This window comes from Falco peregrinus, chromosome 6 (genome assembly GCF_023634155.1).
Source record: "Falco peregrinus isolate bFalPer1 chromosome 6, bFalPer1.pri, whole genome shotgun sequence".
Taxonomy (NCBI): Eukaryota; Metazoa; Chordata; class Aves; order Falconiformes; family Falconidae; genus Falco; species Falco peregrinus.
Genome location: NC_073726.1, coordinates 55,769,227 through 55,913,115, shown reverse-complemented (window position 1 = coordinate 55,913,115; position 143,889 = coordinate 55,769,227). Strand labels below are relative to the sequence as shown.

Below are 143,889 nucleotides of genomic sequence, written 5' to 3'. Positions count from 1 at the left end.
CACTTTGCTCCCAGCATGATTTATGACACAGCCCAGAAGGTAGGTTGGTGAGGCAGTAAGAGGACTTACATCCTGCAGAAGGGATTAAAAAGCAATATTTTGTACTTATCTGGGTACACGAGTACAGAAAAAAAGACAACTCCAGACTTGGAGAATATGCCTCTAAAATTCAGGGTACTTTAAAAACCTGCTCAGTTAAACTTGATCTAAAATTTGCTGGAGCTGTAATTTAGATCAGATTTCAGGCAGGCAGAGCCACTTCTGCTGAATGGTTTTCAGCCTCGTGTGGAACAGGCTTTGTGATGGGCTTGATAGAAATATAGCAGACATCTGATCTCTGTGGTAGTGTAGCTGATTCTGGAATCAGTAACAAATGTTTACTTTTACTGCTCTGGTGTAACAACATCCTTCAATACTGGGGCAGGCATGGTTTGTCTCAAGTACATTGTTCTCCCAAAGGCTGGTTGTTTGCTATCCTGTGTAGTCTTCATCAAAAACTGATAATGGACTGCACATGCTGTTCTCATTAATATGTTTGTATAAAGTATATCTACTTTATAGTGCATCTATATATTTTTTTACACTTCTGTGCAGTTTTCAGTGCTTCAGCTCGTAAGGCAGCAAGATTTGAACCCTCCCATTTATTTGATAGGGTGTTAGGACTTCTGATCTTGGAAAAGAGATGTCTGTGTAGGACATGACTGAGATCTAGAAGGATCACAGAGACAGTTAGGAAATGACTGTATCTTAATGCGAAAAGTAGGAATTCCTAGTAAATTTATGAGTCAAAACCAAAAAGAGGCACTTTTTTTTTTTAATCTTGTGCGTGCTTAAACTGTGGAATTCACTGGATGGTGTGGAGGGCAAAAATATAAATAGTTCTAAAAGCATCTTGATGCATTTATGGTTAAAAAAAAAGGTCGTTAAGATCTACTAAACACATTGGTGCAGATGTGATCTTTGGCTCAGGAAACTCTCAGCTGCAGGTATCTGGCTTCTGGCAGAATACAGCAGGAGAAGGATCCCTGTATATTTGCACTGTCTTTGCCTAAGCCTTTGCTCTTTCCTGCTGCAGTCAGAGCACTAGGCTGGGTGGCCCTTTGAGTCCAGTACCAGACATACGCTCTGGAAGTCTTAGCAATATTTAAGAACATGCAAACAGCTTGTTTGGAGCCAAGTTAAACATTGGTGTTTAACTTCGTCAGCAAAGAGGTTTTTTTCACTGTCTTGTCAGGAGCTGTTCATAGATATGATCAAGGGACAGCAACAGCATCTCTAAAGTTAGGACAGTCAATAATAATTTGGAAGAAATGTTAAAATACCCTAATTAAATATTAATGTTATGAGTCATAGGGAGTTCTTGGAGATTGGGGAGAATTGGAAAAAGGCTTAACTTTCAGTGGTACCCTGTTAGGGAACTATATATTTAAGATAAGTAACATATTCACTATGTGTCTGAGCAATACACAGGATCAGGGTCTTGCCTGAAATTTGGATTCCTGAAACAAAGACTGTGTTCTAACATTTTTTTAAATAGATGAAGCAGAGAGTGAACTTCTGGAAGCTTAACTATAGTAAAAGTCTAGTTTTCTTTAATTGCTCTATGTCTGTCTCTAAGCTTAGCAATTCTAGTTTTAGTATATGAGTTGTAGCAAATACATTATATCTTAATCTCCTTGTCTGCTGTTGGAAGTGCCTTCAGGGAAGGTTGAGAAGCTCTATTCCCAAGGGAATGTTGAACTATAAACCACTTTCATGGAGTCCTGGGGCAAATTCAAGCTCCCTTGTTAAGCTTTCTGGGATTGTGTGAGAGCTGGCAAGACAAGATGTCACTCTGGAAAAGCTGTTTTCCATCAACAAAATTTACCCAGACTATCTTTAGTGTGAAGTGAAATGGTGGAATGAGTTCCTGAACCTTAAGGCTCCTCCATAAGTTTACAAAATCAGGCCAAGTAAATTTTGAAATGCTTGGGAGCTGCAGTGGAGGCAAATCTTAGAGAGAATAAAAGCAGCTGGAAGGGCATAATGTGCTCTTTGGTTGTTTTTGATTACTGTGGTGCTTTTTGCTCTGACCAGCAGAATCTCTTTCTTCCTTAAAGTTAGCAAAGGCATTTGTTTTGGAGCAAAGATGCCAGTGTTGGTGTGGATGGGGATCAGGAGAGTAAAGGTTTGGTATAAAGAGAGGCAGATTTTGTAACCATTTATGACGTTCCTAATGTCTGTTTAACTTGAGAGCTGGAATATGTCACAAAAGTAATGAACACTCCGTGACTCCTGATGACCTGAGCTTTGATTCATGCTCGCGAAGGTGCTGTGGGAACACCAAGAACTACACACACTACACTCCCCAGCTCATTGCCTCCCTCCCTGTACTCCTTTCAGCTTTGATCTTTTTTGCCTTTCTCTACGTTTCCCACCAAAAGGGCTAGTCTACCTGACAAGTGCTTGTGTCTGACATGATACCCAGCTGCCCTCTCCCTTCCCTTCTTCATGAAATATATACTAAACAGACTCTCATTATTGTTCTCTGGTAACTAGGCAACCATGAAATGTCAGCTTGGCCTAAATAAATAAAAAAGGGATTCATATCTTTGTTATATATTTATATCTACATATGTGTAGTTATCAATATATGTGATCATCTGAGCACGTCTAAGCATGTGAAATCTGACTATATGTGACAATACTTTGCACCTCCACCTGTGATCGTGAAGCTTTTTGTTTAAGCATACCCATGTTCTTGTGATGGAAATATTATCACTACCTCCAAGTGACAGGTAAGCAAGCTATGGTATAAAGAAAGAAAGTGACATTTCAAGGTTGCAGAAATACCCAGCTGAAAATGCAGGTACAGCTTCTTGAAAAATGTATGCATGAGTATCCTGCACCAGATCCAAATCCTTCACCCCATCATTTCCAGTATTGCAAACAGCAGACTTGCATCTCCCTGTCTTTTTTCCATGAATCTGCTCCTCTTTTCCTCTCTCACTTTGTTCACTCATTGCATATCTGTTGTTGTTCCCCAAATTTTCCTGTTGTTCCCCAGTGATTGTTCCCCTTTATCAGATGTCCTTTTACTTCATATAGACACACTTTCCTTAGATCTCTCTAGCTTATTGTTCCTCTTCCTTCACTGCCACATCACTTTCTGCTCTCCAGCTCTACTCCAGCCTGCTCTTCATATACATATACCCTTCACCCACATATACAGAACTTGGCAAGATGCAGAAAATGGTCATTCCAAGAGAAACTTGTGGCATGTCCTTGGAGCTGGGAGCAGCTATAGGCTGCAGGGTAAAGCACTTCCCAAACTGGAGGTGGAAAATTCCTTTTGGTGGGAGTGAGAGGCACAAGGAGTAGGAAACCTGGAGAGGAGGAAAGAAAAATCATCAAATTTTGTTGCTCTCCGTAGCTCCTCTCCTTTCTAGAAGAGGAAGATTTCAGGAAGCTTCTCTCGTGAAATGCATCTATGCAAATATTTACTATGAGCTAGACATGAGTCTTTGCTCTGGCAGTGCAGGACTAGTGCTTTGGCACTTCAGACTCTATCAAGGAATTTAATGATGTAAAAAAAGCCTTTTAAAGAGTTGTGGGCTGCTCCGTGCACTCTGTCTACAGGATGAGGCCAGAGCATCTTTGTGAATTGACAGTCTCTTTTCACCATCCTGGACCTTTCCCAATATCAGGTCCACAATAAAGCTCACCTCCCCTGCGAGCACCTGTGAGTTCTCCAGGATCTGTCCATGTCCTGCTAGTAAACACACGTTTCCTAGAGGCTTAACCAAAGTATTGTTTGGATGCTGTTCAAGACATGAGGCAAAACCTGCGTCAGGCAAACATCAGATCACAGTGGATATCTTGAGCTCTTCCTTGGTTACCCAGAGAAGAATTCAAGTTTCTCAGGCTAAGGATCGCTGCACTGAGTTGTTCAGCACAGACAGAAAACAGATCTCTATCAAAGGTAGGGATCAAGGGCTGGATAGTCCAGTTTTGGGTTTTTTTTCCATGTAATGTGCAGCTGACAAAAAATAGCAAGGGAGTATATATACATACAACTGTATGCTCAGGGTCCTGAATTTTAGTTAGGGATGTATTTATGCAGCCAAGAGGTTTGATCTAACATCATAACTACAACAGCTTATCCTGTGTAAGTTGAGTGGGCTTAAAGGAGGAGTGGGAGGAAAAGAACTGCAGCAGAGCTGGAGGCAAGAAGGGCAGGAACAGTTACCTTAAAGCATGACTATTCAAAATTTCCTGACCCATGTGGGCACCACTCCCCTCCCTTAGCTGAAAACACACATTCAAGGCTGTGCATCTGAACAGATCTATCACCCACATTCAGCCATGACAATCTTCAGCTGGTCCATTGTAAGCCAGGACAGAAACCAGGACAGGTTTTCAGCTGACTGCACAGACCAAAGCTGTCACCATCCTTTCAGGGCTGCAGTCAAAGCCCACACAGCAGGTTGGTGGAACTCGGTGGGTGAACCTATGAGAAAACCTCCTCTTTCCAGGGAGGCAAAACCCCACTGCCTCTAACACCCTTCTTCCCCCAGGGCATTGTGGTTCTCATCCATTCACAGTGAGCGCTGAGAGAGCAGCCTGCCCTCCTACCTCTGCTGGAGCAGGGAAACAACAGCAGATTGTGATTTTAGGAGTCTCTATGAGTAGTCCGGGCAGGGCCAGGGCACTGGCTGTCCTGTGATCATCTTGACCAACATGTCGTTAGTGCAGCCTCTAGCACAGATTTAGACTGTAGCAACTTGCAGACAAAGCCTGGCTCCAGCTCAGGGTCAGCTTTGTCCAGGGACTGGTCCCAGGAAGTATGAAGGGGTAGAAGAGGAGGGTAGCTATTAGGGACATGAGCCACACAGTGCCACTTGCCTTGCAAATGTGCCCTGGTCCATTGTAGCTCCTAGGATTGACTGATCCGGCTGATTGCTAGCAGCAGAGGGTCAGGATAGGTGTAGAAATATTTCCTTTCTAGATCACAACAGAAGGCAGATGAACCTCATCCCTGACTAGGCCAGTCAGACTAGGTCACCCAATGATGTTAAATTGCTCAAAAAGAGAAGTAATGGCTTTTAAATGATGTTTCCTACAGTAATTCCTCTTTTGCCTTCTGCAGGGAAAGGTTTGGGGCAGCTGGTGTTGTAGCTCTATCTACCAGGAAGCAACGAGTCAGGCTCCACTGTCAGTCACAGATGGTGTAATTAATTCTTCTAGGTAGTGTAATTAGTCTGTCCTATCAGCTACATATTTTCTCAGTCAAAATTATGCTAAAGCTAATAATACATAAAACACGGAAAACAAAAAAGAAACCAAAAAAAGGGGAAGCAATAATGGGAGGAGAAGGGATTAGAACAAAATTTACCAGTGTATAATTTTTTCTTGTTGTACATTTCCTCTTCCCTTCAGCTTCAAACACAATTCAGAACAACTGGTGAATGTAGCAAGCAGAATGAATACAAATTGGCTTACTTTAAATAGCAGCATGTAGGACTTCGCCAAATTCTGCTTTCAGATGCTGAGGCGAGATAAGGCACGGATCCTGCAACGAACTCTGTGTGGGCATTGTGTCAGGGCTGGGCTTCTGCACCATGCCATGCCCAAAAGTCTGGGGTGCAAGAAAGCAGCGCACCCACTGCCTATATGTGCTGTTCTTTGACTGGGGTCCCAGCAGGGCAGACCTGCTAGCAGGGCTGCATCGAAACTTTGGTATAATTCTCCTGCAACATGATGTGGGGTGCTTTGGATGTCTCTGCCTCCAAGCAAGGAAGACGTACCCAGGAGCAGTGGTCACAGATTTGAGAATTGGTCCCCAAAGCAGGGAAGGTCTGGGTTACCTGGGATGACACTATAAGGCAGGTCTTATAGCCACCCATGCATGGGGGACTGTAACCCAGAAGACCCTTGTGGGCTTGTTTCCTTTGCAGCTCAGATGCTAATGCAGAGCATCTCTCTCATGGAGTTTGGCTTGTGGGAATAAAGGACTACCCCAAAATGTAGCTGCTGTAGGCATTTCCTTGAGGATCACATTTGGGTTGAGCCTAGAGATAAAACAGGAACTGCTGGGTGAAACCTTCCTACACTGTGACATGAATCGCTGCCCCAGAGGTTGGGTAGGCAGGTAAGGAAAGTGATGGCTGGCCTGAGCAAGTTGGAAAAGGGGCCTGTGGGGCTCTGCAACGTGCTCAGCCTGTTGTCATGTCACCCCCTCTCTCCTGAGCTTTTTTAGCCCTGCTGCTTGCCCAAAACATCCAATGGACTTGTAATGGCCATCTGAGGAGAGCCTGGAGGGGGACTGTGTGTGGGGACGGGGATGCTGTAGTGCAGCTGGGGAGGACTTTTGTGAGCAGGACATGTCTGGCTCTCTGTGGTGGGAGGGAGGGCAGTGAGTGAGTTTGCAAAGAAAACTGGTGCTGAGAACATGAAGCTATTTTGGGCAGAAAAGAAGATTCAAAGCAGACTGCACAAGTCAGTCTTGGCAACGACAGATTTCTGAGCATGGTTGATCTCCATAATCACTCCTGTGTGAGCTCTCCAGGGCTGGGCAGGCTCATGAAGGTCTTGTAGTGGCCCTGGCTCCAGCATGGGGACCAGCACATGTTGCCTTGGAACATCCTGTGCTTACAGTGCTCCTGGCCTGGGGTGGCCCCATGAGCCTGACACCCCACGGGGCCTGTGTGCTTCATCCTCACTGCTAAGTGACCCCATGGCAAAAGAAGAGGGGGAGCTGGCTGAGTCCCTGCGAGTGCAGAGAGCCTGTTTCCCTGGAGATAGTGTTATCTCTTTCTAAGAGTGGAGATGGCTAAAAAAAATGTTGAGCGGGGACAAAGTCCTTTTTTTAGAGCTTGAGGAAGCACAGCCTTCCCCAGTGCTGACCCCTGAGTCTCTGAGAGCATCCTCTCCTCTGGGAAGAGGTGGTGGGGCAGCCTGGCCTTTCCCCCTGATCCTAAGCCTGCCATCAGCAATGGCTGCAGCACGGAAGAGGGTACAGGGCTCTGGCCCCTGACAGTGGTTATTCCCTGGGCAGCATTTGCTGTCACACTTTTCAGTCCTCCCAGCTGCTTCAGTTCAGCCAGCTGAAAATCAGGTATGGTGGGGCTCATTTGCTGTACCTCAGTGGCATGGTGAGGACTGCTGCGTGGCTACCCTTTGATGGAGTATTGCATGCCTGGTCAGAGGCAGTTTCAGGGTAGCTCATGCACCGCAGATGGCAAAGCCTTTTGGTCACAGCCAAGCTGGTGCAGAGCTTCTGACATACAGGTCAAAGCACAGGACCCTGCTGACCTGTGGTGTGGCTCAAGAGAGAGCTGGATGTGTCCCTCACCCCGTGAGAGGTTGTCATATTTTCCCAGGAAGGCTAAAGAGCAGAAGGGCCTCTGCTACCTGCAGACTTTGTCCTTTAGAAACTCAAGCAGCTTCAGGCACCACACCCACCCCTTAATCTCCCTGACAATTCAGTTTCTGTCTTTCTCATCTCATTCTGCTTCAATGTCTCTCCTAACATCCCCCATCCGTCCGTCTGTCTTGTTGCTAGGTGAAAAACTCAGAGCAGCAGCCATGGAAGCTGACTCACGGTCCATACATGGGAAATGGAGACACTGAGCATTGCCTAGTGCCTGAAGTGAGCTGCTGCCAAGTCCCAGTGCCCTGGTGGGCTGTAGTTGCCCTGAACAGCCTCACCTGGGACACCCACCCTGCTCCTTGGCCTGGGAGCACTATATAGCCTCAGCCTTGCTCTGTGTCTGAGTTGTGCAGTGAGCAAGTCTGCTCTCAGCTTTTGTGGATCTGGTTGGGTTTCCTGGACTAACCTCAGGCTTGATTTGTGGTTGTTGGGTGATTGCTGTACTGGTCTTGCTCAGGTGCTGTGGGGCTGTGCCTGTGTTAGTGACAGTATGGTCCTGCAGTCCCCACTTTTCTTGCTTTTCCTTGTGGAGCAGCTTGTTCCTTCTGTTCTGTGAGAGCCTGAAGGAAAATAGAGGCCCTGGAAGATGCCTGAGTCTTGTCTCAGTAACCTCCCCAAAACGCTGCACTTACCTTTTCTTCATCACAAGTATTTTTCAAGGCATTATTGGAAGAAGCGCTGGTATTTCTTTGGCTTTCCTTAAGCCAGTGCAAGAATGTTCAGGTACCGAAATGGCTGCTTGGCTTCTTCCTGGAGACCGAAACCTCAGTATAACTGAGCTTCCCACTAACTTTCTGCTAATCTTGACGGTTTTGCTAATTCTGAATCGCTGTCCTTCTATCCTAGTGACCTGAAAACTTTCTGCAGTGACATGGAAGATATTCTACCTTGGACCATGTTTTTCCCACAGCAGGATGGCGAAAGGTGTCTCATCCTGGGACAACAAGTACAGGGGGACACTGTGATACTGAATGTTTGCAGAAGAAATATGCAAGGTAGAGTGTGTGGGGATCATAGCCAGTAAAAATGGAATTTAAAATTCTTTTCAGATTTTCCTTGTTTTACTTTAGAGTGGAAAGCGTGCAGTGACTTACAGTATCCATGGTGATCTTCATTCACATTGTTAAAAAAGACCTGATCACCAGTTAGGCTGGCATGGCTTATTTTTTTCTTCAGTCCATAATGTCAGGCATTTAGGGTGCTGGATCTGCCCAGGTTTTACATATGTCTAGAAGGCTGGTGTGATGACTAATCACAAGCTCAGGAGCTGTCAGCCTCTCTTACAGAGGTTATTGGAGAGGCATGTAGCTTTCCACTCCTGCTTCTGATCTCATTCAAGTACCAAGGGTACTTCAAATTCATCTTCTTAAATCTTCCTAGAGTACAAGACAAAAGGCTTGATTTGGAGGCAGGTTGATTTGGCAAAATAATTGCTCTTCTCAGGATCACGAAAGAAGAAACTAATTTATTTATGTAACTTTGGGGTTTTGTCATGACTGCTTATTGCACAGGATAGAAGCTTGTTCATTTCTTGCTGTTGAAGCAGCTGGGGCACAACTTGGAGGAAGTTGCACCAGGATCAAAGAATACAGTGCTTTAGGGTCTTGCCCCACTCTGGGAAGAGCAATGCTAAAGTGGTTAGAGTATATTGGCTCACACTGCATAATGGCTGGGATAAAGTGCTGAGAGTAAGACCAAAGAGCAGATTCATGGAGGGAGCGAAGGACATTTCGCTATCACCATAGCATAGAGATCTTCGCTTAGGTGTATTGCACTGCATGCTCTCTTCTTTCCCTTGTGTAGTTCTTGTACTGGGCTCCATGGGGATCCCCATCTATAGACTACGGCTTCTAAAATGGACCAGACCTTGAGTATTAGTCAGTTGTGTAGATAAGGACAGGATCTGCTCCCTGCTATGAGAAGGGACTTTACTGGACCTCATGGAAGAACCAAATTATTGCAATGTATTCACATTTTACATCAATGAAATGAAGTCTCAGTTCCTTCTCTTACTTATGTGTGTAGTGTGCTATTTGAAATAGTAGATATTTTTTAATGTTTTGATAGCTTTTTATTAAAAGAAAATGGAAACCACATTTCTTAAATGAATTTTATCTCTATGGCAGTTCCAGTGATTCAGATCTGTGTCAGTGCCAGTTTATTGCAGTCTATTTTCTCCTCAGTGAGCATCTGCTTAACAGTTCAGTGCAGATATAGACAGATAGGAACATTCTAGCGCGCACCTAACTCTGCCCTGGGGCATGGCTGAAGTTACTTAGGATACTAATTAATCTTTTTTTTAAAAAGCAAAAAATTTTGATCAAGCAAGGTGTTTTGTCCACTGAACAGGCTCAAATGATCTCGAAATTACAGAAAATGAGGACTGTGTTCTCCTTCTCCCTGTAATTTTTCTTAACTTGTTTTTTCCTAGCAGCAGTGTTTAGAACAAGTTGTTCTATAAATTTTATATTAATCTTTGTATGCTTTATGCTGGTCTACGTATCATAGGTCTTGTGTTGTAATGTAACCTAAACACTATGACCTATTATGACAAGTTGCAGAGCAGTAAGCCATGAAGCTCTCCAAACTCATGTTTTTTCCCTTCCCCTTTCTCACCATTGACTACAGGATTTTTTTTTTTTTTTTTTTTAAGATTTATTCACTCTCAGATCAAGAAATGGACCTCAGTATCAGGTGGAAAACAAGTGCAAGATTGAAAGCAAAGTGCTTGTGTCTGTGGTTATGGAATGTTTAAGAAATACTACTTTGGTTAAGCAGAGCATGGAAACAGTTATAATTATCCATGCTATCTAGACTGGAAAGAGCGCTGTGAGGGAGGAGGAGGAGGATGGCTTCCTGCTCCAGTAAAGGCAGGGCGGTTTCCCACAGCGGAAGAGCTGTCCTTGCTGCTGAGTGGTGCCCAGTCAGCCATGGAGCAAATCCACGGAGCAAAATGAGGCCAAGGTTCTTTAAACAATAAAGCACAAAATAAGATTCCTGTGTTCTTACCTTTAGGCTCCTTAAAGAAAGAAGCTTCTTTTTGAAATGTTCCTCTGTCAACAGGCTTTGTTTGAGCAGTGCTTCTGGAAGGGAAGGATCTGGTTGTAAGGGTCCTGCTGCAGGGCTGAGACACCACTGAAGGGACCTCTTAGGACACTGGGTTCAGTCTCCTGCTCTGACAGGCCCTACCTTATACATGTACACATGTAAGTACTTCCTGATGGTCATGCTGTTTCTGGCATGCATATGTATAACTATGCTTACCTATAGGGGTGCTTGCAGGGCTGGAACCCAGGTACTTAGGGGAAGAGGGATGTGTCAGAGCAAATGGACCCATTTGCTGTCAAACAAGAATTGTTTTGCCAAAAAGGTGTTCAGGTTTTCAACTGGAAAAGGCATATCATGCATTATAGTCCATCTCCAACATGTGCTTTAGGTAGATTTCAAAGTAATTTTCAGGATTCCTACTGCTGTGTCATGATCTCAGCTCAATGAAGGGAGCTGGTTGTTCTCTCCCAGGAGACACCATTGCAGGGACACAGCATCGCACTTGCCAAAAGAAGGTCTGGCTACTGGAGCTGCATGATGAGGCAAGGGAATATCAGATGGGTGACTTTGGGTCTGTTTTTGTCAGCCCTAAGGGCAGCCAGGCCAAGGTTTTCTGCTGAACTGAAGCCTTCTCTTTGTAGTTACTGCACCTGATCCTTGTTACATCAGTGGGAAGCAGGAGGGAGTTTATTCAGGTTTCAGAGCTCCTCATTCTCCCCCATTAGTCAGCTGTGTCTCTTCCTGTCAGGCAAGTGAGGTACCTGTGCCACTGCACTGATGCTGGTGCAGTCCCGACCTTGAGGGGTCCTTCCAGGTCACCCTCCTCTGGCTTCTGATAGGGCATTGCCTTAGCATTGCCCACACTGCTGGCTGCTGCTTTAGGCACACAAGAGTCTTGGAAAGGCTGCTGTCTGCTTCTCTGCCAAAGGTGTAGTAAAACTGTCTGCAAGAGGGGTGAGGCTAGTAATCCCTCTGGAAAGGGAAAGTGATGGTGAGGATGGAGTAGGGTCCCCACAGCAGGGGAGGAGCCCTCAGGGCTCGTGTTTTGGGCACAGGGATCCCGGGGCTGGGAGTCAGTGGCTGTTCTTCTAGGTGTGCTAAAAGAAGCTTTGAGGAGAGAAAGTAATTTCACCTGCAAAGCCTTTAGATAGTCTCACCCCACAATGACTTGCAGTGGGAGACTGGTGTAGGGAGAGGCTCCCATGGGACATGTGTGGAAACCCAGCCTTTGAGTATCTCTGGCTGAGACTCCTGCTCCATTACAGCAAGAAAAGTCTTTTAGCTCCTCCTGTCCCTGTGACCTTGGTTTGGCATGGAGTGAATACAAAGCAAGGAGCAGCTTAGTGCTTAGAAGTGTAGCTAGCTAACTACAGCTGTCTTAGGTTGCCCTCCTGCAAGATCTACAGATTGCAAGGCAGGAACGGGGGTGGGGAGAAAGGATTTAGTCAGCTGATGAGCCTGGCTTCTCTGTCTCTCTTAAGAAAGCGGATTTATTGGTATTAAACATGTCTCTCTTAATGTGGGTGATTTAAAATGGAAATTGCCTTTGAAAGGGGATTTCCTATTAACTAGCTGGGAAAGAAAAATAGGATAATACCATCATCCCTATATAGGCCCCATAGATGAGGTGCTGGAACACAATGATCTGGTTAACTTCTGCTTCTTCAGAAATCATAGCTTCTCTGTAAAAGTGAGCCTTGCTCAAATTCCTCTGTGAGGAATGGTTGTATAGATCCTTCCATAAAATTACTTTTAGGGAAAAAGCAGCAATCTTACTGGGTCCTTTGGGGTTCAGGTGAGAACCCACTAAATATGAATTCTGAGGGTAGGATCAGGAGTGTGCTGAGCTCTTCCACGTGTTATATTTGAGGTCAGATGGAGACACAGACACTAGAAGACTGGACTGAGGATTCACATTTGTTACCATGCAATCAAAACTTGGATTAGTTAATGATTTTAATAAGAAAAAGAAAGCCTTGTCTATACCCAAATTTGCACTAGTTTAATCCAGGTTGGTTCAGTTATCAATTTAATTAAGTCTATGCAGAGCCTTTATGTGGAAGAATTGATTTACTTAATCTGAACCCTTTCAGTCTGCTTTGGTTAAAATTATTCTTACAAGGGGATGTCTGTACAGCCAATGGAAATGGAGGTGGATATATGTAAGCTAGCTCTGGCTGGACAGACCATATCCAGAACTCATATCAGCACCTGGGCTGATTAATGGCAAGGCAATGCCACATTAGCATCATGACATTATATGTCACAATTAAGATTCTTTAATGCCAGTGTACTATATCACGGAGTAGTGCAGACAAGCCCTGTAAAGCCTAGCACTCAGTCTGGGGATGAAGGCCTTTCCCTAAGTCCCTCAGTCAGGACACAATGCAATATGCATTGGAAAGAAGCAACGTCTTGATTAGGTTGAAACACCTTTGCTTTCATTGCTCCTGTCTATGGGTAAGAAACTGGTCTTTTTGCAACCTCATTGCCCTCCCTGGTTGTGCAGGTGCCACTTAATACTTGAGACAGGCAGATCTTTGTCTTCCTAGTGGAGTTTGGGACTTGGGCTATTTGTGATGTGATAGGAAGTAAATGACAAATAATTCCAAGAAAAGACCATTCTGCCCTGGCCCTCCTGAAAAGCTCCTTTTAAAACTGTGCCTGGTGCTCAGAGTTTGCAGCCTTGAACTGGATAGAACCTTCCTTTAAGTCTCCTGTCCTTAGACAGTCAACTTGGAGCAAACCATGGTGGTGCTTCCAGCTCCTAATGGTGATACACCTGGTAAAAACAGTGTGTCTTAAAAGTCCTTTATCTATCTGGGCTGCCCTTGTACACCACATATACCAGAGAAATGGTGCTAGCATGTGAGCCCCTGATCTCTGTCTTCTCCTGGAGTGATTTCTGAGATTGCCCAAGGCAGCCTGGGCAGCATCTTTCTCAGGCTGTGCTGAGTACAGGCAGCACTTGACTCACCCTGAGATCTCCACATCCTCTGAACTCGACTGATTGCAGGCAGCAGGGACAAGCATACAATTTCTCTTGAGTGCCATGCATGCCTTCCAAGAGTTTACTGCCTCTACTTGCTCACAGTATCTGCTTGAAAACTCCAGGACAGTGAAGCACAGACAGGACCTTCTGTCTCCAGCTTTTTTGTATAGGAAGCTAAGTGATGGTTAGACAAGGGATTTGGTGTTTGGGAGTCACTGGTGCTGGTCCCAGGAGGTGCTGTGACTGCCTCCTTAAGAAAAGCACAAGAGACAGATGGAAGAAAAAGCAGGGAGGCGCTGCAGCAAATAGTTACTTGTGGATCTTGCTGTTGTGTGTTTGTCTCCTGCCATCATGGTTTACATCCCCTGGGGAGCTTGTTCCAAAAGTGCCAAAGAGAAACTGGGGTCTGACTACCTTGTGGTTGAGGGGTCTGGTTGAACCATTCTCCTCTACAGGATGATCATGCCATTGCATCTGCTGAGGATCTGCAAGGACCAGGTGTTTTTGAAGGCAGAAACACCTGTTTTGCTGCTCTTTGAAAGATTAGGGTGAGGCTGGAGGAAACACTCCATGCATTGCAACAGCCCTGTTGAGGGGAAGGAAACATGAAACAGGTAGTGGATGCTTGGATCATGTGTCTTGGTCTGATGTGGGGGAGCTGACCTTTGATACGTAGTATGGTTATGGGAAGGGAAGAGAGACAGGGCTAGGCTTGGACTAGTGCTAAGCCGCTTCCTTGGGTCCCAGCCCTGGCTCTGGACGTACAGGAGGACGGTCTATGGCAGCTGTCAGGATGTGGAGAGGCCAGGGAGTGAATGGGGGATAGGTGGACGTAAGGGTGGAGGCGTAAGTATAAGGCCTGGGTGGCATATATGGATGCTATCCCAAGTAGCCCTCATGAGTCTTCTGCATGTGTGCAGGGCAGGCTGGTCACCATGCCCTCTAGAGATGGGGTAGCTCTGTGTGGATGATGCGGAGCGGTGTCCTGACCGCCTGCAGTGTGTGACAACCAAGGCTAGGGGAAAGAGAGAAGAAGTAAGACAGAAGACTGGTGATCCATGCAAGACACGGAAGTGCTTGGTGCCTGTATGAAGGCCATTCCTTTTGGACTTCCTTGGCTTCTGTGCTTGTGTGTGCTGTGAGCGTGTGTTGATCAGTTGTGGGCATATTGGCTGCTTGACAATGGCATGAGTGTCCGGGCTGGTGCTCTTGGTTGAGGAAGGAAGAGGATGGGCTCGAGTAGATCCTAGTTATGGCTAGTTGGGTGGAAGAGCTGCTGAGAGACAAAATGGCAGCAAGCCCACTAGCTTTTGAGTTTATCTGTGATGGTTGCTGCAATCTGCCATGGTCAGTTGCTTGGAGGATTTGTTGGTTGTGGTTGGTTGCTTGGAGGATTTGTGCTGCTTGGCAACCCAGTTCAGTGGGTGATATCTGAGGAGGGGGCACTTTGGAGGACATGCCTACTGGGAAGGGAAGAGGGATCTATGTATGGGAGGAGGCTAAGTACAATAACCACAGTGGCCCACACTTGCGGTGTTTTGTTCAGGGCTTTGTGGTGGAGCAAGTACTGGGTCTGGTTATGGCTGTCAGTGTAGTCCTTCATGGTTTTGGAGGGGCTAGGGAGCTGGTGAGCATCTTGATGCTGTACAGGGATGTCAGCAGAGCAGTTGACAAGGAAGATGGCTGGGTACCCTGTCTTGATATGACTGAGGTTTTGAAAAGGTATACGGGGCATGAGGGTGTGGGAACCCTGGAGCATGTCTCCCCATGACCTTGTGAAGGCACACTGGTAAACATGAGGGCTGTAGTCTTTCTAGCCAACATGGACTTTCTCAGAAATTAGGGCTCAAAAATCCTGCAGAGCATACTTCTATACTCCTGCAGAAGTTGACTGAGGACAGGAAAGCAATAGGACATGTTGCCCAGATAGCCTGTGCAGTTGCCGTCCTCAAATATTTTCAAGACCCAGCTGGTTAAAGCCCTGAGCAATCTGATCTGATCTCACAGCTGACCCTGTTTTGAGCAGGAGGTTGGACTAGAGCCTCCTAAAGTCCCTCAGGAATTATCCTATAATCCCACGATTTCCTGATGGTGAGGAGTGGTGCTGTTCCTCTGCCACTGCACTGTAAGACACCCACAGAGCCAAGCACTTCAGGTCAATACAGCACCTCTGCAGTTTCCAACCTTTGCGGCCATCAGAAGTTTGAAAAGAAAAATGTTCAGTGACACTCAGATACGTAGTTAATAGTGAAGCCAATTGTTCTCTTTGCCTCCTTGAAGGAGATTACACTCCTTTCATTGCAGCACACTGAGCCACCAAGCAGTTCTGACCTCTGTTGGACTTCAAAAGAAATAACAGATTTTTAAGGAGCCAGTGCTTTGTGATGAAAACTCTGAAATCGGTCTTTTGAGCGGTAGCTCCAGGGGACATTTATATCCGTACATACACTAGATGCTTGCAATCTTAGAGCTTGAGGCCTACCATTATTACCTGAGATTGTGCGATGAGTTATTTCAGTTCTATTCAGCTGAGCTACAGCTGCTGGTAGCTGCACAGTAATGCAGATCCTGGTGACAGTTTGGGGGGGATGAGGCTGTCACCAGACTGGTGTCACTGTTCTGTAGCCCTGGATGTTAGCCAGTATCAGTGGTCTTGCCATGCTGTTTCCACTAAGCAAAGAGACTGTACAACTCAGTGTATCCTGTATAAAAGCTCATTTATTTACAGCTGGTGTACCTAAGGACTTGTTTCCCAAAGTCCTGTAGAAGCAGATGGTAATAGCCAGTTTCCTTGCTTACAATTTCCATGGCTGCCTTAACAGTTAGCCCTGAAGCCAGGTGATACCTAACTGCTCCATGTCGGCATTGTGTTCTAGTGCCCCAGTTCCTCTCAGAAAGCTGTCCTTTCAGAGTGCCGGGTTGCAAAGTGGTGGTATCTTGTGTAGCAGAGACCTACTCAACACCAGCCTGCCTCCAGCTCCTGGTGACCAGAATGGTCCACTTGGGTCTAGTGCCTTATACCAAATATGGCCATTTCAGATGGGAATTCTTGCAGTGGCTTGCGCAGTCCTCCTCATTCTTTCTTTGGAGACTTATGTGTTTGGAACAATGGCAGTTGAAGCCAAACTTTCTCTTTGGCAGTTACAGTCCCTTAGTCTTTCCTTAGTATGCTTGGAAAGGAAAAACACTCAGTTTGTATTTTTGGCAATAAAGGTTGAAGGAGACACTAGAAATCACCTGAGGAACAGAGAAGAGCTTAAACATATCCCCTAACTTTGCATTGCCTGGATGCGTGCACCTAGGCATCTGATGACCATCATGACCCCCATCATCTTCTATTGCATGTTTTTTGTCAGGGAACTTACGTATGTGGGTTGCTGGCTTTTCTTCTTGTGAGGACCTGAATCAGGAGCAAGGCCTTTTCCAGATCATATCTGTCTTCAACTCTGGGACTCGGTATATCTGGAAACAGATAAAGAGCAGTTCTGACCCCATCGTTTTTGGGGAGCTATTTAGATTTTTGCCTGACTGCAACTGACTGGCTGATCCCTGCCCCTCTGCTGTAGAGCATCAGTTCTGGGAGACAGGGACCAATATTCCATAGGACCATGCTGTTCTCTGCCTCTGGGAAGGTCAGCAGCAGTGCATACAGGGGACTTTTCTACATATGAAGATCTTCTGACATGCTGTGCTGGGAGCTTGCACACATCTCAGACCATCAGCATACAGCCTTTAAGGCCAAGGGTGCAGAGGGACAGCTATCAGCTTCTGTCAGTGGGTAGCAGACTAGTTTGAGGCAAAGTTCATCACTGAGGTTGTCATAGGAGTGGTAGGCAATGTCATGTTGTACACTTTTTATCCCTTCATGGTGTGCCCTGTGGCACTGCACACCTTTGTAGTGTCCCAGAGGGAGCACCAATAGTTTTGCTCAAAATGAGTTCTCCAGCTGCTGGACCTGTGGCTCTACAAACTATCAGCCTGAGATGATGGCTCACCAAATGAATGAAAAGGGGTCCTATGCCATTATAAAGTAGGAACTGATGGATGGTTGAGTAGGATGTTTGACCCACTCTGTAGGCATCAACACAGGCAATGTTGAATGTATGTTGGATGTCTACGTCTTCAGAAGTTGTTTTTTTTACTATGGCCAGGTCGGGGGGGTAGGGGGTGGGTTCTGCTTGTGGGCAGAAACTTTTCTAGTACGCTATCACCAGCCTGTATTACCAGTGATGCAGCTTACCTTAATTCTTATATTTGTTTCCAAACATGCCTGGCCATGACAGACAGTGCACTAGGCCTTCAGCTCCTGCTGAATTGCTGTAATGTGTATGTTCAGCTGGTGACTGAAACAGCATCCCAAGGTTTGCTGCCATTTCTGTAGCCTGTTGTGGATAACACAAGACAGCAAGGCCAACAAGGAGCCATTCCATCAGCACTGAATTTGCTGGAATCAAATCTGTCTTTGCTGAGCCCTACAGAGCCACCAGCATTGGGTGACTCCTGGTAGGTAAAGGCCCCTCTTGATAATACGTATGTCCATGGCAGAAAGGAATGTGATAACATAATTCATAGTTGTAACTAACAGTTAATGGCTTTGCAAAATACTGCTTCCTTCCACCATTCTCATTACTCCCTCCAAGCATCTCTCTCCCTCTCTCACCATCCCAGGGTGTGCCACAAGGAACAATATCACTGAGACACAGACCTCCTCTGATGGTTCTGAAGACAAAAGTATGTGGGAAAAGTGGCATTAGTGATATACCCTTTTCCCCATGCTTTTCCTTCATGAGGTCATGGACTGTCCCTTGTGCCATCTGTGCCTCTGAGACAGTGTCCTCTGCAGACAACAAAGCTGTTAGCTGGCAAAGGCAAGAAGATGGGGGTCTATGAAAGTTGAGTCATGAGAGATACAGATCAGTTCACAAGAAAAAATGTACAACTCCTTCAGGTAGCATGAAAACACATGGCTACCCTTGACCTAGAATAAGGACATGATCAGCAAGGACACAACAGCCTGCAGCTCACCCTTTGTCAGCACAAGAAAGCCTGGTAGCATGGCAAGCCCATAGTGCTGACTGCTGACCGACATAGGGGCTGGAGCAGAGATGCCCAGCTGCTCTTTGCTAGGGGAACAAGCCACAGCTCCGCAGGAGCTTTATGTACTTGTGTTTAAAGGGCACAACAAAGGACAAATGGCCTTGTAAAACCAAACAACACAACAGCATAAATACAGGGGAATGGCATGAAAAGAGCACAGAATATAATCACAGATTTCCCCCTTCTCAGGCAAACCTATTTACTAGTGCCAGAGGAAGCCAAAATTTTCACTGTGAGCTGCTTTGAGCTGTCCTTCCAAATAAATGTTGCCTTGCTTTAATGCCCAGCCTCTGTCCTTGGACTGGGAAGGTTGCCAGAGTGTGGCCAAAGCTCTAGGTGGACATTTTCTAGAGATGATGAGGAGAGATGGGCAGAACAGCATGTGCTTTTCTGAATTCAGTACTTGGTAAGGGATGAGGAAAAGGCATACCCTGTGCATGAGAAGGGTTCATATTTTCCATATTCCTACTGCCAGGCCACAGAAACACAATCAGCACTTGTGTCCCTGCAGTAACACATAGGGGAAAGGGCAACCTTGCAGGCTTGCTAGAGGATGGAGGCTGGTCAGCTGCAGCTAGACCTTGTTCTGTTGAGTCTGTAATCACTGTGGAGGTGAAAGAGAACTCATATTTGAGTAAGGCCTGGTCTTGGGATCAGGTTTACAGCTGATGTGTGGCAAAAATATAGTCACAGGATGAGACACTATTGGGTAGTGTGTGCCTGAGGCTTGAGTTTGGGTTAGACCTAACATGAGAGCAAAAATGGGCTGCTGGGCTTCAGAGCAGTTGAGGTAAATGTCCTCTATTTCAATTTGATGGTAGATTAAAAGAGGCAGCTGAGATGTACCAGGGGTATTTTTCTTATTGCCTCTTCCTAGATGTCTAAGTAAGGGGATATCCAAGTAAAGGAGAGAAGAAGGTGGCAGTTTTCTTTAGAATATAGAACAGTCTGACAGAAATCTTAATGCTTCTTCCAGCTACAGGGCTGAACTATTGAGTCAGCTGGCTCACTTGGAAACAGCTCAGGCAAAGGGAATCTATCTCGATGTGCATAAAGTAATTTGCCAAGGGTAGGTATCTTTTTTTCAGGAAGGTGTAGTGGTGATGGGGCAGCATGATAACCTCAGCTGCTGGGGGTAGGTATTCTCCACCCCCCACCCCGCCCAGTTGTGGATATTCAGGTTTAGCACATGCTTTCCCATCTTTTCAAATAATGAGAGTACTAAATAAAAGGACATAGGAGCAGGTGACCCTGATCCTGCTGGCTCTCAACTGACCATGGGCACGGTGGTTTTCAGAGCTACTTTTAAGCTCATTATTGTCTCTCTTCTGTTTGCCCCTGGGCAAGGAGCTATCTCAGGGACCGCAGCTGCATGCTAACTGAGATAATTTTTCACTTTAAAATGTGTCTACAGAAAACATTTGTCTTAAATTAGATGGTCAATACAAATGTACAATAAATGCTGGAGTGAGCACCTAACACAAAACTTGTAGAAACATCCCCAGCTCACAGGCTTTTGGCTCACTGGTGAAATCATTCTTCTGTTTCAAAGAATGCTTTCAGACCCACATCTCTGTGTTAGAAAAGTGATCCACTTTTCTAATGTCATGCAGCTCCTTGTTCAGAATCCTTGTCAGTACGAGTAATATTTTCTTTCACTACCATCTTTCCCCCCCCCCCCCCCCACCCGCTTGGCGAGTTATTTGCAATACCATCTGCTTCACCTGAAGGAGAAATGAGAGGAACAGAGAGAGACTCAGTGCTGTTATCGACCCTGAACTTTTCTGAAAAAAGCTGGGTCTGTTAGGAGGTCGTGAGCGACATGGATTTTCAGAACTGCTGTGCCGGCAGGGAGCCCAGCTGGTGACACTAACCAGTGCTTCTGCTTTGCCACGTTGCCCTTAAAGTGAATCCACTTGCTGGATATGCCCCACTCCATATGTATGTGTGTGTGTGTTAAATGGTATCAAAAATTCTGAAAGAGCTTTCAGGTGAAGTAGGACATGGGAGGTGGGTGGGATTTCATCTTTGCTTTGCGTACATCATTTCCCTGTGTTAAGGACTGAAAGGAATCCATGAAGAAAAGGTATCCACCATGTGCTTGGGAAGAAAAAAGTAGTTATGCTCTGGTGGCAGTATTTTTAGGTCATAAGGTGTTTAAACAAAAAAAATGCATTATCTGGGAGAAAACCAAATTTTTGTGTACACTGCTGCTGCCAGATTTTGCCTCAGTGGTGACATGTATATTTTTAAGAGGGAAGGATTTTTTTCTTACCCGCAGTAACTTAATGTTCTGAGCGAGTTTATAATAGCAGTGATTAACTGGTAGCATTTTGTTTGAGTGAAATATCAGCTCTGATGTCTGTATTCCTCTTTGCTCCAGATCCTTTTATCATTCTTGGAGCTATTTAACTTTACTTATTCCTTCCACAGGAGGTGGTTCGCGTTGTGGCAATGTCCCATTGAACAAGCATTAAGGATTTGAGGCTTAATTTGGTGAAGGTGAGATATTAAGGGTAGCCTGAAGAAATCTGTGGAATAGCAAGTGAAAAGCTGAATATGTCCCACTGCTTCATCTAGATGCCATTTGAATGGAGTAGGGTTTGCCTGCTACTGAACTAGAATACAGGCCTTCTGTGTAAGGAAAAGAAATGTGCTTATTTGTGGTAGCACTGATACTGTAGTACTTCGACCTGACTATAACATACAGAGCAAAAATCCAGCATGCTATTAACTATTCTATTATCTACAACAAAGCAAGATAAAAGGTGAAAAGCAGGGAGTGTAAGTTACTGTATCTTATTGCCCTATATTTTTGTAGTGGACAGTTTCCCTGTTAATATTTGGAACTGAGAAGCTAAGTTTCTTGGAATGCAACTAGCTGAGCTTACACCTTTCTGTGGATATTGTGTTTAAGATGAGACTGGCTAGGTAGAGCTATGGTATCCGATCCCTGAGGGTGTATGTAGCAGCTCTCAGTAGCATGAGCAGTAAACTAGATAATTGGTGTGTTGGTTCTCATCCAATAATAATTTATTTCCTGGGAGCAACTTCAAAGCTTAATCCTAGAATTAAATCCCCTATTCCTCCTTGGGATTTTAATTTAGTTTTGAATGGTCTGATGGATCCTCTGCTAGAACATTGAAGACAGCTTTCAGACATAAGGGTGATTTTCCTGGCTGCTGTATGCCCTGCATGGAGAATAGGTGAATGCAGACACTTTCTTGAAGACTCTTTTTTAGCTTTTCATCACGATAAGCTGGCAAAAGCTACACCTTATCTCTTACTGAAAACGGGTTTCCAGTTTCCTTTAAACCATGAAGGCAATCTGCCTAATCCATTTTGCAGCTCCTTCAGCAAAGAGAAGAGTGTCATCACTGTAAATCTGGAGAGAACCAATAAAGTTTTCATCAAGCAGAAAGTTGATTTTAGAAAAAAACCCAGATAATCTGTTTGTCTCATTAGGGTTGGAACAAGAAGGAGTTAACCGCCTGGAGGGCTATGGTTTCCCATTCATTCAAGTGTGTCAAGAAACCATGCCTTGTTAAGACCAGCGAGGTGGGACAAAATCTGCAGCCACTGGAATACTCTTGCACCCCAGAGGTGGAGGAGAAAGGCTTCTTTCTCAGCGTGGTGCAAGGCAGTGCCTGGACCTTTCCTTCATGCTTCTGAATGGCATGTGAGAAGGGATGGCATATACAGCTAACATTTGTACCATGCTTTGCTGATATACAATACAGTATCTGATAATAATTGCTATTTATTATCAAATGCAGTGGCTTTTGACTGCGGAGTTCTTCAGTCTGGGTGTGCTTTAGGTAGAGGAGCCATATATCATCTTAAAAAAGTGACAGTGTCAGTTTGAAATCTTGTCTGTGCTTTTGCAGTTTAAAAATAACACATTTCCATTTGAAAGGAAGAACTCCAGAGTTTCTTAGTTTAATGTGTATGTATTTCATATATAAATGACCATCTAGGAAAACCAATTTCAGTGAACCTGACATTCCATACTCAAAAGAATAAAGCAAGTCTATAAAGACATGGAGAAAGCTATTTCTACTTTAATCTACTTCACACTTTTTTTTATTCTGCATGACAAACCCCCAGTTTGTTAGTTGTTTAAGATTTCTGGGGACAGACTGACCACAGCAGAGACAGTAGGGGATGCTGCAATTGTTGCAGTGTACAATGATGAGGGCTCAGCTAAGTGTCCTGGCATGACAGCTGAGAGAACGTGTATTTCACTTCAAAGCAAATGCAACAGTGCTCACGATTCTTTTCTGCAGGGCTGCTGGCAGGATGAGTGTCCTCCAAGACAGCAAAGTGAGTGGTGTCCTTGTGTCCAGGTGTCTTTGCAAGAGACTGACTAGAACCCCCCCTCCAGTGGCTTCTGGCTCAGTTGTGCTTTAGTATCTTTGTCCTGAGCCACATGCAAAAGAAAGGATAAAAGGTTTCATGCCAAAGTTCAGCTGAGCCCTTCAGCCAGGTGGTTGTGACACCATCAGGTTTGTGTGCTTATTTCTCTGCTTTCTTCTTAATTATCTGATAAGATTTCTTCATGCTGTTCTTTATACAAGACGTGGCGTCCTTGCTTGTGGACCTGTGTGGCCAATGTTATAGTGATCTTCTAAAAATGTCATAGACCTAGTACTTGAACACCAGGACTTCCAACAGTGTCTCTGATAGTTGAAAAGACCTATGACATGGGCATAGAGGTATTTGGCCACATTATAATCAGGTTGGTTGAGTGGAACAGGGCACAGAGCACTGTACAAAAGCAACTAGAGACTTGGTTACTATGCTCTGCAGCCCATATGCAAACACCCAAAGGAATGCTGTTATGAAAAACATTTTTATGGTGTGAATTATCCAGAGCAATTAATCCATTTAATTGATTATAAGGAATTGCTCTTCATAGACATGGCTTTTCTTACACTGATGCAACTGCATCTGTGCTTGTGCAGATGACCTATGAATTGCTAGTCTTTTCCCTTTAAGCTGCAGACCCTGGGACATACTGCACTGGAAGTGGGCTCTGATTCTATGAAGTCAGTAGGGCATTTACTAAGGGTTAAAGATACTGTAGGGTCTTCAGTCCCTGTCAGTGCTGGCAGATGGTGTTCTGTGGTGGCAGAATGGCTCTACTGCTCTGCATCCTCTTCAACACTGTTGCTGCCACATCCAGCTCTGGTTGCTTTTGATATAAGAACTTTCATCCACATTCTTTTATCTTAGGCAGGACAAGAATAATATGGCCCTTAATTTATAGTAAGCATGAACACATTTAAAATAAATCCCTCAATTTGTCTTACAAATAACATTTAAGTGTTTTTGAATTGAAGAGATGTTTGAAAAACCAATTTCCCGTCAGAGATGCTATTTGTTTCATTTTATGCAGTTCATTCATCTTAGTTGATTGCAGGAGAAATAAAAGCCAACCCCAGCTAGTGAGAGTAAACCCTGTCATAGTACTATGCTGCTGCAGATTTTGCAACAATTTTTATTTGGAGCTTACCTCCACACCCATTTTTACAATACATATTACATCTTAATGTAAAAGTAATTTGGGGGTTAGATGCTATTCAGAATCTCAAGAAGATAATTCTGAAGAAACTGGCATTTTTGTGTGGCCAATTTCAAACTTGTGATTGAGCCTGATTTCTTTGGTCAGAGAGAATGGACTACCTTTCTCTGCCAAAGGTATCAAACGGGACACTCAGGCCCTTTATCACTAAAGGAGCCCTGGCCCTTATGACTTAAATTTAAGAGAGAATTATAAATATACATTTGTTTATGTAAAATGTATACATATACATCTCTTAAGTAGAAAAGCAACTAGCCTTATCCTTAAAAGCGAGCCAATAACACAGGTTGCCAAGTACTGTGGAATTGTGGAGTTGTATAGTTTTAGAAAGAAAACCTGTGGCTGATGAATTCCTTTGTCTTAAGGTCACAGCAAATGATAACCTTAAATATTGCTGACTTGCTTTAAATAATTGCAGCTGTTCTTTTCTGATTGATAGGCCCCTTTTCAGAAATTGTTCCTAAGATACTTCTTAATTCCCCATTTTTTGTTTCTAAGTAATATGCTGCATGAAAACCATTTCGTCTTTTTTTTCAAGCTCCTTCACTTGTTTCATCCAGAAGAATGCAGGAGGACCTGCATAGTCGTAGTTTATCCCTTCTTGCCATACAGAAAGGAAAAACATCCCTTGGCCAAATCCTATCTGCTATTCTTGTATCTCTATTATCAGTGAAAGGAATGGGAAAGTCAAATGACTAATCTCTTCAGCTATTAGCAACTTCTGTATGTAAGTATCACTCTACATTTCTTTCCTCCAACTGTTCTGAGATAATTTCAGATTACTTCAGGCTTTGGCTAATATGTCTTCCATTTTTACTGAAATTAGAATGAAAAAGATCACAGTCACTTTTTTTAAGCATGCCTAAAAATGTTAGGAAAATCTTTCTAGCAGAACAGACCTTACCAGCACCCTCAGGAAGATCCTGGCTTTCGAAATTAAAATCTTGGTGTCTGCTTTTGGCAAGGAGCTCAAGCACAGATTGGTACTGCTTATGGTCACTGCAGCTACATGAGAAATACCATTGTACACCCACCGTACATGGACACAGAAATTCATTCAGGCTTCACATGACATACTGATACATGCATGTGATGCTACAGTCACGTTGCCATCCATAACCTCCCCTACCAACCCGCAAACCCTGTTTGTACCATGCGGATGGATTCTGAGATACAAACTGGCAGACCCTTGGGGTTGCGAGAGAGTCTGGAGCTACTGTGGTGTTTTCAGGAGGCTTTCTTCCCTCAGGAACCTTGGCCATATCCAAGTTTTGCACTGGAGATACATACTTGCATCAAAGGGCCAGCACTGAGGGCTTTGGCTGCTCGCTGGAACACAACTCTTCGGCATGTGGGATCCAGCCCTCCCTGCCTGTCTTTTGAGGGGTATCTTCCTTTCCGCTCCTGGACACAGAGCATTCCTGGGTAGGTACAAGCTACTGTGTTTTCCTTGGAGGGAGATTTCAGTGAGAGGGATGCAAAGGCTGGATGATTCAGCCCTCATCAGCACGGAAATAGAGCACATGACATTGGGCATGGGGTCTGATTTCCTGCAGCACAAGAGTAGATGGCAGGGCAGCATGGGGAGGGCTTTCCTCATTGCTTTGGTCTCATGGGGGTCACCAGGGCCTGACTGAGTCCTTCCAAACCTTCTACCAAGACCCAGCCAGTGGCAGCATGGGTGTTTGTGACCCTTGAGTGACTACATATCCTGAAGGGTGCACTTGGCATGTTCACTTGGAGGGGCTCTGCCTTGTTATCCTCTCTGGCTTGCCTTGGTTTGGGGCAGACTTACCTTAGGGCTGCTTTGCAGGGCTGCGGGGCGGGGAGGTGGGGGGAAGGGGGGCAGGTTGGGCACGCTCTGCTCTGCTCAGGCCACCCAGAGCTAAACCCAGACATGGGAGAGGACAGGGATGGATCTGTGACCACAGGATGGATGGATCTATGACCACTGCCAGGGGCAACACTGAGAGCAATCTGGATAGCAAGGGTGCAGATGCCTGTGGGCAGGGAGGAGTGTGCAAACGCTTTCTGTTCAGGCTGATTTCACATTGCTTAGCTTCCGGGGGCTCTGAGAATAGCAATTAAAGCACCGGACTTAATTGTGGAGTATCCAATTTAGATATTAGCAGTATCTCTGCTCTCGCTCCTTTCTTTTCTGCAGATCCAATTCTGCTGCCTGCCTGCTGGCTGGGCCCCTGTTCCTTTCTTCTTATTATTACTATTTTATGGTTATTGTTAATTTTTTTTTCCAAGCGTTACTTCTCTCCATCGCTTCCAACCACGCGGGTCGCGGTCCTGGGGGACCGGACCGCCGGAGCCCCGGGCGCTGCCCGCGGAGCTGCGCGGTGCTGGCCCCGGCGGCGGCTGCGGCTCGGAGCCGGCCAGGCAGCGGGCACCGGTGCTGCCCGCGGCTCTGCGCCCGGGCACGGGCTCCCCCTTCGCCCCCGCCGGGCGTCGGAGGCTGAGTGAGACCTGCCCCTCCGGCATCGGGGAGGGGTTGATCTCCCGTTCCCTGCGCGGTCTCTCCTCCTCCTCCTCCGCCTCTCCCCGCGTTTTCCCCGCTGCTCGCTCGCACACCCCCTCCCCACCACCACCGAGCCCTGCTTTCCCCCCCTCCCACCATTTTCCGCGTCTATATTTCATTATTATTAATCATTAAGCTGCTTTATTAATTAACCTTCCCGTGCTTTCTCCACCTCCGGGAAGCATTCCCGGAGCTTTTATAATGCAGAGGATTTTTTTTTAATGTGTTTTTAGGGTGATGCTCTGAACGCTTCCCCCTCCCCGTATCTCCTACCCTGGCAGTATCAGAGAAGAGACTGAAGAAGTTGAGCATGTCTGAGGTGGATCAGCCTTGCAGGGAGAGAGGGGGGCAGTAGCTGCTCAGAGCAGCCCGAGTGCTTGAAGCAGGATTTGTTGGTATGTATGTGGGTCTATATTTTATGACAGCTGTAAGTGTGAATTGTTCTCCGTGCGAGATGGGAGGGGAAAAGAAAAAATACCTGCGACTTCATTAAATAAAAGCCTGCATAGCTGTAAACCCTGTCCGCGTGTGCTGGAGGCGGGGGCGGGGGGGGGGGGCGACCCCCAGCTGTGAATCCACCCCTAGGAAAAAAAAAGACCCCAACCCAAACCCCAGAGAGCCAAGGGTTGCGTTCCCGGGGGCGATGGGGGGCGGGGAGGGGAGCGCAAAGCGGCCACGTCGCAGGTGAGAGAGCCCCCCCCGTGTCAGTGCGTGTGCGTGTGTGTGCGCCCGGCTGCGCGGAGCGCGCCCCACGCTGCCCATTGAGCCGCACGGGGCGGGCAGCGGTGCCGGCAGCACTGCAGAGGGGTGGGCACGGCCCTCGCCAGCCCTCCGGGGGCTGGGCCCGGGGGTGGGCGAAATGCTGTGCGTGCGTGGGGAGGGGGCCGCGGCGGGGGGGGGGGGCTCGCTTTCTCTCCGCGATTCACATCGCGCCCGCTTTCCCGTCTCGTATGCATGCCTATCCCGGGAATGGTGTAGTCAGCCCGTATCTGAATTATTTATAGACTCGTGCCAGCTGTTTGTTTTTTTTTAATTTTTTTAATTATTATTCCGCTTGTGTGCACTGTTAGGAAATGCGTTTTGCCTCCCTTTTTTCTCAATATATTAATGTCTTTGTTGGGGAGCGGTTTTTATCCCCTTCAGACCCCTCTAATACAAAATTGATGCTTATTTTTCCCTTCAGGAAGGGGACGCTTTGAGGATAATCATGCTTCACAGAAGAACGGCACCGACCTCCAGTTGCTTTAAACACAACCTCCTCCACTAGGGCTCCAGGGAAAAAAAAAAAGAAAAAAATAATTATAAGAATAATCATTAAAAAGGCAAAAGGAATGCTTACTCTGGAACCTGCATTTGATGATCCTCACCTCTCGCGCTGAATATCCTCTGAAGTGATTCTCTCCAGCTTTTGAATTTGCACCACTTCAAGACGCAAGATTGCCACAAAGAATCCTCTAATTTTTTTTTAAAGCCAAATAGGATTTTCTTTCAACTCATTCCCCTGCATTTGCCCCCCGACCCTTATTCTTCTTATGTGGATATGCAAGCAAGAAGAGGAGACTGGACATTCCCAACATGCTCTCTCCCTTGATCTGTCCGTCTAGAGGTTCTGCTTCTACTAACCAAGGTAGGGAAATTCCTGTTTCTGTGATTTTGCTGGCAGCTCATTTTGGTACATGGGTTTGCCCAGGGAAGACCACACACAGTAGAACAAAAGATTTGGGGATGCTGCTCTCAGCAGCAGACACAGAACGAAAAAAAAAAAAAAAAAAAAAAAAAAAGAAACATTTTTTACCAGACATGTCGATTCCCTTTTGGTTTATCAAATAGGACATGAAGAGAATGTGAGAGGGATGGTTTGAGTTACCTACTGTGTTGAGAACCAGGGGAAAGTCTCTTGTGATTCTTTTTTGGGGTGGGCAGGCGAGGTGGGGTTGGGGGAAACACGGGAGGAGGCACACGGCTTTTGAAAGGAATGAAAATGAAAATTCTTATCCATCCATCCATCCATCCATCCATCCATCCACCCACAAATTGCCTCTTTATTTTCACTGGTCCAGCGGCTCCTTGTCATGCTTTCATGTGAAAATAGAGCACATTAGGAATAGCAGTACGTAGAAACCTGCTTGTTGCCGAGAAGAGTGGTGCATTACTTAAAACCCACGCCGGCCTCTCGATCGTGAGCGGCCTAACGCGGGGGCCGGGGCTCCGGGGGGGCCGGGGCCGCCCCTGGCACCGCGGCAGGAGCCCGCCCAGCGCCGGGGCCAGTGCGCCTGCTTGCGTGGAGGTAAAGGGCTATTTTAAGTCCAAGCACGTCAAGAGACTTAACCTGAACCTACGAGGCGCTGTATTCAGGCAACTTCACGGGTTTTAATTTATCCCCGTCCCCCTGGCGCTGTCAGCAGGCATCGTGGCCCCTTTCCGCCGCCCACCCCCCCCACCCCCGCGCCTTGCACCCCGCGTCCCCACGCAGGCAGCCCCTTCCCCAGCCCACTTGGGAGGGATGCAAAATGGCTATCGTGCCGCTCGGCTGTAGAAGCGCGAGAGATACCGGTGCATCCCGACCGTAACGTGACATGTGAGTCTTTCCGTAAGATGGTGGCAAGACAAAGGGAGCGGAGCGCCGCGGGGTGCGGGAGCCCTCGGTCGCCGCGCCCCGCCGGCAGCGCCCGGCACAAGGTGTTGAACGTCTCGGGGTTATTTTAAGCCTCAGCCCGTGCCTGCCACGCCGCTTCGCCCGGCGCGCGTGGGGCTGTGCCCCCCCGCCGAGAGAGGGGGCAGAGGGGCAGGGGCGAGCTGCCGCACACCCCACCCCCCGGGGCGGACCCTCCCCACCCTTATCCTCACCGTCATCCCCGCGCCTGAGCCCCCCCGACCCACCTCCCCCTTCCTCTCGTCCCTACAGCCGACGGGAGGCCTGGCAGTGGGCGGGGGAGGGCAGTACAGAGCCAGGGGCTCACCCCTTAGCAGGAGGAGGGGGGCGGGGGGCGCCGCCGCCCCCAGCCTGCTGCCGGGCGAGCCGAGGATCGCGGCGGCGGCGGGGGCCCCGGCCCTTGAGGCCCCCGGAGCATCCTGCGGCAGGGGCGCGCCTCTCCCACCCTCTCCATCACCTTCATCCTTCCAGTGGCTCTTTCCCACATTTCTGAGGGGGCTTTGTCGGTCTATTGTTAAAAACCCCGTCGAGGGGTTGAGAGCCACCTTTCCTGCCATATTCTGGCTGTGCTTCTATAAATATCTCAGGCTTCCCAGGGTTTATCCGCGCCTGGATCCTCCCTGTCAGAGTGCTCCTTCCCTCCCGCTGCCTCCGCAAGTGGGAGTAGAAAGTTTACCTGTGCGGGGAGGAGGGCGTGTGGGAGCCTTTCTCTTGTTTTCGGGAGGAATTTCTCCAGGCCCCGCAGCTCCCTGCTGCTCCCAGATCCAGCCGGGACCCCAGCACCACTTGGAGTGGGGAATTGTAGCCCCCTCGCTCTGTTCACCCGTGGGAGCTCCTAAAAAGCACAAGCCCCCGGGGGTGGAGGTGGTGGGTGTGCCAGCAGGGTCCGGGGTGGGATGCAGGTCAAGGGGAAAGGAGGGCTGATGCTGGGCAAGCCTGGCTCAGTCCCTGCCCCTCTGCCCCCGCCCCGGGTTTTGCAGGCAGATCGGAGGGAAAGGGGGGAAGCTGCCTCTGGTGTCTGGCTAGGGTGGCAGTCCCCGACAGCTGGGTTGGACTTGTGCTTCCCTGGGGAGCGGTGCCCAGCACTGCCTGCCCTTGTGTCTGCCACAGCTGCCAGCCTGGCCTGCAGCACAGCAGGCCCAAGCAGGTGCCGCATCCCTACCATGGCCCTTCCCAGCTGTGACCTGCACCAGGTTTGGGCAGAGGCAGAGCACGGTGGATGGGAGTTGGGGAGGGGTCTTGCGGTTTTGATGCTCAGCCATGAGGGCAGTGAGCATGGCCCCGCATCCTCATCACTCAAGCGTTTAACTCCCAGTCTCTCTTGCTGCTACCTTTACCTGGGACTTTTCCCCAACTTTGCTGCCAGCTCCAGCATGGGCAAAAGGAAATGCCCTCTGATATTGCCCCCTCATCATCATGCACAGCTATCTCAGGTCTTGCAAGCAGTGCAAGGGGGCAGCTGGTCCACCCTGGGCTGGCCCTTGGGCAGGCAGGGCGGGCTGGATATGCAACAACACCAGCTCACGGGGCCCCAGTGCTTCCCCACTGCCCAAGTCCTTGGAGAGCAAAGCAGGGGCACAGCATCCTGGTGCGGGGTCACTTGGTGTGCCCCAGCTGCGGCTCTGGAGGGAGTGGCAGAGTGCTTTCTAAGATGGGAGGTGTGGGTATGGGTGGTTTTCAAGTGCTCACCCACGCCACCCCAGAGCAGCAGCTCTTACTGCCTCCCCATACCCTGCTTTCCTCTGTTCCCCCACCACACCAGCCTGTCTCCCAGTCCTGGGTGGGAGTCTCAGAGGGTTGGGACAGGATGGAGCAGGCTGAGGGCAGAGTGCGGTAACAGCCTGGGGGTGGTGAGACCCACTTCAGCTTCCTCCTGGCTCTGCCTTTGGTACACAGGGGCAGATCTCAGCAGGGAAAAGGAAAGAAGCATGGTCAAAGCTTCTCCTGTTCCTGTGGACCCTGGGCTCTGATCCAGTGACACACACCTGCTGTACCAGCCCAGCTCAGCCTGTGCCAGTCCTGGTGACTCTTGTGATCCCTTTGTCAGTGAGACCATAGCCAGGCAAAGGAAAGTGTCTGTAACAGCCCCCTGCCATCCTGGTCTGGGCAGGGTTGTCAGGATACCTGCATTGATGACCGAGTTTTACATTGTACCTGTGCATGCAAGAGCATGAAGAAATCGTGGAGAGATGGAAAATACAGAGGATGGGCAAAAATCCCAACTCTCCATGCCCGTATAATGATTTAGGCTTTGACTTGTTTTGTCCTCGCTTTGGATTACCAAGTGCCCCTGTATAAAACCTCTATCAACCTATGAACCACCACCTCATCCCCAAACCCTTGCCTACAGGGGGAAAAGCTGGTGGCATTGATTCTGTGTTTCATGTATTATGGAAGCTCAGCTGGGGCTGTTTCTTGTGCTTGTTTTAGAAGAGGGCAGGTGGACCTCATCTCTGGTGCCAGAGCCATTCTGCGCTAGTGCATGGAGCTGTGCTTGGATTCCCACGCTGGACTCGCATTGCCTGGGCTGGCACCAGGAATTGGTGTCTCTGCAGTACCATGTGGGAGGTCTAGATTTGATTCCCAGTGCTGTTTTCTCATTCCCCCAAGCTGGCAGAGGATGGGAGTGCTGTACAGACAGCACTGCTTGTCTCTGCAATGGGCTCCATTCCCCGCTCCCATCTTTTGCTCCTTAGGATGCACAAAACCTGCCTGTGTGGTAGTCCAGACAGAGGGCTGGCCCCTAGAAGTTTAATCTTCTCAGCCTTTAGGAAGGCCACAGCTCAGCTCTGCCTGTACTCATCAGCATGGCTTGGTGGGCAGCGAGGAAAGAGAATTATCTTGCAGCTGGAGAACATGCAGAGGGTTTGTTAATATTTTTTTTCTTTTCTTTGTTAAGCTGCAATTTATCACAAAGAAATGGATTAGTTTGTAGGAGAGATGGACTAGATGATCTTTTTGAGAGAGGTGGCTCCGTGTATTGTGATTGCCTAATCTACAACAGGATGCTTGCTGGTAGCATCCGCTTTGCCTGACACTGGGGCTGTAGGACTGCCTGACTCTCTTGTGATTCTGTGATTAGCCTTCTTTGAGATATATTTATACTTGATGGAAAAGCAGGGAGTGGTTGGGAGAAACATGGCTGATAAATTATCTGCTATTACCCTGATCCGTCCTCCACCCACCCATCCACAAGAATTCTTTAAACCACAGTGAATCAACTTACTCATTTTGTTGCTTCACCGCAGTCAGATGGACTAGCTACTGCCCTGGGTGCCTCCCTGCATAAGACGAAATGGCAGTTTGAAGATTGCAGCACTAAAATATGTGGAAGGGGAAGCAGAGAAGAATAAGATATTTAAAGCTAAGCATGGCCCTTCCACTACCACTGCCTTGTCTCTTCTTCTGAGCGTTGTGTTTCTGCTTCAGCTAAGTGCATCATAACAAACTAAAAAGACCGTTTCTCCAACCACAAAGGGGGTTCCACCATCCCTCTGACTTATCCACCTTGCTTGTCAGTTCATCTGAAGACAGGAGAGGAGGTTCCTGGCAGGTATGGACTGGTGCTTTCTCTGGCAAAATTAATGGCATGGTGTTAACTGCCTGGGAACCAGGAGACTGACTCAGTTGGGTTAAGTGTCAAAGCTACCCTCCACGTTGGAAAAAAAAAATCCAAATGATCCCACCCTTTATAGTTCAAGAGCTCATGGCTTCCTTAAGCCACAAACCACCAGCTCTCAGCTAGGATTGTGCATCGGCATGTGAACTGGTGTGTGTAAAAGTCGACCAAGTGCACAGTGGTGATCTGTGCGAATTAGGCAGCATACCTCCATGTGCCTGAGGTCAACTGCAGAGAAAAAAATATCTCTATGCGCTTAGAAAAAAATGAGTGGCACTAGGCAGTGTGCAAACCATGCTACGATCAAATCAATTCAAACCATGGCTAATTTGGACCTCTTGAGGCAAGGCTGCTTTTTGTTTAGTGTTTTCTTAGAAGCAGAAGAGAATGCTGGCTCTGGGCAGGAGGAGGGACTGGCTTATCTTTCTTGAATTTTTACACACACAGTGAATATGCTTAATGGGAAGGGAACAAACATTGTTTTTTCTGTACTCAGGGCCATTAAAAAAGGGGAGAGGGAAAGGGTACAGGTTCTGAGACTGTCAGCTGATACTTGCTAATACAGAGGGTATTTGCAGACTGTGAAGTGTGCTGGGTGGCTCTCTTCCCTTTCTAACGCAATCAAAGACCATGTTTCAGGGCCACCTATGGATTGATCAAGCATCTGGGGAAAAACAGAAATTACAAACGAGAGCCTGGCTACTGGCTCAAAGTGAAAGGGATACAAAGCTGAGACCTCTGCAGCACTGACTCCCTATACCTCTAACCCCATCCACAAGGAAGGTTCAAAACTAAAGAGAGTCACTGAAAGTGGCTTCAGGTAAAATGCTAGGTAGGCATCTCTGAGTACTGAAGATGTTTCTGTATTCCCAGAGAACACAGTGTGTCAATAATATTGGTGTGCATGGTTGTGCTGAAACATTTCTAGGGAACAAATACTTCTAGGGGAAAACCAGGAATTTGGTCTTCATGGTCTGTTTGGTGGCTTGTCTCTGCTAATTGCTCATCCACCAAAACAGGTGTGGGGCCAGCAGTTTATCTGACTTGGCTAATCCTTGAGACTTTATTCTGTCACTCCCCTTCTCACCTCTGGCATGGGAGGCATGTAGGAGCTCATGTCCAGTTAACTCTTCATGTGCCAGACTCGTAAATTACTTCTCAAGAAAGCAGTCAGCCTGCACTACTTGCCTGTGTGTAGCTATCTAGTTGTGAAATGGGAACAGTTTTTGCTTACTACATTCCTGGTCTGGATTTGAACCACTGATCAAAAAAATTAATCACTCCAGCTATCACCATCACCATCACTCTAGCTATCACTGGACCTGCTGTCCAGCCCATGTGTGAGCTCCGTCTGCAATCCTCTTTTGTTCAAAACAGTGAAATGAAATATCTAACACCTATTTACAGTGATTAAGCCCTGCTTAGATAACTGCATTCTGTTTGGGGGCTGCACTTCTAAAAGAGGGAAGGACTGAGGACAGTGTGGGGGAGTGAACAAAGACAATGATCACAGATCAGAGAAAACAAGACCTGCAAAGAAAGGTTGGGAGAGCCAGGCAAGCTCAGTCTGGAGAAAAGACAACTGTGGGTGGATACCTAACTGTCTGCAAATACATAAAAGACTGTTACAGAAAGAGGACAGGGGCCAATTATCCTCATTAGTCACCAAGGACAGATCAGGAAATAAATTAGTTTAAGATGAAGCAGAAAGAATACAGATTGAACGTCAAATTAAATGTTTACTGCAATAATGGTTTAGTGACAGTAGAAGATACTGATAAACGTGGCAGAACGGCTGTGACTGAAGATATTTAAAGCTAGATGTAGGTGCTGAACTTTCAGTATTGTGTATCTAATAAAATCTGTCTCCAGTAATCATGATATTTGCATGCCTAACCAAACAACTTTGGAAGAAAGATAACGAGATTGATCTGCTGTGTGTGCAGGAGGGAGGCACTGACTGTCCCACTGGAGGAAACCCTCCCTGCCACCCAACGTGCTCCAAATCTCATGTGGTACCTGTAAGAGTCAACATGATGGTGTTGACTGGTGGCACAGCTTAGGTGTATGGGGAACTCCCCAAAGATGTCTGGTTTTCAAAACCTCTGGTATGTTGTGACAGCACATCCTGTCCTGGGGGACGGCTAGAGCATCACTATAGAAATTTGTGCAGAAGAGACTTACAAACCTGTCCCATGCAAATGATGATTTAACATTTGCAGGCCCCATTCTGGAATCCTGGGATGTTGGGCTGTTCTATGCCCCTGTCATTAAGAAGCGTCACCCATCTGTAGCCACTGCTTTCAAGGTTTTGCACTATCACAGCATCTGAATAGCTAGTGTGCCAAAACCTGATACTGCAAGGGGATCAGATGTGTATTGTCACATACTGAATGATGTGAAAATAGCACCTTGCTATTTCATGATGTCATTCTTTTGTCTTGCAAGACGAGCTACAGTTTAAAGGTGCCTTCTGTTTGCTCACCTTTGCTGCTTCCAGAAGATAAAATGGGGTTTGAGGAACCATGAGCATTGTGGTTTCTGAGAATCATCGCTTCACTAGCCAGCCTTCACAGCTGCATCTCTCTGTGCTCTTGAGTTGGAGGAGCTTCTTCTGCACTGTTAGGGTTTGGGTGAGCTGCTCTCTTAATGGGTTCAGAGACTCTGACCCTACCAGTCAGGTATTGACTCTGAGTCTGTAGAGATACCCCTGCTGGTGTCTGAGGGGGCTGAAAGTGCCATTTTGAGACTGTGAGTTCGGCCAGCATAGGGAATGTGCTGTGTGGCCTAAAACCTATGCCAGTTTATATCCTCCTGTGCAGCAGCAGAAGTGGGGACTGTGGTACAACCTTGCTGGTGGATTACACTATTTTTTAGCAGAGCAACAAGCATGTAATCCTGACCACTGGTGGTTTTTGTAAGAGTCAGGAAATTTCTATACAGATGTCCAGACAAACTCAAATTCAAATGGAGGAAATGACGTGATAATCTCTCTTTCATATTACACTTGGATTTAACATTTTTATTTAACTTCTTTTCCTAATCTCTTAGGGTTGCCACATACTGTTGAGGAGCTAATATACAAAACTCTCATGTGGATGTGGTTTCTAGCATGTATGATCTCTGAAGAATTTGGGGGATTTTGCAAAAGGAAACAAATGTAAAACTTATTAAGTTCACCATTTCAAAACAGACAGGGAGGTGAGATGGTTACTAGGAGCCAGCTGAGACAGATAATATTTGGTGTCATGAACCCACTGATAATTTACTAGCACAAATGCCATGTCCTACATCACAGCTGATTGCCTAATGAACAGAAAATTGTTTTCAGGTGATAGGCATAATAGCCTAATGATAGCTGAAGATAGCAGTGGGGGTGCATTGCCTCTGGCTGTGTGCTATGAATGGGACACAGGGGGATACGGGTAGGTGAGAGGTTGTAGTCTGTCATAATGAGGGACTGTGGTTTTCCTCTGTCACAAGGGACTTTTGCTATTCCAGCATCCCCAGCTGGGAATGAGGTCCTGGAGATACACAGCGGGTGTTTGCAATGTGAAAGATGAAGGTCCTAAATGAATACTGTCTTGAAATGAATTGCAGAAGATCTGCTAGAAGCCTAAAACTGGCTCTGCTTCCAAGGGCAATTCTAAATCTGCACAGCATCTGGGGGCAGGTGGTTTTGAAGCCTGTGCAGTGAGAAGAACGGCTCCACTGCCGTACGGAAAGGTGTAGGGATGTTGCCAGCTGCTCCAGGAAGAGGATGGCAAAAGGCTCGCTGCTGTGCATCTCTTTGTGCCAGGTAAAATGGGATGTTAATTAATTGCACATGACTGGATTGCTGGGGTATTTCTGTCACGGGACTCTGCTGAGAAATGCATTTGAAGTGCATTGTGGTAGAGGAAGCACACAACGCACTAGCTTGCAGCTACTTGCACGTAGGCATAGGCTTGTGTGGCAAGCGTGCGGGAGAGCTCTGCATATCCCTGCATCCCTCTCTATCCACTTCTATAGTTCTCTGTTATTGCTGGCTGCTGTAGTCAGTGGCCTAAGTATCTCAGGGGAGATTCCCTCATGTCAGACGTGTTTCAGCGGAGGCAAGCTGAAACATCAGCAGCTGACAATCCCCAAGGGAGAATCTAATGAAAACGACAGAATGACATAATCTGTTCTCATAGTCTTTCCTCTACAGCTCTCCGCGTTTTTGATGCAACTTGAAATCACCCTCTAATTTATTACTGAAAAGGTGAATATTATATATAATTAAAATTGTAAAGATAGTGCCCTGAAATGTTGAAAGTCAAAATACAAAAGCAGCTTGGATGTGGTCTGAGGTACCACATATTTGAGTATTCTGGGAGGAAGCTTTTAAGACTCCATCTGGTAGTAACAAAGTAAATGCCACAAAAGCATAAATGGAATCTCAGAAAAGACATTGCAATTGTTTCATTACGTGATGGGGGGGCCTGTGCTCTAAACAGGAGGGGATAAAAACTAAGTAGATTAGAAAAACAGGATAACTGTGGGATGGCTGCCTTGAAAGATACAGTGACTCTTACAGAAAGCTCACTTTGAATTCCTGGTTTGAAAGTTCACAAACTTTCAAGCCAGGGATTCAGAGAGAGCTGTAAAGATGCTGCTTTATCCACTTTTAATTTGTACCATTTCAATGGGGAGCAAAGGGGCTAAAAGGCGCTCTGAACTTCAGGGCTCTGAGAACTTTGCAGGAGCTGAATGCCTGTGCCTTGTCACTCTCTGAAGCAGAAGCTGGATACCCACAGCGGGTATCTTACATGAGCAACCCTTTCTGTGCAATGCTGGGGTTTTTCTTTTACTGGAGGGAGTAATAACTTTCAGAAACCAGGAGATACACAGTAGGAGGTGAGTGTTGGTTAATGACATACCTCACCCTAATAGTCTTAAACTTTTTTTTTTGGGGTTTTTTTTTTTGTTAGGACAGTGAGATGAAATAATGTTCCCTGTTCACAGTTTGTTGGAGAGATCCCCAACTTCAGCTTTTGACATTAGAGATGGTGATCAAGGTTTTTGACAGGGGAGGTTTGTAACGGAGGGTTTACGCCCCCCACCCCCCCCCCATGTCATAGATTTTGCTAGTTCTGCACTGAAATTAATTAGAACATTTGATGTGTTTTCATGAAAAAGCAGAGAAAAGCCCAGAATAGCTAGCAGCCTGGTAAGCAGAAAAGTAACTGGGTTTTGGGTAATGCATTTCTATTCTGTATACTTTGGAGTGAGGACTTGTCCCCAGAGTTGTCCTAGCCAACAAGAGGGCCCAGACTACTGGGTCTCTGCAGTAATGCTTTCTCAGTTGGAGCTTTTCCAGTTGGAGCTGTTCTAATTTATATAAATGCCTATTCATTGTGCTGGAGAGAGAATACTCTTAACGACTGGGCTGTGGAGGTAGTTTGTTTCTTTGGCCCGATAGATAAGTAATTACTTATCCAAAGGGAAATGACTTCAGCAGGAAAGAAACAGAGAAGTAGGCTCCATAGCCCAGAGACTGTGGAGTCCTCTGAGATACAGGAGACTGGACCCAATTCTCCCTCCAAATCAGGCAGTGTAGATTTGTTCTTGTTCTGCTTTGGATGCATTTGTGTTTCCCAGTGACAACAAAATGTTTCATTTAGCATCCAGCTCCAGTGCTGACTCCAGGTGGAAGAAAAAGTGACAGGAGGAGGTGAATTCCCAGGGAACAAAGACCTGATCCTCACGCAAATGCTCTTGAACAAAGGATGAGGGATGAGAACCTCAGAGGCTCTGAGACAGGAAACCAGAGTTACTGCTTCAATGAAAATTTTTATAATTTTTTATAATGTGCAGGTAGCTCTTTAAAGTTGTCTCAAGATCTTTAAAATACTTGGGATTTTCATTCCTGCAGTTTGTATCCCTTTGTATATCCCCCCTCATTATTTATTTTACATTTGCTTTTAGAAGCTTGGTGAGACGTTTGATGTTTAAATGGAGAGGGGAGTTTTTCCAGAATATAACACTAGCTGTGGGAGACTTCTTTCCAGAGGATCTCCAGGGAGTCAGTAGAGAAAGCGGGGGCCCTTTGAAGGGCAGTGTAGAGCAGGAGCCCAGTGGATATGCTCCAGCTTGCCCTTTGGAGAAGCTAATCACTATTGACTACAAAAGCAGCCTACATAGGTGAGTTTCCTAAGAACTTTTAAAGTTCTTTTTTTGTTCTGTGTGTATGCATGTTAAGGGTGTACAGGGTTGGGGACTGGAAAAAGACAGGAGTTGTATTAAATTATCCCTCTTCATCACCCAGTTTGGAAAACAGTCACGGTCCAGGAGGAATCTGACGTTTTCTAATCCCTGATCCTCTGTCTTGTATTTTTCCATTGCAAGAAAACTGGCTACCTGATAGCCCACCTCTTTTTGAACGTGAAGGCCTGGAGATCCCTCAGTCTGGGTCCGATGTAAGCAGTTCCCAAACATGATTTGAATTTGCAAGAAACAGCAGTGTCTGTATAGCTCAGCCCAGCCATGATCTCTGGACTTCTCAGGTCTTTTTTTCAGGCTAGAGTGGCAAGCTGGCACATGAGGTCCCTTGACTTGACCACGTATCGTAGGACTGGTCCTTGGCACCTCACAGAGTAGTGCCTCTCAGGATGCAGCAGGAAGGCTAAGGAGAGATGTCTAGGGCTTTCTTGTTCTATAACCACTGTGTGCCAGGAGGAAGCTGGTGTAAGAATGACATTTAATTATATGTCTTTGTACATCTTTGCCTGCATGCATTTAGAAGTGTTGCCTGTCTCCACCAAGGTAGATTTTTCATAAGAAAATATTGCTAGCATGATGAAGCATAAAAATCAAATAAACCAGAAAATTAGAGAGAAGGCTTGCCCTGGCAGTCTAACTGTGTTGTTTTAAGTGCTTAGGGTAATACAGAAATTCATGTGTTTTTGACATGACAGTCTCCTGTGATACTGTGGTTTGGCAACTGTGGCAGCACAAATTGTGATGTGTACCTACACACGGGTTCAGCTGCAGCCCAGAGCCTGGATCCAGTGTCCCTTTGAAGTCAGGTAGAATCTTGGCATTGATTGGGGTGAGGATTGGATCGAGGGGGTCTGCTCTGTGGTACAAGATGCAAGGGCTTGCAATATTTCTTTGAATCAACTTCATTTCAAAGCATTATTGTTTATAAATTTGTTCACTTTTGTCATCTGAGAAACATCTTAAAGAGCTATTGGGGTACTGCCTAGGCTGCTGTTTGATGACTGCAATGAATGCTGCATAAATCCTTGATGTTACTTGCATCCAATGGGTGTTATTTTTTGTCTTTGTATCTGAATATTTCCTTGGTTTTGAAGTATTAAATTACATGATTTCAAGGATACCAACAGATTCATCAAAATTTCTTTTGCTGTATAAATTTTCAGGTGTTTTCTTGATCACCTAAGATACTGCTTTTCCTGCAGTATAAAACAGAAATAAGTATAGAATCTGGTTGACATTCAGTTTTGGGATCAGATTAAGTTGTGTCGAGTTTCCTCCCCCAAATCCTCATGGATCATGGACTGTGCCTGGAGGAGAAAAATCAATGACTGTCTGGTAAGAACTGCTTAAAATGGCTGTATTTGGCATAGCTGAAATTTCCATTTGAACAGAATCAGAGTCTTTTAAAGCAAATTAATGGTGTTTTCTCATAATCTGAATGACTTTGAAAGATGGTTTAAAAGTTGCAGGAGAAAACTTGATGGAAAAATTATAGAACTTGGTTTTACTGTCAGAGATCCAGAGGGAGAGGAAAAAACAATGTGTTGAAGACCTAAATTCCCTTTCAAACCCCTAACTTCCCGTATTATAGGATGTCGAAATATTTAGTGAACTTAAAGGAGATGGCAGAAAGACTGTGTTTGGTCCAGTGCTCCTCCTGGATATGTCAAATCTGCATGTTCTTTAGGTGAAGCCTGGGTGTTTAGGGAATTTCATATGCAAAAGGCTCAGCTTGAACCTTGGCTTTACTGAAACGCCACACTTACTACACCAGCTAAAGAAATATAGAACTTGGATGAAAGCATCCAGAGATAGTCTGTTCAATGGAAGATCAGCATAGTAATGTAAAGAGAAGGCAAGTTTCACTTGGAAGCAGTGGGTTAAGCTGTGCCTCTTAATATAACTGGAAATGGAACATTACACATTCATACCAGTAAATAGAAGAACATACTGGGGAACAGCCATACAACCTTGAGCAGCATTTGCAGTGCACTGAATGGATGGAGTTCCTTGGTGCAAAGCTGGAGGGCTTGGAGAAGATGTAATTAAGAATTGTCTCATTGCTTGCTAGAGCAAGATGGTAAGAGCCACGCTAAGGTTTTTCTTGGCTATAGTCAGCTCTCAGTTGGCTGAAGCCAAGCTGACCTTCTCCATCCTGCCTGAGCTGGTTTAGTATATGCTGATCAGCATTTGGCAGAAAGTGGCCATCCTTGGTCTGTGCCAGGAGATACAGTCAGGTGGCTTGGCTGGAGTTCCATTCCTGTAGATGTATGCATAGGTCTGGTCTTTCTTTTCAGGCTAAAAGCATCCCAAGATCTTGTAGACCAGTCCCCTGCAAGGGGGACTCATGGGCTTCAAGTAAGTGCAAAGTGTAGAGGTGGGAGAGGTGTATGTGTACATCTGTGCCATCCCATGTTTTCTGAACCCAAAGGATGGGTACTCTGTAGTTCTGTACTTCTATTCAGTCTTTTTTTTTTTTTTTTTTTTCTTTCCCCTCTGCTCAAACTGATGCTGTTACTTGTAGCAAGGATCTTTGTGGTGGCGCTAATGACTGTCATAAATCCAGCCAATTCACACACACTGTGGCTTTTCAAGTGACTTGAGTTGTGCTAAGCCTCTTCCCTCACTTCTTTCTGGAAAGTTAAGCAGAAGACCTTCTCTTGCTGCTAGTGAGGAGGAAGTGGGCTGACATGGGTCATGAAAATAGGTGGTGGCAGGAGGGCAGATTTATATACCTTATTGGACTTTCACTGGCAGTAAATTGCATTCTGGTCCTGGGAAAGCCTGGACCATGAAAGACTGAGAGAGCTGACTCGTAAATTTATCCACACTAGCAGTACATGTGCATGGGAGAGGGTATGGGGGAAAAACTGGTGCTTTATTTTCCTCTGTTTTCTGGGGAGAGGGAAACTGATGCTACAGCCTGCTCAGTGTGGTTAGATGTGCCCCCTGCCCCACCCTTTCCTCTGGGGACCAGAGCAGAGTGGGACCAGGCATAGCGAGAGGCACAGTGGCAAGGACTACTGACCTGTTTGATTTAGATGCTGCTAAGCTGTAGCTGCCTTGTGGCTAGTGGAAGGAGGACTGGGCTGAGCAGCATCTCCCCCACAGAGCTGAAGAACAGCAGAGGCAATGCATCAACGCTGCCCGGTGCTAGGTCTTCATCCACCACTGACCCTATGGCATGTCACGTTCCCCTTGCTCCTCCATCCTCTTCTGTTCTTCAGGCTGGACAAGCCCAACTGGACTTTGATGCCATGACCCCCAGCTCAGGGTCAGGGCAGCTCTGCAGGTGATGGGTGTGGTTGGGGGGGGAGGGGCAAAGCCATCCTGTTTTAGTGCCTTTAGACTAGTTTGGGAGCTGTTGGAGGTGCTGGTGTCTGTAGGGGAGCTGCTGGGGGGCAGGGGAAGAGTTTTGGAGGAGATTTCAGAGGGACAAGATTTGGAGGAGGGGGAAGGTTTCTTCTACATCCTAAAAAAATCTTTGCACCCAGGTCCTGCTTCTGTAACTACCCAGTGCTCAGGAAGTGTCTGGGGTGCACCTCTGTGATGTCTCACAGACAGGTTTTGAAGAAGCCTCCCCTGCCTTTGAGATGGAGGAGGAGGAGCGGAGCCTTTGACACCGTGGTTTGAAAGAAGCTAGTGTCCAGGCTATTGGGAAAGCCATGCCCACTTTGAGGGTGTGTATGGAGAAAGGCCGAGTACAGAAATGTACCCCAGTAGTGGTACATTCGGGTGAAGCTTAATTGGCACCTGCCCAGTGCTCCCAGTTGTTCTCACAGGGCCTTGCACAGGTCTCCAGGGGCCACTGCTTCTTCTGGGAGCAGCAGGGCCTGATGCAAAGCTGTCGCACAGTGGCACAACATTGGTATGCCACCAAAGCTGAACTGCAGTATTTGAAAACCCTTTGTCAGTTTTCAGTAAGGGACCGATGCTGAGGACAGGCATGTGAAAAATCCGTATTGTTTTGTGAATTTACGTGTGTGCCGTGAATTTACGTGTGCGCCTTGACTTTACTCTGATGACAAACCTTGTGCCTTTTGGTTTGTGAGAGTATTTCCATTGGAAATCAAAGAGATTTGAGATATATAGCTAGCTAAGCAGTCATACCTCAGAATAGGATTTGGGGATTAGCAGAGTGGATAATAAATTGAATAGTAGGAGTTAAAATCAGACTGCACTTGGAAAGAAAGCAGAGATGAGAGGTACACCCCTGGAAAGCAGTAATACCAGAAATGACACTGGGGTTACACCGGTTAGCAAATGAGATATGGGCTTGCAATACTACGTGGCAGCAAAGAGGTTGATGTGATTTCTGGATTGCACAAACAGAACTATTGTGTCTTGGAGCAAGGAAATGGTTTTTTACGTGTATCTAGTCACGTTTTCTTCATGTGCCTGGTGTAAGTGTACCTAGGCTATTGAGTTCATTTCTGGAGAACTCTGTGCCCCAAAAATGGCAGCAAATTAGAACAAATTCAGTGGAGCAATAAAAATGATTAAGATGCTGGAGGGATTGATCTAAGAGGGAAGATTAAAGTAACTAATTACATTTAGCTTGGCCAAATGACAATTAAAAGAGAGATGTGATGACTGCCTTAAAGTGTGTGCTTAAGAATGTAAACACCAAGGACAGAGAAAGAAAACGAGGGACTGTTTAGTGCTGTAGGAGCAGCTGTTGGTTACACGCCCAGTCTGCACTGCTAGGGGAGTTGTGTAGGAGTCTAACCAGAACCAAAGGAGAAGTAGTTATAACCAAACAATGGCAACAAGCTGAAGAAAAGGAAGCACTGAGAAGACAGCATGGTTCTTGCTGTGAAGTGTGGCAGAGGCTAATGTACCTCTTCCACGGAAGCAGTAGTGGTCTCTGAACTGAAGTAGCCTTGGGAGCTTTGCTACAAGGAGCGTCCAAAATTCTCCAGGAGAGGAGGGAAAGGATGCAGTGTTTCCACACGAGTCCTCCTGCTCCGATTTGCAGGACCCGTAGATCATTTCTCCCCCAGCCTCTTGGCTGTGATTGTGTAGTGTTTTTAAAAAGATAGTTAGCAGTCTGGAGGGGGAGCAGGCAAGGGGGTGGGGTAGATGGTAGTAGACACTAAGTCCTGTAAGAAATGCTAAGACCACCACGCATGTTCAGTCTAGAGGAAAGACAACTGTGGGTGGAAACCTAACTGCTTGCAAATCTGTAAAGGACTGTTACAGAGAACAGGGGCCAGTTATTCCCTTTAGTCAATAAGGGCAGATCTGGAAGAATGTTGGCCCTTAGCTGAAGCTGGGAAAAGTGGGCTCCATATGAAGGAGAAGCCTAAGTGTTGGGTGGCAAGGTGGCTAGGAGGGGGTGGGGGAACTGCCATGGGTATAGACACCCAGGGATGACATTAGAGACTTGCTTATCGGGAGGTGACACAGGCATCAGGAAACCAGTATTGTTTCAGCAAGATTTTGTATGATTTCATAGCCTTTAAAAGGCTGGGGTGCTTCTAAATGAGCCAGTGCTGTGGTGCTTTTTCCTTGCAGGGTATTTGTTCAAGACATGTTTGTTAATGTTTCTGTTTAATTGTATTTTCTTCTTTGATTATGGAACTGTTTGAATGCTGCCTTTTGCAATGGAGGGACTATGGATGAAATGCATGCTTATAAAAAATGCAATGAAGCACTAGTTCCAGCAGAGTGTGGACTAGCTGGGGTTTTTTTCCCTTTTGGTGTGAATCTTTTTTGAAGTATGAAATAGCTTAATTAGTAAAAAAAAAAAAAAAAAAAAAAAAAAGTCCCTGTGCAGTACTGTATCTTCTTGTTTTGACAGGCACAGGAAAATATCATGAAGCAAGAGTTCTTATCACAGTGTTTGTCATCCAGTTGTACTTAAGAAATTCTGTAAGCTTTTGCATATAAAGTCCTTTTTCAGATGCTAGGGTAATATTCCATACCTGGAAATGTTAATTTCCTGATCTGCTTTTAAGCCTGAGCACATTTCCAAGTGAAATGAAGAGGTGAGAATAAGAAACAGAGCCATGAACTGGTACAGTATCTCAGCTGGTGGCTCCAGTCTCTCTTGGTGAATGGCTCTGTCTACCTTGATGCATCCTAAATTTATTCTTTTGTGATACCTGTTTGGAGGACCATTTGTAAAATAAATGCCTCAGCTTCATTCCCTGCACGACAGTGACTGTATCCTGTATGGTGACACAGCTAGTTCCTGGGCAATTTAAGAGGAAGTTCAAAGAGTGACAGGAGCCCAGGATTAGAGGAACAGGTTCTCGCTGTAAACTCTGAAGAGCACCTTTTAAAGCAAAGGCTGAAGCGCTGCATTGTCCTGGGCTACAGGGAAGATTCATTTTGTGGTACAGATAGTAAGCAGGTCAGCAGGGTCTCATCTGACTTTTCAATGCATTGGCTTTTATTCAGCTTATCAACAGCTGTGGCTGATAAAGTCGTTTCCCATCCCTGTCCCAGCAGTTTGTTCCTGCAGCAGTTTGGTGGTCTGGCAAACCCACCTTCATTGCTGGTTGAGGATAGCATGTCAGGCTGTTGACTGGTATGGCTGAAACACAGGCACACATCTTCTGCCTTGCCAGTTATAGGCAGTATCTTCTCAGGAACATGGCAAGCTGGACTTGGACAAATCTTAAACAATAGCAGGGTTTGTCAGAGCCCCATGAATAAGTCACTCAGCACACTTGTTCCATCTGTGAGCTGGGATGATGGACATGCACACCACACAGCTGTATTCAAAACTCACACTTTCTTTTGTGTTTGTGAGGTGCCCTGAGACTTTTTCAGCTGATGATGCCATAGAAAAATACTTACTCTTTACTTGGTCTTGACTTTCAGAGCTCTATCCTTGGCATTCTTCAGTGGTTTGGCACTTACTGAAAGAAATAAAGCAAAAGCATCATACAGAGCAGAAAAGCGCTTCACAAAGCATATTCTGATGAAGTCAGCTCCTCGAACAGCTGCGACAAGGAAGCAGCCAGAAATATAGAAAGAGGGATATGATGGGAGATTTATGCTTGTGAATACCAGTCTATGATGTGTCCTGGAAGGTCTATGCCTAGAGAAGATCTCAGTGCTATGCTACTGGTGAAGACCTCATCCCAGACTTCCAAGGCTCTGCAGCCAGTGTTGATTTGCAGATGTCCTTGCATGATATGGGGTTTTGGATACAGTAAAATCCCATGTCCTCTGTGAAACAAGTATGGGGCATGTTGCTTTTTGCTACATTTCTGTCATTACTATTCACTTATGCATTTATTTATCTATTTATTTCTTAATTTTTGGAAAGCAGCTGCTGGGCTCATGCAGTTTGTGACTTGTCAATGACAGTGCAGTGAGTCAACCACATGCCCTGGGCCTGTAGAACCCTTAGGAAGAACTGCACTCCTGTTGCTGGTGTACTGGATGATGGTGAGGAATGTGAGCTGGAGCTCTCTACAGCAGAGCAGAATATTTCTACCTTTAAGTTAGCTCTGAAAAGTTTAAAATGCTATGTTATATGTAAATAAATAAATAGGCCCACTGACCACCTTCATTCTAGAAGTGATTAAGAAGAAAGTCTATCTCTTTACTCAGAGTATCTCTGAATGCCCAGGTTTGTCTCCAAGTCAGAACCGAGTTGTAGTTTGAAACTGCAAAAGCTTTGCCCAAACGTAATTCTTCTTCTTTGCAAAGCTCCAAGAAGTGGCTCCAAGAAGAAAAGCCAGCTCAGGGCTACCAGAGCTGACATGGACAGCAGCTGCTTTGAAGGTTGTGTGGGTAGGGTCAGCAAAGTGGGAGCCTGCACTAGATGTGCAAACATACACATGTATATGCTCCTGCTAGCAGCTGACTGTCCCCTTGTCCCCTCACTGCACTGCGGTACTGGCTAATGAGGTTTCCTGCCCCAAAGGGCTGCATACCTGCATGCACCCCACCAGGCCCGCTGCACTCTCATATGCTGGCATTAGGAGACACATATATAGGATGTTCTGACCTGCTTCATGCTCAGCCGACGGTAGAAACTGATTGCTGGAAGTAGCCTTTGGTCTGCTTGCAGATTGACTTCAGGGATTACATGCAGGGAAGTGTGGGCCAGTAAAGCACCAGCCTCAATGTACCACAGGTCTGTATGACTTTACAGTGCCTGAGAGGCACAAATTGCATTGTATGAGATCTTTGCAGCAGTGTGTTGTGATTTCTGGAAAAGATGCTCAGCATAGCAGCCTTCCACTTGTCTCTAGCTTGCAGTGGGAGCCAAGGTACATACGCTGGGTCTTTCCTGTAGCTCATTTCTGCTGCTTTTAATATCCATTGATAACTTTTTTCCTGCACAATGCTGCATGTTGGAAAGGGTGATGGCACTTACAGTGAATGACCTGTTGCTCTATAGAAGCCCAAGATCCAAACACTGAGGTTTTAATGGCTCCCTGCCAATCAGATTAAATATTTAGCAGTAGTAGGTTCTGGGCATCACATTCCTGACAGTGTATTTCATGCATCATTTGCTGTAAACGTTGGTAGATTTTAGCTACTGCTTGCAAAGTAACTCCCTCTTTGCTCTCTCTCTCATCCTTATCTCCTCTTTTCACCATCTCTCTCACTTTCCACGTTCATTCTTGTTCTCACTTTCTCTGCCTTGCTGTTTCCTTTGCCTTAGCTTGTCCCCTCTTTCTCTGATCATTGTTAACTGGTGTGTGGTTGTGTACATTGCACCTGGAATGGATGTCAGCCTGTGATGGAGGAGTGGAGGCACTGACTGCGTCTAACCAAGCATTCCTGTCTCCTCAGAAAAGTGCGTACAACTAGAGGAGGGTGCAGGCTAATGACCTTTTTGGGGAGTGGGTACACCTTAACTCAGGGAAGCACCCTGAGACCAAGGAAGGGGAAAGCACCTGTATTGTCCCTTTCTTTATGATGCAGCTCATCTATCTGCAAGCACTATCTGCTTTGCTCTTGGCACGTGTGTGAGCTGCTTTGTGGCTGCAACTGAGGCAGCCTTTTTCTTTTTAGTCCCTTTCTGGCTGAAACATTTGTAGGAGAAGAGTGCATCGGCTCAGTCATCCAGCTGGAAGCATGGTCACATCCATCTTCATGGGGTCCCCGTGTCCCACCAATTGTAGACTTGCAGCAGACTTCTGTGACATCTGTGCCCACACAACTAGCTGCCATGCCCAGTGCTGCGATAAGGCCAATGAAAGGCAAAAATCCAATGAAGGCTGGGGGGAAAAAACCCAAAGGGGGTACCTCTAGGCAAGGTTGCAGTATGGGATGATATTTTCTGTACTGGCAGAAGGTTGTCTCTTGGGACACATCAAGCAGTGCAGAAAAGGCAAGGACCTTCCTCTACTTCCTTCAGTGTCCTGGACAACAGCAGGTTTCACTTGTATGGAGTACAGTTGTCTGGTGGTCATCTGAGTTTTCAGGCATAATGTCTAAGCAGATGGCCCTTTAGAGTAGGGGTCCTCAAACTTTTTAAACAGGGGGCCGGCGCATGGATGAAGTGGCAGGCAGTCATCTGCGGCTGCTTGGTTTCCCCCCCCAACCCCTGGCGGGGAGGAGGGGGCGGGGGGTTCTGTAAATACTGGGGGCTGGATTGAGGACCCTGGGGGGGCTGTATCCGGCCCGCGGGCCGTAGTTTGAGGACCCCTGCTTTAGAGGGACTGTGTGAAACAAGGATGAGCACTGACGCTAGTGGTGGTTCTGGCTGATACTGTGTTGGGGCAGGTAAAGTCTGGGATGGTGAGCTCTGTAGGCAGACTAGTGCACTATGTTTTATGCTGCAGAGTCCTCTCTAGAAATTACTTTTCTTCTTTCACCCATTTCTTGCAATGTTTTGATGCTGCTCATTATAATCTGTGGTCAGATGGTTTTTCTCTTCGTTACCTTGCTCCCCTAACTGTTTGGTATGTGCATTTTTTCCTCTGCTCTTGCTCCAAATGTGCTGTCTGCTTGAACATGTCCTTGCAGTCCCAGAGGAAGCCTGTGGTTCTCATTGCCTCCATGTTTGCCCTGTGTGATTGCTACTCCGCACTCCTGTCACCTTGCATCTGGTACTCAGCCCCAACTGCTCCAGCAGCCCTGTACTACCAGACCAGGAGATGATGATTAGTGCCAGGTTTTCAAGCACCTTTCTCTCGCTGCTGTGACAAGTCCAAAGCCACCTGGTGAACCATCAAACTCTTCATTTCACATTTTTGTTGGCATGGGATATATCCTCTGTTCATACCACTGCTGCTGTTGTGCCGGTGTTGGCATGAGGGTGTGAGGGAGATGGGACTGTCTTCTCATGGTCTCTGCCAAAGGAATGGTTGGGAAGGGGCATTGCTTTGAAAGCTATGATGTGTATGCTTGTGTAGGAGATTATTTTTGCTTATGAGAGGAGTGGGGGCCCTTTAGGTAGAGGGAAGAGGAGGGTGCATCCATCAGGTCAGAGTGGCTAGAGAATAAGGCTCTTTTTTTGCTCTGCTGCAGTAGGTACTGAAGCCTTTTTGGCTGGGAATCTGCTGGGATGGGGTACAGCAGGCCAGATGGTTTGAAGCAGGTAGGGCTTTTGGGAAGCTGCTTCAGGAGAGATAAGGAGTGAAAGACACTTGTAAATTCTGTAAAGCATAATAACTAGTGATGGGCAAACCAGCCTGCTTAATTTCTTGTTTTATTTCTCTCCCCTGCCTACCCCTCCACCCACCCCCAGCCCTTGCTCTGGGACCCTCCAGTCCATTTCCCTGCATCTAGTGGCTTGTTTCCCTACAGGTGTCATCTTGGCAGCAACTCAAGCCTGACCACCTCCCTTGGGTAATTTGTGTGCTGCCTGAGTGCTTTTTCTTTTGCTAATGTCAGGGTACCTGATATTTTGGGTTTGAGTTTTGGTTTTTTGTGTATACTTTTAGGCAATTGATTTTTATAAATAAATAACAATGTTAACAGTGGGGGAAGCTGTAAGACAGATGGATCTGGAGAGAATGGTCCCTTAGCTGCATGCCAGGCCAGCCTGGGTAAATGAATTAGTTGGAGGGGCTGCACAGCTTGCCTATCGACTCACCTCAGCTTCATGGCCAGGAGCTCAGCTGTGATCTGATATGTCCTCTGATCCCTTTAATTAGGAAAGGAGGAGTGATAAATGGGTATTGCTTTTAGTCTCGATGACATATCCCTGGCCTCTGGTTGGGGTGGTGGCAGGGCTGTACTAGGAATATGGTCAGGTCCCTGAAGCTTTGCAGGCTCAGAAGATAAAGTACAAACAAGAGGAAGGGAATCCCAGCGCAACACCGGGCAATGTAGTCAGGTGATAATGCATACATGTCTTGTTTGTTCTAGCTTCTCCCCCTCTCTCCTGAGACACATATTACTGGGAGAGTGGCAAGAGGCTGTTATCTAGATGTGTGCTGTGTTTATAGATCATGAGCCCCCTCCAGTGACACCCACTCCCTCACAAAGGTGCTAGCACCTGTGCAAAGTGGGTTTAAAATGCTGCCACATCAGAGCAGAGGGGCTTTATACCCCTCTCGCACAGAGGTAGTGGAAATGCATAGTGCAAAAGCCTCTGGAAATTTTACTGTACTTGGGTATCTTCATGTATGTAGCAATCAATGCAGCTGCATGGAAAAATGTCTCCTGGCTTGGAAACGAGGTCCTGTCACAGAGTCATCCTGACAGGACACCAAAGCAGGGGCTGTGTCAAAGATGCTTTGCAGAAGCCAGCATGGCATCTCAGGGATAAGGATTAATTTTTTTTTTTTTTTTCCCCCAAATTGAAGCTGGTGACCCCATGGGGCTGTAGTTCAGCACTGTGGCCCAGACCTGGTCTGGAGAAGTGTCAAAGCTGCAATGAGAAGGAGAAACAAGGAAACCCCAAAGTGAGCAGAGCCCCAAGAAGTTCCAGGGGGATGAGTGGTGTGCTCAAGGCAAAGTTTGGAGAGGCAGTTCATATAGGCAATCTGATTTGCTTTTTCCACTTCATTTTAGTGGCCGGGTGATATTTGCAGCATATAATCTTTGGCTGTTCAGGATGTCAATATTGGTACTGTCATATACAAACAAGGGTGAGACCTAGCTAAAGGCTATGGCCTGTCGTTAGCTGAATGCTTTAACGTGATGGTTATATGGCACTATAACCTCAGCATTGTACAAAAGCCCCTCACAAGACAGGACTGGCACCACAGCGCTACTGTAGTGCTTCAAGATGGGCACCGTGAAAACAGCCTTGACACCATACCCACTAAACCCCCACCTCCTGGCTGAGTGGTGCCTCTGCCTCCACCCCAGAAACAACTCTCGGGAGGGAAAGCAGTTGCCCTGTGCCAGGGGCTGACCCCTGGTGTGGCAGTAAGGTTTGGGGTTTCTATCTTGGAAGCTAATTTCCTACAAGGACAGCCTAGCGGTAAAAGGGATAGAAGTGGGATGTTGTCCCCACTTTTTTTTTTTCCCCTCATTTTTTTTTTTTTTTCCCAGGGCTGTTTTCAGGAAATTTTCAGGGATTTAGTGCATTTAAGATCTGGTACCTTCTGAGGTCTGGCAGGAAAGGGTTTACTGGCTATCCTAAAATGAGCTGCTTCTCCCACCTGCTTTCTTCCTTCAAAGAAAGGCAGTCCCATCTGCTGGTCCAAGATGAGATGGAGTGCATGTGTACTCCTTATATACACATAAACATATATAATATATAGAGAAAAAACAATAAAAATAAGTAATAATAACAAATATATATAAATATCTACAGTGTGTGTATCTATTAAAAACCCCATACACACCCTCATTTTGCCTTATACTTAATTCTGCGGTGGGAGCGCGCTAGTTTTTCAACATTGCTTTCTGGCATCATAACCTAGAAAATGATGGGAACTGGAAGAAGAGTCTCAGTTGGGGTGGACTACAACATCTTTCCTCTTGAGTCCAGTCTTCGTTGTCTGTCTTTGGTTAAAAAAATTCCCCAAAGCAGAGCAGTTGCTCTCTGTGAACTTGTCAATGACAACAGATACCCTGTGGCTGCCAGGACCCCTCAAAACCAGTTGTGTTTCTCCACAGGTCTCACTCAGGTGTTCACCAGGCACAGTGCAGCAAGTCCAACAGAATCATAGGGCAACAGGCTGCAAGCAGGTTTTCCAGGCAGGGGGATGTTCAGAGGTAGAAACTTTGTTTTAGTCTGAAATTAATGGCAAAATTCCCTCCCTCTCCCTGCAAATATTGGGAAACTACAAGTTCAGAGGAACTGATAAAAGGGACTAATAACTGCAGTGAAACTCTCAAAGTTGTATGTTTTCTCCTCTGGCTCACAGGGCTTGTAGGGTTTGCACCTGTGAGGTGCTTTCATTCATGGGCTGGCCTGAGGCCGTGGGCCCTCAGAATTGTGTCTGGGCATGACTTCTGTAATGAATCCCTGAATTCTGGCACCTCTGACACTGTAGCCCCAAGCCAGGATTCTTGGGTGTCCAGGCTCTGTGGTGTAAGACCAGGATTTTTGTTTAGGTGGGAACCAGAGCTCCCAGGGCTTTCTAAATGTGGTATAAAAGCCTGGTGACTCTGGTATGGCCACGTTCCCAGATCTGTTTAAATCCAGGGTCTGAGAGTCTCCACTTCTGAGCCTCATGGCTAGGAGATCTAACATTTTGAGTTTCTGCAATGAATTGAGATGGAGCTGGGCTTTACGTTTCCACTAAGAGCTGCTGGAACCAGACTCCCTGGATCCATGGCAGACCTACAGGGCAGATCTCTTGATGTAACAGGAAATTTCTAGGTCTGAATTAAAATTGCTGACTGGCTGCGTCCTGGTGCTCAGAAGACCTTCACCTCCAGCCCAGACCCTGGAGACTGGCTACCCATTGCAGCTTTGCCTTGCTCTCCAAAGCTCTCCATTGTTCTTGCTCTTTCTTGCCAGCAAGGAAACTTCTTTGGAGTAGATGAAAATGTGTTTTGAGCTGAGATATTTTCATAAGAATAAGCTTAACAAACCAGCATTTGCTGACAACATGTTGTTTCATCAGAAAGTACTGATCAGCAGTATTTTGCAGTTTGAGTCAATGTGGCAAAGTCGATATTGAATATCAGGGATTTTGCTTGGAAACCAACAACTATTTATGGTATTACAGCAATTCCTTTCTCTCTGCTCCTAGCTAAACTAGGATTTATTGTCCTGAAGATCTTGGACATACAGGTTTTAATACACTCTCCTGGGACACTGTGAGTAACGTTGGGTATGATCTCACAAGAAGACATTGCTGCCTTTGGGGAAGTGCACTGGAAAGCAATAATAACAATCTCAGCTCCTGTAGCTTCCATCGCTTGAGAACCAAAAGTACTTTAAATACCATAAATAATTAAACATTCTAACTGTATGAAGCAGAGAAGATGCATCTCCATCTTTCTGATGAGGAGAATAAGGCAAAGGGTGAGGAAGAAAACAATGCTGTTTACACTTTCAAAAAATGCTTATTGATTTTAGATGGTGGTATGAGGGATTAGAACAAGACTTCACTTGTTGTGGTTCATTCCCTCCATGCTTTCAAGATTTAAAACCAGATGCCTAACAGCATGAATGTAAGTGAGCTAAGAGGTATGAAGGGTGGACCAAAAATATAACAGTGCTTAAAGTGAGGAATGGTATGACTGTGGGAGCCATGAAGGACAAAAGTGGATTAGAGATAAGTGATGAATGGAGAAATCTGAGAAGGGTGGTAGATTAGAGCATATGTTGTAGTTTGAAGGAAGTTCACGGGAATATTGAAATTCTGAATTTTCTTTTATACTAAGCCCTCTTATGCTGTTTTAAAATTATAAACTGACCTTAAAGCATAACTAACTCATGGCTACACTTTGTCCATAGTATTAATTTTTATTTACTGGTAGGGTATTCTTTATTCTGACAGTTGTCAGGTCTTGGCCATTATTCTCTCAAAAATCATTGCTACTAATGCTTTTTTTCCCTGCTGCAAATTTCAGTTATAGTAACTTTTGTGTGAATGGGTTGTGGCTCAAGGGAGCTGAGCTGCATCCTGAGGAAGCCAAAGGGGGAGCTGGGCTGGGAGGAGATATGAACTGGTATGCCTCATATACATTGGCTGGCACATGGAAGAATGAACAGCTAGGTGAGCTACTGGGAAAGGTGGCTGAAGCAGCCAGCATGGACAAATTTGAGAGGCCAGAGAAAATGGAGAACAGAGGAAAAAATGCATCCATTCATCTGAGCCAAATCTAACCTGTTTGCTTGCACTGGACTGGGCCTTCCCATCTCTGTCCCTGAAGCATCAACAGCCAGTGACTAGCCATAGTCCAGACATGGCTTTGCCTGTGTATGCTTCCATCGTTGAAACTCTATAAACATGATCGAGTGCTGAGTGGAGGGAGAGGTCAGTGGCTGCTGGGCTGGGTCCCTCCAGCTGGGAAAGCTTTCTGGATCCTATTGATTGAAGGTCTCAGTAAGATGAATTGGCCCTGACCTGTCATACAATTGCAGGCACAGCATGGTCCAGCGCACAGCACTAATGTACTGTGAAAGCATATTGTATCCAGCAGCTTGATGGCTGGTGCCTTGCTGGTCACTGAACTCAAGGAGAGAAAGACAGAGAAAGGGGAGAGTGTTGGGTGGTGAGAGTAAAGAGGGAAAAGGAGAAGAAAAATGAGACCACAAGAAAACCCCACCTGGTTTGCAGTTGTCAATTCTCTCTTCATCCTAGCATTAGTATTTCTTGTGAGGTTCACATTTTTCTAAAAGGATAAGTGTTTTTCAGGATTTGTACACTTCTAGGTTGGGAGTGTACAACTCCAAGTATCTTGAATGGCACTCTTTTTGGTGTCGTGTATCAGGTTTTCCTTGTTACTATATCTAGGTAGATTTTGTTTTGTTTTTCTATAAGTAGTGATAACAGGAACATGAAAATCCTTTACCAAGGATTGGAGTGAAGAAAAGGGAAGTGACAAAGCACGGGCAATTACAAGGAAGGTCACTCACAACAAAGTTTATTGGGTAGTCATCCATCATTTCCAGCGGCCTGATCAGAGCCAGCTTTTGACCCCTCTTGGCTCCGATGGCTGTAGCATGCCTTCTTGACCATGCTAAACCCACATCTTTTTACCTTTCACTTCCAGATTAATTCCCTGTCTCATTTCACAAGGAAGGCTGGCATTTTCATGGGTTTCATGGTGACTAAACCCCATTTTCCAAAATGTTGCATACCGGTGGAAATCAAGAGGTCATGATGCTCATTGGGGATGCTGGCAGTTTGTGAAACATCGCACATCAGTGTCTATAGCACTGTGGCTTTGTCCTGGACCAACTCACAGGATTCATCTCTCTCTCTACCCTGCTGCCTCCACTTAGCAGCTCCTTTGTACACCTTACATCTTGGTGTTTCTGTCACTGAGCCACCTTCTCTGCCATTTCTGCTGTCTGTAACACCATTATGAGAGCCTGATCAGGTCTGGTGAGCTCTACTTTAGGGCTCTTTAAGGTTTGCTGTAACAGTGCCACAAGGAGCACAGGCGGTACAAATAGTTTCTCCTAGCTTGCCCTTGCTGCATGGGTGGCAAGACTGAAACATGCACCCATGAAGATCTTTCCTAAGGGATGGGCAGGTTTATGTTTGAAAGATTTATCCCATGTCATACTTATGTCTGAGGAGACTGGTGGCAAACTGGATGACTGTATCCTAAGTGCAGGTGCAGTCTGAGGCTGTCTCACTCTGGTTCAGATGCCCTTACTGAGGATACTCAGCATTGTGAAAGAAGGGTTCACTCAATTTCTGCCTAAAGAAAGAAAAATAGTATTTTCTTTCCCACTTACGGTATGTTTTAAGAAACCTTGTGATTTGGCTTTTACAGTGTTTACATCTGGCATCCAAAGAACTTAAGACTGTCTCTTGATGTGAGACTTTGAGTAACCCATGGGATTCCAGCACTGGCATGGCGTTTAGCAGCTGCCTTCAGGAGACAGTGCAGTCTCCATCTGCCTGCTCTGTGTTTTCCCTTTAAGGAAACAATGCAGGGAATGAACTGAGTGAGGTGCATGAGAGAGTCTGGGGAATGAGTAAGTCCTTCCACCACTGGAAGTGAAAATTCTCTTCAGTTTTTAAATTTTGAGATTCAATATAACAATCTGCCAATGTACAAAATGCAGACTTGATTGAAGTTGAATAGAAACCCTCAAATTAATACAACAAATAATGAGAAATGACAAGGATGTGCTTCTCCAAGTGAAGTTAAATGTGTGTTTTTCGTGGATATTAATGAATCAGTAGTGTTTAAATTCCTAGCTTTTGAAAATCAGTCTTTAATGTCCTCATGTTATTAATGTGTTGGTTTCTGCTTGGAAATCAAAACTGGAAGTGAAGAATTAAAGGAAAGAAGGGATTGCCACATGAATTACCAAATTGTTCCAGTTTGATTTAATTGGCAAAACCAGTGTTACTCTGGTGCAGTGTTCTGCTGCCTGTTTAAGCCTAGTCTTGTACCTCAGGAGGCAAAGCTACTTTCATCCATGCTGAAATCCCTTTGGAGGGGCCCCGTGTACACAGTGACATGTCCCTTGCTTTGGATGATCTCACTCTGAGCCTGGACCTGGTTCTGAGACGGGGCAGACAACAGTCAGAAGTGGGAAACGGTGCACATCTCGTAAGATTTGAAACCCTTGTTTCAAATGGAGCATGCATTTGACAGCTGTGCCAACTGAACCCTCCAGGTGGTGAGGATATTTCAGTCTCTGGCAGGGAGGGCCTGTCTCATCCCTCTAAACTTGTCCAAGTGGGATGCTGCGGGGGCGTGAGGCACTGCCAGGGGAATGATGGCTCCAGCCTGGCTCTGCAAGCCAGTCTTGCAGGGAGTGATGGCCGTGCCAAGCCTCTATGCCCTGGCATTTAGAAGTTGGCACTGAGCAATGCCAGACTGACCTGCTGTCTCACTTAATGGCTTTTGTGTGTGTGACACTGACTCCCGCAGTTCTGCATGTGTGTGCCAGCCTGGGTAAAGCAGGTGAGACTCAGTCCTGCTCTCCCTCGCCCAGCCATTACCTTCATCCTCCCTTGCTCATCCTGATGAGGACCCAAAAGGACTCAATTTACAAGAAAGGATGAACACAGCTGAACTTCTGCTGCAGCAGAGGGAAGTCCCAAGGGGTGATCAGATAACCATCTACAAGCATTTTCAGGGTGGAAATAGTGAGTCGAGAGGGAGAAATTGTTTAGGCTGAATCAAGAAGATATTAAAGTAACAGGATAGCTGAGCAAAGGGAAGATTTAGGTTGAGTTTAGGGAAATGTTTCTAAATGTGAGCCTTGAAGCCATCTCCTAGCAGTGTTAATCTAATTGTTTGAGTCATTTCAGAGCAGGTAGTGTGTTAAGGCATATGCTGTAGACAGCAATCCTGAAGTGACTGGGGGAAGGGCAAGAGTATTAAGTAGAGGATTTTAATTTGTAATTTCTATGAATCACTTGGCGTTGGTCTCAACAGAAGCTCGCAGGCTGTGGCTGTGTCAGCTATCACCCATAATATGTAAAATATGTGGGTGGGAGGAAGTGGGAAGGACACTGGGAACTTACCCTTGGGCAAGCTTACAATAATGAGACATAGTTCTTCATCTGTTGGGAATGATATGAGTCTAATTGGTGATCAAAGCATTCTTTGTACTGCCTTAAGTGTAGGCAGAGAATTACTCTTCTGCTTTGCATGGGGCAGAAAAAAGGGAAGCACTTTCTCACCTTTTCCTTGAATACACCTGTTGGATAGACAGAGGCAAAATAGCTGTTGGAGATGGGCAGGAATTGAATATATGATATATAGGATGAATCTGAGGCTACCCAAATCGGGGAGGAGTTTGTACCTGGTTTAATAAAGAAAGAAAAGCTTGAAAAAAAAATTGGGAATAGAAGTAAACATATGTGCTGCTTTCCACCCAGTGTCCATGGAATGAAAGCTAACAGCAAGGTAATGAGAGAGCTCCGAGGGCTTTGAAAGCTTTGGTTGGGGGTGTGTAATGTATTCTTCAAAAGAAAAAGATTGACTTGGGAGAAATAAGGGAAAAGAGGAATTATTTTGTAAGTTAGGTAGAAATGAGTCTGTGGGTTATTACAGGCATGGACAAAGGTACATGTTGGGGAGGGAGTGTTTGTGAAGAGCAGAAAGAAGACCTGCCCAAAAGGCCTCCGGGAGATGTTTTTACCACTATATAGCAACATTTATATATGAGAATGATAATATAAGTGATGTACAAAGGTAGTTAAAATAAACTGAACTGCACCAGCTTTCATCTAAAACTACTGAAATGCTCTTGTGGGTTGTTTACTCAGGGTCACCATAATGAACCATTTTGGTCTAGGTGCTGGGTTGTTTTTGCATCCATCACTGTGTATGGCATTTCCCATTGTCTCTAGTCTCTGCTGTCTTCCTTCCTTAAATGTACGGAGATTTTCCTGCAGCATCATTTCTTCTGTTTATCAGCACCTGAAGTGTGCAGCCACTTCCAAGCCACATCCATCGTGCCCCAGATCCATCCCCCTCTTCTTTGTCTCTGTTGACAAAATTCCTGGAACACCAGGGCTGTGAGCCAGAAGAAGATTAATGGGCGCTTAGGTCACCTAGCTGGTAAGGAGTAATGTGGGGAACAGCAGCACAAGACTTGTCAGCATACAAACAGCCTGGGCTGAAGGTGTGGTAGGGCAATGGTTAAAGCAGCATTAGAATGTGAGGAATGCTTCTTCAGAGGTATGCAATAGGCAGTGTGTCTGGACTGGGGAGATGGCAGTAACCTTGAGAATGGGAGGCTGTTCTAAGCTGAAATTTGGCTGCCAAAAATCAGGGAGCTGGAGAAATTTAGGTGTAAATCATGGTGTGATTTATAGTAAGCCCCAGCTATTAGGAGTAACAGTTTATGAGGCTGCAATCAGTCCTGTCCCTTTCTTTGCCATGGGTCTTCTTAGCTCCTGCAGTTTACCTGTAAGGGAGGCAGTAGACAAAAAGACTAAATATGCACCAGTCTTCTGCAGCTGGTAAACAAAGAAATAGTGTTCTTCTTTGGTCTGGTATTTCTTTGCCAGACAGCCCAGTATCACATTTAGTGCAATGTTAACTTCCCTATAGCTTCTTCTAGTGCACTTGCTCTTCCCTGGTGGAGTGCTGGAAACCAGGCACAAAGCACCTTCCAGCTTTGTAGAGTATCTCACAGGTGAGATGGATTTCTTCCTGCTCCCAACTAGGGCCTGAAACACAAGGATTGCCTTTTGATTCATTGCCCATACTGCTCAAACTGTCTGAGATATGAAGCCAGTGTGAATTAAGATATTGTCAAAGATGAACAAATACCGAACAGTACAGTAATGCTGATGGCTAATAGTGGGGCCAGCAGGACATTTGCCTCTAGGTAGTAGTGGGACTGAGGGTGGTGGTGAGTCTTGGAATTGGGCTAGTGATCAGGGATGAGAGTAGGGCTGGGAATTAGCACTGCAGTTGGTGCAGATGCAAAATTAGCTGTTGAATTCAGATTCTGTGGCTTGAACTCTAACCAGTGCTGGGACCCCATCAAAGCTCCCAGTGAGCCGAGGCCAAGAAGTACTAGGATATGAACTTTCCCATGGTCCTCCAGGGAAGTACAAGAGGCGGAGGCTGGAGGTAGGTGATGCTGTTCTTTCTCCAGTACAGGGTCTATGCCCCTGCATTTTTTTTTGCTGGTGACTGGTGCACACTGCTCAGCCTCCCGTCCCAAGTATTGTATTCCTCCTAATTAGGAAAGCTGCCTTCGAGACAGCTTTTTGTCTGGGACTGCAATGTTACAGAACTTCCTTTCCTCTTGCTGTCTTGAGCCTGGAGATAGGGTTTTAGGGGCCTGCAAATACCCTCCCAAGGGACTATTGTGCAAGGCTACGCAGCTGGCACAATTGCAGCAGAGGGAGGTACCAGCACCAGCATGCGACAGAACTGCCCTCAAACTCCTGGGACCAGCCTGCATTCTGCCTTGGTTTCTTCTCTGACTTGAAGATTGCCTAGCTTTGCTGTACACCGCCTGAGTAGTACTTTATTTACAGTTAGCCTGGTTGAATGCACAGTGACCTATTTGTGTACTTTCTGTATTTTGAAATATTGTCCAGAAATATCTCCAAATGCTGAGCTGTATTTTGCCTGTGTAGCCTAATAATTTTCTATTAATACTTAACTTAGGTCTGATCCACATAAAAATGCAGTGTCAAATAAGGTTCTCATGATATTTTTAAGCAATCTAACCTTTGGTCCTGGATAAATTCCAATCTGAATAATTACTGTCTGACTACCTACATTCCTCTTGCATTTCCAGTCAGAGAAGTTAGCTTTCCCTTCCCATTTTAACAGTGATTGTGTAACATTGCTCTGCAGCACTAACTAGATGCTGCATTCCTCTACAATGGTGGATATGTTTTATTGGTGAGTAAAATGAGATTATAGAGGTATAATGGTTTTACAGGCGTGTTTATACCTAAATACAGATATGTCTGTAAAACCACTTTGTCTAATGGCCTTGTCATATACTATTTTACAGGGAGTAAGGGACAATGTAATAGAGTGGAGTAATGTGTAAAGGGTTTAACTTACCAGACTGGAGTTTGGGGTTTGCTAAATTGTTTCAGAGTGACAAAATCACAGAAAAGATTCCAAACACTGCGTTGCAAATACTTTGTAATAAAATATACTGGCATGTTTTAAAAATTGTTCTTGATTGGTAAATTTATACTCTAGCAAAATTAAAGTTCCTTGAAACAGCTAAGGGCAAATGCCCTGTTTTACAACTGCAGCCTTGTCAGGTATTTGTGAATTTCTCAGTTTCTCTTCCTCACTGGAAACAGGAACACCACTCGAGAAGCTCTGCATGCTGCCTCCAGTGCTTCCTTGGTTGGGTGCTTTAAACTTTTGCATTTGAACAGTGTAGAAAGTAATGGATAAAACTTGCTGCTGTGTATGCAGTAACACATTATCACAATAGCTCTGGGGTCACCTTCTTCTGGTAATAAGTCTGTGCTGGTTCACCCCTGCCTCTCCTGTACTAGCAGACATTCAAGAGGGGCTTGTAGTGAGCCAGATCAGAGAGATGGGGTCGGTGCGAGGACGTTTGTCCCTTTCTCCAACAGCCAGCATTTGCATGTGGACAGAAAGGTGGATAGTGGTTACTGCTTGTGAACATAAGGTAGCCCCAAGGAGGGTAGGGAAGGGATTGTAACGCCATGAATACCCCTGTTGTGGTCCTTGAGCAGTTCAGCTCTGCACCGTGAATCTGCTGCTGCCTTGTGGGAACTGAATGGTGGCCACCACCACTCAGCCCTGAGTTGGGTGTGATTTATTGGCATTCCCCTGCCTTATTGCACCCCTGGGTCCCATCCCATGAGGGAGCCCAACTTGGGCATGGTACCTGTTATTCCCTCAGAAGCACACTGCTCTCTGGCATGCAGACTGCCTATGGAGCACCTGAAGAACATTGTGAGTATGACAGAAGTGTTGGATGTGAGTGAGAGATGGAGGGAGACCTGTCTCAGGTGGCACAATAGAGGCTACGTAGGCATTGCTCTGCTTGATCCAGAGGGGGCTTATGGCCGAGGATCCAAATTGAAGATATCAGGTTGACTGTGGAGGCACTGACAACCTCTACTTCACATTAGCATATTCCTAGCCCTGGCTGCTCCCTGCATATCTGTCCAAAGCCTGAGGATCTGGCACTGTACAGGGAACTCAGTCATCTTGTTTTGAATGGAGAAACCTGCCTGGGGGGCACATCCCATGCCCCAACAGACTGGCACCTCTGTGCTCTTCAGGATCTGGGCTCTTTTCTGCTGCACAGAGGTAAATGGCTTTGATGCAGGTGAAGAGAAAGGAATGGGTTTCTTGGCTGGCGTTTTTCCCTGTGGGAGAAGTCTGTGTTTGGGCGTGAAGGCAGACAGCTGTCATGGCTAGCTGTGATGCCCAGGGAGCAGAGTGCAGGTTTTTCCCAGCCCCTCTCCCACCAGGAATACTTTGTGGAGCCTTCCAACCCAGGGCTCAAATAGCAGTGATGCAGGAGGTATGCAGGTGATCATGGCAGGTGTCTGCCTTTATGCCCAAACACAGACTTCTCCCAGGTTAACGAAGCATAATATACTCTGTGACTCTATGCAGAGGGATCGCAGGAGACATATTTTAAAGAGAACAAATACAGCATTAAAGTGAGTGAGCAAGAGAATGAGAGACAGAGAGCGTATAGAGTGCATTAAAGTTAATAAAGCATTGCAGGAGTAGGGACTGCATTTCACTGTTAAGGAATCTAATTTAGTGACTCGTAATTGGAAGATAACAGTCCTGCCGGAATGAAGTTAGCTGTTCATTTTGCCAAACTCTCAAAGTCTCTTGGTTCTCCTTGTGAGCATCTCTCAGAAAGTGAGTCTGTCAGAGAGTTTAGAATCGATTGGTATTTCACACTTGTGGTCCCTTTCAGCCTCCTAAGCGGATTTGGTTCCTCCTGTGCATATTTATTATCTATTTTATTATCTGCTTATTTATCCAGTAATATCAATGCAGGATACGTTCTCTCTGCTTTAGCATGACAATAGGGAGCAAGTGCTGAGCCTACGTGTTCTCCTGGACCAGGCAAGATCAGGCCTCCTGTGCCCTTTCCCTGTGGGTGGCTGGTTCCAGGTAGGATTGTTCCATGGACTTCCAGCTTCCCCAAAGTCTTGCTAGCTTTCTCCCTGCTGCTGTGGCTTCTGTTCATTTGATAGAGGCATGTGTAGCAGTAAACAGTGTTGAAGGGTCTCATTCCTGGACTTCCAAGGCCAGAGGTGTAGTGCCAACAATCGCAGGGCTGGTGTATTTATTGCAAGCATGCCTGGCTGTTGAAGAACAGAGTTATGGGCATGAATAGCTGAGCAGGACCTTTTGTGCTGAGGAAGAGCCTTCTTTAATTTTAAATGCCTGAAATCTCCTTGGGACAGCAGCATGGCCCTGGGTGGGCACACTGAGCAGTGCTGCCTCCCACAGGGGTGGTGGGAGGGTGGGTGGATGCTGCTCTGTTGTTGTCTCCAGACTGGGGGGATGTCTGATATTTACACTGCATAGGTGCTGAAAGAATTAATTTTTTAGTGTTTGTAAAGTGCTTTGAGGATGAAAAGTGCTATGGAAATGTGAACTATTATTAAAAAGAGATAGAATAAAGAAAGAGCTAGGAACAATCCTGCAGGGAACAGTCCTGCTCAGGCAGGGGCTGGAGAGATGACCTCATTGGGTTTTTCCATTTCTACTGTTATGATTACAAAATAAAGTGGACGTGGTCAGGGAAAAGATTGCTGTAACATCCCTGGCTGTAGTAGCTGAGAGTGAATCTTTGTAAGCTTTGTGGGTCTTCCTGCTTCTGGGCAAAAGGATTTGTTATATGGGCTTGGAGGGATTGTCTTCCCCACACTGCACTGATCCAGTTTTGGCCATAACCGGCCAGGAAATTTTGTGTTCCTGGCTTTTTAAAAAGAAATGAACCTTGTATAGGTGAAAGGCATATGGCTGACTGTACTACAGACTGGAGCTGTGTGTGTCCTGGTGGTAGGAAGCATACATGGGCATCCAATGACCTTGCCCATTTGTCCTGGGGGAACCATGCTGAAAAAGTAAAAGGGAACCCTTATCTGCCTGGTCCCTTCAGCATCCCTGCCTATGCCTCTAGCAGAAGGCCAAACTGATCACAAGCACCAGTAATTCCTTTGTGTTGAGGGTGAGCACTTAGACATAGACTTGACATAAGCGACTAGTTTCACAAAGACAGCCAATCAGCCATCAAAGGACAATTCTCTTATCACTTTTGACTTGGGTCTCAGAGTGACATGGGACTTGAGAGATGACATGATCCCATCTTCTGCTGACAGCTGTTCTCTGAAGTGACTCCAAACTCTGAAGTAGAGGCTGGACTGGTCTAGCCCCACCTCGACTTTAACAGAGCCCTGAATGTAGCCAAAGGGCTGGGTATCAGGCAAGAGGGACTGGTGGGTGGAGGGCTAGTGGTTGAAGATCAATGGATCTGCCTTGTAGGCTGAGTGTATGATTGACTTGTCAATTAATCGCTTTCTCTTTCTCTTACTTTCTCCCCTTTCTTCTTTTTTTTTTTTCTTTTCTTTTTCTTTTCCTTCTTCCTCACTCAGGGAGTGTAAGTGCCAAAGATGAGGCCCAGGGTGGAGTGCTACTCTCCAAGGTTTTGGCTGGTGCTGGCAGTCCTTGCGACAACAGGGAGTGGGGCCCATGCCCAGAAAAGCCACCCGAGCATTGGCATTGCAGTCATCCTGGTGGGGACCTCAGACGAAGTGGCCATCAAAGATGCCCACGAGAAAGATGACTTCCACCACCTATCAGTGGTGCCTCGGGTAGAGCTGGTGGCCATGAATGAAACAGATCCCAAAAGCATCATCACCCGCATCTGTGACCTCATGTCAGATCGGAAGATTCAAGGGGTGGTATTTGCTGATGACACCGACCAGGAAGCCATTGCCCAGATCCTGGACTTCATCTCTGCCCAGACCCTCACTCCCATCCTGGGCATCCATGGAGGCTCCTCTATGATCATGGCAGATAAGGTAAATTTGAGCTTCCTTCTGTCGCAGACCCGCAGATTGAAACTTAAAACAGAAAGTAGTATCTTATTCTGTGATCCTCAGGTGTAGTCTCATGGGGCTGAAGAGTTGGGGGATTAGAGAGTCTGAGATTCAAAGAAAGATTAAAAGAGCTAACTGTGTGTAGCACCACTGAGAAGAGCCTATTAATCATGTGGAATTATCTGCAACAGAGAAAAACCAAGGAGGGAAAGGAGCACGTAGAAGAGAGCTGCGAAAGAATCAGCCCTTTTCTTGTTCCTTAGGAAGGGTAAAGACCCCTGATAATTGTGCTTTTTTTTTAAGGTTTTATTTTTGCCTGTGCTTTACCTTGGAATTGTCAAGGATGCTAGCTTGGGTTTTTCCTGCATGCAGCTGGAGGACATTGTGGGATTTTCAGGGACGTTTAATATGACTCTTACGTCTTAATTGGAAAGTAATTGAATCTTTAATAAAGCCATCCTCTCTCAGAAGTGTTCATTAGCTCTTGAAGTTAAATAGGTGTTAGCTAAATCAACTAACCAGTCTGAACTAGTCCAGCCAAGTATTTCCACCCCCGCCCTCCTGCGCTATTTTATTCCTTCATATCGCTGACATTTCACAGTTTTCCCAGGCCCCAGCCACTGTTCTGGGGAATTACTATACAAACAAGCCTTCCTGCTACTGTTTTGAACAGGGCAAGATGTAGAGGGAGCAGCATCTTTGGCCAGCTGAAACTCTCAGCTTAGGGGAGCCTCTACAGGGTGCAGCTGGATCTGATACAAGTCTCCCCCTCTGGGAGAAACAAGGCACACAGCAATTCACACCTGAATGTGCATTTGGCCAGATGGTGTGGCTAACAGTGGCCTCTGGGCTGCTGTGGGCCAGTGGGAATATCTGAGAGGAGTGGGCTGTCCTTTTCCCTGCAGGCTCGGTGCCAGAGTCTGGGCCAAGCCCTTTATTGAGAAGACCCTCTTGTCCACACTTTGTGCATCACAAAGAAATAAACAGGGACACAAGCCAACAGCCTTTTTCTTTTACAGGTCACTTTTAACTGAATCTGAGACATTTAACCGGGCAGAATAGGGTCTAATTGAATGACAGGGAAGAACTAAACTGGCCACCGTGGCAGCTTTTCCTCAGAAAATGGTTTAGTGAGCTGAGAGACCCAGGCACTTTCTGTTTTATTTACCTTATAAATAAATAATCCAGTGCAGGTTATTGTAGGTGAGTAGATGGGAATAAATTACTCACGAATTATTTTCTCACTCTGACCAACCGTTCAGTTGCCAAATAACATACAGTTAATATGCGGTGTTATTGTCTCATATCAGCCTTTGGACTGCAGTAGTCATGGAATAAAATAGCCACAGGCCTTTTTTTTTCCCTTTCCTTCAAGAGTTGCACAAGTGCTAAAGTCATGTCATTTTGCCCCATGCCACCGACAGTAAAGCTTTTCTGTCTTGGAGGACAGTCAGGCAACAACGTTGCATCTTGATGCTCTCCTGCCTGCTGCATTGCATAGTTATTGATGTCTGTGCAGAAGAGCTCTGAAGCCCTCATTGCTTGAGTGCTGCATTTCACACTTATGGTGACATTTTACATCCTCTTTGAACAAGTGTAAGTGTAACTGATGCCAGATCTCCTAAGCACTGGGAAAAGGTCCTTGTGACTTTGAACATGGCAGGCCAAATTCTGATTTCAGACTCCCGCAGTGTAAATCCAGCACAGCCCCATTGCTTTTGGCAGGATTAAACCAGATTTACGGTGCCATAATTCAAAGAGAGATCTGGCCTATTGAACTTTGCAAATTTTTCTTTCTACCTTGGGAAGGCAGCATCTCCCACAACTGCCCTGTATACCCCACTGGCTTGCTTCTGAAGAGTATTCTGGTGGGCAGGAAGCCCATGGGGATCTCAAAGGCAGAAGCCTTATGAATGGAGACTCGTGTTTTATCAAGCTCCCTTTTTTTGTAGTTTTGCAGACAAGAGAAGCAGGTTACATACACAGATCTGCAGTTTTAGGAAAGGGCAAGATTTCTTTTTAAACATTAATTGGAAAGGCTGACCTTTACACCTTCTGATTCACAGGTGTATAATCTTTAATGGATAATATTTATTTGATGAATTGAATTAAAATATGGTAGAGAGTAAATACATTGATATTCTACTAAAAATACTGAAGTCAGCCTTCTAAGTCCTCAAATGATTTATTTTCCACTGAGGGCTTTGACAAATGCTTTGCTTTTAGTGACTCTTAGTAATTTCTTTGCAGATGACTTGTGTGGCTGGAGTTTGATCCTGCAAGCATGCATGGATCACTTCTTTCAGCATCCCCTCAACACCCACAGCAGTCAGCTGTGATTGAACTTGCTCAGCATTTCACAGGTTCAGACCTGCACTTATAGCTTCGTTATGCTCCATGTGCATTTGTGATCAGTAGCACCAATAATACCTAAAGAATGCTACAAACCACTAATGCCTTGGTGTGACAGATAAGCCCCTCTTCTCTGGAGGTTAATGCGGAAAAACTCCTCAGTCAAACCACCCTCCCTGGAATAGCATGTGAAATTCTGTTTCACCTTCAATGAGGGCTTAATAAGTGTGTCTGGGAGGAAATTTGTGTCTATGTGTAAAAAGGGTTTTGTAATACACTGTGAAGCTGGTAAATTGAGACATGAAAGGGCAGGCAAAAAAAAAAAAAAAAGAAAGAAAAGAAGAGAGGATTTCAAACCTGATTTTTTTTTTCTTGTATATATAGACAGAAATATTGTATAATATGCATTATAGGCTGACTTCATCTCAGTTCACATGCATTTGGAAGTTTGCTACCTACCAGCTGGAGGTCTAGGTATCATTACAGTCAGTGGGGAAGGAGGCACCACTGGAGGACAGCTCACCCCACCCACCTCAGGGTGCAGTGACATGCTCATGGGGTAGGCCTATGTCTCCGCACTGATTACTGAAGAGGGCTGTACCCCAGATTCCTCATGATGCCTCAAGTTAAACGCTGTGAATCCTGCCCTATGTATAACACAGCAGGTGGAGGTATGTTCCTGAAAGTGTAACATCTGGCACTGCTGATTGTTTTGTTAAAACTTTAATGGTCTTTAATATTGCATTTGACTAGGTTTTGTAGATAATGTATATATCTACTTGTTTTCCCTGTGTTTTGCCTTTCTCTTCTGAAAAATAAGTATATAGGTATTTGCATATGTTTTTGCTGCTTCTCTCCTGGGTGCTTACGTCTCTAATCCCACCTGTTTAGCTGTTACACAGTGTTACATTTAATCTCTGCCTGATTTGGCATCAGAAGAAAATAACTAGATGATCTGTGGCACACTGCAATCTGGGTTTAGTTCCAGGAAAATGAAGCATAGACACATGATGTGCCTCACTCCAGCTCTGGAGAGACCACTTTGCCGAAGAAGAGTCTTGTAATAGCCAGTTCAGTCCCTTCAGTCTCAGATGAACATGCCAGCAGTGATGTCAAACAGCGTGAACTGCCGCAGTTGTTTTGGTGGGGCTGGGTGGCCTGGGAGTGATGGCTGAGGGGTCCAAGCCCTGCAGCTGTAGGGCAGGGTAGAAGAGTGATTGCGCTGCTTCAGCCCTGCAAGGAAGTTCCTGTTCTTGTTTTGGTGCTGACACCTTGCAAAGGGACTAGGAGGATAGCGTCATCTCATCTGGACCTCTGACGCGAAAGGGATCAGCACAGATCGCTGATGATCTGTAATTAATCTAGAATAGGTGATATGGAAAGGAGAGAAATGTGCATCACCACCAATGTTAGGTGCTTGTGATCCAAGAACTTTGCTTGTGGAAGCTCTCTGGTCTCTTCAGTTTGCCTGAAGTTGCTGCAATGACATTTATAGCTTTGTGTTGCCTGATCTTAAGCATTAGTTTGCTTTGTCCAGAGGACTGCAATACACTTGTGTCTGGTGAACACATCTGCTCCCATTCCAGCATTTAAAATAATTTCTCCTTTCTCCCCAGTTGTTTTGAAAGCAGAAATTCAATCCTATAATGGTGTGGAAATAGCTGACAGATGAGGATTCTCTGTTTAGGAGACTGATGGTGGAAGGAAACATTCAAGGCTGCAAACCAAGCTCCAGTTCAGATAAGCACACAAGCCAGTATCTTGTGTTTGCAGACCTGAGACTGGAAATGGGCTGGGCTTTTCTTCATTATATTTTCAATATTACCTAAAATCACTTTTGGCCAAAACTATAAGGTAAAGGAGCAGTCACAGAAAAGGAAATAACAATAACAATGTACATTTATAGGCAATTTAAGAGAACAGCAAATTGTTATTCAGATTTAGGACACTTACAGTGTTGGAAAAGATTTAGCTTCTTGCCTAAAAAACGACCTCACCATTTGGCTGACTGGTCCGTTTTGTAATGATAGACTACTTAACTTTTTAAAATAACAGAAAAAGTCAACTTGGGGATAATGAAAGCAGAGAAGGTAAGAGCAGAAAATACCTTGGGTTCTCTTATAGCACAGCTGGCGACCATCACTTTTGGTGGAAATGTCCCTTGCTAGTTCTCCACAGTGACATTATTTTGCCAAAGCTTCATGTACTGTGCAGCTTTATAGTAGCATAATGGTGCACAGGCAGCACCCAGGAAAAATACTGGAAGAACAGGCTGATTATGTTTTCCCAGCTGAAGATCATTCTCCTTTCTCTCTGCATCCCTTGCTATTTTTTCCAGGGCTTGCTTGTGCAGGGTAGCTATACTGTTGGAAATAAATGGGTAGGAAAGAAGATCTGTTAAATTGGGCTGTGCCCGTAGTAATATCTGAAATAAAAACTTGAAATCTAAAATCTGTGATCTGTTCTAGGACAGATTCTTCCTTTTCTCACACAGCATAAAGCTGACTTTTCTGCTACTCTTTCTACTACCTTGGTTTTTTTCCCCACCATTCACACCAAAGCTGAATTTTTTTCTCTGACTTTCCATCCTGACTTCATAAATCCTTGTCCCCCCCTTTTTTTAAAAAAAAAGTTATTATTTTTTTTTTATTGTCAAGATTTCCAAAACATTGGCTCTCTTCCTTTCAGTGCTGAAGGTTGCTGTGATCACTTCATGCCTGGGTAATGCTGCTGCAGCAATAATATTCTTTGGTATTTTGGAGGGGATCAAGTCCAAATTTGGGCTACAGGTGTAAAGCACCAGGGAAGAAAACAAGCTTCTGGTCAGAGTGTAGCAAAGTGATGCTGCAGGTACAGGGAAGCCAAAACTAGTTGGATAAGCTGAGCACCTAGATACACACTGAAACCAGGACAGAGTCAAAGACACTGGGACAGTGCTGCTAAAAGCAGAACATCTGTAATTAAAAGCAAAGCACTTTCACTCTCAGGTTTCCAAAGGTTAAGTAATAGGGATGCGTGGTGAATGCAAACCTCATTTTTTGGATGTAAATCTGTTTCATTTCCATTAAAGATGACATCTGCAAATTTTAGAGGCCTGTGTGAAGGAAATTCGGGGGGGGAGGGAAAACCAAACCAAAATAAAAAGTTCACTTCGAATGGATTATATGAACAGGAGTGAAATAAATTCCGAACAAAATGCTGCTTGGAAAGGGGGGGAGATAAAAGACATATTTTGATCTGCAGACATTGAAAGAGTATGGTTCAATGTTGATAGAAGATTTCTAACCCTTTTTTCCTTCCAAAGGAAAATTATATGCAGTTCATGTAATTTCACAAAGTATTTTTGTTTCTCTGAAACTCTATTTGATTATAGCAATAGTTTAAATATTTCTTAGACTAATCTAGTGAGTGGCAAAGATGAGTTTAATCTTAAAAAATAAAATGAAATAACCAGTGGTTTCCTTTCAAGCTTTTAATAATTTTATTTAGGACATGATTAATACACTACTTCTGCTTTTGGTACTCTGTTTCCTCTTGCTGCCAAACGAAAGCTCTGTGTAGTTCACAAATAATGAACTAAATATTGTGTGTCCTCAAACTGTGAGCCTGCTGCAAAAGTTGGAGAGGGAGAAGAAAGGTAGGTCACAGAGCTATAAACAATAAAAGCTGGTATGGTATGCCAGTGTTGGTTTTCCCTTGAGCATACACATGTAATAACAGGCCAGGTGGTTCTGTAATTTATGTTTACATCTGTGTATAATCCATCCATACAAAATGACATTTTTTCATATAATGAAAGGGAATATAGGTAGTGTATTTCTGTGGAGTTTAATTAGCATCTGAGAATTTCCCTAGAACAATTTTTATTACTTTACAAATGAATTACAGCACTTAAAATCCCTTAGATATTAGGAACCCTGGAAATGAACTTTTAAGAGCTTTAACCTCTCCCCAGGGCCATTAAATCCTTCAATGTTAACTCTCATTTTCTAAACAAGACCCTCAAGTACTCTTGCCAATATTATTTCAATGAAAAAAAAGACTTTTCAAAGAAATGTATTGTTTCTTTTACTAAATATCCTATTTAAACAGTCTGCTTTTTTTAATTTTACAAGTTTCCCTCTACTTTATCTCCCATTTGCTTGGGAGGACCTCCATTTCAAGGCCTTCAGGTTTTTTTGGGTATAGTTTTCAAGAGTCACAAGAAAAAACCATGAGTTTGGTAATTATTTTTTTGGGGGGTGGGGATGGAGGGTGTCACTTAAAAAAAAAAAAGGCCAGCAAGATTTTTTTTTTAAATCTTACAGAATTTTAAATTAAAAAAATCTTAAATATATATATAATATATGTGTGTGTATATATATATATATATAAAATGTTATATAAACATAACTTTCCCTGAAATATCCCCATAGCTTTTTCCCCCCCTAATAATTTCTACTGATGCACTTCATATCTGCCCTAAGCCTTGGAAGTGCAATGCCTTGGATACCTGAAGCCTGAAGGAACCATCTGAGCTTGAGTGTCACAGAGTTGTGAAGAAGAAAACCTGGAGGGACTCTGGTGAGGCTCATGCCCTGCCAAGGTGCTTTCGGGCGGCGGCAGTGCTGGGGCAGGGGTAGGATGCTGAAGGAGAAGACAACTACACAGAAGCACGGGTGCACTCCCTCGGAAAAAGTTGTCCCAGACAACAAATGCCAAGCAATACTGAAGTCTGGTTCCTTTACATCAGCCTCTTGTAGCTATTTATAAGCTGCTTTATTTTGGGTCATAGAATTCTTCTTCCAGGAGTACTGAGTGTTTGTTTTCTTCTGTTGTTATAGTGATGGGGTTTTTTTGAGTGACAGAAGACCTTTCCTTGCCTAGCTCCAAATGTAACCGCTGCAACTTACCTGAGGGAAAGAGAAGCTGAATTAGCCTCTTTCCTACTAATGTTTAAATGCAGTGTTGCCATTGTTTGCCTAGAAATAGAAATATTGAAATATCTGTGGGGAAAAGGTTGATTTCCACCCAGCTTGCACCTGGCAAGTGACAGGGCTTTTGTGGAAAAGGTCTTCCTTGCTAGCTTTCTAACCTTGACTTTCATAGTGATGATGTTTGGGTAGATCTCCAAATCTGTGAGCACTTATTTAAAGAAAATCTGGGAGTTTGATGAGATCTGACCCACAGTTATTTATAATCATTATTATAACCCTTTTCTTCAAAACAAAAACTCAACACAAAAGTATTAAATCAATTTGTGCCATCCCCAGCTGGACAAGAAGATTAGTTTTTTTCATTCTGGAGCAGGCAGTCCTTTATTACAACCCCAAGCGGTTACTTGTCTCACAAAATCTAAATTAATTACACTCAAATTTGTCCCTACCCTAAACCGGCCTCAAAACGAAATTGAAAACATGGAGTGTGAAATTGTCTGATGCTTCTGCTTTAGATCCGCATGTCATCCCCCAGTAACCATGGGACACAGAGAAACAATCCTTTCCAGGGAATCTCTTATTCTCTTTGCCTTTTATTTGCCTTATTAACCAAGTTTGGAGAGGGTGGATTGTGAAGGAAGTTAAGGGAATTGCATATACACAGGCTGGAAAAAAACAAGGTACAGAAAAAGATAAAATTGTCGCCTGTGACTCTGTTAAGGGTCTGGAGGAACTGATGTATGAAGAAAGACTGAAACAGCTATATGTGCGTATTGTAAATTGGCTGAACAGTGAGTCAGGATATGATTTATATATGCAGTGAATGGAGGTAGACTAAGATTAGAGAAAATAATGTCTGGTGTAGCTGCCAGAAGTGTAAGTCGGAGCGACAGGATAAAGTTGAAAAAAGATATTAAATTATATATTATGATATGTTAAATGATAATATTAAATGATCTATATGTGTATCAAGAAAAAAGTTCAGACACTGAATTTTATTAGGATGTGCTCTGGTCTCCTTAGGGAAGAGCACAGAAACCATGTTGCTTCAGGTGTTTTCAAGCGGGACTGAACTAAATGCTGGAGAATGTTATATAGCTAAAGCGGAGGAGAAAGAAGATGAACGAGATGAGAGACAGACAGGAAAACGTCTTTGGAATCTAGGATTGGGGGGGGAGGGCAGGGAGAAGGAGAGAAAAAGGAGTAAGTTCTGAGAGTGACTGAAAAAAAATACCCTAAAGGCTCTGTCAAGGCAATTTTTCTTGTGTGCTTTGGCAGTAGCTTCTAGCTGTGTATCTATGAAGTGCCTGATAATAATAAATGTACATTTCAGAGGAAGGTGGGAAGAAGGAACGAAGAGCATGGAGAGTCTAACGGCAGGCAGGAAAAAAGCAAAAAAGGCAGGCAGACACAGTCAGGAGGACTGATCTAAAGGGTGCCGGCAGAATCAAGCAGGTCTAGCAGACCCGAGTTCTCACTGAAGCTTGGTATAAAACATAACTTTAAGACAGTTACTCAACTTCTGTCTACAGCAATTTGCCCTTTGCGAGGAGACCATAACAATGCTTCTGTAAAGTGCTTTGAGCTGTACAAAAGGCAAAGGCTACCTAATTGCTAGGGAGCAATTAATGGATTTGTCTAGCTGAAGTAAATACAATGTTTCATGTAAGAATCTGGACTCCAGGAGGAGAAGCTGTAACCCCCATTAGAGGTGGCTGAATAGCTGCGGCATGCAGGAGAGCTTATTGTATGCAGGGCTGATAGTGCTGTCTATTGTAAGCTTGCCCAGCATTCCCCATTATAAGATCCTCTTGGGGGTTTCCTGTAACTTTGCCAGACTATGACTGTTTGAGCAAAGTTTCCTATGCCAGGTGTATGCCTCAAGCTGATTGATTTATTTCGTTATTTATTTGGAAAATAAATCAGCTCTCTGAAAATGGGGCATGGGAAGATATGTGATTTACCCATGTTGCAAGTACTGACATGTTTTCCTCCGAAGGTTCTGCCTGACCACCACAGGTCCTCAGAGCAAAGGCACAGGCCTGGAGGGGTGTCTTTCAGGGGAGGACTTTCAACTAGAAATGTACTTATGCTACCACTGCACAGGCTGCCCCAAGGCTGGCATTGTTACGAGCATGAGAAACTGCGTATGTGCAGCAGACTCTTTTTAGCTGTTTGCTATGCATCTTGAAAAGATCTTGTCTTGCAAACTGTGCCTCAGAACTGCAGCTAGACCTGGGGGCTGCACAGGCCATGCTGGGGCTGCAGTTCTCCTCTGGGGTCCTGGTTGGGTCTAGGCAGGATAAATGCACTGTGCAGCAGGGGCTCTGGGCTGGCACGTGGGTGAGGTGGTGGGCAGGGTATGCAGGGTGTGATGAGGAGCAATGCAGAGGCAGAGCATCTGGAAGAGATGCTGAAACAAGGACATGGGTGGGGAGCTGGGAAAAGGTGGGAAGCAGGGGATGGGATAGGAAAAGGCAGAGAGGAAAGAGGAGGAGACATGCCTGCACAGGTGATGCTGCTTGGCTTGCTATGGGAGCAAGAGCTGGGGATCAGGGGGTGGCAGAACTGCTGAGCAAACAGGATGTGGGGCATGAAACAGGAGGGGAAACCTGTCAGGTGGAAATGCGGTAAGGAGAGCAGGCCTGGGCTGTGGCAGGGCACAGGGTAGTGGTACTGGGCAGCTTCACCTGTGAGTACTGCCTCCCCCTCCACCTGGACAGAAATATTCCCTCCCTGCTCTGCACCGAGCCACAAAGGGAATCAGAAATGGTTCCTTGAGGGGGATGGGGACACTGGCATCAGTGCTCCTCCCGGGGGAAGGCCAGTGGGTCTCCCAAAGCATGCCTGGGGCTGGCTCATCTGTGCCTCCCCTTACCAGCACACCCTGTGCCGGGGCCCCAGGCCTGGTGGGGAGGGGGAAGGCCCCCTGCAGCCTCTCTAGCTGCCTGGTTTGGGGCCAGTGTAATCACTGCCAAGCCTCTGCGCTGGAGGGGCCAGATGGGAATCATTAGGAAGATGCTCTGTGATGGAGCTGCTGGCTGCTTCAGGTGTGTGCTCGTGCAGTGCAGTGCTTTGTCCCAGCTCCTGCTTGGGTGCTTGCTTTGCTGCTTGCTTTCTGCAGAAGCAGAGCTGTGTCCTTACCCTCCCGTCCTCACTTGCTGCAGCAGTACAAAGGTGTGGGTTGAAGAGCCACATGGTGTAGCCCTGCCGTGGGGCTGTGCAGCATGTCCACCCAGCTGCCAGCCTTCCTGGGTCTCAAATCCTGCTCCACACCTGCCACCCTTCTCCTCCTCTCCCTTCTCTTGCTTCCCTTCCTCTCACCCTCTCCTGTCACTCTACCCATTTCTTAATTATTGTTTGCACTGTCCTTTCAAAATGCAGTGTGCTGTACAAATGTTAAGTGTTTTTATTATTATTTCTCCTTTTTCATTTGCATCCCTCACCCTCTCTTCTCTCACTATTGTGGCTTCCAGAGAGAACGTGTGGGCTTACATTATTTATAGCTGTGTGAGAGTAATTACAGAAATGATTTAATTACTCAGTTAATACCGATCTCCACATCACCAGCTTGACGAGCTGGTGATCCTCTCACTGCAGCTGAACATGCAGTCTAGCATTGTCTATACCACATCACGGATGAGTGGGTAAGGAGAGGTGAAGCTTGGGAAAGGTTTGTGACAGCCTTGTGTGTTGCTGGTTACTCCCCCTGGGCTAAGGGATGAGGACGTGGCCAGGGGCAACTGTGTGGCGTCACCTCAGCTGGGGCATAGCTGCCTGTGAGGTGGTGTGCGGTGAGGGTTTATGGCTGCCAGCTGATGGGGGCTGCCTCCAACACAAACCTACTTGATCTGAAGGTTCAATATTTGGTGTGCTGCATTAATGAGCTCTTCACATTTATCAAAGGTCAGAGATCCAGGAGGGTTTTATTGTCTTAACTTCCATTAAAGCCTACCAAATCATAGAGGTCACCCACCCTGCATGGGGCTGAGTGCGAGGTAAAATTACTATCACCAGAAATGTTCTTGCTTGCACATGGATGCATGTAGCTCTCACCCTCTTGAAATAAATGAATTTTCCCTCTGAAAGGGATGGCCACCTCTTTCTGAGACTCTCCCCATTAGAAATACAGTGTTGCCACTGCTTCGAGTTCACAAAGGCTTGTGGGGAGTAGGGAACCTCCTGTTGCTGGTGTAGTATGGAAGGAGGTTGAGAGAGGGGAGCATGTACTTTCCTTCAGGGGACACACTGAGCCAATGGTTACTGATACCTTTTAGTTATCTACTAAAGACTGTTAAAAATAAAACCATAAACCACCACCTAGTGAGCTGAGGAGAAACATAAGGAGGACAATCCTCGTCTGAAGGTACTGTAGATAAAAATGAGGGGTCAATGGACTCTTAACAAAGGAGGCAGTCGCTTGGGAGGTGGAGAGAGAGACTCTTGTTGGATAATGGCACATTTGTCAGATAATGGTGTATGGAGAGAGCATCTCTCAGAAGTGTCTGCCTTCTGTGTCTCCAAGCTGTGTGGTTCCATTTGGGCTCCTTCTTGGCCTGGGCTGTGGGCCAGGCTCAGCCTGTTCCTCGGCATGGCAGGGCTGGGTGGGTGGTGGGAGGGTTGGGAACAGGTGGCATCGGGGCTGGTAGAGTGGAGTGCCAAGCTGCCAGGCGCAAGACACCTGGTATCTGAATGGGCTCTGCCCACTTCCCAGGAAGCGATGGCAATCGAAGAAGTAGGTTAAAGCGTTTTGAGTGCGAACAGTGATTATAGGTGCCTTTTTTTTTTTTTTTGACATCCAGCATGAGACAGGTTAAGGCAGCCCAAATGTGAAAAAATAGTGGGCATCTCCATCTTCTGAAAGTTGGGCCTTTCAGGTTGTATCTCTGAATGGACATCCAGAGTTGCTCATTGCTTTTGCAAATCCACATGAGAGGCTTTTTCACCCCACCTTCCCCACACACACCCCCCGCCACCCCCCCCACCCCCCCACCCCCCAGCATTTGGCAAGCTTGAAAGTCAATTTTATGACCTGACATTGGAACAGCTTGTTGAGAAGACAGAGTGAGTGGAAAGGCAATGGAACAAGTAATTTTGTCAGCTCCCAAATGAATGAATCCTGTTTTCAGTGGATTCACATCCCATGGTTAATTGACTCTTTAATGCAATTATATACTAAGACTAATGTGAGCTCAGCCCTTAGTAGACACCAGAGAGTCCACAGAGGAGAGAGCTTGAGCTGGGTAAAGAGACTTCAGAAGAGCTCAACTCATCCTTCCCCCAATGGTGAGGACCAGGGGCATTAAAAGGATCTAATTTCTCCACCTACTGCCCTGTTTCAATTGATGTCCAGTCCAAATAAGTGGGTGTGCCCATAGCAGTTTCATTTTTTCAAGAGCTGTCTACACGTCCTCCCTACAATAATCTCATTCCCCCAGGTCTTCTGTTACTTTTCTCCCAGTTTCCACTGTGTCTTTTATACCTGCTGGCTGGGCAAAAGAGCAATGTACTGTGGTGCCCCAGGGGTTCTGGGTATAGGGGCTGCCCACTGCAGGCATGCTGCCAGGTCAGGATGAAGTTTGTTTGATTGCCTAGTGAGCCTTTGAGTTGAGTGGGTGAATCATGTGCACTGCTGTGGGGGCAGACAAAGGATGCAGGACCACATGCGGTTGCAGGCTGTATGTTGCACAGCACTTTAAGGATTTAATTCTCCTTGACTCCTCTGCCCCTTTGTCAAACCAGGTAGGAACTGGCCAGCCAGTTCAAGAGTTACTGGGAAGCCTGACTGACACATGCACAAACAAACACACACCAGGTTTGCAGAAGTCTTATTTCCTATAGAAAACAAGATAAAAATGCACACAGAAGGTAAGCAAAGCCCTGCATCAGAATTGTCTCAGGAGCTGTGATTTCCGCACAAGTGACCCATGCACAGTGCATCCCAAGCATGCTTGTAGGGTGCTCGCCCTCCCTGCCACATGCTTCCACAGTGACTCACTCTGATTCACCCCGGTGCAGTCCTGCTCTGTGATTCGCATAGACAAGCATGTAATGCAAGTGGTGCTGTCTCTTGAGGTTGGACATTTGGTTCACGCTTGTGTTCAGCACACATGTGTGCGCTCTGTGACTCACACTACTGCACCACGGTGGCTTGGATTGCAGCAGCAAATGAGACATAGTCATGAACAGGCACTTGCTCAGTGTTGTGTACTCCTATCCTTAGCTTTTGAAGGAGAACATGGTGCAAGGCTTGGAGATTTTAATATTTCTATCCAAAACCAGACCTCTTGAGAAAAGAAATTAGCCTGATGACAGTAGCAGTAATTGGATTATTCCGTTAGTATCCTCTGTGGAAGAGGAGGGCATATGACTTTAACTATATTTTCAATGCAGAGTCTTAAAAATTGCACTTAAAATGTGAATTGCACCTTGGTTTTCTCTGTTTTCTGCCCCACTTCTTTCTGCTTTTGGGCTGGCTGATCTTTCTGTCTAGCCTTATGGGCTAGACTTGTGGCAAGGCTACAGCCAGTTATAGTGGTTTGGGTTCCTCAGGTGGCACTGAAGGAAATCAGGGCATGCTCTAACCAGCAGGTGCCTTGGGTGGGCTAAGAGGGAGCCACCCTGAAGGTGAAAATAATGAAATATCCATTGTTCTAGAGGAGGGGGTGTGCTGAAAGGGCTGAACCCCTAGGAAGAGGAGAGATGTGAAAATCTGAGAGGTGTTATTAAATTAATGCAGGGTAGGGAAGTGCACAGCAAACTTTCGACATGTCTCTGAGCAGCAAATTCTCCTTGGTTCTATGGGCTAATCTCCTGCAGTTGCAGTTTGAGCACAAAAATAATTTATGATGTGACTGACAAAGTTTTGGAGTACACGCATGCCTGCCGGAGACAGCACTGCTGAGGTGGAAGGAGGTAGGGAGGAACTGGACAGAGGATGAACGAGCCAGCCTTCTCTTTCTGCTGTTTTTGGTCATGTGACAGACTCCCCAAAAGTCATGTGGCCTCCCTCTCTTTTGTTTTAAGTCTCTGATTATCTTTTGGTAAACTTTTGCTTATTTGGAATCTGCCAGGTGAGTTTTGCTGGGCTTTGGGCACATCCAAGTATTTGATGCAGTCATTACCTGGCCAGAGATGCAGATTATTTTGCTAGTCATTTGGTTCCTTAATTTAGATTTAATAAGTCATTTTGTGCTCCATTAATTAGGCCTTCATACAAAATGTTTAATACCAAAGTGTGTTTGCTTGCAGATGGTGGAACAGTTTCATTTAGGGAATGGCTGGAGACCTCACTGGGCTGCACCATTCCTTGTGCCCATGGTCCATTCTCCCGCAATGAGCCATGCTGCCGTTAACCTTCGCTGTCTCCATGTCCTGGCGTGAGGCCACAGGGCTCATCTTCACCAGGGCTTGTCCCAGCCATTCTTTCTGTCTGATCCCTCTGCCCTTGCTTGAGCTCCCTTGGAAGATTTTACGTGCACATGCGGATTTTAGATTTCATCTGCTTAATTTTTACAAACTGAAGCTGTGGCTGACAGCTTTCTTGCCAGAGGCAAAATAGGCTGGCAAAAACATGCTGTGATACTGACCACCAGGAGGAGAAAAGGAGGCTGAGAGTGGTATTTGTCTCCTGCTGTGCTTAGGGCCACATTTCTATCTGACAGTGTTGCTCACCTGTTACTGTACTGGTCCAAGCAGTGTGTTGCTCTATGTCTTGAGATGTGCCTGTAATGATACTCAGTAATATACAGTGCAAGCTGAGGGGAAGCATTTTGTGCCTCCAGAGTGCCAGTAGCCAGCCAGCAGCTCCTGCCATGCTGCTGCTATAAAATACACAAATCTCTTGAATCATACATTGATGGCTTTTTTGTTTGGTAGTAGAGGAGTAAGCTTAGTTTTTCCATTTCTCCCTCTCCTGGTCTAGCCTAGACTGCAATACTAGGAAAAGGTTTTTCTTGCTTGGCATATTTGGGTTTCTGTGGCCAGGGAGAAGTGTTTTTGTATGGGAACGGGCAACAGCATGTGGAAGATGTATGGCTGTGTCTCTGTAAACATGCCCGTGCAGAAGCATGTCCTGTCTTCCTCCACACTGCATGCATCCCTGCAATCAAGGAATCCTTTTGGCCAAATGTTTTGCTGCCATTTGATGAATAAATTGGACAGGGAAATGAGCTGACATGAGTAGGTTAGACATGAGGGGGCAAAGATCATGTTGTGACAATCAATCTACATCTGCACTTAGGAATCTGTAGGGCATGGTCCTCTGGGAACTCATCCCCTGGAATTTGTTCCTTCAGTAACAAGGAGGGAACCTCCAGAGGATAAAGTCATATTCTGATATTCCTTCCTTGCCACTTAAGTGGCCTTATTATTCTTCATACTGGTCTGCCTCCATGTGTTTGCATCCTTTGAGGGGTAGCCCCTGCAGAATGGGTGGGACTTCTCCTTGGGGCTGAGAAAAGGTGGCAGAACTGTGCCAGGGTAAGAAAAGGATGAGGTGGCCTGTTGAATGTGGGTGTTCGACAAGAGGCAGCAGTGTGGAGGAAGGAATTAGGGTACCCTAAGAGTGAGAGTGGAAGGAGAAGAGGGTGTGTGAAGAGGAGGTTTGACATGATGTTCAGAGTAATTCGTAGACCGAAGTAGGCAGAAAGGTCTCAGGGTGAAATCAGATAATTAATTAACGACTGGAGGGATGCATCTTACTCTCTCAGCCTGCAATATGTGCATTGTGTAACTTCCAGTGAGTGTATCTCTCCTGCCACTTCTCTCACTTACCCCATGGCCAGATGTGCTCAGCAGCCCTCAGCTCTCTTGCAGACATCCTGTATGTGCCTTCTCAAGGCCCATGCACCAGAGGCTGGAGCTGCTGGTGGCTACTGTCACCCTGTATTATGTTGCCACCTCCTTGGTGACATGTGCTGCCACCCTGCACTGTCACCATGTGGTTTGCCATGCATTCCCAGTTTCTGCCTTGTCCTGGGAGGTTTTTGTAGGGGGCTTTTAAAGAAAGAAATGGGGGCTCTAGTTGCCTTTTCTCCTTTTCTCCCCCTGTTGCCCAAGAGGCAGGATCTGGCCCCACTGCTGGTGAGGCAGGAGAGGGAAGGCAGTACAGCATATGAGGAGTGACTCATTCTCCAGAAACGAAGCAAATGCACAAAAATGTGTCTGCACCTAAAGATGGGGGGGTGGGGGTGGGGGGGTGGGCGGGGAAGGAAATACAACTTAAGACTCAAAAGGTTCACTTTGGTTGCCCAAGTACCCCCAGAGGAAAACTCTTTGTTGCCAAATACTTTCCCTTCCACAGCCCCATTATTATTTTCCCCTTAGTATTTTCCCTTAATGGTTGAATCGTTTAACACCACATACACAGTCAGATCTGGCCGCTCTGGGGCGATTCTGGGTTGCCATGGCAATGAGGCCTGTCTCTCCAAATTAGGACATTTTTCCTGCTGCCTTTTCTATGCGAGGCTTTCTCTCATCTCTTTTTCTCTTACTCTCCCTTGATGTCTGAAGTGCTGAGTGCTGCCTCCTCTCTCACTCACTCCCTGAAAGGGATCAGACTTTGCCCGTCTGAATTAATTCCTCTGAAGCCCGTGCCAGCTTGGTGTGTGCCGCCTCTGCAAGGACCAACTTTATGCTCCTCAATGAACCTGCTGCAGGATCAGGGTAGGAAGGGCTAGGAGAGGTGTAAAGGTGGCGAGGTTAGCGGGCAACAGCAGTGTGTGACCATGGCGTGTTTATACCCTGCTCCGTACACCACTGCCTCATCTCTGCCTGGGTGCTGCTGGGGCTGTCTGGAGCTGGGTGCTGGGGTGAGAGCTGCTTAGCTTAAAATATATCTTAGAACCAGAAAAGGTAGTGGAATAAACCTGGGGTGAACATAAATGAGCTGTCATGCACAAATCTGTCCGACAGCCTTGGTTCCCCAAGGTCCCATCCTCTATGGGGCGGGCACCTGCAGTGAGACCATAAGAGTCATCTGTCTCTTTGGGGTGTTGTGCTGCTGGGCCTTGTCCCCTGGATACACTGAGCTGTGCCTGGTACGTGTCAGCGTGCTGAAGCAGACAAGTGGCTATATACCACTTTTGCACCTGTATATTCCCCTTGCTGGCTTGGGATTTGGCGTGAGTCAGACCCACCTCGGTTTATTCTGTCTGTTGTCAGACTCCCAGGGCCTCTGTGGCAGCTGGGATTAGTATGACACAGGGATGCCCCCAGCCAAACTGTCTTCCCTGGGCTATGCCTCTGACCCAAGGGAGCAGGAAGAGAAAGGACTTGGCATAGAAAGCAGTAGAAAATTCACAGAAATGGAGACATGCCCATAGTGGGCAGGTCTGGGTGGCTGAGTAATGTCGGGGGCTGGGAGCAGATCTGCTGTCCCAGAGGAGTGTCATCATGACAGTGTGAGGCGATGCATGGCAGAGCAGTATGGTCCAGTGTTTTCTACACATCAGGGCAGAAATGAAAAGGTGATGTGATGAAGTTTCCTTGCTCGTTCTTCCCCTGGACAAACGGGCTACTACCCCAAGACCAGTTTTTAGCCTTGTGGTATACTTTGGGACTTTCATGTATAGCAGAAGGCAGAAAATCAGGGGAGGGCAAAAATAATGTATTGTGAATGTTTGGAGTGGAGATGAAAGTGTAAATTTTGCTTGAGAAGATGATTGGCCTCAAAGCCTGTTCTGTCCTGGCATTGTTGTTTTTCATAAAAGATGCTCTGGAGCTGGGGGCAGTTGGCTGTGAAGTGAAGAGCACAGCAGAGTGATATGCCATGGCTGAAGTCCTTGGGCTCAATCCCAGGTGCTCTGCACTTTTGGCTGCCGTGGGACGTCAGTAATGTCCTGCTGGACTGACTGGGTGATCAGGCACACTCCTTTTCTTCAGGAAGACAAAAGTCTTGATTCTGTTTGATGATGCACTGTTTAAATAAAAAGAGGTGGGTGGACTTGTAAATTGGTTTGACCCATGGTGGTAGGGACTTTGCTATACTGTCACAGTAGACTTAAAGCTGTCCAGTAAATGTTAATTTAGAAACTTTTTTGCAATGTGTGAACTGGTTTAGATCAAAAGCTGATTTAGCCCAGTGTTCTGCATCCAACAGCAACTGAAAGAGGATCAGTTGCTGATACTTCCTCCAAATATTCTTCAAGCACCCTGTGAGTTATGGTTCAGGGCTTTATAAGCTAGTCAGTGTATCTTTGTATTTAGTACCACTGGATGGGGTTTTTCTTCCATACACTTACCCATGTGCAAATTCTTGGCATTTGCAAACCTATACACATTTTTAGCATCCAAAAGACAAGGAGTTTCACCATTTAACGGCTTATGGGTTGAATTAGTTCTTCTTTGTTGGAAATTTGCCACCTGGCATTCTTTTGATAACCCCTCATACTTTTACCGGAACAAAAGTCTTAGAAGTCTTCACCATACTCCCCCCAGATGTCACTTTTCTGCAGGAGAACTGCAATTTATTTAGTTGGTTCTCAGGAAGACCTTTCCAGTTGTGTCATCCAGCCTCATACCTTTTTTGCCTTTTCTGCATCCCTTTGGGGAAGGAATTCAACAGACACTCTTCAGTGGAAACAAGGAAAATCTGTGTACCATAGGTATTACTTGCAGCGTCTAACTGAGCTGGCCCTGACACGGATACAACATACCCTGTGCTGTCCCAAGGGATCATTTTGGCTCTGCCCTCTGAGATTTGGGTAAGAGGTGTAAGTGCCCATCACTGTTTGAAAGGCAGTTACTAAGCTGATGGAGCCAAACTGTTCTTGGTAGTGTCAGACAGTGTAATGAGAGGCCATGGTAGCTCTTTGGACTTTAGAAGAAAATTTTCCAGTATGAGGGTAGTGCAGTGCTGGAATGAGGGCCCCAGGGTCAGCCACAGCGGATTAGATTTAGTGTTGGTGATGGTCTCATTCCGAGGGGATCCTTCAAGACCCTGTCCTGCCAGCATTTCTGTGATGCCATGAAGTGGCATTAAGATGCTGCAGAAGTGATCTGTGAGTCTGAGGTGCAAAAACTTTCTAGAACTGCCTTTATGGTACAAAAACTCTTTGTGACTCCTTTTTTTCCCCTGAGCTCTCAGTTTATATTGGCATTGATCTATTAGGTTCTTGTCCCTTTGCTGCGTTCCTCTAGCAAGCACACTGCAAGCTTTTGAGCTGTGATGCTGAGCAGGTAGGTGTTTAGCACGCTCTGACCCAGGAGCAGATCCTGTATCCCTGGGAAGCTGTGATGTGCTGAATAGCTGATGTTACTGTCAGCCTCCTGTCTGTGGCATGCCAGCACTGCCAGCCCAGCTGCACAGGGATGTTTAGCAGGGCCCCGCTAGCAGAGAGCAGGGTGTGGGGCATGGCTTGGAGAGAGCTTGGTTTGCTGAGCAGTGCAGCAGCTGGGTCACAGGGGGAGATGTAGAAACAACTGATGCCTGAATCATTGCATGCCTGGGAGAGGGAAAAGCCAATTAAGACAGCAATTGGAAAAACCAGAACAAAACTCCTAAGACTTCCTATAATTGCAACAGATGTATCTGAAGCTTCCTCAGGTGATGAGCAGGTTTTGGTGGTGCAAGCTGGAAAGATGGCTGAAAACTCAGATGTGCTGGGATGTGGAGGTGGGATGCTTCCCAAACACTAGTTCTGCTTCCTAAGCTTTTCACACTTTCTTCTAGTTGTACCTGAGATACTCTGAAACTTTTCTTTCTTGTGATGCTATTATTTCAGGTGCTTGCCCTGTCTGGAATGCAGAGATAGCTTCAGCAGTTGGAATGTGTAGGATTTGAAGGCTGAATTTCTAGTCACCTTGTTTTATTTCTGCCCTGACCTTAGCTGTTTCTGGCCCCAGCATCTTAATTGTTGTTCTGCTCTTGTATGTTCATGACTTAGAGAATAGTAAGATTGAAAATGAATGGGGAACAGGAAAATGTATCTGGACTTAACAAAATAGTCGTGGTGTGGTTTTGTATCTGGGAGAGGTTACTGTGAAAATAATTTGTTCTGAGAGGGTATGGGGCTTGCAGAATGGAGGGGATTTCAAAAGCTTTGTTTAACATTAATAATGCTACATTATACATGTAAATGCCATTATTAAAGGCTCCTGGGTATTTCAGTAAAAATAATTAGAAGCAAAACTTTGGTGCATCTTGTGTAAATCAGTCCAAGAGAATGAGCTAATGGCAAGAATGAATAATTATTCCCTTGCCTTCTGCTGCACCTCTGCCTTAATTTCTATTGCATCCTTTCTCCTGGTCTAGAACAAACAAATAGCCCCAGAAAAAAACAGGAACAAAACAGGAGCACTTGGTGCTCTGAGCATCACCTGGAAAGAACGAACTAATGTTCTCACTCTGAGTGGCTGGGAGAACTGAGGGAGGACTAAGGGAAACACAACATGAAGAAACTCTCAGGCCTCCCTAGATGCGCAAAAAGATTTAAACCAGTGCTTGTGAAATGCAATGATGAATAGGACAAGTAGGTAAATTTTTTGCATGCAATACCCAAGTACTTCAAGTTTGTGCCAGAGGGGAACATTTTCAACCCCTTGCTTTCCTTGAGAAACAATTCCCTTTAAATTGAATTGAAAAATGCAAGATGATTCTTTATGTGTGGATTACTGCTACAGGATGACTGCCAAAACAGTCAACTACAGTGAACAAAATAGGAAATATAATTAGTGCTGCAATTTCAGATCACAGAGAAAGAATTGTAGCCGCCTCTAGGAAAAACAGAGACGTAGCATTTGAAGGAAACAAAATTTTAATTTTCCCAGCCATGGAGTCCCACAGGAGGGAGCTTGTGGGGATGAGGAGAGCTTTCAAAAAATGATGAAGCTGAGACTGCAGTCCAGTACGTGTGTGCAATAATCACACACTTCTGTACAGCTGAAAGTGTAAAGGGATGGCACACTTGGATTCTGAGTGCTGATATAATGCATATGTCTCCAGCTCCTCAGCAGACCTTTATGAACTCCACTGAGGCTCTTCACAGGCACGGCAGAAACTGCTATGCAGTCAGCAGTGGGACCAGAGCCCAAAGCAGCTAAATGCTGCTAACCAAAACTGAGGAAGGAACCAGAGCCTTTGGATGGAGATGCTGGGAAAGAATGAAAATTAGAGACCACTTATGAGTTCCTCTTTCAAAAGCTCATGCTAATCATTTGTCATTTGAGTTGTGATTGGCCTTTTAAGGGGCATGTTCTACTTTGTTCTTTCTTTGGGGATGGGCACTTAAAGTATCTGAAGATGACAGAATGTATATAGTGTGTGAATATATGTTCAGAATACTGGTATATATGAAATGTGTCTAAATGTATAGTAGAACTGCCTGAAAGGTTTTCCAATGGGACAATTTTCTGCTGGAAAATGTTGATTCCACAGTATTGAAATGTCCCCTGGGAATGTGTCAAGCCTGTCACAGCTGTGGATGGAAATGAGGCAGGTTGGTCGGTCTGCAGAGAGGCTGTGTGGCTATTCCAGATCCCTCACCTAACAGCTGAGTAGGCAACAGTCTACAAAACCTAATAATCTTTTTTTTTGTGATGTCCTAAAAAGGAGTTTGTCAGGTTTTTCTCTTGTAAATTATGCCAAATATTTGACTTTTTGCACATGATGATGGGAGAACTTTTTGCCCTCTGGCTACAAACTACCAATTCTGTTTTCCTGCCAGCTCAAGAAATGCAGTGCAATTACCCACATGTGCCCCTTCAGACAAAAACTTAAGAATGCCCCTTAAGTTGCTCTGGTGCCTTTCTCATCAGCAAAACCCCCAAACACACAGGGTCCATCACCATCAAAACTCTCTCGATCCTGGTAGCCTGCAGCCTTCCTGGCCTCACTCCACCCCCTCCTTCCCCCCGCCGCCCCCCCCTCCCCCCCCCCCCCCCCCCCCCCCCCCCCCCCCCCCGATGCTTCCCAATCCTGTAGGGTATAGGGTAAGATGGGACAAAGCAGAAGAGCTCGCTACCTACAGAAAGCATGGAGGGTGGAGTGGCAGGAAATTAGTATGTATGATTCCCCTGGTGTTTCTTTCTCTGTTGGAAGTTCCCCCTTTGGTCTGGGGCTCATCTGAATCAATTTCAACGTCCCTTGCTGAGGACCTGTATCCTTTCTTCTGAGGGGTAGTGGTGGTCTGTGGGGCTTGTCGGGGGAGGGGAGGAGAGGTGGCAGTAGGGATTTGTAAATGCAGGATGATACAGTCTGTGAAGCAATATTGGGGAGAAGGAGGCTGTGTTTGCTACAGGCAATGAGAAAACATTAAGCTGAAGCTGTTGGAGATCTGGAGAAGGCAGACAGGACAAAGGGGCAGAACAGGCAGAGAAGCAGGAGATTTCCATTCTGAGGACATGCTCGTGGTATGTCAGGGAGGGGCTGCACTCAGTGTTCAGTGCTGACGTATAACATACTATTCTGCTGCATTCAGTGGGAGCTTGTGTGTGTCCAAGATGTCATGTCTGTATACTTGTGCCTGCAAATACATGTCCAGGAGAGTCTAGATAAAAAAAAGGATGCTTTCTGACTTTGCTACGAAATGCTGCTCTCTGGGCCTGGATATCTAAACCACACCTATGAAAGAGTTATATCCTTTTCCCATATATGTCTGTGTGCTTCTTTCCAAGTCCTGATGAGTAGCATGGTGGGTAGGAGAGGTGCTCTGCTTGAACTCTGTATGGTGATTGTCTGGGGTGCTTATAATTTTACCTTCTGCAATTGGACTTATCTGCAATTTGACGCATTGTGTATCTGTGAGCAGGGTGACCTTTGCAGATCTTCTTGGTCATTCTGCAAAGCAATGTCAGCCTAAACTACATTACTATGGATAATACTCAGGGATTATGGGAGTGCAGAAATAACAGCTCTGTGAGTGGCATGGCTGATAAAATAACTGAGCCAGAGATGCCTGTTAAAGTGAGTCCACTCTGCAGCTGTGCATGGGTCACTGAATCTGCTTCCAAAGTTTGTAACGAGGATGGCCAATTGCTCACCAATAGCATCTGCTTGTGTTTCTGCATGACCAGAAGACTTTGGAAAATGGAGTAATCACAAGGCCTTTCCAAGAAGGTCTTGGCCATCACCAGAAATGTGTTTTAAAACAGGCCATGTATGGGCAAATCTCACACATAAGAGTAATGCTGATTTGTAATGTGTGCTTAATTTTTATGGCTTTTAACTAGATGTTTCTGAGCTGTCTGAGCAAGCCCTTGCACAGAGGACACGTTTTCCAGGGCTTGTGAGGACATGCAACTTTAAAATGCTTTGGCAGGAGCCAGCTGTAGCCAGCTGTTGTGTTACAGGGATGTTCTCCTTACCCCTGTGGAGCAGCCTGTGAATGGATGCTGAATGAAGCTGGCTCCTTGGCGCTGAGTGACTGCTGGAAAGCACATGGCATCAGGAGTAAAATGAGCTAAGAAAACATGCTGAGTAGAGAACAGAGCAGACAAAAGCCTTGCCAGAGCTGAATCTCTCTGGAAATGCAGGTGATGCATGGGAACACTTGTATGGTAGCTGACCCTAAACCTACAAACAAAATGAAAAGCATGAGTAGCTGGGAGCATGGGCTTTTCTCAGGGGTTTTCAGCCAAATAAGGTTTCATTTGAAATGGGAGCATGTAAATGAAGTGAACCTGCAGTCACTGCAAACTCAACCTATGGTTTTGAACCAGAGTATTAAAAAGAAGGCAAGAAACTTGAGAGGGCTTGTGAAAGCAGAAAGGATGAAGATACCATCTGGCAATTCTTAGAGGTTAACCCAGTCCCTGATAAAAGACTGGATGCTGGTAGGAGGGGGCAAAACTCATCAAGGGTCGCCAGAAAGAGAACATGAGCACAAAGCTTGCTATGGTAAACCCTGGAAGAGTACTCTGAATTTCCCAAGGGGAGGAATCACTGATTCCAGAGCAAGTCTGGGTTTGGTAAGGAATCTGATATGCTGCAAAAGGAGAAATCTGCAAAAAGTGGTCTGGCCACCTTCCTGCTTCAAAGTCAGCATCAACCAAAAATGACACAGGGAACTACTGATGTTGCAGCAAACAGCAATAACCAACACAGTGCCGACATTTGAGAAAAGGGTGTAAGAACTGCAGTGCTGTGCTTTATTTTGCAAATGCATTCCCAATATAGTTAAAGAAGATGCCAACATCATCATTAAAACCAGGCAGCTCTTTGTAGCTGCAAAGGACAGTTTTGCAATAGCAGATGATTTTGTTGTCAGCATCAAAGCAAGTGGGATACTTCTTGAAGTTGCATGGGAGTATATTTAGTCTGATGCCAGAAAAAATGGCATTAGCCTTGAAAGAAAAACTAATGGAAGGAAGAGATAAAGTAGGGAAATTCAGAATGTATGGGGGTGAGTTGGTCTGTTGCAGGGAAGTGGTTGAATAAAAAATATGGCTAAAAGCCCAACAAACTTGAGAAGGAATGATTCGTAATGAATTGTCGGGTTCAAAATCAGCTAAGCTGAGGTCTCCTCAAGGTACCATTTAAGGATGTTTTCCTGGGGTGACGGAAGCTGTCTGGCTACAGGGTACAGTGGTATGATCCAAGTCATCCCATGATTCATGACCCTAGAAAATTCCTTTTTGGTCATAAGTGGAGATTAGAGTAAATCAAAGATTTTACTCCTCTGGAAATCATCAGGTGATGAAGTGAAGTGTGTAAAGCTGGATGCAAAGGATCTAAAAAAGTAAATAAGTTTTTAAAAATAGATCCATTTCTGCTACTGTGAGGGGAGGAATTCTGATATTGAAGGCATGAACATTCAGATAGTGGAGATTCTGAGCTGCATTAGAACACCATAAAGCAATTACCAGATGATTTGAGAAGCTTTGTGAGGATCCAGTACCAGTGTAGTGTAAATGACATACTCTGAAGATTTGTTAATGCAGGTAGATCACAGTATCATCAATACTGCCCCACAGACAAGGAAAAAGTACCACAATCTTTGTAAGAAATACCAGTGTCTCATTTAGTTTCAGCAGCCCTGGTCTTGACAGCACTTCTGTGCAAGATTTCCAGTGAATATGAGATGAGAGACTGAAGATTATATGAAGGTAATTTAGGGATTTAAAAGGAACTTGAGAGGGGCCAAAGAGGTTTTTATCCTGAGCTCAGAAGAGCAGTGATATTGAAGAGGCTGTCAAAGCTTTTCACACATATACCAAAAATGTAGGCCATCTCAAGTGAAGGAGTTAGTGGTACAAGGAAAACTGGCCCCTTACAGCAAAGTAGCTACTGGTCTTTTCTTGCTGCCTGGAAAAAAACCACAAACAAAACAATAGAAAGACAAAAAAAATCAGTATGTACTTGTCCTAAGCTATTACTCTCACTTTCTCGAGTTAACCTTATTAGAAGACACTCTGGCTAAGTAGGTGATCATGCATACCAAATTTGTTTTTCCAGACACGGTACACCTGACTTAGTAACATCTGACTACAGGCCAGTTTGGTAGGCATAAATTTTAAGTAGTTTGCGTGGATTTTGACATGTAACTGCTAGTTTTCTTCACCCATGATTTAACAGATGGGTTGAAAACCTCATTAAAATAATAAAGAACAGAGTGGCAAGGACAGGAGTTACAGTTTGATCTGTATTAAGCTCTTTTAAATCACAGCATGGCATCAGTGGAGTGAGAGTTGTCTCCTGCAGGCTTTTTGTTTAACAGAAAACGGGAGTCCAGAAGTGGGGTCAAAGTGACTTGGGATTTGTAGTTAGTTATATGAAGGAACTAACTTAGTAAGGCAAACCAAAAAGCTCAAAACATTTGGGGTCTGAGAAGCTTCCTTTCTTCTTGAAATGATATTATGCACATACATACTGGAAAAGAAAAGCTAAGGGTGGGCCTGGTGACACAGGAAAATATTTTTGTAGGAGACTGTCAGGTCAGGTGGACACATATAATGGAAGAGAGGTGATCTTCTTCACACTCTGTAAGGGAATGCAACGAATCAGTCATTTTGCTCAGCAACGCTGCAGATGAGTTACAGTCACAGCAGGTGAGAGATGTGGCCCTGGTCACGACGCAACTGATAGACTCAACACTGTTCTGCACGTGGAGGAGAGCTGGTTCACATGACAGCACAGGTCACCTCAAAGAGTAGCACAATGTGCTTGCTTGAGTAGGTAGTGGACAGGTTATAAATATGCAAAATTTGGTATTATGTTGATATTTGTTGATTGCTGTTATTCTGACACTTACTTGGGAAAGGAATATGTGAGGGTCTGTGACCTTGATGGACTCTGACCTAAGCCAGTCAGAACCGGTCCTTCTCCCGTTCAGGGGCTCACTTTACTCCGTGCATGTCAGACGAAAGTGCCATCTCTGGATCATTGGCTGTGGGTGATTTCCAGCCCACTTGGAACAAAATTTTCTGGCCTATTCTGGCAACACAATATCATTTTCCAGAAGTGTACCAGAGACAAGGGTGTGGGTAAAGCAGAGAGACTAGGTTTCTCTCTCACTCTGGGTACGGTTCTTCCCTCAAGACCTGTGGTGGAGAGTCATAAGAAGAAGCTTTTGCTCTTTGCTCCCTGTCAGTTAGGTCTTGACTCTCACTTGCTTCTCTGGTGCTGTCTGAAATTTAGACCTTCATTTTCCTGCCCTCTTCCTGGGGTAAAAGGTCTAAGCACTACAATTCAAACTCCTCATGATGACAAAGGCTGTTATGGACTGACCTATCAAGATGTCAGGTGGACCTGTGGTCTTCAAGCTGATGGAGATGGCTTGCTAATGCTCATAGGCTGTATCTCTTTGAGATGCTAAAATGTCAGCTCCATGTGCATTGTAGTGTGCACTTCAGGTATACCTTGAATGCACTTGTTGTCTGACTTCTTCCTCCATTTTATGGAGCCCTTGTCATGAGTTTTCTTAGCATAAGCCGTGGGATGGGAAGCAAAAAACCCCCACAAAACCACAGGAGAAGATTAAGCGGAGCCTATTCCACATTCTAAGAGTTAATTAAATCCTTCACTTTTGGAAGCTGGTGTTCCAGGTAGACAAAGGAAGATGAACCCATTGCATGAGAATATTGCATTGGCATCTTAATATATCACCAGATGAAATTTTACTTGTGCAATTTCAAGTTGAGGAATTTTAAATGTGGGTTTTTCTACTTTTATGTATGGAAGAGGGGGAAGGAAGAATGCTATTAGTATTTTTCTTCAAAGGACACTTTTACACATTATTATCCAGGGAGGAGCCAAACAGGGTCCTGCTTTTCCTATGTACTGCACCCTTTAATCATCCCAGACATACAAGGAGGTCTGGGGGCTTGTAGTGTGGAGGTGGGTGCTGGGGAGGAGCAGAGAGATGTTTCAGCTGCAGAGGGGCCTGAAGGCACAGATTCACAGAGCACGGTTTCCATGGCAGTGCTATGGAAACCAGGTTCTGCTGCTCACTGCTGCTCGGGGTGGAATTTCAATGCTTCATGCAGCCTTCGTACCCAAGAAACAGCAAACCCACAAACAAAACCACACCAGACCTGTAGATGCCTCGTCAGAGCACGGTTTCTCATTCAGCTGGTATGCCCTGCCTGCCACCCTAGGGGAGGAAAGGATGAACAAGCCCAAATCAGCTAAAATTAGAGTTTGTTATACACCTGTATCTGCACCTCCATCTAGGCCCCTCAGAACAGTTTTGGAGGTTCAGACAAGTTTGACTAGCTCTAAGATCTTTGATATTCTATGTGGGCTGCTGAATGCAGTTTGGAAGCTGAGTGGTTGTATTGCAAAGAGTGGGGATGCAGAAGGCTAAGGAAGACCCAAAGCTAGAAAACCTATCTTTTGCTCATGGTTCATCTTTACGACGTTCTCTGAATCACTTGGATTCCCTGGGCCTTAGTTTCCCCATCTGTAGAACAGAGATGATAATGATACTTCGCCATAGGCTGGGCAAGTTTGACTTCACCAGTCAGTGCAAGCAAGTACTTGGAGCATTTGGGCTACTGTGAAACTTACTTAGTTAATGTTCGGAAAGTAATTCGAGGTCCCCTCATGAAAGTGGTTTGAAAACTACTTTTTTCAGCTTCCAGATCAACAACCTGTGAAAATTGTATTTAAAGCTTATAAAGGTCTCACCATCATGTTCCCTCTGATCTGTATTTCTCCTGCAGGATGGAGCACTGGCACTGTGATGCAGCAGAGCACAGAGACTGGAACGCAGTAATTTCAGTAGCAATATTGGGAGCATTAGGCCTGCAGGACGAAAAACATCCCTTGCATAGGAACAAAAAGGAAGACAGCATAAAGGTTGATCTTTGATGTTACAACCTTTCAGTGCTGGCTGACTTTGACCAGTGTAGTTTGAAAGCCAGCAATCAATTTAGCCTACTTAAAATTTGCCAGTGATTTGCCTGGGATGCTTCTACCCTTTCTCACCCCATTTCTGTACCAGCAGTGGCAGTTTTGGGCTCCAGAGCTCCTGGATAGCATCACCTTCCCGGTAGGCCCTGAAATTCCCTGGGTGCTGTAAGAGCATCCCTGAGGCATCCCACCACCCTCTTTAAGCTCTCCTTTCAGCCATCCCAGCAAGTATGGCACACCACATGGGGTCAGAGATAGTAGTGCATACCTACAGTGAGGCACTGGTTTCTGGGCATGTGGCCTATGGAGTGGAAAAGCACATAGCCACCTGTGATGCACGGGCATGCAAAGTCACAGCCGTGCAGTTTGTGGTGCTGCACGGAGCCAGAGAGGAAGTGGAGAAAGAAGTGCAGGTGCAGAAGGTCCTACGTGCAGGTCCACTGCTCTGCTGGTCGCACTGGGGAGTGCTCCCCACGCAGCTGCATTTCCTTAGAGCTCAGAAAGAGCCAGTAGGGGGGACATAGCACCTCACAACCTTTCAGGGATGTCAGGATGATGGTAATAATAAGTGATTACTTGCTACAAGAGCTGTCAGCCTTATAAATACCAGGCCTATGACAGTAACCACAGGATGGTCCTTGATCATATGCTGGGGGGAGGATCCTGGAGAATCCTTGGGGACCACTGGCTCTGTTGTCAGAGCAGCACCCCCTCATTTGCCAGGGATGCCGGTGAAGCTGGGGCCATCTCTTATCCTGAGAGCAGCCTTCCCTTGGGAATCAGCTGCCCCTCTCCCCTTGTGGAGGAATTGCCTTCTGCTTAATAAACGTCTGCTTGTAATACTCTGAAACAAGGAGGATAATCAAAGGCCCTGTTTTGTGGAACAGAGATGCTAAGTGACAAGATTAATTTCAGTAATCAAGCAGCTTAATTTGGACATTTTTTTTCTCCTCTGTCGCTGATGGAAATTGAGGCAAATCTCATTTTGGAGAGACACTCCTTCCATGCCTGGTAGCACCATGCTTCAGTACTGAAAATGGTTGTGTAGGGATGGAAGGATGGGAAAGAAAGAAGGCTAGGAAAGGGTCACAAAGGACGGAATCAGAGAAAGTGTGTGGATGGCTATGACTGATGTTTCTCGCGCATCTTTCCTCTGGAAAGCTCCCAAAGTGTTTTATAGACTGCATTGCAAAGGCTCCAGTCAGCACTGAAATGCAGTCATCTTGGCTGGATTGCAGGGAGTCTTTGAAAGGGCATGGAAATTTGACTGGTTAGGAGAGGGCAGGCAGGTGGGAGGCTAAGATACCACCAAAGGGAAATCATTAGATGGGAGTCTGTGGTTGATCAGGTGGGACTTAACTAAAACACACCAGTGGCTGAAAGGTCTCACTCCTGCGATTAAGAATGAATTAGCCTTCATCCTTCAGTGATGTGGAGTTCTGGGAGCCCCTTTCCTCAGCTCAGCTCAGGGCTGGTAGCACCAGCACAGCCTCCTGCAGCACTGGGACCTGGCTCTTGTCCATCTGCCCAGCCACTGCTGCTATTGCCTCACCTGCCCCAGTTCTGCCCACAGGACTTTGCTAGACATGATGTCGCTGAACTCTAATGTCATGGTGAGCTGAGAACATTTGTTGGTGAGCACCTAGGGGTCCTCAGCCCATCTTGTCTGTTCCCTGATGACAAAAGATGGTTGAGGCAGCTGGTGAAAGGGTTGGCAAAAACCCCATAAAATGTGATTTATGGTGTGGCAGGAATAGCTGGGTCCCTGCTCTGATCTCATGAGGAAACCCTTCTTTAGTTGCAATTTAGACAGCAGAACAGATTCCCAAGGGATATAATGAAGCTTAGGACTGGGTAAAGCCCTGGGAGGGTGTTTTCTTGGGGGTAGTTTTGTACTGGCCTAAGGGTAAGGTGTATGTGTGTGGGCAGGCTGGAGAGGACAGTCTAATAATAGCTATTTACTCATTCAAATGCCTGTGATCTGAGGAAGCCTGGACAGGCACCCAGTGGCGTGTGACAGAACCCTCCGGAGAAAGCGGAGTGGGTTTAAGGGATGACGTCCTTGCCCGAGGCAGTGAGGTTTCAGGTCTGGCAGCTTTCCATGCTGGCCTCTCCAATCCCCCTGCCACCATCAGTGCACTCCTCCGGTGCTGGCACCATTCTTGCACATCCCCCCTCTCCCTTTCACTCCCTGCGGGGAGCATTTTTAACTTCACTGCACCCCCTGCCTTCTTCTGGCAATCAATTTTTTGGAGACAATCCGAGATGTTCCTGACATTCCCCACCACCCCCCCCCCCCCCCTTCCCCTCTCTCTCTCCCTCCCGCTGACTTGTTATTATGTACTGCAGCTGCCCGGAGGATTTTAAATAGACCCATAATCGCACAGCAGCTCCTCTTGGAAGTTTAAATATAACCTCCTTGTTAATCTCGCGTGTGGCAGCATCACAGCACCTGGGGAAGGGAGGAATGGACAAGCGCTAACCCATGGCTTTACATCAGGGCTGGGAGGGCTCAGGATTTTCTTTTTAGTGAAACGATCAGGAAATTGCCCTGTTTCTTTTAACCAGAATAGCTCTGAGGCTGGTGCAAGGTGCCAAACTGATGATTTTTGCAGCACAAAGTTATTTTCTTAGTTGCCATCTCAGGCACAGCATAAGGGAAGGCTGCCCCATAGCCAGCCCTCCCATCTCCCCTGGTTTGGGCATCTCTTACCCCTGCTCCAGGAAAGCTCCCCTGGGAGGCAGTGGGCAGCTCAAGACCTCCTCCACCCTTTGCCTTCCTGCAACAGAGTAGCGGTTGTTCATGTCATGCTGAAGGAGGTGTTTCACAGAGACCGGTGGGGATCTAGGCAGAGATTCTGCAGATTACTTCCAAAATCATTTTGTGGTAACAGGCTGATTTCAACCTTATTTCTAGCTCTCCAAATATGTCATTTACCCCTCAGACTGGTGTATGGTTTGCTGAACATCATAGTTCAGTGACACTACAGAAGACATCACAATTAATAATGGATTTTCCCAAAGGACCTGTTCTAAAAGGGCAAATTTAGTGCTCACTAGGCCATTAAATGTGGTGAGACACTTTCAAACATAACTGTTGCCTGTTACTTTAGGCTAATAGGATCCCTACTCTTCCTGCATCCGGAATTCAGCCATCTCCTCATAGAGAGGGATGAGGGCTGTGCATGAGGGATTGTGCCCTAACTAGGTCTTGTGCTGCTGTTGGAGGGAGGATCTAGCTGGCTGTTCAGGGACATGGGTTGTGTTTCCTCTGGTCTGCTGAGCTGGTACATACCAGGAAGTTTGGTACACACTGACACCAAGACGGTTGTTTCTCTACTTTATTTTCCTCCTCTGTAAAAAGAAAAAAAGGGACTGTCATTTAATTTATTTTGAGCAGTGCTGTAGAAAACCTAAGTATTATTATCCAAGTACCCAGAACAAAAAATAGTACTATTGATGCTAAATTATCCATTTTTATAATCTAGCCATAGTAATTGCTAGAGCTGGGGGACTAATTCACAACACATAATTTATTCAGTGAATTTAGCTTCCTTTTCTACTCATGGAATATCAATTGTGCGGATCATAATTTCCTCAAATTTATTTGAATTTATTCAGTGAACTTCTTGGAAAATATTTACTCTATGGATTGATACAGGCTGCATTACTTAATTATGGTTGGTCAGAGAGATCTATTTGGTATTGTTTCTATTCCTTTGTTGAATGAGCACACAAGAACTTCTGGCTTGAATACTTGCATATGAACATGGAAGATGTACACTTCTGCAAGTTTTTGTACATTTCCGTACATTAATAGGCGATAGAACTCTATACGGGTGCATTGACAGCAGACAAAGTCTAAGTGATTTTGCATTAAAAATGTGAATTAAAATTTTTAAAGGGTCTAAATTACCAGGACAAAGTCTAATTTTACAGTGAAGTACCCTGGTCCTCAGTAAATGGCATCTTGAATGGCAATAATAGTATGTTGAATCAGAACCTAATAATTTACCTCTTCGCCTTCTTCTGCTGTTCACTACAATGATTTCATATAGTAATATAGTCCCCAGTTTGGATACATATTGTATGAAGACTTTTTTTTCTTTTTTTAAAACTGGCTGTATTCAAGTGACATTCGCTGCAAATATACTTGTGTCCTGCAATGGGTAGTGCTTGTCTGAATGGGAAACCCAATTGTCTCGCTTCCACTAGTGATTAATTTCTAACCTGTCTACCTCACTCCCTCCTCCCACATCAGAAATGAGATGTAGTGTGGCTAATCTGAAACTTTTTAGATGACAGAACTGTAAATGTTTCCAAATGTCTGGCTCTGGTATATGGTGTAGGAGTGTGAGGGATCATGTTCATGAGGACATTTGTGCACACTTGTGAGTAGTGTGATCAACACAGAGTAGAGTAGGGAACAAGCAGAAACAACTGGACAGTCTTGAGCACTGCAGTACAGAAAGAGGGTGTATTGAACCAGTGTGAAGTCCATGGACAAGTCAACAGCACCTGGTTTGGAGTTGTATCATAGAACCCACACTAAATCTGAAGGACTTGAGCAGCAGGAATTGTTTGGGGAGTGCAGCACTAACTTATTTCTATTTCTTTTAGCTGGTCTGAGTGACTTTGCACAGTCTGCTGGCTTGTATGGGAAGATTCTTTGTTCTTTGTTACTCCTACTAATCGATCCTAAAAACAATACGATTATCAGTTAAAAGCAAATGGAAAAGAGAAAAAGTGGGAGTATTATTTACTGATGTGATGACTGAGCCTTTGATATGAGACATCAGCATAAAAGGCAATTATGTTCCTAGGTGCCAGGCAGGATATTCCCTGCCAAGGCAGGGAAGTATCAGTACCATTGTAGAAGGCTCTACTGTAATTTCCTCTGTGTACAATTCTGTGTATAGTTCCAGTTATGCTAATTAAAGCAAAATGGAGTCAGAAAAGTATCTGGCTGGTAGAGAGAGGGGAGAACACATTTTACAAGAGGAGACTAAGACAGTGTAGCTTATTTAACCTGGCAAAATGCAGGCTGAGAGAATGTGAAAGGCTGCCCTCCATTAAAACAAGAGTGAGGGGAAAATACCCTAGCAATAGGAGAGCTCTTCAAGGTAAAAAGCAACTAGGCCAGGAACGGGCTTCAGCAGAAAGTCATTGGTACAGTGAGGTTCTGCCCCAGCTTCCAAACCCACATGGAAAGCAAGAAACCTAACCTCTCTTCAGTGAGAGCATGATAGGTTCCTGAGAAGACTAATATGGAGAGGTTTTCTGGGAGACCAGGGCTGGGACATCACTTTCAGACTGCTGTTCCTTAATTACATCAAACCCCATGTAGGCACTCTGTTCTTCAGAATTAAAAGGACCTTAATTCAGTTTAGTTCAATTTTCTTCTAAGGGTTGCTTTAATTTGGAAGAACTGTGTCCATTCAAGGCTAATGTGATTTAATGAATTCATGCTAAACTCACAACTTTAGTTAATTTGGATTAATTTTCCCAATTGTTCCTCAGCAGACAACCCTTAAGACATGTAGTAGAAATGGCCAAGAAATCATGAGCACTTCAGTCTTCCTTGTGATTCAGTTCCTAACTGGCAAGTAGATTTTCTGACTGCAGAAGGCCTGAGGAAACCATGTGGCCATGTCTAGCACGCCTCTCCCTTGAAAGGGGCTGAGAAGGGTACGACCTCCCAGAACTAGTGTCTTGGCTGTCTTCTTGTGTTTCACCTCCCTACTGTGGGGGCTGAACAGAGCGGCTGAACAGCCCAGGCTCATCCTTGTTTGGAAGGAGTATTAGTACTGTCCCATGGGAAGGTGGACTGCGTGGGACAACCTGTCCCAAAAGGTGGAGTTGGCTTTGGTTGCAAGCAGCATTTGGCAGTAGATCCAGGGGAGTGCTGGCTGCTTGGCTGTGTGCTAAGGAGCGACCTGCATGTAAGAAAAAAATGCCACCTTTTAAATCGTGAACTGCACTCCATTGATCATCATTGCCAGCTTCCAGGAAAGAAAAGTCACTTCTCTGTAATGCTGTTATAAGGAGTTTACAGCTCGACTGTGATGGGTGGTGTTATTTCTGTTACTGCTATTAGTTGGTGCATCCTTATTTGCCTGTTTCTGCGCAGCACATCACAAGTGGGAAATCTGTGAGCCCTAATCTGCTGGGCTTTGTAAAGCACATCAGGGGTCACTGCCGACAGACACTGGGAGCAGCAGGAGGATTTAGCGGTGCAGAACACAGTCGGTCGCCACTGCTGCACGGGAAGGGACCGTGGTGCTGCTGCGGCTCTGCACGTTGCCATGGAAACAAAGCTGGATCCTTAATCGGGATGCGCGTGTATGTGGACGTGAAGCCACCGTCTGCTGTCCTTTTGGCCTCACCTCCTGCTCCCCCAGTCCCAGCACGGTCGTGGCCACCCTGTGCCCAGTGGGTGGGAGGGTAGCACATGCAGAGGGACCCTGTGGGGCTGGGGGGTGCAGGAGAAGGGTCCAAGGTGGGCCTGAAAGAAAAGGTTTAAGGTGTTCCCTCGGCCCTGGGGAGCAGAGAACAACCTCTGCTGAGGTAGTTGGGACAAAGGGATCCCAAAGAACGGGCAGCATGAGTAAGTCTCTCGTGGCAGCTGTGATGGGAAGCACCCTGAGATATTGGGGTGCCTAGGCACTGCCAGAAGGGAGTGAGTCTTGAGGAGGTCATAACTGCGTTGCATGATGTGTAGACCCTTAGGTAGCACCCAGCAGGCTCACTCCAGAAGTGGTACAATCGTGTCATCACAGATTTAGCTCAGGGACCGTACTGGAACCACTCTTCAGCTTCAGGGATCCAAACTAATTATGCTGCAAGGTGTTTTTGCGCCTTGTGGGCTTACTAGGTTGTCCAGGTGAGCTCTGGCATCTCTGATGGGCTGTGGCGTTACACAATCCAGGCATGGTTTTGAGAGGCCTGGAGATGTAATGAGGCTGTTGTTGGGAAGCTGAAGCAAATATACCTTGTGCTTAAAACAAGCTTATGCAGATACGGGTGCACAAAGACATCTCTGTAGTATTCCCTCTGCACTGAGTGCATCAGCTGAGAAGAAAAATTTGCTAAATGAAAATCTTTTCAGTTTTAATACCTAGCTCATTCAGTACCTGGAGGGGAGCACTTCAGGAAAACCTAGAAACTGTAGCAAAAAGCTCTTGGCACTTCAAGAGGCAGTAATCTCCCTTTTGAGTCCATAAAGACTGCAAGATGCTGTTAAACTCTGCAGAGGAGGTTTGGTGCAAGCTGTAGGATGGAAGCTGTTGCCCACTTCAGTCCTGAAAAATCCCCTACCAAGACTCACCAGGAATGAGACCAGTTTATGTCTACTGTCCACTTCCCAGCAGGAGGGATTATGACCAGCCTGCTTAAAGTCCTCCTGCCGTTTCTGTCTGAAATGCTGTTCATCTTCAGTTTAGACTGTAAACTGCTGGGCAGCATTACTGTGCACTGTTAAAATGTTGCTGTTGGTGTGCCCAGAGGACTGAGGGCTTCCTTTGTCGAAGTCCAAGACACACAATTGACCTTGTATAAGGAAGTAAACTGCCCTGTTTAGAGGAGCCCTGAGAAGGTTTGAGTCCAAGGCCGGGAGGGCTTGTATGATTAATCTCTGCTGAAACAGACATGCTGGTGCTTATGGAGTACAATGAAAATCTGGGGACCCAACAATTTACTTGTTGCATAGCAATGAAATTCAGAAATTATCAATGAGCTGTGCAAAATTCCCCACAGCAGACATCTGAAGGGGAGCTCATGGCCCTCAGAAAGCTCCCTGTAAAAAGGAGATTTAGGATCCCTCAGCCCTTTATGTATGTATGAAGTACGTACATTGTAAAACGTGCAGATATGTGAAAATACTGCATAATTTTCCTTCCTTGGATATCCTAGAGCTCCATTATAAAGAGATATTCCATGGGAAGGAAGACTAGTGAGGGATATCTGTAAAGGCCATGTTTTCCACTGATTAATAGAGAGGTTGTGTCCATAGCCTACTGCTGAATGCACAAGGAGCCTGACCACATTCTCACTTCCACCTAAAGACTATGGTGTGACTTTAAAGTTAGTGGGATTAACCTGATGAGTAAAAGGAGAAAGCTGTCTACTATCAGTCCTTAGAAATTACTGGGTAACATAACAAGAGCAGCTGGACACCAAATGAGCTGCAGAGCACTGGGTTGGTACCTTCCAGGCAGTGTGCTTCATTCAGTAAGCATGTCCACTCTGCAAGGCTGCATGCCTTGAAGAGCACTGATACCAAGCTAATGAACACACATAGTTCTTAACCTCTGTTTCTTCTACTCTTAGCACAGAGAAGAACATCCTCTGAGATGAAGGGTGCACAGCTACTGCTGCAGGCTCCTACGCAGTGCAGATGGATGCATAGTGTGGGAATGTACACATCCTGCATCCATTGACATAAAGAAAGGTCAAGCTTCTTGCACTAGCCACCAGACTTGAAGGAAAGTTTTTTCAGCCCAGTACTTCTCAGGAGGCAGATATTCAGCAATTTTGCATAAAAAGGAGAAAAGGCACTTCTTACTGTCAGAAGAAAGTATTGTGAAGCTTAGATGACCAGAGCGATGACTTTTGCCTCAGCCTCTAGTTCTCCTTAGCTGCACCTTGAAAAAAACCTTTCTGTGGCTATTCCCTTTCTACAAGTATTGCTTCTTCTGACCTGCCTAAAAGAAAGACAATTTTGGTTTGTGTTTTTTTTTAACCCAGATCCTCTTGGTGTATATTGATTAGATGACTGCTTGCCTCCATGAAAGATGAGTCCTGAAGGACTGTACTTTGTCAGGAAGAATAAAATCTATTAAAACTATGTCTCCAGTGCTTTCACCCACAATTTGAACGCATGCAAGCTCTCTTCCTCTGGGCTGTGACCAGGGCTGTGTAGTGAAGCAGGCTGTGTAATCCTTGGCTTCTCTCCGAGAGCACTAACCAGAGGCTTAATTAGCTCTGAATGCATGTGTGGTGATGTAGACACTAATCTTCAGTAAGGCTGGACAGCACCATCACCTCATTTCATAGGGATCATCGTCAGATGCTAATCTACTTTAGGTGCTGACAACTTGAGTTAGAATGGAACTGGCATATTGGACATGAGGCAATTTGCCTATTTTGAGCCATCCTGCATGTAGAGTAGCCCACATACATGTGCCCATGTGTATATATATATATACACACACCTGCATGCACTGAAGAACCTGGAGGCATCTATGTGCAGGAAGACAGAAAATAATGAGACAGAGTGATACAAAGTGGAAGGAAAAGACAAAACATCACAGCCAACGGCTCTTTCCTTGCAGGGGTGCAGTGTTGAACGTGGCTTTTTCTTTCCCCTCTCATATGGTTGTTTGTTCATCTTGTGTCATGGGTCCTGGCTATGCAATGTTCAGACTGAATAGCTCGTTTCTCCCCAGCTTGCTGTAGCTCCTGCTGATGCTTCCATCTACCTCCCACTCCCCTGTTGTGCTGGAGTGTGTGGTTAAGAAAAAGGACAGACAATGGGAGATGCAGGAAAACAAGATACTTTGGCTTTGCCTTTGAGTCAGTCGAAGAGCTATTTCTATACCTTACACACCTCACTGTGGTTTTTATTCTCATAGATGCTTTTGTTACTCTTATTATTAATGGTCAGCAGAGGTGAATTCTTCTGCTGCTCCATCAATTCCTTTCTCTGCTGTGCTGATCCGCGATAGAAACCTCAATGCCTCATGTATGTGTGTTATCTTGAAAAAGATATGGCAGTTCAGTCCCAGCCTCAGGTTTTGTTTAAAAAAGTACGAAGCCTAGTATAGATAGAAAAATTTGAATTCAAGTACAAAAAGAGCATCTTATTTATTATGCTGCTGCTTTTAAGTTATGTCAAGGGCATATTGAATATATAGATGGCACCTTCCATTAATGTGCAGGTAAGTATAGAAAAATAAGTGAATTCAATTATGTGTGCTCTGGCACAGAGTTAAGCTGACTAGAAATGAGCCTGTTGACTTTCATCGCCCAGGCAAAAAGAAGTACAGAACTGAAACTCATAGCATCCTTATTGCAAAGTCAGATGGACTGATTTCGTCTCCCAAATCCTCTTCATCAAACCCTGAGGAGTGTAAATGTTCATGTGCTTAGATCATGGAGATGGATATAATGGTCCTTACAGCACCAGTCACTGTAGCAACCATGAATGTGAAGTATTTCAAGAACTGTAGGGAAGATTGCAAGCTCTAGCTCTGCAAGTCTCCTATGGTCCAGTCTTTTACCAAGAACAATTTCCAATTCATTGAAGTTCAGGAATGGCTTTTCCTTAAATAGGAAGTTTGCCACAATTTCTGCCTCAGTCTCATAGCAGCAAGGGATACGGCAAATGGCTGTTAATCAGCAGGGCAAAAAAAAGGAACTAAAGAGCTATAATCCCAATACAAAATAATAGGGAGCAATAATTCAGCAGGTGTGGATTTGGCAGAACATCCTGCCAATGGATGGGCATGTGTGTGTGCAGGGAACTTCATATATTTGCGAGTGTTTTTGTCTGTAAAGCTGTAGGAAATCTCCTATTGAGTTTTTAAGACTTAATAGATGGGAGCTCAAGAAGAACGTTTGTGGAGGGAGCTTCTTTCCTTTCTAATATCTGTGTAAATAACTCCATGTGCTTTATTGGTCTCAAAGTCTCCACTGTGGGGAAGAGGAGAATCAATAATCATTTAAAACTTTGTGAATCAATTAGATGAGCAAGACAGGCATGACAGCAGCTTCCCAACAGAGGCACTGCTCACTGTTTGTTTAGGAAGGAGAGCTGCATAGAGAGAAGGTAGGTGCTGCCATGCTTTTATCCATCCTGGAGCACAAGAGATAACTAGCTATGACCAAAGCCAGCTCTGATGGGGACCAGGTTTTCAAGCATGACAAACAAGGGTGCATATTGAAATCCTTATTGCTTGTTCCAGTCAAGGACTCTTGTAACACACTTTGGTCATACAATTGTTTTCCAAAGCAGGGGCTGAATCCAGAGTTTAGGTCCAATGGTTCAGGAATCCATCTCTGGTTCTTCTCCTCAGGCTTAGAGAGCTCCAATTAGATCTGAAACCAGAAGGAGTGTCTCCTGGACAGTACAGGTAGGATTTGAAGTAGTGAGCTTTCCTGACACAGCAGCTCTACTGGACACGAGCTGGAGTTTCCACACAGTGCTAATGCATGGATGCTTTAGGGCCAGTTCATGGTTTCTGTGCCTGCTGTTGCCTGGTGGAGACACACACATGATGAGCTAATGTGGCAGCTGCTTGCCAGCAGTGTGTCCAAACACAAATCGACCAGGGTACTGTTTCTTCATTTTATGTCTGGGCTATTTTATACTATTCTGGTACATAAAGAAGGTGGTAAAATCCCTTTTAAAAATGCAACATGCAGAGCTGCCTTCTTGCCTGGTACACAGTGAGGATTCGACATTGCTGCTGTCCCAGCCCATGCTGTAAAATACAGGTTGGATTGAGCCGGGGGGAGTCGGGTCTGGGAGAGCTAGGGGCAGGGAGGAGGTGTACCCTGAGCAAGCAGCACCTCCTTTCCAGAGTGGTAGGTTCTCTTTTAGAGGGTGCAGCGCAGGGTAGTGTGGATCCTCATGGTCTCAGAAAGCTGTGAGTATGAAATGGCAGAATGTTTGCTCCCAGGCTCAGGAGGAGGAAAGGTGGGCTCACTTCTTTAGGAGCTTTGGGGCAGCCTCATAACAGGAAGCCAGTGGCCTGGGCTAACCAAATAAACCTGGCTGTATTTGTGGGACTGAATCCCCAGGTAAGAGTGGTGCATGAACGGCCAGAAGCAGAGACAGCAGCACAAACGGTCCACACCTTCCTCTCACCCCACAGAGGAAAGCAGCGCCAGGCCACAGAGGCAGCCAGGAACCAGCCCTAGAGAAGCAGGCCTGGCCGGGCAGGATGAGGGGAAATCTTGACTTTACTCTAGCCTGCCCCTAGTTACTTGGCACAACAGGCCCAGGCAGATGGCCTGGCTGCCCCCCGCCTCTTCCCAAGCACACCTGCAGCCCCCGCTGGTGCGCGGGGAGTGCCGGCCGGCCCCCGCCTGCCGAGCCCCGCGGCCGCGCCGGGCCGGGCCGGGGAGCGCAGCGCGGCGGGGAGCGCGGCGGGCCCTGCCCCGCGGCGGGCGCGGGGAGCTTACGGCCAGGGCTGCTGTATGTGCACGTTGCCAGGGAACAGCGCTGCTGAACTGGGCCCACAGCGGCGGTGGCCGGACCTTTTTTTCCCTTCCTGCCGCCCCCGCCGAGCTTCAGTTATAACCGTTTTAGAGGAGAGGCAGCCGGGTACGGGGCAGCAGGAAATCTGGGGTCTGTGCAGTCTAGTCAGTTCTCAGCTCTTGGTTTTGTCCCCTTGCTCAAGACCTCTCCCATTGTAAGTGGGGTTTTTGCTTTTTTTAGTTTTTTTTCTTTTGAGGAAGAGAATTGCCTATTTACTGCCAGACAGAATGGATGAGGCTGAAGCCTTTTATTGCTCCTTGCCTTAAGGAAAGTGGAGGGCATCTGCACAGGCTTTGCTTTCATCTGCTTGCTCGCTTGCACTCTGAAGGAAGCTAGCTCTGATCCAAAGGGTATGTAAGCTATGTCAATGCGCTGAAAATTACTTAAACTGGTTAATAAGACCAGCATCTAAGAAAAGATTAAGTCCTGGCACAATAGTATCTTAAAACGACTACTTTGCTTCAGCTGTGGTCTGGCCAGCTCAGAGCATAGGCACAGCCAGCCGCACTGTGTCCATACAGGCTGAGTAGACCTTGGCATCACCAGGACTGCAGGTGCCATGTCTTACGATGTAGAGCAACTAACAGCCTTGCCTGCAGAAGGTTAATGCTTAAATAAGCAATGCAGAGTTTGAGAGAAAGTGGTATCAATACTTCATGAGGTAGAGGCCTTCACATACATACTCTGACCTGTCCACAGCTGGGCCACAGTGGGAGGAGATCTTCAGCTCCTGAGGGGCTCAGAGGACATTGGATGCAATGCTGAACTTCCAGGGCTTATCTAAATAGATTCTTTGAACCTTTGGAGGCTCAGCTCATAATTAGGTTTGCTCATAATAAGAGACCAAAGGCATACTTGATGAAATGGAGGAGCAGTTCATTTAGAAATGATAAAAAGAAATAGTATTTTACCCTGGACAGTTGAGAGATTTATTCAGTGACATCTTGCCAAATACTGTGACTGGACTTTTTTAAGAGCGCTGGATAGTTTTATTGCTGCTATTGATTAATATGGCTATACCAATGACATCCCACTCAGCTTACAGTCAAAATTCAGTCCTTAGTCTGGAGGGTAAGACAGCCAGAAAAGAAGCCCCAGGCAAACACCATGATGTAATTGGATGGATGAGTAATGGGGCAGCCTGACTTTCCTCTAACTGTTTTGGGACTGGCAATGTCAGGATATTAAGCCAGCCTAGAGGGCTTGTCTGAGCTGGGACAGGGGAGCTAGGCCTGGGCTGTCCAGATTGCCAGCATGGCACCTCGTGTACCCAGAGTGACCAGTGGTTCAATCCATCCATCCAAGCTCATCAAACAAGGGAACACCCACATACAGAGGTGAAAATGGAAATGCAACAAGCCTAATGTGAAAACTGTTTATACTGGCAGCTTGTTACCTGCCATTTTTTTCCATGGAAACGCATTGGCATCCATATGTGGTGCTCTGAGAAGCTGATATGGCATACCATCATATGCTAGCCTGCTTTGGCTAGTAATTTTGTATAAAATTCACAAATGGTGCACCCTCTCCTTAGCCAAACAACTTTTGAGGTTTTTCTGTGAGTTGTATACATCACATAATGGCCCTGGTATGTTTGACTCTCATCTTTTTTATTAACTGCATGTGATATGGAATGAAAAAATCCCAAGAGCAAGATCATAGAATCTAAGGTATCTTGTGTTTCCTCTGTTACAAAATGTTATGAACGAATGATTTCTATAGACCTTTATGTGGAAAGTGGAAATCACTTAGCTGTTTTCAGCCCTTGAGTCATCTTTAATCAGAGACCTTTCCATTGCAGGTCTCAAGAACTCCTTGGTGCTGGAACACTTACACAGTTGCCCCTGGGATAGGGCTCTGCAGCAGATGTTTCCACTGCTACAGAGGCAGTAATGTCCAAGCCATGACTGGACTCTGTGTATATGATGATACTTATGTGTATAATTAATGTGACTAATATACATGTGAATCTTGGTACATTTGTTGCTGTTTACCAGGGTAACAAAACTGAGCTACACTAGCAACTCTAGATTCGTTATTGCAATTATTCTCTGTAGCCAACAAGGATCATGGCTTCCAGAGAAGACCAGAGAGTCAACAGCTATTCTCCTAATTGCCAAAGGCCTTCTTTGTTGGCCACTTGCATGCTCTGCCTAGCAGGGGCCAGAAGAACAGCAATGCTCTCTCCTGTAAGAGAGGGCTCTTAAAGGCCTCCACTAATTTATCACAGTTATGTCCTGCCTGCCTTTCCATCAGTGGATACACTGAACTGGGCCTCTGCCTTTCACTCATCCACGAGTTTCTGTAATCACTTCTCTGTAACCATCATCTTAAAGTTCTTTTCCAACCTAAACAATTCTGTGACTCTGTGATCATCTCTGAGCTGTGTATCCTTCTGTCAAATAAGGCCAGTGTGTTCAGTAGTCATGAGAATGAGGGAGGGAACTTATAAATGATATAGTTATATAAGCCACATTTCTGCATCTAATGAGTTTGAACTTCCCACCGACAGCACGTTCCCAGGGCCGCTCAGAGGATTTTCACCAAGAATGATCCACTCATCAGTGAATCAGAGCTCTGGGAAAGGGTTGCAGTGGTCATCTGTTCCATCTGCTCTGCAAGCCAAAATCAGTAATAACCCAGGGAACCTGTTCCAGTAAGACAGGAAAGTTCTGAAACCCTACTAAATAGTATCAATTAGGCAGAGCCATTAAGAAATGACGCAGTCCAACGTGCTCCAACCTTACTTTGAGTAGGTTTTGCTGTGAATATGCATTTGTGGAAATGTGTGCATGTATATGTGTGACAGATGCAGAGATGCTGTTCTAGATGCTAGTCCCACCATGAGGACATTTTGCTAGGGCTGTAGTATCACTGTGTTCTCATAGTCCCTACTGCAAGCACTCAAGGAAAGGACTCACACTGGATGATACATCATGCAATATTAAAAACAAAGTTTTATTGTATTGAGTTGTTGAAAACTAAATAAAAAAATGAAATGCAGGGAGAAAAAACAAACAGGCAGAAGATCCTGACTGCAGGCTAGCCTGAGGCAGCAATGCATTTGTGGTAAGAGTAAACAGGAGTAAATGAACACTTAAGCAATAAAGATCCTGATTTCCTGTCAGATCTGTCGTAAAAAACGGGACTCATGGATACAGAAAATTTAATTATAAGACTTTGAACTGTTGCAGCATTTTCCATCATGAACAATAAAACTCCCAGTGAATCAGGTTTCCCACCAGGACTGTGACAAATGGGTACACAGCAGAGTCTCAATTTTGAAGAAAAGAAATACATAGGTAGGGAAATGAAGGTCTGTGTTTTCCCAGAAGTTATTTGGTGCTTGCTCACCTCTGTTAGCCCCCTCAAAATGCATGGTAGGCAGGGCCAAAGTCTAAACAAGAGGCAGCCCTATGTGATTTATCTGCAAGTTATAGAGGAATTTTGCAAATTAGGACTGTACTAAAGACACACCAACAGCTTTTCTTCTAAATCAGGAAAATGACAAGAGGGCTTTGGAAAGTAATAGTGGCCTGAGTTCTTAGGATATTTTAGGATTCCCTTTGCAAACTGGAAAGCAAGGGAAGGGCAGACCCCAGTTAAATTATGGCTGCACAGGAAGCCTAATGAAGCAGCAAATGATGTTAGATATACTGATGTTCCCAAAAGCACAATAAAAAGGGGCTACTCCCAGACCAGCACAGATTGTGTTTCTCCTGCACCTATGTGGAGATAGCAGCCTAGGGTGTTTTGCAAAAACATGGTTTATTTCTCCAAATTGACAAAACAATTATGTGCTCTTGACTTAAATTCCTTGTCCATAACCTGACGTACCTGGCCCTTGTGGGGTCTCCACTTGGACTGGAGCTAAAGGAACTTGCCTACAGTAGCAAAAATCTGTTCTTGACCCAGCCACCAGACTATGGTGCACAGAACCAGGTTGCATTCAAATAGGCTGTATGGAGGAAATGCAGCATGCTGATCTCCTCACTCCCCAAGTCAGCAGTTATACTATGGCTTAGTTGAAGGCTCTCTAGTTCCTCAAGATGACTGGCCCAGAGCAACTGTTTTTGAGGATCTTGCATTCCTCTCTAGTCTGTCCCATGCCGAGAAGCAGTTTTGCTCTGGATAGTAAGATGTTGTTTGTAAGGGTAATTACTTTTGCTCGCCTAGGGAATCCAGAGAGGCTGTTAGGAAGGAACTTGTGAGAAAAGCACTCCAGGGACCTCTCCTGCCACATCTGAGGTAAATGGTTCATTAAATGGCAGTGATTGGTTTCAAATGGTGCAGCTGCAGGAGGGCTCCTTGGAGAGTCACCTGCAGCCTTGCTAAGGGCCTGCATCTTGGCCAAGGTGTGGGTTGGGCCTTCTCTTTGTGCAATATCTGCATGAGCCTGCCCTTGAAGGACAGGAGGCACTGGGCAACTTAGAAGTAGTGGCAATAATACTTGGTTGCTCTCTAAATCTTGTGCCACCTCCACAAACTCTCTTCCATCCATGTAGAAACTCACCAGCCACCAATCTCCAAGGGGAGGCTTCATGGTGAGTGCTTTTGTGCCTTCACCATGTGCAATCCAGCCTCCTTAGCTGAGGGGTTAAACGTGCAGGAGGAGGAGGCAATACTTGTCCCAGCAGCAGTAAATGCAGAGCAGATTTTCTGTGGGAAGCCATCTGTCAGCTGGGGAGTGGTGCTGTGTCAATTGATCAGCTCCACCTCCAGCTCAGCTCTGCAAACTACAGATCCTTGACCTTGCAGGGTGATGGTGGGGGAGTACTAGGATCTCTGGAGGCATTGAGATCCTGTAATGGAGCTTCTACTCTTTTCAGACTGGGTAAGGGACACTCTGCAGCATCTTGCTGTCTCTTGCAGCAGTTAGGTATGGGAAGGCTGAGCTTGCAGGTGAAAGAGCTGTAGGAGAAAGACAAGCTTTTTCCTGTAGCTAGGGGATTGTATTTCACCCGGATGATGTGCAGTGTAAGGGACTTCTGCTCTGAATTCAACCTATCCCTATCCCAAACTTAAATTTGTCTCCCAGTGGCAATGTTAAACCATATTTTGGCTGTTACAAAGTAAAAAAAAGGATGTAGAGAGGGTGAAGTTTCTGCAGGAGAAAAATAGGAACTTGTAGTGTTCTGTACAAACTTCTGATGTCTGGAGAGGTAAAATTTTAATTTTTGGTTTTAGATTGTAATAAATCAATAATGATTCTATGGGGTTATATGTATATAAAAATGGTAACACCCATCCACCCACCCACCCCTTTAGATCTATCTCCAAATTTAAAAGCTATCACTGTAACACCACAGTGAGGTCAAATGCCTGCTCTGTCTGATAGCCTGTGGGTCTCTCTCAGTTCAGCTCCTTCTCTTTTTTTCCCTGATATTCCATCAGGTGTGGTCAAAAATAAGGACAGGAAGGAAATTGTGGCTCTCAGGCAGTTTTCTTATTTTGCTTTTTATTTCCCAAAAGGCACTCACTGAGATTCCCATCCAGTTCTATAAGCAATTCTCCTGATTTGTTATGAGGGGGACATATTCTTTTGTGCTATTGTCTGTCCTTCCTCCATCACTTCTCTCTTTCCTGAGTGCTGAGTCGGTTAGAGAATGAAGAACATTTGGCTAGCCCAGGTATTGGGGTGATCAAGTGCCAAGAGACAGCCTGGCAAGCCAAGAGCTGGACTGGCTTTTGCACCTGCTTAATGCTCTCATTTTGAATGGAAGTTGCCTCTTCGTGCTGCTTCTGTAATAAAAATGCAAGCAGTTGCTCAAGAGCAATTATTACGTGCACAGCCAAGTGGTCTGTGCTGTTTGATTTAAGGATCAGTGCTTACATTTCTCAGAGGAGAGGAATTGTTTAGCTGGGTTATGATAAAGCTATTTGGTGTATTGATTTTTGATGTTCTGATACACTCTGGTTAGTGAGGAGCTCTGAATTTTCTCCCTGAGTCTTTGGGGCTGAATTCCCTTCAACAGTTGAGCTGCGCACTTGTGTGGAATGAACTGTCAGTGGGCACTTTAGCTGGAGCATCTGACCCTGTTTAAAATCACTGGGAGGGCAGTACCTCCTGTACCTTGCTATCAGGCCTGCTAACTTCTCTGTGTGTGTGTATGCAGTCTTGAAATACTAATGGGTTTACCATCTCACATCCCCTATTTCTCACTGAGGAAAGGACCCAGTATTTTTTTAGACAAGTCTTCAAGATGCTGTGTGTCAAATGTTTCTGTAATAGCCAAGTCTTCAGATCTTAGACTCTGCTAGAAACTGTGGAAATTTGCAGTCAGTTCAGATCTTCTTATGTGAAAGTATAGAAAAGCTTTTGTTGAAATTAATATAAAAAGAAATACTAGTCATCAGTGTAGCTGTTTTGCCTTCTCATGTCACACTAAGGCTGAGTCTGCGCTCCAGCATTCAGTTTGCTATAAGGTGGCTTTCAAAGGCACAGTGCAATGAAGGGTATTGGAGATGCTTGTTCAGGCTTTCTTCAAACTCTGGCAAATGCCGTGACAATAGTTTAATCTTTCCTCTGTCTTTAATGATTTTCTCCATAAACTTCAAAGACAAAAAATATCTTTTTATTGGAGGAGTAAGTTCTTTTCCCACAGTTCTGGGAGAAGGGAGTGAAAGTGATATTTTAGTGATAGAAAGTATGAGCTGTTTTCCACAGACTGAGAGGCTCAGTTGCTGCTCCTGTTTTTTTAACTTGCCTCCAATTTGTTGCTGCCTTCTTCTCCTCTTTCTTTTTGTGTACCTTTAGTTTTCCAGTGAGCAAAGAGCAGCCCTAAGAGTACTTTCACAAGTGGGTGGTGAGCTGTGTGGAGGAAGTGAAGAGTTTAATCACCAAACCTCACAGGAGAGGCATGGGGATCTGGGAGGAGGGACTCTTTTGTATAGGATGTGACCCATAGGGACTTCAGAAAAGACAAACAAACAGCTTAAGGCTGGATGCAGTATCAGAGCTTTTTTTTTTTCTGGAGTTGCTGAGCTATGGCATATTTTGCCAATAGAGAAAACGGCTACAAGTAATCAAAACCATGACTAAGGAAGGGATGGATGGATAGATGATTAACTAGCATCCTTGCTGAAAAACAGCTTTACCTGCCAGGCTGTAGGAGAGTGAATTTGGTAGAAAGCTGTTCTAAATGTGAGTATCCTGAGGTAGTGTCTTAAGGTATTTGCACAATAAATTTCCCCAGGTCCAAAACTCCTGGCTACCTCCTTTTGTATCTCTGGTTCAGTTCTTCTGGCTTGTTGAAACAAGGTGGAACTGCCATCTTATTCCTAAAAGTGGACTGGATTTGGAAAACTTTCTTATTGTAATAGGAATCTCTGCAGAGAGATATAATTTAATTCTGCTTTTTGTTTGTTTGCGGTCTAATCCTGCTCTACAAGTCAGTGGGAGTTTGCAGTTGATTTTAAAATATATAAGATCATAAGAGAGCATATTGGCAAATGCTTTTTCCACTCCTTTGCATCCTGAATTGGGCAAAAGCAGGGATTTGGATTTTACTGGTTCTGTCACAAATTGAAAGCCTGGTATCTTATGAAATCCCAGGATGAAAAAGGCTTGCACTACACCATTGGAGAACTGAGATCCATACAAAACTCCCTTGGAGTCTTGGAGGTTATAAAACAGTGCAAGTTCTGATTCTTGTGAAGATGAATTTGGTATGGTAGAAGGATATGGAAGCAACACCAAGAGACATATTGAGCTGACATTTCTCTAAAGCATGGTATAAACAAAACCCATAATAGTTTAGAATTTTAGTTTTTCCATTTTAGTATGTCATAAGACATATTATTTTAGTATGTCTGAGACTGAGGCTTCACAGTTGTAGCACTCTGCTACTGCTTGATTTGAAAGGAACTTGCAGTGGAGGTTCTCATAGTTATTTGTGTCTAATGGTTTTGCCTGCTCTAGTACTTCAGTGTGGATACTCAAACTAGAGTGACTGTCCCAAACTAAGTCAATATCAAAGCTGTTGTGTATCCTGTTTATACTACATATAAGGTTATGATAATCCCAGGATTAAAGCTCTTAATTTCTGCAGCCATGGAATATTTTGTACCTATTCTTTTTCTGTGTCCCCACTTGTGTACCACTTGTTCCCCTGTCTGTTAGAATCATGCCTGACACTTGAAAATTTTAAGTAATTTCAGCAACCTGCCTTTAAAATTTAAGTAAGGACAGCTGGTCATAAGAAGGCTTTTACTTTCTTCTCACATGCTTCACTTAAATTTTAAATTTTTAAAAGTTAAAAATCCTTAACCTTTGGCCAAGACATGGAGTAAGGTTCTGACTGTGTGCCTCCCGCTCCATGCTCAATGGGTTGACTAGAAATGCTGTTTATTTCCTTTGACCTATTCTTGTTTTCTTTTTCTCTCTCTTCTTCTCTTTGACTTTTTATTCTAGGATGAGTCATCCATGTTTTTCCAGTTTGGCCCATCAATAGAACAGCAAGCCTCTGTCATGCTCAACATCATGGAAGAATATGACTGGTACATCTTCTCCATTGTCACTACTTACTTCCCTGGTTACCAGGACTTTGTGAACAAGATCCGCAGTACCATTGAGCACAGCTTTGTGGGTTGGGAACTGGAGGAGGTCCTCCTGTTGGACATGTCCCTGGACGATGGGGACTCAAAGATCCAGAACCAGCTCAAGAAGCTCCAAAGCCCTGTTATCCTCCTCTACTGCACAAAGGAAGAGGCCACCTACATTTTTGAGGTGGCCAACTCTGTGGGTCTGACAGGCTATGGTTACACGTGGATCGTGCCCAGCCTGGTGGCAGGGGATACAGACACAGTGCCATCCGAGTTCCCCACTGGGCTCATCTCTGTCTCATATGATGAATGGGACTATGGTCTTCCTGCCAGAGTGAGGGATGGAATAGCCATAATCACCACGGCTGCTTCTGATATGCTGTCTGAACACAGCTTCATCCCTGAGCCCAAGAGCAGCTGTTACAACACCCAGGAGAAAAGGATTTACCAGTCCAACATGCTCAACAGGTAAGGGAAGGGAGTGGACCAGCCTTACAAAAGAGGGGGTCAGAGAGGACCTCTGAGACCAGAATAATTCTGCTAGGGCACGTGGTGCTTTGGGGCAGTGGGCAGTGCTGTCCAGAACCTGGACAAGGGGAGGTGTGCTGATGGTGAGACCTGTGTTGTGCGTCATGAATGTTAGTACTGCCACTGCTTTAGAAAGCCTCCACACAACACAGGGGACAAGCCAGCATAAGAAAAAGGAATAATGAAGGCACAGGGCAAAAATCTGAGTGTGCCTCTCAATGCACAAATTTTTGCTTTTATAACAGCACCGAACTTCACTTGGAGTGTCTTCGCACGAATAGGTCTGTAACTCCCAGGTGGGTTCTTGCTGCAGGCAGTGGTGGTGTTTGTATCGAAATCTAGAAGGCACCAGGTTCTGTTTCAGGCATCAGCAGTATGCAAACAGGTGCCCTTTATAGGTGATGGATGTATAACCTGCCTGGAATAGTTTCATGGCACCTGTTATCTGAGGACTAAGTGTCCTGCTGTCCATGAGCCCTGAAATAAAGGAGAGAAGAAAGTGCAGAGAGACGTGGACAATGAGAGCTGCAAAAAAAAAAAAAAGTTAAGAGTCAACAACGCTGCTTAGCTCCTGCTTTATGCTCAAATCCTTTAAAGCATTTGGGTGTCTTAAGGATAGAATTTACCTCAAACAGAAAGACTTGTGCTATCACCCTGCTCATTGGCACCTTATTAGCCATTGTCTGCTGGGTCTTTTGGGTCCTATTCTGTCTTGTGCACATTATGCAGAGAGCCTAGGCACCTCCATCAGAACAGCAAGTATTTCTAGATGGAAAAAGGCATTTAAAAATATGGAAAACCCTATCTGAATACCTGAATAAGTATCTTCTTTTGATCCAGATTTAGATTTTCTTAAGAAACTGTGCTAAGATGCCTGTTTAAGGTCATAGAGGAAGCCTGTGGTGGAACAACCTCTAGAACAGCACTCATTACTAGATCTTGCTTTTTGTCCCAGCTGGAGTTTTAGTGTGTCGCTAAGCAACCCAGATAATTATACATGGGATCTGCAATTAGCCAGATGCCCCCTGACCTGCTCAGCTGTCATTCTCCAGTGTTTCACATATGAAGTCCTTGGGCAGGTTGGTACCTTTGTGGTAGGACAAGGGGAATCCAGGCAGTGGCTATCAGGAGGGGTGGCCACACAGAGCTCTACATCTTTGTTCATTTGTCACAATGAATCATGGAACAGTGTAAATGTGATGGATTGGTTTGCATGCTGTGACCCCTCACTGTCAACTGTACTAGGCAGATAGAGGGACTGGTGGACAAGAAAGCAGATTTTGTTTTGCCTGAAAGTTGGGGACTGAAAGAAATGTCTATTCTTTGGCCCATTGTATTATCCATAATGTTATCTACTATTTGTTGTTTGTCTCTGTGTTCCATTGGAATATTACCAGGTCTTACTGCCTTTGCTTCTTCCCTATACTGGCTTTTTGCTGTTTGCAAGGCTTGGAGACCAGCAAAGGTGCCCAAAGCTTTTGTCAGTTTCCCTCCCAGCTAGGATTAGGGGTAAGAGGTATTTTGTGCTGCTTTTTTGAGTGATCCCTGAAATGAGATAGCAGGGAAATATATTTAATATGTACAAAGTCATCAGAAGTAACATCAAGGCAGGCTATTGTTCTACCTTTCCAAATGAATAGGGATTTTGGGGGGGAACTGTATTGTGTCTTTTCAGCAGTTTTCTAGAAAACAAAACATTGTCCTCTGCTCTGCAGAGACCTTCTGCTAATTAGTTCTGTTGACATTATATTAGCCGGTGCATAACATCATACCCTTATAGCTACACTGCTTTGAATACCCAACATAATCTCTCTGCATAGCACTTCTTTGCATTGCATAGAATTCACCAGCTCAGAGACTCTTGAGTCTTGACTATCTTCATATGACAGTACTGTTGTGCAGTATAGATATGCCCTGGAGCCTGGGCACCCCACATGAAATCAGTTCCTGTCATTTTTGAAGATACTAGCTTTCTTCTTGCCTTCATGGTCCAAATTATGCTGTTCTTTCTCCCTTGTCTGCTTTGGGCACCACACTCACAGGAGTGACTGCAGATACATGTAGATATACCCAGCTTAGTTTGGGTACTGGTATCACTCTCGCTGAGAAGCTGAGTCAATTAGTCCATGCCAAGCTCTGTTCTGCCACTGCCTAAATTGCTGCAGGCACCTGAGCTAGCTCAGAAATAATTACACCGTGTTTGCTTCTGTGATCACAGTGCAAATATTTGCTTTGCCTCACACGGTGCTGGCCTGTGCTCTGCCAGTCTGAGGGTTCTGCCCCCTGCAAATGTTTCCATCCTCTCTGTGCTTCCAAGTGAGGTGGTTAAAGAGTTTGACTTCAGTGAGTTGGGTGCTTAGTTTTCTGTTCAAGTGAAATTAATTTCAGGCATCTTTCGATGTCTAAATGCTAGTAGTGTCCAAAATAAGCCATTGCTTTAACAAATCCAGAGGTTCAATAGAAATGTGATAGCTTCAAGCTCAGCCTCATGGCCTGGGCATGGACCTCTGGGCAGGAGGAAAGGTAGAGGAGAGGGACAAGATGTGGAAAGAAGCAGATGTGGAGATACGAGTTCACTTCACTGAACAAAAGCCCACAGAGATTAATGGCTGTAATCTGTGTTTGTACCTTCAAGTCCCATTAAATTTGTTAGAATTTATTCTGTGCTAAGCTTTAAACCTCTCCTGATATATTTTGTCTGTCTGAGGTCTTTACATCTCTCCTGAAGTGCTTTGTCTGTCTGGGGTATTACAGATTCTACAGACCTGGCTGCTTCATACCTTCCGTAACCCCTTCCACCTAAGATCCTGTAGCACTTGTGCAGTGTGCACCAGGCAGCAACAATATCTGCATGTCTGAGATGTGGTCTGGCTCACTTTGGACTGGACTGAAGGTTCTGGAAAACTTAATTTTAGTCTTGCCCTGGACCCAGCAATACTATATTCAGCCACCTGCAACTTACAGTTCCCACTGTGCGTGCCTACACAGAATAGAGAAATGTATGTACGTGGGCTTGATGTCTGGGGAGATTGCAATGTGTATGTGACCTCAGATAAATACATCACCATGTAGCTGGTGTTTCAGAAACTCTTGAAGCTAATCCAAAGTGGTCCAATTTGCTTCAAACCCATAGCTGGGAGGCAGTGTGATAAAGGAATTTTCCCATTTTATTCTTTGGAGAGTGACACATCAAACTAAAAAAATGTGATAATTTAGTTCAGCTGGGGCACATTATACACTAAGACTGTGAATTAGTCATTTCCCGAGATCTGCCTTTGAACTCTGATCATTTCTTACTTCCCCCCCCCGCACCCCCCCCCCCCGCCCTTTCTGAAAGTGCAGTAGTTCTGAATGCAGCTAAAATAAAATGGTCTTGCTCAGCGTGGTCTTGGTGGTTGATCTGGGCGTATAACAGAGTAAGGAGGAAATGAACTGAATTTAGCTCAGATTTAGAAAGAAAGCTCAGTTTCTCCATGTCTTTCCCCCTTCTTATATTGACAGTTGTTCGTTTTTGCAAGAGCTTGTCCAAACAAAGTTTTGTTTGAAGTATGCTGCAAGCATAAAGAGAAACAAGATGGACTGTTATCTAAATGCCATTTCTTGCCAATGTAGGTGTTTGTTCTGCATCTTCTTTTATTAATAATGGTCTCATAGCAACAGTTTCTTGTCTGTCTTGAAACCGGTTCTCCTTTGTATTAGACTGGAACTGCAGAAGTTCACTACCATTGAACATTGCAGATTCTGTCCAAAAAATGAGCCCACTGGTGAGCTAACTCCACTAACTAGTAGAAAAATGATACCTTAAGAAAAAAATTGTTAGTTTTCCTTTTGAATGATTCTTGAGGAAGTTTTTCTGTAGTGAGGGATTTATCTCAATTTATGCTGATAATAGGCTTAGATCCAAATATCCAAATGCTGTTTTCCAGTTCTATTACACTCTTTCATTCTTTGTTTGGTTTGTAATAAGCACCTGCTAATTTATTCGTTCTTTGTCACAGAAAGAAATCTGGTTTGAGTATTTCAGTCTACCAAGTTTATAGTTATCTCTATGGCTGGTCTTCTGCTGGACACCCAGGAAACCACTGTGTGCTCTGCTCTCTTGTACTGGATGAGATTACAAAGGTTGGGAAGGAGTTTCTAACAGGGTTTTCCTCTGGAGAGATGCTCAAATGTGGAGTTCTCTCTTGGCCCTTCCAAGGAGAGTTGCTAACCTTCTAGGCATTCTGCAAAGCTCATTTATTCTCCCTTCACCATGACTGCTAAGGAGTGAGTGGGCAGAGGTGGATGTGTTTATAGACAGCCTCCTGCTTATTTCATTATTTTAATTGATGGAACAGATTTCCTTGAATTTGGGATTGGTGCTTCTCATTACATTTTAGAAATGGGAAGAAATAACTAAATGACAGGAGCATTCTTGGGAGTGGAATTCAGGTATGAGTCATGAGAAAAGGATATGATTTCTGGCACATATTTGAGGAATAGAAGCTCAGCTGTTCTGCATAGATATTCACAGTCGTTGGGCTACATAAGTTGTGTTTTTATTATAGCCTTCAATGGGACCTGGGTTCTTCCTACTGGTTGTCATGGCTGCTTGTGAATGCTGGGCCATAACTACTAGTTTGTTGTTGTAGGGTTACTAATGAGTTCTCCACTGATTGTCTTTAATAGTCTCTCATTTAACACCAGGCTGCACACACCAGATTTCATTTTAATAAAAAGTGCAGTGAAGCATTTGCTTTGGAGTGAAAATACAAATGTGGAATTATACTGCCTTTACAAATAAATACTTTAAGAGGGGAACAAAGGTAGGCTTGATTCTGTGCCTCAGATTCCTCAAATATGAAAACAGCTGGCAAGCTAGCTTGGTGCATTGTTTGGACATGATACTTCCACTTAGGGGGAAATACTAACTTTCATCTGGAGCTCTCCTTGCCAACCAGTTGAGAAATGCAAAAGAGCCCTTGATGAATGGTTGGAGACTATTCTCCCTGGAACACCCAGGGCAAGCTCTGTTCTCACATGGCTACATTCCCCTAGTGAGAACTAGGAATTACTGGGGCTTAGATGGCTGAACAGTGAGTCAGTGAGCATAGAAAGTACTTGCAATAGGATTGTACAAATATATCAGTCCCCTTGAGGTTCAAGACCATAGGTGCTATGTGTATCCCTGGGAAGGTGCAGTACCCCTTCAGGGTGTTGTGCCCATAGCATCCTGAACCTTCGTTCCCCAGGTCAGTGCCAAGGACAGTGCCCAGGCAGCACCTTTGCTTGTTTCCTGGGCCTCTCCCAACCCACCCTCCTTCCCTCTCATCTCCAGTCATGGCAGCTATCGTCTGCCATGTTGGACACAGGCATGTGTCATTTCCAGGTACTGCCATGGAATCACTCGGTGTTGTCTCCTAGCCAAGTGAGCCACACACCTTCACACAGGGCAGCGAGGGATTTGAGAGCAGGAACAGAGAAAGGACCATTTCTGTTGCCCTTTCTCCATTCATACAACGGTTGAGTTAATCTTGTGCTAAGAGACAGGAGCATTGGTCAGCACTGAGGTCTCACTGGCTTCAGTGGGGCTACATCTATCTGCTTGGCAGCTGGCTGGAAAGCCCTACGCCAACACTTAAATCCAGCGCTGCTCCAGCCGAGGAAGGTGCAGTGCTGGGACTTGCTTCTTAACTCCAGGGAGGAGGGGGGAGAAGGTGTAAGTGGCATGTTCCCACGGATGCAGAGATTGCCCTTTTCAGATACTTGGAGGGTAAGGGAGCATATGTAAGTTTTGACCTTTTGGAGCTTTAAGCTGGTGTCTTGTTAGCGGCTCGTTATGTTCCCACTGATCGGTGTGTCCAGCCACTGTCAGGCTGGTGCTAGCTGGCAGCACGTGGCATGAGCGCTGCTGATGGATTAGAGATGCCTGCTGCTGAAATCTGCTTGTTCCTGTCACCACTCCAGCAGCAGCTGGAGGCCAGGGCTGGCCCACACCTCCTGCCTTTGTCGAGGTCCCTCTGCCTTCCTGCACCCCTTGCTGTACATCACCTAACTCTGCTGCTTGCATACAGCCATTGCTTTCTTTTTTTTTACCTGTGTGCCTTGCATCTCTTGTTGCATTTCATTTGCCCTGCACACATTGTTCACTGTCTGGTGGTTCACTGCTGGTGAAAGGTGCTGGGTTCCTTACCCTGGACTACTGATTAGTCACACCAATGGCTCAGGAGGGGGATGGGGAGGGGGGGTGGGGTGGGGGGCAGCATTTATCCATGTGCCACCACATCTCAGGGCCAGTGTTGGCTTCCTCTCACTTCTTTTTTCTCTGTCCTGGAAGGGGACGCTGAAAGCGGCTTTGTAACATGCTCTGGACCCAAACCTCCCCCATACAGGTGGGCTGCTAAGGGTGCCTAATGCAAAAGGGCGTTGTCTGTGCCTGGCTGTCCTCCTTACTTTGCCCAGCCCTTAAGCAGTGCTGCTTGGGCAGCGGGAGGCACCGCTGTCTTGCAGGTGAAGGTCTAACAGCAAACCAGCTCAGCAGGCTGGTAGGATACTGCAGACCCCTGGCTTCTCAAAGGGAGCATATATAGGGGGACAGCAAAAGTCTTGGTTCCTCAGCAGGTGCCATGGGATGCCTTGGTGCTGCAGAGCAGGGCTTTGTCAGAGGGGGAGAGGAGGCACTGCTCTGTGTGGACAGCTGCATTTTTCATCCTCTTTGCAATTAAAATAGGATGGGAGGGTTCAAGTGAAGGATGGATTTTTGGCAAGGGTTATCTTCTGATTAGAGGACAGACCCTTTCATAAAGGCCTCCAAAATATACCAGCTGGGAATGAATTTTGGTATGCACCATCAGTTTCCAGATGGGAAAATGTCCATGTTCTGCTTCCAGCCCTCTGAGACACCTCCTGCTCCACCGCCAAGTCCAATTAGTGCTAATACTGTGGCAACTTCAATTGCTGGTGACAATATGCTTTAACTTGTGCATTCAGGCTCACTCCACTCTTCATGAAAAGCGAATCAAAATCCTCCTTCTGTGGTGGAGCTGAAGGAAGCAGTATGAAATTGCAAACCCAGCTCTGGCTACAGTTTAGCATTGGCTACAGCGGCATCTTTCCCTGATCACAAAATACAGTTGGGGTCCTGTGGGTTTTAAGGTGCCCTGTGGAATTTCAAAACTTGCTTTAACAGATCAGCAGAGGGAAGGTGAGAAATAGCTTCTTTCCTTCAGGGACTGGCTTGATGGGGCTGTAGATACTTTGTGACTTGCACACCTGCTAATCAATGGTTAGCCATATAAGATTTGATCACTAGAGCCTGTAAGGATCACGTGCTTTATTTATTTTTTTTTCCCTGATAGAAACGTGGTGTGGTTTGGTTTGGTTTTTTTTTCCCCCTCCCCTCAGACTTAATGTTCTTACTATCTTTCAAGTTTTTAAAAATAGGAATGCTGCGTTGCTATGGCTCCCTGTGCTACTCTGGAGCAGCTTTCTCTTCTCTTTGATGCAATTCAGGTTCACGATGCGGTTTGACAAGACACCAGCCCAGCTCGCCGCCTAGTGGCTCCCTCCCGGGGGGGCGGGGGGACCGCGGCAGCCTTCACCGTTGACAGAAATTCATGAATAAAAAGAAAAAAAAAAAAAAGCCCAAACGATCAGATGGCCTTTCTTGGCAAAGAGTCGAGGCATTAACCCTGGTGCATCCAGCATGAGACTTTTTTGTTACGTTCTGCAGTCTTAATGCCGTTTCTGTAGTTTAACTTTTGATAGGATGTTCTTTTCCATTTTCTGTTCTACACCCACGTGTGATGAATCTGAGCCCTGCCAAACGCTGGTCTGTTTCCCTCCAGAGGCACCTGCCATTCAGTGGTCTTTTCCATATATGCTTCATCTAAGAGGCTGTGGTGCACATTTCAGGCTAAGCTCATGGTTAAGTGCTTTGCTTAGAGCACTCCTGATTAGATGCTGCTAATGAAATTCCCTCAAAGTCATTGCTTTAAGAGTGTACTCAAGTCTTGCATTCAAATTTTGGGAAAATGTGGATCTGCATATCTGTGGGGCAGCTGAATACTTACCTCAAAGGGACCAAACCGTACTGCGGCTTTGAACACCTGTTACCTGTGCAGAATCCAGACCTCCCTCTGCAGCTCACAGACCTCTCCACTGGCCTATTTTTAAATAACTATGATTTTTAAAGTACATTTTGTTTCATGTTGCAAACTTTATTTTCATTCTCAGAGCAAAGGTGAACATTTTGGAAAAACCTGAGCAAAAAATCCTGTTCATCCAATTTTGAGTTATGAGAGTGTGAAATGAATGCATTTGTTCTGCTTTCAAATAATTATCCAGCAGGGGGGTTTCTGTTGGTGTGGTCAAACAACTCAAAGCTAGCTTCACTTCAAACTTCAAAAATTGGTTTACAGTGTTAGACAAGGGATGCTTACTTTGTTAAGGTTAGAGAATTTTTGAACTGAATACGAACATTTGAAGGTGGTATCTGTTACTTTAGTGTCTTTTTAAATTTTTATTGTATATTCACTGGGCACTATATTTCTTGAAGTATTTGAATGATAGATAATTTAGAAATGTGGTGTTTAAAATGCTTAAATGTGAGTGAAATAATAACAAGGAAAATAGAAATGGCAGAGAGCTGTCATCTTGTCCAGTCCACTACCTGCTCTATCATTCCTGCAGTGTATTCTCTTCTGATTTAGGTAACAAAAATGTCCCTACTCGAGCCTGCAAGCACCTTAATATAAAATGAATATTAAAATGTAACCATCACGCACTCGAAATAATCAATCAGACTCAATGCTGCCAGCTGTCTTCTTACAAAGAAAGCTCCTTTCCACCCCTGTGGAGAGATTTCCGAGCTTGCTGTATCACAGTATAAACAGGTCTCCACACCTGTCTTGATTGAGTAAAGACTGCAAAGTGATTAGAGCTCCCCTCTGCAGTAACCCACCGTGAGAAATACTTGAAAAACAGATTTTGTGAACTTACGGTTGGTCTTTGTGAAGGATCTGGAGAGACAGCAGGTAATCGAATGAAGAATTCACCCACTGCTGGTATGGTCAGGGTGAAAGAGAGCTGCCACACTCGACTGAAAACCTGTGAATTTTTGTGGCCTGACAGTGGTTAAAAACGCACAAATGCTGACTCGACACTGACTTTTTTCTGGTGTTTGAAGCTGTATTAAAACGAGATGGAAATGAGTTTTCAGTGTCTTGCCCAGCGTTCTTCCCTGTATTATTAGTGTCACAAATGAAATCATTTTTCAGCAAGATGGCTACCTCCAGTAGCAGTGTCAGCATCTTACATTTATTTATGACAGGCTGTAGTATCTTTTATCTGTAATTCCAAAGCACTTTACAAAGTAAAAAAGGATGGCTTAATTCACCGGTAAAATTCAGCCATCTCTGGGGTGAAATAGAGCAACTGTTTAACAGCACATAGTACGAAGCAGAGATGAATGCCACACCTCACTGGAGCTGCACAAGGAATTTCAGCTGGCAGAATGAAATTGCTAGAGGTGGATTTTTGCCAAGACATTGGGGCTGTTTAACAAGCACAAGAGATTAGTGGCAGTGCCACACATGCCTCTCATGTGCTTGTGTGAAGCAGGCAGCCAGCAGTTCCAGAAGTAATTTCAGGAGGGAGGTTGGCAGCTTTTCCAGCATGCAGACTTCACCAGCAGATGACACCTGCTTTCTGAGACCTCTTTCATCACAAGACCATGACATGTTTTGGGCAGATGTATCTAGATTTTACACTCATTATGTGCTTATTTCCCCTGGAAACTCAGCCCTGGGCAGGGGAAGACGTCCAACAAGACTGCTGTATACCCGCCACTGGGTATAGACAAGTGAAAACCAGAACTGGATGGGGAACAAAAGGGTCAATTACAATGAAGCTCTGGGAGGTTGCAGCCACACGGGTAATAGGACATCAATAAAAGATGGTCCCCCTAAAAGGATGTTTTTCATAGCTTTCTTCCCCTTTAAAATAATGCATTATTGGCAGATTAAGCCCTATGAGTGACATGAGGTACCTCAAACACAGACTGCTGCAAGAAATGCTTTCCAAGATGCTGACACTGCCCTTCTGCATCTGAGTGGTGATGTGTGGCATGGTGAGATCTTAGAAAAGCTGGAACTTAGGCCATGACAAAATGCTCTTCAGCATCACCAAGGGACTGTGAAGACTTTGAGGTGCAAAGTACAGATGCTTGCAGCCTCTGAATAAATCTGAACATCTAGCAGTTGCTCTTCAGTATGGCTAGTATGTATTTGTATTCATGTCAAATAGCTGTTCTGGGAGGGAGTGTGGGATGTTGGGCTTTTCAGCATTTGACTTGGTGAGATCCAGGAGGTATAGCAGGACCGATCTTTCAGGGTTCTGCATGTTCTGCTCTCCTCATCTCAGTTTCCTTTTCCTTCTCTTTCCTTGCAGGCATGTAGTTGAGATACTGGGAGAGCTCTACTTGCAGATCTATTTTGGTTTTAATGTAGTTGTGACGAGGAGGAGTAGGTCTTGTTTTTTGCCAGTGTGAGACTACTGGTCAGATCAAACAAGTACCTTGGAGATGGTGCCAAGTCACAGTTTCTCTGGTGGCTCTGGAAAGATGCTAGTTCTAGAAGAGGCCCCAGTTTGACTGGCTGGAGTGAGAAGTTTGCTCCATTTACTGATTTGCATTTTTTTCTCCAAGCAATTTTTCATGGAAAGCTCAGGTTTGAATTGATGAAGGCACAAGCTTAGCAATGGTGTGAAATTGATTTGGAATAGTTTATTATAGTTCCATGAAATTGCTTAACAAGAAAGTTTGGCAGAGCAAAGAAGCCAAATGAGAAGAGCATGGCACTCCCAATAGTGGGTGGCGCTGGACATAACATGTAGGCCAGTACAGAGGGGTAGAATTAGCCACAGGGGAGTGGAGACCTGCTCAGGTAAGAAGCATCCACCACTTTCCATTGGGGATCAGGCTGGTTTGTGCTGTTGCTGGTTGCTTCTTTTTTTGCCACCCACTTCTGGATCTTCATGAAGCCTGGAGAAGGGGTCCTGCTCTTGGTGCTCAGCTGTGGCAGCTTTGAAACTTTTGTCACAGCCGTCAGTTGGCAGTGTGAAAACAGGTCCCCAGAGAAGGGCACTGACAGAAAGGCAGCGAAGGAGCATGGGGATGCGGTGCAGAAGGAGGAGCACTTGGGGAAATAAAAAGCATCACTGGGCTTGATTTTACAGCAGTCGCTGTGAAAGGCATGCAGGCTACTGCTGAGCTCGGCACACAGCCAGTTCCCCAAGTGGGAGGGCCTTGGGTGGCACTGACCTTTATTTCTCCATGTGGTTCATAGCTTACCTTTTCGGTTGTCACAGGTCAGAACAGCAGTGCTGAAAGCTGGAAAGCTGCATGGTTGCTGTGACCTTGGTTGTGGCCATTTTGCTGAAGCTGGGCAGCAGGGACTCCTACACCAGTGAATTCCCACAGCCTTCTGTTGTCGTCTAAGAAGTCAAGGGAAAGCAGCCATATAAATTTGTCACATTTGTGACAGAGGCTCATGCTGGAAGTTTTTTTATGACTCGGAAAAGAAAGCTGTGTGGTAGCACCTAGAGGTCTCATTTGGAGATGGCTGAGTGAGAAACAGTCCTCAGTCCACTTCCCTCACCATTATAGAAGAAAGGAGATGTGGGGTTCTTCAAGGAGACAAATGCTGTTGTGCCTGTGGCTATTTACTTAATTGTTACACCTCCAGCAGGGTGCTGCAGAAGACCATGAGCCCTCAGCATTCAAGGTGTTGCGGGTGCTGTCGGTACAGCAGTGCTCTGGTGAGGTGCCAGGGGGCCAGTTTGGTACCAGCAGGGTGCTGTTGAACAAGTTCTTTTCTGGTAGCACATGATGGTGGGACTGTGAAAGATGGTGATAAACTAAGGGAGGTCTGTTGTACAGGAGTAGCCCTCTGATAACAACTTGCACCTTCATAGATGTAGACCTATGGCAAAAAGCTCATTTTCCTAGTCAAGTCCTTATGGCTCTTAGTTTTGCAATGTCTGCTGTGTATTTCACCACTAAAGATGCTGTTTCTTTATGTTTCTTCTTCAGACCAGGAATCTTTGGTCTTGTTAGTAGACATGGGAGTGATGGGCTTATTTTGGCCAGTGGGTGCAAGTGTAAATTTAGGATATATTCTTCTGCAGTCTTCAGAATATGTTCTTCTGCAGTGCATCTAACCAAGGACGTAAATGGTGGGCAGTCAAATAAAGGAACAGAAGATTGAACAAGTACATAGATGTTTGAACTAACAATTTTTTTACTTCCTCCTCAACCCACTGATCCTAATGGGTTTCCCTCTGTTTGCCTGAGACAGTGCTGAGAGGGGTTGGGAGTGGGACTCTTGTGAGCTTGCCAGATCAACAGTAGTCTTTGCTAATTGACATTTTCTCCTGCTTTGACATAATTTTGGGGCAGGCTCGCGGGAGTACTTTGAGGAAGGAGAGAACAGGAGGGTTGCAGGGGAGGCAATAACCCGTAGGCAAAACCCTAAAATTGCACTGACATATCCATACCTCCATGTTCATGGTGATCTGCAAACAGCCAGGCATCTACCCACTGTTCTTGTCATGTCCCCTGTGTCCTTACCTTGCTCTCATCCTCCATCTTTTTCATCCTTCCTGCAATAAGTGATTCTTTTCTATAGAATTATTAAATCTTGGTTTAAAACAGAAGAACCACTCCATTTTCCCCACCCCCTTTCTTTCTTCTCTTTCATCTTTTCCTCCCATGGAAGTGTTTGAAGTAGCACAAGTTCCTGAGAAGGGAGGGTTTTTTTTCTCCCTTTGTGCTTTGGCTCTGTGTCCCTTCTTCGTTATATCTTCCCTTTGTTATTTTGTTCTGCCTGCCTTGTCTCTCTGTTTTCTCCCCATCTCTCAACCCTTCTTCAAGGCTCTTTCTTCATTAATATGTTAATTTCTAGCCCAGGAATGCTTCTTGCACTCACTGTTCACCAGGGAGAGCCAGGGCAGAGGGAGAGAGAGAGGGAATAAGAAAATGGAGGAGGACAGTTAATTTACAACAGGACAGGACAAGGGATGCCAGTGGAGGAGGAATCTTGCACTAACTGGTATCATGATGCCAGGGAGGATTATCCACGCTTTGGACTGGATTGGTCTTTTTCTATTGTTTTGATATTTTCAACTTCTGAAACATATTCCTAATAGAAAAAGAAGTTCAAAATAAAAAAGGCCTAAATGTTGGGGGTTTTAAGTAGTTCCTTTTTAGCAATTTCCAAATTATTTTTCCCTCTGCATAGAATTTTTTTAAACATCAGCCCTTCCTCTCACCCTAATATGGTGCGTTTTGTTTCACCTGATGCAAACACATTGCCTGCATAGTCTTTACATAAGGCTTTGGGCACATCTTGCAGGATGAACAAAACCATACCAGAAGTTCTCTGAAGGGGGTTTTACCCAACAGAAGTTTACAGAGTTTTTGTCTTCTTCAGCAGAGAAGTTCAGCTTCTGTTCAGATAGAGATATGGATAAAGATTATAAGAGCACAGAAGCTATATAACAGTGAAAATGTTAAGGAATCTGGGGCCAGAAGGAGCATAAGAACTGCAATTATAGACAGGTGTGATGAGTCAAGGATTTCTTTTTGCCTCCCACCAGCACAGTGATGAGGTGGAAGGTTGCAAAGGAGCGATGGAGGCAGGCACCTCTGCAGCATGGACCAGGTCCGGGAAGGCTGCAGAAAGGCAGCACTATTGCAATTCTGCCCTGAAATTAGGAAACCTCTAACTATTGTATTTGCTGCTGTATATCTAACATAGCAAGACCTCTGTCTGTGCTTGGAGTTCTATAATCATCATTGCCCAAGCAAATAATTAACAATGCAGCAATGAAAGTCAATGTAGGGGAGTTGGCTGGGTGGGTGGCTGGAGGTGAGAAAGCAGGTCTGAGGAAGGGCACATGGTAAAGGAGGAAGACAGGAAAAGACAGGCTCTAATACAGTGCTGCTAAACCGGTATGAGCTGGAAGCAAAATAACTGGGGAGGAAAACTCAGGGGGACTGCTGCAATGTTCTGTGAAGTCCAAGGCCCCTGAGCCAAGAGCCTTTCATATATTACATACACACAACTGTGTCAGACGAATATTATTTAGGTTGCAAAGGCAAGCACTTCAAACAGAAGAAGTTGCCAGAATTAAGTCTGCAATTTTAATACGGCACTCTTGTGTCTCTGCATTATAGAGCAGTGGTTTCAAGACTGCATGCTATCTTTCAGGACAGGACCCCTGCCTGCTTCGGTATGCAGGATGGATGACATTTCCTAACTGAGCAGTGATTCAGTATTTTGTTTCTTTGCTTTGTTTAATGTGTATCTTTAAGCTTTGCATTGTGACTGCTTTCACAGGCTGCTGAGAAGTGACGATTCTTTGTCTCAAGGTGCTATCTGTGGCACCCGTTAGGACAGTATCGCAGTGCATCATGAAGTTCATGGATTTTCATCCTACTCCTGTGAGATGAGAGGATACAAGCTGCTTTATGTAAATCCATTGTATAGTGGAGAACTGAGATGCAGCAAGATTAAGGTCAAAAATGTCTATTAATTTTTCATGGCCCATCTGAGACACCTAGAATCTTGTTATTCAAAGCACTGATCATTACAGAATGCTTTCTGTGTTCAAAGCAAATTTCTCTTTGGCTTCAACTCAGAAGTTCCTTAAATTGCCCCCTGCCAAATCTTGACTAGGACTGAGAACCATTTTTCAGTGATTTTTTATTAATGTAGAAATGGAATTGGTGACATGCAAGTTATATGGGCTGTTTGTTTGTACCCTGTTTAATTGTTTGCTTTGCGGAAATCAACTTGAACCCAGGAGAAAAACAAAACAGTCTCCAAACTGTTTTCCTTTTCTAATTTTAATTTGAATTATTTCTTTCAATATATTTTAGATTAAACATTTAATTTCTTATTCAAATTAGTTTATAATTTCAATATGTGTCTTTTATTTGAAAAAATATTTGAAAATGTTCAGATTCAGAAGAGGGCAGGCTGAACTGTGTTTTGTTTCCACAAAGTCAAGACTCTATATACTTACTGATTTGCCAAAATTGGGCTCTCAACACAGTACTTATTTTTGTTTGAAATTGCCACCAGACCAAAAAAAGAGCCAGAGGGTTTGTCCAGCTTTTGTCAAGCATCCAGAAAATAAGGTGCACAGATTTAATGACTGCTTGCAAAAAATCTGCTTTAAAAGAATTTTACTGACCTCTTCTCCCTGGTATCCAGTGGTAGGATGCATAGGAATGGTTCAAAGCTGAGCCAGGGAGGTTTAGACTGGGCATTAAGAAGCATTTCTTCACTGGGAGGGTGGTCAAACACTGGAACATGCTTCCTAGAGAGGTGGTTGATGTCCCAAACCTGTCAGTGTTTAAGAGGCTTTTGATCAGCCCTGAATAGGTCAGGCAGTTGCACAAAATTGTCATTGTAGGTTACTTCCAACTGAAATATGCTATGCTATGCTATGCTATGCTATTCTACTGGCATCACCACAACCCTTGTGCAGAGGTAGGGACAAATCCAGCCTTGCTGTACAGCTTTCAGTTGGCTTAGCCATATGATTGTCTTGTTTATCCCAGCCATTCTTTACCCCCCGATTACTGCCCACTTTCCAAACAGCTGAGTTTGATTCCCAGTTTAATCCATCTGATGCACTGAATGAAACAGGGGTTCTACAAGAAAAATTGTTGTTGATTATATCATTCAGGACTGATTTGTAGTGGTTATGCAAAACAGGCTGCATTCAGGTTGCCTGAACAACTGTAATGCTGATGTTTCCCCATTTTGCAGTGCTTCACTTTGTGTAATGAGTAAGCCCAGACCTTGCCAATGTGCATGTTTTAGTGGTCATGAACTTTTCAGCTTTTCTCTCTACCACTGACCTCTTTTGTCTTGTCCCCTCCAGCTTGCCTTGTCTTTTCTCTCCTTCTGGCTCCTAGTTCCAGTCTGGTTCTTACCTAGCAAAGCTAGGATCTGCCTCACGGATGTCTCATCTAAGCTCTGGACCCTGGATCTAGAAAAATCCAGCTTCCACTTCTGTACTCTGTAGCCCTTGTTTCTATCCATTTCCACTTACCTCATGTTCTGGCTCCTTGCCCCATCTGTCGTCCCCTACCCTCAGCTCCGAGAAGTCCCCGTCTCTTTGCCCAAATGGTCCAGGTGTTGCATGTCCCAGTTTTCCTCCCCCATGTAACGTTTCAGTCCCATACTTCTCCCAGTGTTGCAAGTCAGTGTATCCTGATCACCTTCCTGGCTCTTTCCCACTGCTTTGGAGTTAGTCAGCCTCCTTTTCCAGCAATCCCTGTGTGCAGGGAGCAGGCAGGATCACGGGAGATGCAAACCGAAGAGGTGCAGTCCTCCTCCTCTTGCTTCCCCAGTTCAGAGATAGGCTTTCCTTGAGCTCATGCATAGAGAAAGTTCTGTAAACTACAGAAGGCCCAGTGAGGAGAGGATTTTAGAAAGAGGGTTTTTTTTAAAGGTCTATTAAGTCTCTGTTGAAGAAGTGTAAATTGCAGTTTTTCCAGAGGCTTGTGACCTGTCTAGGTTTTCACAAGTACGACAAAAAATCAGCACAAACATGAAAGGAACCTTTTCTTCCCTTTGAAACCTGAATTTCAAAATTCAAGTCCCTTGAAAGCAGAGAACTTGCTGGAGCTTTTTAAAAAGATAACTATTTTTTTCTTAATGTCGGTGAAATAGTTTCTTTCCTCTAGCCTGGTTTTGGAAATGAATGGACCACTTTTGCTTCCACTTTCCTCAAATATCAAACCTGGCATAAGCATATGGTATGGAAAATGTCAATCTGAAAGATAAAATTTGGTGTAGCTAGAGGAATGTGCAAGGAAGGCTTTATGGTAGGAAGCAGAGGGCAGCCTGAAGAGACAGTGGTACTAGCTCCAGCAGTGCAGATCACCTCTATCTGTGGGCTTCCTGGAGCACTTTTAGATCAGGGAAGGTCTGTTCACTGGCTGAACATGTCCTTGTAGGGGCTTAAACCTAGGGCTCTGTCAGCAAGCAGAGAAATGTTTTGCTTTATTTCCATTTGAATTAAAAACAATGTTTCTTAAAAAAACTGTGCCTAGCCCAGGCTTTCAGCACCTTTAAGACTTATTTAAAAATGCATGTCACACAATGAAGGAAAATCCGTGCCAGTCCCCAGCGTGGAACTAAAACCAACCAGCCAAGCAGTTAGAACAAACAAGCAAAAGAGTGGAAAAAATCCAGTCCTCCACAGGCCATCTTTCTCGTTCTTCTCCTCTCTCTCCCTCCTTGCTTCAGCCACGGGTGTTCAGCTACGAGGCTGTATTTTGCAGTCCTGACTTCACCAAAGTGTGTTAACTCATGCAGCTCATTAATTGTCCCCAAACATGGGAAGTCTTGATGGGAAGAAACCAATGCCAGACTCTTTGTACAAAATTTCTAGGAGCCTAATGGCACCGTGAGGTTACAGGTTCCCCTTGAGAGCTCTGGCTATGTGCTACAGAGCATGGCAGACTGGAAGAGGGGACAAGTTTGGATCAGGATGCTGAGAGAGATTTGGCAATTTGTTTCAACAGCCAAGCATCTTCTGACACTTGATGCATCCTCCCTTGGCCTCTCCTTGGAGAAAGCCTAGTGGAAAGCATCACTTCTGTGGACTCCAGGACAGGCATTCCATGCTCTGGGGAGGGGATTTCAGACTGGGTGGCACAGCCATGAACCTCATCACCAGTGCCGACTAATATTCATGCCCACTAACGGCAACGTGGTAGAAACTGTGAGATGAACAAGGTTCAGAGCCATATTGCTCTCCTGAGCCGGTCCCCTTGTCAGATAGTTCTTGTGAGTGTCATCTGCAGCAGAAGGGCAGGGGCTTGAGTGGGGCTGAATTATGAACTTCCTTCTCCGGGCAGGTAAGTGATCCTGGCTGGCATTCAGCAGACAGCGCAGGGAGCTTCCCTGGCTGCTGCCCACTTTATACCTTTCTCAGGGATAAATAAAAGTCTCCAGGGCTATTATGATGCCCTCCTCACATGAGCCTGAAATGTACTGAGTACAGATTGCAGAAAAGGAGGAAATAGAAAAAAAAATCAGCATCTCAAATGATGTGCGAGAAGGCTGGTGCCTGTGGCACTGCATGTATTCAATTTCAGTGTGCTGTATTTACTTCTGTTTCCCTTCTCTGAAAAGGCAACCTTCAGGCACTCTGCTAAATGGATTGAAAGGTTTGTCTGGTTTTAATGATGCTTTTGAAAGAGCCTGTGTGTTATTCCTCCACTCAAATACTTCTGAGAGATTTTGCAATGCCTCTTGGTAAATCAGAACATTATGAATACCTTGGCATTTAGTGAGGAGGCAACGTTCTGTTCTGGGACTACTTTAGAAGGAGTGACTGGGGTTAACAAGCTAATGTTTTCTAGGAGAGGTTATCCTAATCTGAGAGAGTATGGGAACAATCAGTGGATTAATTAAGATGTGTGTGATGGAGTGATATGAACATTTAACTATAGCAATCAGATGAATTGGAAACACAGCTTCTGTCTCAGGTGGAATCCTTCAGGGACGCAGAATCTATTTGCCCTATGAAGTACAATTCCCTGTGCACTTTTACAGCAAACCTGTCTTAGTGGAGTCAGACTCAGGCTCTACCCTTAATTATCATGATATAAATCTGTAATACCAGTGTCCAAAATGAGGAAGACTGAGTGCCACAGAAGAACTGGCTAGCAGAGAAAACTGAATGGAGTCACAGTAGTTTACCTGCACAGCTGAGATAAAACCTGGCTCTATGGCTTTAGCAGGGGAGAGAGGAACTCAGTGAGCTGGCTGGTTCCTCAGTATGACAGTCATGAACCAGCACCCAGGGAAAAAAAAAGCTGGAGCATGGTTTTTTTTTGGTTGGGTTGTTCCCCGCCCCCCCCCCCCCCCCCCCCCTTTCCTGAGTAGCCCGGGCTGCACACCAGTGGAAAAGGATTGAAGAGCTTGGCGGAGAAGAGATTTATTTGTTCCCACTGACTGGTATTACTTATGCACATAAAATGCTTGCATTAGGGAAGAATTCCTACTTGGTATTTCTGTGACCTCAAGGAGCAACCGCTGTAGGTGTGGCACATGTATTTCATTATTAGTACAGATACATACATCCTTTGTGAGGCTGGGGCTGGCACTATGCCCCACAGCGAGGGTACTCTGCATACCACAGTCAGGTTTCAAAGAAGATCTAAGTATTTTCTATGATATAAAATTACTTCAGAAGATGGTATTTAGAGAAATTCTTCTATATCAATATATATGACAACTTCAAATTTAGGGGGCTTTCCCAGGGAGACTTCGGTTGACATTCTTATCTGAACAATCAGGCATTTAGGACTTGAGGTCCCTGTGCCTTAACCACTGGGCTCTTTGGACGGGAAAGGAAGATCTTGGTGACTGACTTGAGGAAGGCAGTGGAAAGGGCAGAGGACGTTTGCATCCAAAACCCTGTGAATAATGATGTGAAAGAATGGATGTGAATTGTAAAAGGCTCTGTCTCAACAAGAGCATCACCTTCTCTTGAGCTCTCAAGAGTGTCTGAAGCCACTTTCTGTCTCACACCTTATAAAAATTGAGCCTAGTGTGTGAGCATTAGCTTTTAGAAATTATGGGCCAGCAGCTGAGCCCAAATTCCTGCTGTGCCATATGGCACCATGTGGGCATGGAAAAATAGCCAGGACTGGAGTCCTGAGTAGGTCCGTTGCCTGATTTTCATTCAAGCGAAAGATAGTGATACAGATAGCAGCAGCAATTCTATTTCTAAGAGGTACCATGTTAAAGAGCTTGTTAATAGCCTCCTGCCTCCTTCCCAGCCCTTAGGCAACCAGCATGGGCAGCAAGTGTAAATAAGCAAGGATATGCAAAGGGCAAAATTTCATTCCAGCTCAGGGCATGTTCTGTGATGCAACAAATGAGCAGTCAGAGGGAAGGCTGGGATGGAAATCTGCAGTGCTCCTTCCTAGAGCTGGAGATGGTTGTTCAAGGCAGGCAGTCGGGGTGTGGATGGAGCTGAGTGGGACTGCATGAGTGGGAGAAGAAGTATGCCTGACTGACTCTGGCAATGGAGGGGTGCCTATTCTGGCAGCAGGTGGGTGAGCATGTGGGCTACAATGAGGGCGTGGTGAACATGCATGACTGAATTATTAGTTTGCTGTGCACGTGGCTGAGTCAGGTTGTGAGAAGAAGGTGGTCAGTGGATCAGATTTCTTCTGCCCTTCTGGTCATGGTATGAGACCAGTGTTTTGACTGGACTGTGAATCTAGAACTCCCAGTGAGCAATAGCTCAGCATTGAATCCACCTTTTCAGCTTTCTGAAACAATACAGCACTCTAATTCCCTCTGGGGCTTTGTGGACCAGTTTCCAGCTATTGTAAATTGCTGCAGGGCAACAAATCCATTTACATCTGGGTAATAGAAAATATAAATTTTGCACCCTCTTCCTTGTCTGTCCACCTGTCTTATTTGGCCACCCTTGCTGCTTGGTCTTCGTTAGCTCTCCCTGGCTGTCACTTGAAGCTAAAATGGACTTTCTTGTTTCCCCTATTGATTCTTCCTTTCAAATGTGGTTAACAGTGATCTTGGATTCTGGTCCATGTACGACCATGCAAAGAGGCTGCCCTGTTCCTTGGGGAGAGGGAAAGGCAGAACAGGACCAATTTATAACAAGAAGCACCTGAAAGCAGGGTATAAACCAGGCAGAAAGCAGTGGAGATAGCTCCAAGCATGCATGCTGGTGACCAGACTCAGAGCTACACAGGGTGGAGATTTGCAGCTGTCCTGAACTGGAGAGTGTTCTTCTTTTGGCCCTTGTCATGAGTGAGGTTGCTGTGCTGGACCACAGGAGCTAGAGGCTGTGCCATCCTCAGTCTCTTGAATCACAGAGGCTGTTGTAGTGGAAGAGCCTCCAGCACCAAGAGAGAGTGGAAAAGCCAGAAGGTTAGAGGGGGAGTAACAAGGAGAGAGAGAGAGAGATGGGGAAGATGTGGGTGTTTCTGCCCTGTATGTGCTTCCCATGGGGGCTGTGGCTTCTCTCCAGCTTGCAGTGGGTTGCATGCTTGCTCAGGGGCTGGAGATGGTTGCCATTAGGAAAGCTGCCTCCAGCCCTGCAGCTAGAGGGGGTGATGATTTCTGGGCTAAGACCATTTAGGCTCTGAGTTAAGTGTTCTCCCTGAAAAGCTCTTCTCCTTAGTCTATGGTTTGGATATGTGCTCCTCTTTCCAGCTGTGAGAGGCTACGACTAATGGAGTGTGTGGTGTTTCTGGGGGATGGGTGTGGGTGTGAAGAAAAGACCACAGACAATTGGGCTTCCAAGCACCAAGAGGCTCTAAGTCAGGAAACCCAGCTGATACTAACCTTGTGCATTCTTTAGCTGTTGGGTTTCTTTTACTGAATGAATATCACATGCCCTCCCTTCGTGCATCATCCCTCCCGCCCCCCCCCTGCTCTGGGCTTTAGATCAGCCTCCTTAATAAGAAGTGCTCTGTTTTTAGTCCCAAGTGAGTGCCAAGCCCTTCACTGCAGGGCTTGCTGTTGCCTGGAGCTCTTGTCTGAAATAGCAAGCTGGCTCTTCAGGCATGCTGCTCACCCCTGAAGAGCCAGTTGGAGTTGGGGTACCCTGCATTGTGCATGGGGTCTCACAGCCTGCTCCCACCCCAGCTCCCTTTATTCAACATCATCATCAATGACTGGAAGGCAGGAGTAAAAAGCAAACTCTGCATTTGTGGTTTATAGGAAATTCCTTCAGGTAGTCAGCTGCCATACTGATGACTCTAGAAGAACCTCGCAAAAATTCATGGGTAAGAGGGCCCTGTTACTATAGGGAATTGGGAAAACCACACCCCTGCCAAGCCTAGCCCAGGACTGTCATGGGTGCATTGGGAATGTGTCTCCCTGTCATGTGACACTGACCAGAGCATGCACCAAGAGATGCATCCTTTCTTTCACCTATTCCACTCCCCCCCCCCCCCCAATGATGCCTTTTGCAGGGTGCTCTCAAGGTGTTGTTTCTCTGACATGTATTTTGAAGTCCTTCAGCTGCCTCCATCTTTATCTTTGAGAGAGATTGCTCATATTTCTTCCATCTCAGTACTAATTTCTTGAGACTTCCTTGCTTGACCCTCCTATACCTTCTTCAATATTTCAAGAACAAATAGTCTTTCCTGGGGTTAAGATACATCAAATGTAAAATGCGTGAAAGGTAAAAGGCTAAAAGGAGAAGACTTAAAACTACAGTGTCTAATTAAAGTATGGAAATAGCTGCTTTAAGGGAATATTATGGAAGATAGCTTAAAAAGATACCAGAATGGATTAGCCAGCTTTCTAAATTAGGACTAGCCCCAGCTATTACACAGGGCTTGGTAGGAGCAATAAAGGCTCATGCATCAATTCTGCAGGGACAGGAAGAAGTTCATTTGGTCAGTGATGGGAGGGACATGTAGATGCTTTCATAGCTCTGTTCCAGGGTGGGAATCCTCTGTCACCATTGTAATGGATAATGATGAAACTGAGGCACAGGGCAGGGCTGCAGGATGGAGAGCAGGCTCATCTTTAAGTGACTCAGCCTGGCCATATGCTTACCGCTCACTCTGGGACTTTCATTCCTCTTTGTTTTCTACTGTGTATCGTGGTGCAAGAAAGGGAACTGCAGCTCCCTCTCCAATGTCATCATCAGCTTTCTTTCACCCTATAGTTGTGCACCTGAGCCATTTCTACCATGGGTCCTTCTGCCTACACCTAGGATAGCTCCTGACTGAAGTGGTGAGAGAGCAAATACTCTGGTCAGGGACTACAACGGACAGCTGGCACTCTGTGGGAAGGAGACTCTGAAGCAAGAAGGTTCTCTTCAGTATCTAAAACATGGCTACTTAGCTCAACTGTCCATATGCATTGGCTCTGAAGTGCTGGGCTAGAAAAATCAGAAAAACTAAACCTTGCTTGTGAGATTGTTAATGTTTCTCACTACTGCTAAAACAGATCCAGAGTTTCACCTTGCCACGACACTACCTCTCCATCCACCCCTTTCTACAGCCACATTTTTTGCCCTTTACTCTTTCCTTCCTTTGTCCAGCCTCCTTCCTCCTCTTTACCTGTCATACCTGATGGCAGGGTGATTTAATGTTTTTGTTTAGTTGTTTTCTATTATGCTATTTGTTAGAGTAACTGGAAAGACCTACTGCTTCTGTTCACACTTATTTGAAGGTGGAACTGAAAAACTGTGTGTTGTGCAGGTGTGTAAGAATGGGTGACTGTGACATGAAACAATAGATCGTAGTTTGATGTTTGGTTATTTCATCGGAAAATAGATGTGCAAAAATTACCTAAGCTGTCTGTCCTTTGAGTGGAGGACTGTACCAGGTCACCTCCAGAGGTTCCTTCTAACCTGAATTTCTCTGTAAGTCTAAAAATCTTGTTTGCTGTAGTGGTATTTTCATCCTGAGGTGTGTTTTTATTTGTTTGTCTTACAGTGCATGACATGGTGGAACTGGACAGTATCTAGAATCTTGTTGTCTAGGCACAGAAATCCAATCAAGTGTTTCTCCTTTTACAGCCTAAACAAATCTTACTTTGCAGGAGAGCACAAACAATTTGAAGAGCTCATCTGTAGAAGTGTTTCGCCAATCAAAGGCTGCAATGCCAAATGGGGTCAAAGTCTTTACCTTTTTGGAGTGTTTGCTAAATGATGGCTTGCAGCTGGAAGTGAAACTGCAAGGCTGAAACTGGACCCATAAGTTCATCTTTCAGCAGAGTTCCCTCTTTTCCTGTCAGAATGGTTTACTTTGAGAATCTCTGTGGGCTGCACTCGGTCTTCTTACTAAAGAAGATGGGCTCTGAACTGCCTATCATAGCACCTCAGCTTTTTCCTAGAAACCCAGCTATTCTCACATGGTTTTTCCCATGTCAGAATAAAATGAATCTGAGAGAAGGGGTTTGTGATGGCAACTTCATTGTTCCTAATGATTTAATATTTTCCTTCCAAGACACTGTGATAGCCACAGTAGACTTGATTCTGGTTTTCCATAACGACTCTTGAGAAGGACTTTGAGGGATATCAAACACTGTAATTTTTTTAGACGTTAAGAAAGCAGGGTCAAGACATCCTGCTTGAATGACTGGCTACTTGATATACCATGGCAACTGGCCCTCTGGAGGCACTGGAGGCCTAGCTAGTTTCTTATGTCCCTTCTCAGCTACCTCTGTCAGAACTGCTCTGTAAGGACTGAGCCTGGAATTGACAGGTGACATTTGCAACTCAAGAGGCCAGGGGTGCTCAGAACATTATTCCAGGGCCCATGCCACTGAGCTGCATCCCTGCACAACCTCCACCATGCAAACTTCCTCTTCAGTCACCAGCTACTGGTCATGGTGGCAATGTTTGCGTGTGGGATCCAGGAGCCCTGAAGTTCCCATCCCAGCTCTCAGCCTGCCCTGCCCAGCAGACCCTAAAGAAACCTGTAGCACTGCCACCCTGGCTCAAGCTATTTTCTAACACCACTAACATCCGTGGCCGTTTCGTAGCCAGCTGAAGCAGCATGTTTTGGAGTGGGTCAGCCTCCCCTCTTCCACACAAGCTATTGGAAGAGCTGACTGCAAACAGATTTTCGCTGCCCCAGTGTGGACTGATGTCAACCAGTGCCCAATGAGAGCTGACAAGCTGACAGACCCGATCTGTCGATGGAGGATGAGGTGGGGGGAAAGAGAACGCCTCTTGCTCATGCCTTCAAGAGACAGAGAGCAATTTTACAGATGGGCAGCAAAGCTCTTGTAAGTGATACAAGTCCATATTTAATAGCCTATCCATTTCTGTGAAGGCAGCTGCAGGTGCAGGGGGTACAGGGATAAAAAAGATTCAGTGCCACGCACAAAGTAGCCCATAGGAATCCAGCTTCCAGGGGCAGGCTCCTGTTTAGTGCTGTCTCTAACCAGTAAATAATTGGGGGTGGGCTGGCAGAGAGCCCCCGCTGAGCTCAGAAGTAGAAGTTCTCTTGAACTTTTGAGAACCAGACTTGAGGCCACAAGAAATCATTCTTTCCCCTTTTGACTCATGCATCCTGTATTGCAGAGGACTGAAGAGTAATTGTGATAATGAGGTTAGGAAGAAAATATTGGAAATTCACTCCTTTCATTGGTGCATGGTTAGCTGAATGCACAGTGAAGGGGTCTGGGCTGAGATCTGTTCTTTCAGGAGAGCAGAGTCCTTTGGGTACTGCCCTCACCTTTGATGAAGCTGAAGGTGTAGCTTTGCTGCAGAAGGGAACTTGTGCCCTTGGGGTCGGGATCACAGTGTTGTCTCAACTAGTGGGTCAGAATTAGGGCAGACAGGGAGTCCTCACAGCTTTCTCCTGCCCATGGGGCATGGTAGCTTGTCAAGGCTCTGAATCAGACCTCATCTCGCTGTGACCCAAACTTGAAATCGTCTGGGCCTACTAACTTGCCCCGTATCATCCCTCATATTGGCCTACAGAATGACACCCATCAACTTACTTCAAGATTTTAAAGGGGCCCAGCCTGAATAGAAACATCCCTTGTGAGCTCACCTGTTGGAAGCTGATCCCAACTGAACAGGCTTACCAGGATCTTCTCAATATAGATCATGGTATCATAGACTCATAGAGTGGTTTGGGTTGGATTCATAGAATAATAGAATGGTTTGGCTTAGAAGGAACCTTTAAAGATCATCTAGTTCCAACCCCCTCTGCCATGGGTAGGGATACCTTCCACTAGACCAGGTTGCTCAAAGCCCCATCCCACCTGGCCTTGAACACTGCCAGAGATGGGGCATCCACAGCTTCTCTGGGCAGCCTGTTCCTATGTCTCACCCTCACAGTAAAGAGTTTGTTCTTTCTATCTAATATCTACCCTCTTACAGTTTAAAGCCATTACTCCTTGTCCTGTCACAACAGGCCCTGCTAAGAAGTTTTTCCCCTTCTTTTTTATAAGCCCCCTTTAGGTACTGGAAGGCTGCTATAAGGTCTCCCCAGAGTCTTCTCTTCTCCAGGCTGAACAAGGCCAACTCTCAGCCTGTTTTCATAGGAGAGGTGCTCCAGCCCTCTGATCATCTCTGTGGCCTCCTCTGGACCTGCTCTAACAGGTTCATGTACTTCTTATATAAGGAGCCCCAGAGCTGAATGGTGTACTCCAGGTGAGGTCTTACGCTTCTTTTGATGCAGCCCAGGATATGGTTGGCTTTCTGGGCTGCAAGCATATATTGCTAGGTCATGTTAAGCTTTTTATCAGATCTCGTCAGATCTGGAAATCAGCACTGAGTTGGACTTAATTTATTGGTTGCTGCCCAAGCAAAATCCATGTGAAAAAAACAATCGTGTGCTGACTTTTCCACATTGACCAGTTTACTGCTTAAGTCCATAACAGGTCATTATTATAATTTCTTTTTTTCTTCCTCCAAAATGCAGACTGGTTTCAGGTCCCACTAAGAGTCCAGGCAGAAGCCTGACAATTTTCCCCCTGATGCTGAGCTCATGAAGGCATCATTGTGGTAGCTTTCTGTCAGTCATCTAGGAAGTTATGGAGCAAAGAAGAGCCAGTCAGCTGCTCTTCCCTCATCAGGAAAGCTGGGAAAAATTCTGCCACTACCTATGCTCATTCCCTTTATCCCAGGTAACATGACTAGTGGTGAGAATATCTTAAAAGTGGTCTGGGCTTGGGCTCCAATCTCAACAATAGACAGAGCAGTGCAATGAATCAGTTGGTGGTCCAGCAGAGCTGTGGTTGGGCTCTGTGTGTGGAGCACATGGGTAAGGATTTTGCTTCTGCTGCAGCATTGTCAGTGCAGGCTGGCTGCTTAACTTCATCAGTGCAGATAATTTAGAGATGTGAATGGTCAGAATGCAGAGCACTTCAGAATCCCCTGCTCTGAAAGGTATGTGGAAAAACTAAGCTACTATTGTATTAGAAGTTAAGCTACTCCATCGGTGCTGCACTATCAGTAGTAATCCGAACACATAGCTTAAAAGTATACAAACCAGGCCCTTTCTGTTAGGTCCATGTCCTTTCCTGTGGCAAGGTAGAAACTGACATTTTCTTGCTTTATAACTGTCTGATTTGCAGTCTTTCTTTCCTTCTTCCCCCACCCTCACAGCAGCCTGTCCTCATACTACTGATTCATTGTGCAATCAGATGGGTGATAACAGATGCTTCAGGAGAAGGGAATCTTCCTCCACAATTTGCTTAGCCAGTTGTGTGGTTGGAGTAGGAGTCAATTCCTTCCTGCCGTCTGCAGCCGTCTGCAGCCTGAAACGACTCATCCATTCCTTACCGTCCTAGGGGTACAACTATAAATACTAGCAAGGGTTCACAGAATTTGCCATCCTTTTTAAAGTTCTTTCTCCAAAATCTGTCTTTGACCGCTTCTTACAGCAGTAAGAGGCTTCTGATGAAATACAGCACGCAAAGGGATGTGAATAGCTGATCGTTCATTTCTCTGAGCTGCCTGCCTTCTGAGTGTTGCAGGAGAGGGTCAGAAGGCAGTATTAACCCATTTTCACAGTATGCTTCATTTCCATTAGCAGAATTTCCTCTAGTTTTTCACTTGGCTGTAACATGACACGATCTGTCATATCTTAGAGATAGGTTGGGACATTTGCTGCACTGAGTGGGATAGACACAGTCGAAAGGGATGTGGCCCTATGCAGATGTGGACCCAGCAACTTTAATCAGACACAGCCCTTCTTCTTGCATCAGTAGCTAAGTCTGCAGGAAAGTAACATTTCCATCTTTATTTCAGTGATTAGGAGTGACATTCTCTTTCTACAGCCATCTGGAGTGTGAAAACAAATATATTTGTGTGGTCCAAATCGATCCAGAAAGGTGGAAAGCGAAGCAATGGCTATTAGAAAAACTATCCCTCTCTGCCTTACTCCTTCCTGCCCACCCCAGTTGTTTCATTTGCCAATCCTTATTTCCTCCCACTCTTCAGATGGGCCAAATTTGGCTCTGTCTGGCAGAGGAGAGGGCACCAGAATGTCATGGTGGGAAGGGAGTGGGGCTGGGGATTGCAAGGATGGGGTGCCCTCGGGACTGGCCAGTGATGGCTCCCAACCCCAGCCCCCCATCCAAGCCCATTTCTGGGATCCTGACTGACTTTGGCAGTTGGCTGCCAATGCAAGAGGGTTTCCATGGCAATGTACCAGTGCTGCTTGCTCCCTCCTCGGCTCTCTGCCTTCCTTTCCCTCCCTCTCCCTCTCCTCGCCCCCCTCCCCAGCCCTCCTGTTTCTCAATCCTGTTGCCATGGAAAAGTCACAATCCACAAAGAATTTCAAATCCCCCCCTACCCGTTGGTGGTTTTTTTTTTTTGGTGTTAAAAGTTTGCTTTTCAGTTTAATGTGTGGGTAGGGGAGGCCCATCTGCCTCTTTGAAACCTTGTCCCTGGGCAAGAGTGAAGTCTCTCTCTTGCACTTGAAGGTTCTCCTTGAGGGAAGGTGATGGGAAGTTGCAGAGGGGAGCTCCAGCTGATAGGCATCCCAGAAGGGTTATGGCTTTGAAAAGTGCTTATGTGACACTGGAGGTTATGACTTTTTTTTTTGAAGGGACTGTGTCATTTGGTGTCTGGAGTCTGAGTCAATGACGTTTAAGCACCCAAGATGTGTTGGAGAAAAAGGAGGAGTGAGAGATTTCTGAAAGGTGCCTTCTCTGGAGGCTGCTTTTTCTGAAGTGATCATAGTGACTGCTGCCAACAGAAAAGGGTGCAGACAACTCATATGCTGCCACAATATGTGCACAGCAAGAGCTGCGGAAATGATGCAGCTGAAGGTACTGAATGAGACCAGAACTAGAGCCCACATTATCCCACCTGGTGCTCATGCTAATTCCCAAGCTTTCAGGGTGTGTCCGCACTCTATCAGGACTTGTGTGTGAGGTTTTTACGTTATGTTTTAGTTTGTTAGCTTAAGCACCAATTAAAGGTGAAATCAGTTAAGTTTCTGCTCAAATTAAATAAACTTGCCTAGGTCTTATCTGAAAAGCCTTGCAGCTCTGGGTAGCAGAGCTGGTTGAACTGGAGGGAGCTGTGATATGGTAATAGATGTGGGAATTGATCTTCTGCTGCACTCTCCATGGAAATGGTCTCACTCCCAGCACGCTTGCTGTTTCCATCTGTGCTATGTTCAGGCTTCCTGCAGTGGGCACTGTGGCCTGGGATCCTCAGACGCATGTTGGAAAACCTTATTCACAGTATTTCTAGGTCCAAGGAGTCCTGGAAGTCTCCTGAGGGGAGAAATATTCTTGGGAGATTTCCCACTCTCTTCAGGAG

The 143,889-nt window shown here is 45.4% G+C and overlaps 1 protein-coding gene across 1 annotated transcript; it reads left to right on the top strand.

Moving 5' to 3' along the window:
- Nucleotides 1-27,600: 27,600 nt before the first annotated feature.
- Nucleotides 27,601-114,529, top strand: LOC129784819 (glutamate receptor ionotropic, NMDA 2B-like). The gene is made up of 3 exons (XM_055809188.1): nt 27,601-28,286; nt 64,245-64,673; nt 113,927-114,529. The coding sequence occupies exons 2-3, from the start codon at nt 64,263-64,265 to the stop codon at nt 114,527-114,529; spliced, it is 1,014 nt and encodes a 337-aa protein (XP_055665163.1). The 5' UTR covers nt 27,601-28,286; nt 64,245-64,262.
- The last annotated feature ends 29,360 nt before the right edge of the window (nt 114,530-143,889 follow it).

Bases quoted from the DNA above. Each gene is read 5' to 3' on its own strand.
- LOC129784819 (XM_055809188.1), top strand. From the start codon at position 64,263: ATGAGGCCCAGGGTGGAGTGCTACTCTCCAAGGTTTTGGCTGGTGCTG. The intron at 64,674-113,926 runs GTAAATTTGAGC...TTTTTATTCTAG, and splicing joins CTATGATCATGGCAGATAAG to GATGAGTCATCCATGTTTTT.